Source organism: Panthera tigris, chromosome D1 (genome assembly GCF_018350195.1).
Source record: "Panthera tigris isolate Pti1 chromosome D1, P.tigris_Pti1_mat1.1, whole genome shotgun sequence".
NCBI classification, from domain to species: Eukaryota; Metazoa; Chordata; class Mammalia; order Carnivora; family Felidae; genus Panthera; species Panthera tigris.
In genome coordinates this window covers 11,592,657-11,714,552 of record NC_056669.1, presented here as the reverse complement: position 1 = coordinate 11,714,552, position 121,896 = coordinate 11,592,657, and the positions used below count along the sequence as shown (strand labels likewise).

Below are 121,896 nucleotides of genomic sequence, written 5' to 3'. Positions count from 1 at the left end.
CTTTGGCACGCGCGTGCGCGCACGTGTGTGTGTGTGTGTGTGTGTGTGTGTGTGTGTAGTGGGGGGAGGATAAAGGGAGGGGCCCTATGTGAACTAGGGAAACCTCACCCTCCAACCAAGTTGGCTGGGCTATTTAATCAATGCTGATCCAAGAACAGGAGCAGAACCCTGACTAGCAGACCCTGAGGCTTTACATTGGTGCCACTGACCCAAATGGTAAGGCTGTACCTACATCTGTGCTATCCCTGACCTGGTCTCTCTCTCTCTCTCTCTCTCTCTCTCCCACAGGGCATCTAGGGATGCCTAGACCAGTGAGGAAAGGCAGAGAGAGAGAGAGAGAGGTAAATGAGCACAATATAGGGCCAAAACAGGTGCCTTATGGGTTGAAGGAAACTTCTTAGAGCAGTGATGTCTAGCTATGTCTTAAAGGGTCCTAGGAGTCAGCTACATGGGAGAAAGGACAGCAAGTGCAAAGTCTCTGTGGTGTGAGAGCACGTGAAGGCCTGGAGGACTGGCATGTGTGTTAGTATGATCCTGAATTCCACTGAGGAGGGAGTCATGCTGGCAGCTGGGGATGGAGAGGTGAGGAAGGGTGAGATCACAGGGGATTTTGTGAACCATGTCTTAGGACTTTGGATTTATCAGACTACAGAGATTCATTTGGTACTTTATTATTATTATTATTATTATTATTATTTTAGAGGGTGGGGGGAGAGGGGCAGAGGGAGAGAGAGAGAATCTTAAGCAGGCTCCACACTCAGGGAGGAGCCCATGATTGAGCAGGGCTCGATCCCATGACCTGGAATCATGACCTGAGCTGAAATCAAGAGTCGGACGTTCAGCCAACAGAGCCACTCAGACGCCTCTCATTGGGTCCTTTAAAGATGAGATTAACTTGCTCATGTTTGAATTTTAGGATTGCTCTGACATGGAGAATGAATGGAGACAAGAACTAGAGGAGGGAGATTACTTGTTGGGTAGTAATGGTGGTCACTCTTATTTTACAAATGAGAAAACTGAAGTTTGGAGAGGTGTTAGGCTGCAGACCTAGCTTTGAACTGCTGTTCCAGTATTTCCCCTAAGATCTTATTTTCCATTACTCTTCTTCACGGCACATGAACTTCAGGCAAACATATAACTTACTCTGCTCTGTGCTTTTCCACCCCCATGCTTTTGCCTCTTCAGTCGCCTAGAACACCCAATGCCCATATATGTCCATGTAGGCCCCGTGCGTCTCCGAGGGCCTGTCTCAGGCTGCCTTTTCTGGGAAGCCTTTTTTGATCTCCCCGGTGAGAAGTAAGCTCTGCTTCTGAATGCCAATGGTGGTGAAACTGAACTTCCCTTCTGTCACTTAACATGTTCTGCTTTTTTTACATGACCTATTGTCAGGACTCCACTGCAGATTCTTTGGGGGCAGCTGGGGAGTGTTCCATGTTGGTTTATTTTGAATTCCCTACAGTGTCCCCCATTGTGGCCTATCCACTTGGGCTAAATATGGTGCATTGTGCAGGGGCACTTCCTACTCTGACACAGGAGGGGAAGAAGAAGGCTGGGGTCTGGAGGCCTGAGGAGGGATGTGGAGAGACCCAGTGGATGCCCTTGATAGCTGTGGGAGGCAAGGGGAGTGGGTGGTGAGGAGTCTGGGTTTCAGAGTCAGCCCAGTCTGGGTTTGAATACCCGCTCTGATGCTTACTGGCCTTGTAAGAATAAGGTGGGTGAGGTTAGGGGATCCAGGGGAGCGGAGAAGGCCTGGAGGGGCATCGGCATCGGTGGGAAGACAGAGAGAGTGTCTAAGATGAAGAAAAGGCAGTGAGTGCACAGCCGAGGTTAGAGAGTGGGGGCTCGTAGTGGGCTGTGACTTCTTACCGTGGTGTGGGGATCCTGAGTGACCGACAGTTATTTTCCCAGAGCCTGATGCCGGATGGCCAAGCCCACATGGAGCCTCAGTATGCAGAGGAGGGTCCAGGACCTGGGATCTTCAGAGCAGAGCCAGGAGACCCACTGAGGAGGCCTGAGGCCCGGCAGCAGCCCAGTAGGCGAGATTGGGCTATGGGGAATGATAGGGTGGAGACAGTGAGTGGATAAGCTGTCCACATTCCCCAGACCCTTCATGGGCCAGTCCCAAATTACCGATGGCGAGAGGCAGCCTCACTGCTCCTCCCGGAACCGCTTTGGCCGTTTCCCAGTTTGGGGACCGAGTGGGCTCTGTGGTGATGGGGCAGGGGGAGGTGGGCAGGGACAGTGGGAGCAAACTCCCGCCACAGCCCAGTGGCTGCCGTGCCCCGTGGAGGTGCCTCAGGGCAGAGTGAGGCTGGCAGGCAGGAGCGGGGCACCCAGACTCCTCTGCCCTCTCCCACAGCCTCTCGGGCGGGGCGCTGGTGCTCAAGGCGGCGCGGCTGCGTGGGGCTGGGCGCCCTGGCGCTGCTGGCTGGTGTGAGCGTCGGCTCATGGCTTCTCGGTCAGTGCTGGGGCCCTTCGGTGCTCTGGGGAGGGCTGGAGAACAGGATCTGGGGGATCCTTGTTGCAAGACACAAGCGGGTGTAAAGGGCAGTGGGGAAGAGCGTCTTTCTGATCTACCCAGAGCTGACAGCAAGGGAGAAGGGATGGATTTGCAGCTGGAGGGATTTAGGCTCCGCGTAAAGAATGTTTTAGTCCTACAGTGAGAAGTGTAAGGGACTTGAATGGATGACCCGGGGAGGCCCAGGGCAGACGTTTTCTAGAAATCATTCCCAGTCAGAGAGAGACGGAGACAGGGACAGACAGAGTGTGCTCTCCTCGGGGTGTTAGTTGGGGGACCCGCCTAAGGCTGGGTGGTACGTGAGTCCCCAGGCAGCTGCTTTTGTCTCCCTCTGTTGCAGGGGTCTTGTTCTGCCCCTTGGCCCTCTCCTTGGGAATCCCTCCCTTCTCCTAGCCTCTTCTCTGTGACCTCTCCCTGTCCTTGTCCTCTGAAGTGCTGTATCTGTGGCCAGCCGCCTCTCAGCCATCTCCCGGGAACTTGCAGGATGAGGAGATGCCTTTGAGCTGCTCAGAGGCCAGTGGTGAGGAAGCCCTGCTCCCTTCGCTTCCCAGAACAGGTGGGCCACACCCCCAAGGCAGCAAGACTGCCCTCTTCTCAGCCCTGAGCCCCTTCAGAGCTCTGGGCTCCCCACTTCTGGCCAGGGGCAAAGAGGACCAAAATGGAAGGCCATGAATCCACTGCCTGCATCCGGGTCTCCTCCTCTGGTGGGAAGGGAGTGGCATGGTCCAGCCTCAAAAAGTGGATCTCTGGTTCGGAGCATCCAGCACACCCTGGGGACTGTTTTGGCCTCTAGCCGAGGCACAGACAGGGGTCATTAAGGCCTCTTTGGGTCCCCGCACGGCCAGGTCCAGCTCCCCCTGGCCACTCTGCCCCTCTACCCCTCAGCAGGTAGGATGTGACTTTTATGCTGTGCCTTCAGTATCTTTCAGAATCAACCCTGAGGGCTTCTTGCTGGCAGTACAGGTGAGGGCTCGGCCAGACTGGCTCCTGGTCTGCCACGAGGGCTGGAGCTCTGCCCTGGGGCTGCGGATCTGCCAGAGCCTGGGACATCTCAGGTAACTGGGGCCAGGCTAGGGGCCCGGGGAGGGTTGCAGGCTGGTGGTAGGAAAGGGGGAGTTGGAGACCTCTATCTGCCCGTCCCCATCAAAGTGCTCAGGAACTGGCAAGAGGTCACTTTGGCCATCTTCTGGCCTCTGGACACGATGGTACCCCAGCCTGTTTCTCTCCTTTGAGCAATACTGCTTTTTAACAAATATAAATCCCAGAAGTCATTGTCAAAGTCTTGCTCAGTGAGGGTACTGTTGGGTGGATTGTATATCACGTATATCCCGGTCATGATTAACTGCCATCTCCTGTGCTACAGTGTAAACCGATTTCCTCCCGTTCTGTTCCCCTCTTCTGCCAAGACTCACTCACTACAAGGGAGTGAACCTGTCTGACATCCAGCTCAACAGCTCCCAGGGGTTTGCTCAGCTCTCTCCAGGTCTGGGAGGCTTCCTGGAGGAGGTGTGGCAGCCCAGGTAGGGCTTCTGAGGAGATTGAGTGGGGTCCCTTACTTCCTGGTGAACAGTCCGGCAGAAATCTTCCTGTCATGGGAGGCTGGTAGCAAAGACATTGGCCGTATGATATAGGACACAGAGGAACATTTCCCAGTCTGAAATCACAAACTCCGTTCCCATGAGTGGGGATTCACTCTGCCAGGAGAGCCGGGTTGCTGTGGGTTTGAGACACTAGAACGATCGAGGCATTAGGCTGCTGGGGCCAGTAAGAGCAGGTGAGAGAACAGGGCTTTGGTCCATCAGGAATGGAGGTTTGCTAAGAAGGAGGAGGGGGAGAGGAGAGCAAAGGGCGGGGGATAGAGAAGAGAGAGTAAGCCCAGGAGGGGCATGGGACAAAGCTCCCTGTTCTTCCTTCAGTCCCTTATCCGCTCATCCACCGAAAACACGTCCATTTGGGGGCTCTTAGTGGGCACAGTTGGACTTTCTTGTCTGTAACTTGGGGCCCTGTCTAGGACAACCCTCAAGGGCCACGACCTCCGCTGGTACCCCGGGGTGGGGCAATGGGCCAGGGTAGCAGTGCTGTCCTGGGGGCCTGTGAATGAGGAGGGGCCTGGAGCTTGGGGCGGGGGTGGGAAACAGAGGGGGGCTGCACCGGAGGCCTCCTCTGTCTCCACCTGGCCTCCATGCCCTCGGGTGGGCCCCTGTCCAGCTTCTTGCTGCCATCTCCATTTTGCAGGGACAGCTGCGCTTCTGGTCAAATCGTTTCCCTCAGATGCTCTGGTGAGTCATGTGTCCAGTCCAGGAAGGCGGCAGTGGGAGGAAAGGGTCTCCCCACTGTCCTGAGTGTGGAGAGCCACACAGAGTGGGTGTGGGATGGGGTTCCTTGCCCACCTTCCCCTCTGCCTGCCGGTCACCTTCTTGCAGACACAGTTCCATCTCAACAGAGCCCCGTCCACTCCTCTGTCGTGTCCCCCACCAGCCACTGATCTGGTTGGATGATCTTGCTTCTCTTCCTAGCACTATCTGTCTTCACTTCTGAGGCTCCTTCCCGCTTTCCTCTGGAGAGCCCCCAGGGGGATTACTATAGGCCGTTAACCGGTTAGCAACTTTAGGAGACTAAGGAAGGTGGTAAACCAGGGGCTGCATGGGAGACAGTCTGCAGAGCTCCTTGCGTGTGACCCCAATCATCTGTCTGTGTCTTCACCTCTCCTGTTGCATGCATCCCTCTACACACCAACATTCTGACCCCTCCTGTGGGACAGGCATTTGGTTAGGTGTCGGGGCTCTGCACACAATGCAGGCCTGAGTGTGGGCCTCCGTGAGCTCGCAGACTGATTTCTGCCTTCTCATACCCCCAATTCAGGGTCGGGAGAAATAAATCAGAGCCGTCCACACTGGACCGTGCTCCCCGAGATTTAGGACCAATCTATCACCCACCTCTCTTCCCTAGTCACCATCTCACTCATGCTTTCCTGTTTGCAGAGTGTGGGACGAGGCCCCTGGCTTCCCGGATAGTTGGCGGTCAGACCGTGGCTCCTGGGCGCTGGCCCTGGCAGGCCAGTGTGGCCCTGGGCTCCCGGCACACGTGTGGGGGCTCTGTGCTGGCCCCACGCTGGGTGATGACGGCCGCACACTGCATGCACAGGCAAGTCTCGGGGGCTGCTGGGGAGGACACGGCCTCAGTTGCCTCTTCCGTTTGGCCGTTGGTATGTCCATGTCGAGGGCGCCTGGGTGGCTCAGGTCATGATCTCACGGTTCTTGGGTTCAAGCCTCTCGTCGGGCTCTGTGCTGACAGCTCGGAGCCCGGAGCCTGCTTCGGGTTCTGTGTCTCCCTCTCTCTCTGCCCCTCCCCACTCGCACTCTGTCTCTCAAAAATAAATACAAACATAAAAATTAAAAAAAAAAGTCCACGTCGAACAGTCTGCCTCCCCATGTGCGTCCTCAGGGGCACGGATTGCGAAGTGCTCTCCCCGTTCAGTGCCAAGAACAATTTGCATGAGTAGCAGCAGTAAGACAAAGACTGGTTCTCTGTGCTGGCTCAGTTTTGAAGTTTTCAAAATACTTTCGTATTCACAGCGCTCTGTGCTTCTTAATGTTTAGCACAAGTGTCATTAAATCACCTTCCGGGTAATTATTTGCTTAATGTCTCTCCTCCCCTTTAGACTGGAAGCTCCCCAGGAACAGGGACTCTCAGTCTTGTTTACCCCTGGGTCTCTTTCTTGATTTGTCCACGGCCATGTCCCCATGGCCTAGAACAGTCCTGAAATACAATAGGTGCGTAATAAATACTGGTTGGAGCAAGGAAGGGATGAATGATGAGCAAATGAGCTCTTTGGACCTCTTCTTTTGGCGGCGGGCAGGGCAGTAGCACACTCCTCACTTCACAATGAGGAAACTGAGGCTGGGAGAGGTGAGGTGTCTTCCCCATGGTCACAGGTAGTAAGTGGAGAGGCAGGACTCCCAGAACTTTTTCTGACTCAGAGTTAGGAGGTCACACAAGCCCCTTTGATGTTCGTTGCAAAATGTGGAGGGGACTCATTCAGGACAGAGGGGCTGGGGGGTTGCACATGACCCCCAGTGTCTCATGTCTCTGGCCGTTCTGCAGCATTTATTAAGCGCCTACTGTGTGCCCAGTATCTTGCCAGCTGCTGCGACGATACTAAGAGGCCTGGCCCCTGGGTCCTGCGAGTGGCCAGCCTGGTGATGGGGGCTTCCATTAATGGTTTCTCCGGCCAGCTTCCTCCATCCGCCGGCATGCTTATGTCAGGCTCTTCTGCCCCTCCCTTCCCTGGGCTCAGCACGGCTCCTGTGTGTAGTTTTAGGCTGTCCCGGCTGTCCAGCTGGCGGGTGTACACGGGGCTGGTGAGCCACAGTGCCGTCAGGCCGCACCAGGGGGCTGTGGTGGAGAGGATCATCCCTCACCCCCTCTACAGCACCCAGAATCACGACTACGACGTCGCCCTCCTCCATCTCCGGACACCGCTCAACTTCTCAGGTGAGGCACCGGCCAGGAACGAACAGGCTGCGGGCCGTGGAGGGAGCGGGGCAGGCCCTGGGACGCCTGAGAGGTGAGCTCCCTTCTGAGTTCCCGCCCAGCGCTGTAAACCTTAACACACTCAGTTCATCGGATGAGCTCTGCCATCTCCTGGACCTCAGCTTCACCCAGGCTTGCGCAGGCGCTTTTGGGGACAAAGGTTCTGGCCCCTTTCGCAGCTGGGCTGCAAGCGGGACTTGCCTCCAAGTCCCCAGCGGAGCTCCTGGCTGCTCTATCTACCAACAGACCGCCCCTCCCCCGTCCCCATGCCACGGCGTGACATGCTATATGGTTTTCCAGATGTCTTTCCTTCAACTCTCATAACAACCCTGACAGGTAGATGAGACAGGTATATACAGACAAGGACAGTGACACTTAGTGAGGAGAGGGATGCTCTACAAGGTCACACGGCACATGCTTCCCGAACCTGGTGTCCGGGCTCCAGGGCTGCTTCTCCACAGCACCTGCCCTCGAAGAGCAAGCCCCCCCAGCATGCATGTGCATGTGCGTGCTCACCAGCACACACACACACACACACACACACACACACACACACACACACAGAAACACACGCACACACTCACCCAGTGCTCACGCATGTACCCACGTGCATGCTCTCTCACACACACACGCACACACTCACATACACTCAGTGCTCCTCTCTCCCACCTCCACCCATGGCCTTGGGTTTCCCAAATCCCAGTGTTGCTACATACCCTTGGGCCTATGTGACTCTGAACTTTTGCTCAACAGTTCATATTTCTAAATTGACTTAAGTACATTTATTTTTCCTAATGTTTATTTTTGAGAGAGAGGGGGAGAGAGAGACAGAGCATGAGCAGGGGAGGGGCAGAGAGAGAGGGACACACAGAATCTGAAGCAGGCTCCAGTCTAGGAGCTGTCAGCACGGAGCTCGACACGGGGCTTGAACCCACAAGCAGTGAGATCATGACCTGAGCCGAAGTCGGATGCTTAACCGACTGAGCCACCAGGTGCTCCTAAGTTGACTTAAGTACCTTTAAAAGGGGAACTTCAAGCTACTGCCTAACTGGAGAGCCCACATTACTTGTAGCAAATAGGTAACAACCATGAAAACACAGAGCGAAAACGAGCCAGGGTTCAAGTCGTCTGCAGAATTTGGTGTCTGGGCCTGCTGTCTCTGTATTTAGGGGGAAGTTGACAGGCACTGGGAGAGCCACAGAGTGGCACCCCATGGAATCTTTCTCCATGATGTAGTTCGAGGGACTGAAGGAGAACCCAGAAGAAAACCCTTCCTCCCCTCACGCATCAGCGATTATTTAATGGCATGTCTACGTGCCACCTGACAAGTGTGGGCCCCAACCATAGGACTTGCCACACTTTTGGAAACAATTCCGCAAGAGGGATCCAACACCCCAAGTGAAGTCCCAAAGGAGTACAGATGCTCGGAAGGAATTCTCGTTCTCCCTCAGTCCCCGGGTTGGGGGTGTGCACTGCCCAGCCTAGAAGGCACCCTGCACACTGCAGTTTATACATTGTCCTCTGTGCAAATGGTGGCCCCCCTTGCAATGTGGTCTGGTGCACGACCTGCACAACCTTACAGGAGGCCTGGTTGGTGGAGGCCGGGAACCAGGGCTGTTTGAGAAGGGGGTGAGGAGGAACTGCCAGGCCTGGTTCTTCCCCGAGGCTGAGGGTGAGGTGGTGGGGAAGGGAAGCTGAGCCTGAGTGGAGCCCAGAACCACCTGCTTCTCTACAGACACCGTGGGTGCTGTGTGCCTGCCAGCTGAGAAGCAAGATTTCCCAAGGGGCTCACAGTGCTGGGTGTCTGGCTGGGGCCACACCGACCCCAGCCACAGTGAGTCAGCTCCCAGGGCCCTGGGTACAAAAGGGGTGGGGGAGTAGGGGAGCATCCTCCCCCCAGGTGACGCACCTCTACCTCCCATGTCCACCTCCCCCCCGGGCCAAATGGCAGTGCCAACCCCCTTTTTTTCTGGTGTCATCGTTGGCCTCAGTCTCCCCTGCCTGGGTCTTCCTGGGAGAACACCCCCTGAGTTTCCCCTGAAGCCAGGCCTTTTATACCCCTGCCCTTTTTCTGGCCTTCTTCACTCTTAAGTCTGACAGACCCCTGCCTCCTTCCCGGAGTCCACAGCTCCCACCTTGGGCTCTGCTCTTTGGGTCTCGTGTCTCCGGGGCCTCTAACCACCTTCCCTCCAGCTGCTGTGTCTTCCTGGCCTTGCTTTGTGCCCCACGGCCCGGCTCTGTATCCCTCCATCTCCATGTCTGCCTCCCGCAGCCCACAACTCAGACACGCTGCAGGACACGGTGGTGCCCCTGCTGGGCACCCGGCTCTGCAACAGCTCCTGCATGTACAGCGGGGCCCTTACCCCCCGCATGCTGTGTGCCGGCTACGTGGACGGGAGGGCCGACGCGTGCCAGGTGCAGCAGTGAGCGGGACCGTGGTCGGGGGCGGGGATGAGGGGTTTCCTGCTGGGGCTTGACCCCTGGTCTGAGCAGCCTCTCTAGGAGGATGGGTGTCTAGGCGAGTCAAGTAGTGCAGCTAAGGATTAATGGAGGGACGAGGCGAGCGGAGATCCGTGCTGGAAGCAGAAGGGGCCTAGCGTAGAGGGCGTGCTTTGGGGAGTTCTGGTGTGCCTCCACCGGGAAGGACTAACTGCCCGCTTCTCTGTGTCTCTACGTCTGGATCCCTCAGGGTGACAGCGGGGGCCCCCTGGTGTGCCTGGACGGGGGCACGTGGCACTTGGTGGGGGTGGTCAGCTGGGGCCGCGGCTGCGCGGAGCCCAATCACCCTGGCGTCTACGCCAAGGTTGCCGAGTTCCTGGACTGGATCCATGACACTGTGAGGGTGAGTGTGGGGGCAGGGGTGGGCGGGCAGCTTTATAAAGGACCCAACCCTTGGGTGATGCTCAGCTCTTAGGTCTGGGTGCTGCTTGGGGCTGGAGAATGGTCCCTAGATGGGGAGGAGGAAGTGATGCTTATAGCACTGAATGCATTGGATTTCTATCAATTTAAGTATTAGCTAGGGAAGAGTGGACCTGAGTTTGTAGCCCAGATCTGCCATTTACTGGGTGAGCTTCGGCCCGTTCCTAACCTTGGCAAGCCCCAGTTTCTTGGTAGTAGCTCACGGCTACCTCGAATGCTCCTGCGACGATGTAGTGAGGTAAGATTACCACAACACAGCCGCGCAGCCCTAGGCTTGTGGTGGGTGGTCCTCATGTTGTTCGTGGGCGTATTTCTGACCATCATTCGTTCCTTCTTTCTAAGGCAGTTGTGAGTGCCTGCACTCCCTGCACTTTGGAGAGAGCTCGGCATTTTGCATTGTGGGTTCAGCAGGGGATTAATTCTTGTGTGACATCAGGCAAGCCACTTGGCTTCATCCGTTCAGTGGGAGGGCCCAGGAGGATAATGTGCATGAAGACAGGTCCTCTGTGTAAAGTACTTAACAGATGCAGGGCGTGATGATGAGAAGCATCTCTCCCCAGGGTTGGGCACAGGGGCGGGTGGCCGGTAGTACATTTTAGAGTTTCAGGGGACACATACACCCCTGTTCTCATTCAAGCCTTGCAGAAAACCTAGAGAAATAGTTTTAGCTGCATTTGATAGAAGTGGAAACCAAGGTTCTGAACGGTGGTTTCCTCAAATGGAAATTTCTCGGCTGGTGGGTGTTGGGGCCATCATGGGTCTGGCTCCTTCCTCCGTCAGCCCAGGCCCCCCTCTCCCAGCCCTGTTCCTCCTCCACCGCACCACACGCAGACTCACACTTCTTCCTGGGTCTCTGGCAGGCCCGCCAGATGGAGGAGGAGCTGCAGACCCAGGTGCAGAAGGCACGGACCTCCTTTCGCACAAGACAGTCATCGCCCGCAGGCCAGCCTCCGGGTCCGGGCCTCTCCTCTCAGGCCCTGGTTTTGAGTCCCTCTTTCTCACCAGGGAGCCTCAGTAACAGGAGAGCCGATGGGGCTGGGCTGGAAAAGTGGGGGGAGGGCCGGGTGAGGAAGATGCTGCTGGCGGCAGCTGGGCACCTGCCTTCCCCCCCTCTGCCCTTCCCTGCACGCATCTTTTGGGAGGATGCTCGGGGATGCCCTGGGACCGCTTTCTCCATGTCTCTCAGGCAAGGAAAGTGCCTCCTTAGAGGAGCCCCTGGCCCCGAGGCTTCTGGGCAGATGGGGTCAAGGCTGGGCAGGCCCATGCAGTCAGGATCCTCCCCACTCTGCATGTTCTCAAGTGGCTGTGGCTGACCCGACTGGGCAGGGTCGGGGACATTTAAGAATGCTCTGGTTGGCCTTCAGTTAGGACTTTGCTTTTATAACGACAGTTCTGTGAACTGGTTCAAGGACTGCTGTCTTGGAGTGAAGTGATACAGGGTCTCAGTCCCTCATTTTCTCTTGCTCTCTGTGTCTCTCTTTCTCTCGTACACACACACTCTCTATCTGTGTCTCTGTCTCTGTCGGTCTCTCTTTCACACACACACTCTTTGTCTCTGTCTCTCTTTCTCTCTCTCACACACACATACACGCTAAAAGGATAGAATTACAGTTTTCCTCCCATACATGTTTCTTAAATCTCCGGATCTGACTCCTGCTCCTCTCTCTAGAATCTGGGCATTCACTTATTCAATTCTTTACATTTCTTGAATCTACGTGTCATAACCTGCAGCAAAGAGCCCCCGCCGTCCAGATGGGCTGATGCACAGGTTTGAGGACCTTCCCCCCACCTCAAGTCAGTGCTGTCTTGGAAGGCTCTGGCTTCCTCATGAGACCTCTGTCTCCTTGGCTCCTGTTCCAGCACTGGGCCTTCTGTCTCGGGGAGATTTCTTTCTGAGTTTATGCCCAGTTAGCATTTTCCTGGTTAAGCTTCTCCCCGACTCTCTTCTCTCTAGCAATTAAAATGCACTTGGCATCTTGTTTCTAAAAAGTGCAATGAATTTTTTATGGTGCTTACCCAAGGAAATGCAATTAGCGTTTAGCAATAACAACTTTTTCATGAATTTATCAGCATTTTTTTGGAGGGGTAGTACAAACGAATATTCATTCCTGGAGGGTCTGCTCACTTTTGGAGAAGTGCACTAAAAAATAAGGACCTCGATTTACTGTCGCTGTATTACCTGGGAGGGGTTGCTGGGAGTTGGCTCTCACATTGCAGAAGTGGTGGGGGAGAGACTCTGGCAGGTGACAGACAGCCTCATCCCCCCCCCCCCCCGCCCCCACCACCCGGCTCTTAGATCTCCAGCCTCTTCCCTGAGCTCGAACATTTACCACCTGACTCTGGTGAGTCCCCATCTCAAGAGGCAGGTTCAGGGCAGCTGATCCCCCTGGGCAGGAAAGAGTTACCTGCAAATCCATCAACTATAATCTTTTCAGTGTTTCTCATGTCCCTGTGAGTGTTTGCTTATTTAAAGGGAGGTTTTCCTTTATCATAGTCATTGTAGCCGGTTAATAATCAGTAACATGGGGCTATTACAGTTTATCAACACAGCTCACGTGTACCTCATTGAGATCTCACACTAGCTATGCGGTGAAGATATTATTATTGTGCCCACTTTATAGGCAAGAAAATTAGTTCAGAAAGATGAAGCATCTCCCCAAGACCAGCCACTAGTAAGCGCCAGTGAACCCTGGATCTTTTTATTCCACACCCACATCACCGTTTGGCACATGGATGAACGAGATGGTCCAGTGTTGCACAGCAGTGTAGACGTGAAAGGTTCTTTATCACTTAGTGGAGTCACCTGCCTATACAAATGCATCGCCATCCCTGCTTTTTATAGGTGAGGCAACCAAAACCTGGGAAGAAGTTAAGTGGCTCCTGCCAGAGACCCTTCTTAGGCAATATTCTGACAGATTTCCAGTTCTCCGTGAGATTGATGGCCTGACTTAAACATTACAAATGAGTATCTTCCACAGGAGGACGATAAAGAGAACCCTAATTAGAGAATTTGCTAAAAGTGATTCCCTGTTTACCTACAGAAGATCCCAGGATCTTTCATCAAGCTACCAGTCAGATCTGCAGACTCAGAGGCTCCCACCTGCTCTTCCTTTGTTGGCTGGCACCCGCCAATCCAACTCTTAGGAAAACGAGGAGAAAGAGTGCCTGGGCTCTTTCTCCTGGGCCAGCTGCTGGAGTGCAGTGGTGGGGATGGGGGCAAGGAAGGGTGGGAAAATTCAGGTCCAGAAGGATTTTAATGAGGACCAGCTGGGTGTCCAGCTGTGTTAAGCTCTGTAGGGAATTCAGAGGTTGAGAAACTGACTGCCTTATTGGAGTCAGTATTTGTAATACTGACTTATTTGTAATAAATTATTAGTGGCCAGCCAGGCACAAAGCTGCGTGGTGAGGCAATAATTGCGAAGGGAGCTCTAGGGGACTATCGTGGAATAAGTCAGGGCATTTCTGTGCAGGAAACTTGTCTGTCCCTTCTGCCACCTGCCTGGGCAGAGCTTGTGAGCCCCAGGAGAATTCGTAAGCAGGTTGCTCCTGGCTGCCATGCCCAGGGTGGAAACGTTCTCCTTTTCTGTGCTTTCGGGGTCTGGAAGGTATAGTGGGATGCAGGCTCTCTCTACTTGTTAGAACTTCCGTGGGGTCCTGCTTTTCCTAGAAGGGCTGCTGTGAATGAGGGGGCAGGCCTGCCATTCCTGAGGAACATTTCTCAAGCTCTTTCCTACATTTTATTTTTGGAAGTGCTGGGCTCACCCACAGTAGGACAAAACTGGAAATGCTATAAATGCTAAAAGCTGGTACAGCAGCTGTCAGGGGATGGTTTTCCCCAGTCTCTCTATTGCCTTCTGTGCTCTGCCCTCTCCTGGCCATGCACTTAGGACCCTCCAGGCTAGTGAAGAGAGAACCCAGCTACACTATTCAGCCTCTCTCAGCATATCTGGTCCGGATCCCCCCACCCCTCTACTCAGACACATCAGAATGCACTCTTGGGGTACACTTCACCCTTGGGGCTCTGCCTCCTGCTGACCCATTGGAGCCCATTGCTCACGGCTGTTTAAACTGTCTTGAATACCATCGCCTCTAGAAGAGTTCCTAGTAGCAGGCCTGGAGTAGCTTCCTACTCCTGAGGACGAGGCTGATCTTTCTTTTTTTTTTAATGTTTTTATTTATTTTTGAGACAGAGAGAGACAGAGCGCGAGTGGGGGAGGGGCAGAGAGAGGGGGAGACACAGAATCCGAAACAGGCTCCAGGCTCTGAGCTGTCAGCACAGAGCCCAACTCGGGGCTTGAACTCACAGACCGTGAGATCATGACCCGAGCTGAAGTCGCACGCTCAACCGACTGAGCCACTCAGGCGCCCCGAGGCTGATCTTTCTTACACATTCCATTACCTGGACAGGAAGACGCGGGGCAGGCGGGCACACTTCTCTTGCGCTGGAGGCCCTGGGTCAGAGCAGCCCAGGGGAAGCCACTGGAGGGTTTGTACCTGGGGTTGGTGCTGGAGCAGACCAAGCTGGGGACTCAGACGGAACGGAAAGAGGAGTCCTGGCTCCAGAAGGCGCCGGTCTCGCCCTTGTGTGCCTCTCCCAGAGTGGAGTGAGGGCTGCAGGAAGGCAGGGGGGCTCACAGGGCCGGGCTCATCTCCTGAGCCTCCTCCCTCCCCAGGAATCTTTGGCTGTGGCCTCTGAGGGTGTAGAGTCCCAATCTAGGTCTCCAACCACTTGGGAGTTTGCTTTCCTGAGCTAACGACCCAGCCTCCCTCAAACTTGGGCTCTCACCTGTCAAATAGGGAGTCTGGGCCAAGTGGTCTCCATGGGATCTGCCTTGTCAGCTTTCACCCAAACCTCTGTCACCCCCGGAGACATCTGCCCCACACCCTGTAGCTGGGACACAACGGACAGCTGCCTGTTCCCTGGGATGGATCTAAAGGACCAAGACTGTTCTGGCTCCTCAGGCCCATAAGAGGAAGGCACTCACAGCTGCTCTCCCTTGAGGCTCACCCTCTGGGTCCTGGGGGAAAGAGGAGAGACAGCACCAGGCAATTTGAAAAGCCGTCTTTCCCCATGTCCGTCTGTCCAGCGTTTGTATAGGGGTGAAGGGTTCCAGGACAGGCTGAGCCCGGTGACTGGCACTGTTTCAGCTGCTCCTCAGCTCCTTCCCAACACCCTGGGCTCTGTGTGGGGCCTCATGGGCCGCAGACTGCTAAAGACACTGAGGGAATTTCCTCCTTACCTCAAAGATCCACGGACACCTTCCTTTTACCCATTTTCTCTTGACAGCTCCTGAGCTGGCCACAGGACCCCCTCTGCTCCCCAGCCTCTCCCCGTGCATGAGGACTAGTAGTGAGGAAAAGTTTTGACTACCAGAACCATTAACAGGCAGCTTTGGTCCAAGATGTCCCCGTTCCTGGCTATGTTACCAGCCTCACAGAGGGAGAATCCTTTCCCATGGCCCTTCAGTCAGGGTGACCTATCTTCCCAATTTGCCTAGGATTGACCTGGTTTTAACACTGAAACTACCATCCGGGCAAACCAGTGTGTCACGCTAAGCCTGCTGCCTCCCTTCTGTATAAAAGGCATTTCTGTAAACTCTAGTGCCCCTTGGCCTCCTCCAGTCCAATTGGGCTTAAAAGAAAGCTTCCCTGGTGACCCAGAGTTGGAGGAAGAGAAGGTTCCCGGGAATTCTCGAGGTCTGGATGGTTTTGTCAAGGCTGCAACGTTAGCAGATAGTGCCTTGGCCCTGAGGCCCTCGGAGCAAGTCTCCCACAGACCTGGCTGTCCGTTCTTCCCTGCGGTGGTCCCTCAGAAGCCAGGACAGCCGTACCTCGATTCACCTAATGTTCTGGGCACACAGCCTGATCCTCCCAGGTCCAGAAGCCCTCCTGCAATTTGGGGGAGGCTAGGAAGGTGATGTACATGTAGCGCTGCTCCCGGAAGCCATGAACATCGCTTTCCCACTTTGCCCAGGTCTCACTCATGTCTGGTCCCCAGATCCTGGTCTGGGGCTTGGCATGAGGTGCTCACTGAGCCCCCTTGGGAGGAGGATAAGAGGGGGCTATCGCCCTCCTGGGAGGCGGGTGGGTCTCTTCTCCAGCCTCTGCCCTCCGGAGGGGAGCAGAGAAGAGCAAAGAAGAGACTGCCAGACTGCTGGAGCCCACAGGGATTTTGTGGGGTTTATTTTGCCTCGGCACTGTCTGCAGAGGTGAGGGCATGAATAAAAGAGCGAGGGAAGATTTACTGTTCCCACACTTGGCGGTGGCCCTGTATTTGCACAGCGGATCCTGGCGGGGAGGGGCTGGAGCAGGTAGAGGCCAGGCTGGGACTCAGGGAGAAAGCCAGACTCCAGGCAGTCTTTTCGAAGGGACCCTGGGGCGGAGCGGAAGGTGAGGCTGTGAGGGAGCTACTTAGGCCATCTCTGTGACCCCCCAGGGGCCAGAGCGTCCCCTCCACTCTTCTGCTCTGTCCCTCACATGAACCAGTAGCAAACAGCTTGAGTCCAAGAACCTCTTAAACCCAGGGGCATGTGGTGGGCCTGGTAGGGTGCACTGCCAATGAGGACCCCAAAAGATAGGGCCCCAGGCTGCGCTCATTTGTATTCATGGCCCTGGTAATGGGCACAATCAAGAAGTGACATTAGTCGTGGCCTAGCCTGGCCTGGGGCTGGGACCTGGAACCTTTCAGCTGAGAGTGACCTTGGACGGGGTCTAGTGTCACCTCTGCATGCACGTCCAAGACAGTACAGCATCGTAGTGTCCTGGGGCCAACGAAAGACGGACCACTTTTTGTACACTCAATCCTGATGGGTCAAAGCTGGTGGTGGGAGGTAGCAGAAAAGAGGAGAGTCTGAGGGACTGGTAGCGGCTTCTGGGAAGTGATAGGATCCATACTGTGTGTGTGTCTATGTATCTGTGTGTCTGCCTGTGTATGTGTATCTTTGTGTGTCTGTGTCTGCATATGTCTGTGTGTGTGTGTGTGTGTATGTGTCTGTGTGTGTGTGGTCTCTGTGTGTTTTTGGGCACATGTCTGTGTGTATATTTGTGTGTATACTGGTATGTATATTCTATGAAACGTGAAGGTCTGGAGGGAAGAGGAGACATAAAGGGAGTCTGGGATAAGCCTCTACAGAATTTCTCCCCTAACCTTGAAGAGGCAGATCGAACTCTGGCCAGTTTCCATGTACAGGGCTCCCCCCACCTTTAGCTTCTCCCTCCCCATGACACACACACACACACACACACACACACACACACCCCACCTCAACACTTTACCCTGGCAGATGTGATCATAAATAATTAGGAAGAATCACAGTGGTCACATATAAGAAACACAGACCTCTGGTACTAGCTTGTTTGTATATATGCATATGTGCACGTGTGCATACATGTGTGTGTGCACGTATGTGTGGTCATGTCCCCATGGGAGCTTCTGAATCTTAAGTCAGCTTCTCAAGACTGCTTCCCCCATGTCCACTTGAACATTTGTGGGGCTTGGGCAGGAGCATGGATGGAATATACCATATGTCTAAAGAGTTAAAAGTAACACATCAAACTAGCAGATCATTCAATTGAAAATGTCTTGCCATGACAAATATACCTCCTTAAAGCTGTGGAATACCAGGTTCAAATTTAGAATCCTAGAATCCTTGGATTCTTTCCTGGGGCATGGCGGGATGGGGAGAACTGGCGTGTGGCTACCTTTTCTTCCCAGCTCCTGATCCCTGCCCTCCTGCACAGGGACTCGTAGGCAGCCAGGAGGGCATTCCTCCTGCCTAGGGCTGTGCCCACCAGTGGGGTCTGCCCTCAGGGAAAGAGGCGAGTGCAGCCTCAGGGCCACTTGAATTCCAGGGTGTAGAAGGGGGCACATGGGCTCTGGGTGGGCATGTGACCTCAGCCCTGCGAGCTTCTCCTTTGAGGGAGGGTACGATCAAAAAGGTCCAGGACAGCAGGGTCAGGCCTAGGGTGAGGTTAAGTGAGGCATGGCTCTCAGGATCTCACAGGGTGGGCTGGCTCCTGCCTCATCCTGGTCCTGGCCCTATTGGACAGGGTCTTATTAAGTAAGCAGCCCAGAACGAGGCTGGCTTCTCTTTCTGGTCTCTGTGGGGGCTGATATTTACTGTAGCCCATCATGTGAGACAGAGGTGAGATGACAAAAGTAGACCCCCGCCCACTCCTCCAGATGCTGTAAAGTGCCCCTGGCTACATTTCAGGGGGCTCCACTTTACATCAGCCACCCTCCCTCCCCCGCCCCTCATGGCAGTACCCAGACATGCTCAGTGGAAAAAAAGAGTGATTCATGATTCCCACTCACTGGCCCTCAGAAATTAACTGAGATAAACACAGGAACAAAACTCTAGTGAACAAACGAACTATATTCCAGAACTCTCTCACAGACAGAATTCGCTAAAACGAAGGCAAGCCAAAGCTAATTAGGAAAATGGATGTGTAGGGTCAGGGGAGGTCTGTGGGAGAGGAGCCAGGATACAATCTGTATGCATTTTGGAGAAATCTGGATTGAACTTGTTATGGACAGAATTATGTCTTCCCCAAATGCATGTGTCGAAACCCCAACCCCCAATGTGATTGTATCTGGAGATAGGACCTTTGGGAGGTAATTAAGGTTGAATGAGGTCTTCACTGGTGTCCTTATAAGAAAAGGAAGAGACACCAGCACTCTCTCTCTTTCCTCACAAGCACAGAGAAGAGGCTATATAGGAGGACACAGTCAGAAGGTGGTCATCAGCAAACCAAGAGGGGAGCTCTCACGAGAACCTGACCGTGATGGCACCTTGATCTTGGACTTCCAGGCTCCAGAACTGTGAGAAATAGATTTCTGTTCTTTAAACCATGCAGTCTGTAGTATTCTGTTAGGGCAGCCCACGGCAATTAATATAAAATTAAATCACTGTAGGGACGCCTGGGTGGCTCAGTCGGTTAAGCCTCTGACTCTTGATTTCGGCTCAGGTCACGATCTCATTGTGAGATCAAGCCCCAAGACGGGCTCTGCACTAGCAGTGTGGAGCCTGCTTGGGGTTCTCTCTCTCTCCCTCTCTCTCTGCCCCTTCCCGTCCTTGCACACATGTGCGTGTGTGCTGTCCCTCACTCTCAAAATAAACAAACTTAAAAAAATAGAATCACTGTAGAAGATGCTCATAAAACAGGAGAATAAATAGAAGAGGACATCCAGGGTGTTGGAGACCGATGCTGGAGACCGTGGTTTGGGTTTCCATCACATGATGCATGGGAGGCATTTAGGGGAGGCCAGGTCCAGGACCCCTGGAGCTTGGGTTCCGAACTGGCCTTCATCCCTTGTGATTGAGCCCAGCTGTCTCTGGACTTTGCGAAGTTCCTATTTTCTCCTCTATGTAATGGGACTAATAACATATGTTCTACATAACTCACAGAGTAGATGGGGAGACCAAGTCAAATGAAATAACCAGAAGGCCTCGGAGATTGTGTGGAGCTAGGCAAATGTAACAGGTTATTGCTTCTAATCTGTATTGGTACATCTGCCACTTGTCACGTTTATCCACTCAAACCCCATTTATTGAATGTCTCCTGACTATCATGCCCCATCTTGAGCCTGGAATACCCAGAGCTGAATAGAAGAATAGCACTGTCTTCGAGGGGTTCATGGGCTAGTTGCAGGCAAACACTAAAACACGGCTATAGTTATTATTTGCTGAAAGAGCACAAATATGAAATATTTTGAAAGAGTTTGCTACAATTACTGTACAACCATTTACAGATAGTTGCTTGTTGCCAAGAAAGAACTGATGTGGCAAATGTAGAAATTTCCCACCTACTATCAGCATGTAAGGTTTTAAGAAAACCAATGGAGGCAAATGGTGTTTCGATCGTAACCTCAGAAATGTGGTTTCCATACCAACGTATTTGTGCAGAATAAAAAGCCCAAAACAAAATGCTGCCTCTGATTCACAATAAGGCGAGCCTTAGTTGAATCGTGTTTTTAGTAGAAAAGACTAAGCCCCCAGCCCCCACAGTGCCTTGCCAAATTGTCTGTGCTCCCGTACACATACGTGCAAGCACACAATGGGAGGTAAACTGGGGCCCTTAGAGGGATCAGATCAGGCTCTCTGTGGAATCCTGGGTTCTAACCCTGGCCTATCACTTTACCTGTCTGGGTCTCAGTTTCCTTGTCTGTATAGGAGGAGTGATTCTGTCTCATTACTTTTATTGTCATGAAACTGAAATTGCACCAAAGGTACTAGTATCTTGAAAGAGCAAGTAACAGAGTAGTCACATAGGTAGTCCAGCCATAGCTTAATCTGGAAGGTCTTTTATGTTCCTAGGAGGTGAGCAGTGTGGCATGAGAAGCCGTGTTTAGTTCTGTGAGGATGATCACTGTGGAGGATCGGGTCCTCCCCAATCTGTCCTGCTAACGTCTGACCATCCCTTCCTCCCTCCCTCTGTCCTCCCTTTTCCTGTCTCCTCTTTCCTCCTTCCCTCCCTTTCCCCTCCATACTCATTTCCTTCATTTTTATTGAATGCTTGTCATGTACCAGAATGTGGAGATAAGTATCTCACTATTTCAGCAGAAACTCATAATCATGTGGGGGAGATTAGAGATGTGCACCAATCATTTCAATAAGGGCCAGGTGCAAGGTGCTTCATTCCGGAGCGTGAATAAGGTATGTGGCTGGGTAAGGAGACTGCTTGAGCTGGGCCTTGACTGATGAATGTCAGCAATGAGCTAGGGCAGGGGCGTGGATATGGCCGGGAGGGGAAGAGAGAACAAGGCCATTTGGGACCAAGGGAACAGCATGAAACACCTGACATTTCCTGGGAAGCAAGTAGTTTCGTGATTGTGGACCTAGAACAGGGTCTGACACCTGTGAATAAGTGGCAGCCAAGCCAAGAAGTCCTCCTTTGTCTAATGAGAAGTGTGGGGGGAGCTTCTGAGACCGTTAAAGCAGGAGAGAGTCACAGTCATGTATAATGGAGAGATTACCCTGGAGGAGATATGCAGGTGGGCTTTGAGGGGAACTGCGGCATACTAATATAACCATTAGTGTAGGGTCTCAAACTCCTTTTAAAGATAAAATCTTTATTTGGAGCCTTTAAATATTTGAGACAAAGCAGTGTTTTATTAGCATGCATTCATTTTATAATTCCACATTGCCGATACCTATGTAGGATAAAATCAGTCAGTGTGAACAGTGATGCCATTTTGATGAGCATCAGCAGTTGAAGTCAGGAACCATGCATCAAATTACAGAGTTATATTCATTTCACGACCCACCTTAATTCCAGATTTTGGTTTCAGTTGCATTGCACCAAGGAATCCTGACTTAACACAGTTAAGTCGTTGCTAATAGCAATGGGGTTTGCACAGCTTGACTTTTAGTCTCAGGGCATGCTTTAATTAAAAGAGGAAAACTTCATTCAGAGGTCTGTATAAAAATGAGTTAATCTCGTATCCTAAGTTAATGGGGTGGTGGTCTCCAAGTACCAAAATTGGGCATGTTACACATTTTCGTAATGGTCTAGATGGCTAAAATATGTTTTAAATGAAATGTAAATCAAATATTTGAGAACCCCATGCGACTTGCAGAAGGTGAAGACATGAGTGAAGGGTATTATGTGGTTTGTTTGTGTTGGTCCTGCCATGGCCGAAGTTGGACAGTTAGGGTTACGTTAATACATGCTTCTTCAGTTGGATGTTGATGGGGACTTCTCTCAAAACTGGCAGGAGCAGTGCAGTGGGGTAGCTACATTGGGTTCATCTTCCCTATAGACAGCGTGTGGCACTTCTATAATCTTGGTACCTTTGTGACCTATGATTTGTGGGAGTTGGGAGAACCCAAGCCAAACATCAGGATATCGAGAGACCTTATATTCGTTTGCAAACTTCTACCTGTGTATGCTCAGGGAACTCACCAAGTACAAAAGCACCCCCCTCTACCCTCCAAGAGGAAACTGATAACAAATCCTTTTACTGAACACCTGCTATGTGCTGCACACTGTTTTATGCAGTTTATATGTACCAACACTGTTAACCTTTGCAGCAGTCCTATGAGATGATTGCTCTTATTTTCTCCATTTTAAAGACGAGGAAATTGAGGCACAAAGAGGTTAAGCGTCTTGCCCAAGATCACACAGCTAGGAAGTGACAGAGCTGGGATTTGAATCCATAGTCTGGAGCCTGCGTACCTAATCACTATGCTGTCTTGTGCCTCTTCAAGGTAAGAATTTACATTAGACCTCTGAGGTCACATATCTTTTCATTGGAATGAGCATTGCATTTGTCCCTTAATTTTCCCCAGGAATATCCTCAGTGCTGGTCATAGCACGTAGGTTCTTCTGCTGATGTTGAGGATGGGCTTTCAGTGGAAATTGTGCAATGGGCAGTGTAGGTGGGGAAAGGGACTTCACACACGTGTGAACTTTTTGGAAAAGTATTCTTTGGAGGTGGGCTTGGGCCCTCCATGGTCTGGATTCATGATGCTATTATGAAGCATCAGGTATCATGAAGTCAGGAAATAACCCTAGGGGGTCTGTGAGCCACACAGCCTCTGTTTCTCTGTCAACTGCAGGATCCAAGGTACCAAGAGGGTGGGACAGACCCAGTACAGAGAGGGTGGTGGGAAGCTGAGGCTTGGGGTGACCTGTGTTCCCGGCTCCCAGGTCTGCCTCAGATCCACCCTTTTCTGGCATTGGTCCTTCCGAGTGAAGAGAAGCAGCCAGTTAAGCCTGCACTGAATGTAGGAGGTTGAAAAGCTTAAGAGGAGACTGTAATGAGAGTAAGCTGGCAAAGCAGCTAAATTGATAGGAAACAGCAGGGTGGGATCAGCCATCGCAAAACCAGTCTATTAAAAGAAGGTCCCAAGAGGCCAGGATGGCTTTTTCTCCAGAATAAATGCTGAGCTGAGCAGACTGAGTAAGTGAAGGCACATCAGTCAGGGCTGCACGGATGGGCAGGAGCAGCACCCTCTAGAGTCAGGTCATGGTCAGGGTGGCCTCTGACCTGTTTGCCGGATCTCAAAGTTGAAGTTGGAAAGAGTTTATTTCAGCATCAACAAAAGGAATCTCCTGTTGGGAGAGCTTGTAATCTGTGGTGTGAGCACCAGGGAATGGATATACCATCAAGGAAGGATTTAATGAGTTCTTGGAGTGTGCAGAGCAGAAGGCCTGGGGAGGGGTATAGAGAGGTTCAGGGAAGCTGCTTGACCTTGTGGAATGGCCACCGGGAAGTTCAGCCTCCCCGGGCTCCTGGTGGCACCGTGCAGCCAAGTGAACACAAGCCATGATTGCCACCTGGCCTTCGAGGGCCTCTGCTCAGGTATCCGTGGGCTGTCCCCACCCCCGGGTTAGTCTGAGCACCGTGCTCAGAGATCTCACAGCCCTGCTCACAGCCCACAAACCTCAGGGTGTCAACTCCTGGGGATCACACCGAGCTCAGGTCTCTCCGTGAGCAGGGAGCTGGTTCCAATGCAACCACAGCTCTGAGAATGAGCGTGTGGTCTCTTTCCACGTGGCCAAACCACTGCTCCTGGCTGAAAAGAGCAGGGAGGGAACCGTTGCTTGTGGGACACTGCCTTTGTATCAAGTACTGAGCCGTGCTAAGTACCTTGGTTCACAGAATCTGTACAAAACTGCTTTGAGGAGGTAGCCTGTTCTTTGTGTAAACGAAACTGAGGCTCAGCTATGTTAACACACACAAGTTCACACACCTGGAGAAGGTGGGGATGGAGTTCAACTACACATTTTTTTGGGTTCCAAAAATCTGTGGTCTTTGCACTAGCCCTGCCTCCTGAGCAAAAGACAAGAAACTCACCGCTTTCAGTGGCGCCCAGGAGTGGCCGCCATGGTGTCTCCCGGCAGGGCTCGAGCCAAAATGTTCCCCATGGGACTCACAGGCTCTCAGCTTTTGCCCTTGGGCAAGTTATTTGACTTTTTTGAGCCTCAGTGTCCAACTTGGGTACGACAGAAATAATATTCTCCCCTTCCCCTTGGTGGGTTGTGAGATAGATGAAAGCAAGTACGCAGAAGCTGTCGTCATGGTCAAGGACACATTTGGTGACAGAACAATCAGCACTGAAGTATCCAGTGAGTTCACTCTCCTCTTCCCCATTATGTACCCCTGGGGATCTCTGGCATAGCACTGATCTCCAAACATTCTGGGCTTGAACGGATGAAGATGTCACTGTTCAGCCAAGAAGTCATTTATAATTCCTCTCGGGGTCTGGTCACTGTGGGGCAGAATGGGGGGAAAATCCATCTAAAGGCAAAACTTTCTTTTGTGCTGGCACCAGAAAGGAAGTAAGTCATCTTTTGATTCGAGGCCTGGGTAGCCAGCCAAGTCCAGGGAAGGGTGGAAGATGCCCAGGCCGGAGGGGAGGGCAGGCCTGGAGTCGTTACCTGGGATGAGGATGGTGGCTCCTGCCAGAACCCCAGGCGCTTCAGGTCCTTTAAGACTTGGGTGGGAGCAGGAGGGCAGTGCTGGTAAATGCGAGAGGGCACTTCCGGGAAGGTCTGTGGGGATCGGCTTAGCCCTGCAATGGAGGCCGGGTGGTTTTGGGGCCCTGGCTCCCCAGCTGTCCCATTTCTGTCCTCCTCGCAGGACCCCGCTGACATTGCCCCTCTCTTCAAACACTTCCTGCTCTGAAGAGCCCTCATGCATCCTTAGAACATCCCTCTCCTGCCACCTGTCTCTCAGGCCTGTTCCTCACTGCCTGTCAGGGATAGGACACCATCCGATCAGGCCCTCCCACACCCACCTTGGGTGCCTTCAGAGACAGAAATGCTTCTCCTGTGCTGCTTCTTTGTCTCTTCTGTGAGCATCCACTGAACATCTGCTGTGTGCAAGGCACATGGGAGCAGGCTACATGAATTGGCACTTGTGCTAATCATACCTTTTTATTTTCTGATGCTTTGATGCCTTAGGCTTCAGTGACTCTGGAGGGACTGGCCCTCCCAGGGCTCGCTAATTCTTATGGAGAGTAAAGGACTCCCCTCCAAGGGCACCTTCCATATGCAGACCAACCAATCCAGAGCCCAGACTCCCGGCCACCTGCTTTATTGGGCTCTCAGGGGGCCACTAATCACCCCTGGGTTGGGTGCCAGGCAGCTAGGGCAGCCCCTATACCCAGCTCAGTGAATGGAATCATCCTGCAGCCAGTGCCTAAGCCAGAAACCCAGGGTTATCCCTGATCCTCCCTCATCAATCCGCAGAGTTCCGTGATCCCGGCCTCCTTCACATCATCTTCCTCTTCCTCCTCCTTCGTGGCCCCTTCCTTCACACTCTCAGCATCTCCCCTCAGGCTTTCGGCTCCAGTCCTCCACACCTGGTCCTCCCACTGCATCACCACCACACTGTGACTTTTCCAGACGTACACGGTGCCATCTCAGGTCTGTCTGCAGCTGTCCAGCGTCCTCAGGATGGTGTCGGAACCCCTGGGTTGGGCACACACACCCTCTAGCAGAATGCAGGTCCACCTTCTTCCCTCACTCCATCTCTTGACCCTTTGAGATTCCCAGCACCCCAGGGTGCTCCTTCTATGGGGCAGGAGGATGGGATTCACAAGGAAACTGCAGTCATCACTGGTTCTCCACACTGGATGTGTGTTAGAGTTGCCGTGGCAATCACCCTAAAAATACCAACCCATTCCAGAAATTCTGATTCAGTTGCTCCCAGGCTCAGGGTCAGACTTAAAATTTTTTTGAAAGTTCTCTTATTGATTCTAATGTTGAGGATCAATAAACCCTGTGGTCAAAGCTGCTGAAGGCTGAGGAATGAGCTGGCTTTGCACCAAGGCCTACCATTGAGGTAGGAGTAGAGGTAGAACCATCTCAGAATTGACCAAGTCAGTCCTGAACATTCTAGTCCCAGATTAAGGGGATAAGAGACATAACCTGGGGGAGGACGATCACTCTTCTACTTCTACAATATTGAGTTTATGTTGAAGTCAGCACAGTGTAGCTCTAATCAGCTGGAAAACTAAAGTGGGAACCTAAAATAATGCTAAGATAAGTCTGGATCTAGGATATTCTGGATTCCTCCAGTCACTGAAGTGGCTCAAGTTTACTGCCCTTAGCACATGCAATACTCCCCTCTATCTCCTTCCTCCACATTTCCACCCCAAACCAGTGATGGGGATGCAGATTCCTGTGACCAGAAGTGAGGCCTCCTCAGTCCTGGCCACATGCAGGGCTCATGAAGCGTGAATGTTTCTCTTCATCGAGTTCCGTGTACATGTGTTTCTCTAATTCTACTTGGGCTTCTCTTTCCTGGGTCCATAGACCTCTCTCAGCTCACAGACCTGTAGTTCTTTAGCATGTATCCAAATCACCTGGAGGGATTGTTAAATGCAGACTGTTAGGCCCCACCACCAGAGTTTCTGATTCTGTAGGATTAGGGTGGGGCTTGAGAACTTGTATTTCTAGAAAATTCCTGCGTGGTGCTGATGCTGCTGGTCCTGGCAGCACGTTTTGAGAATTTCTGCTTGAAAGGACAGGCCCTTTTTGGTCTGGATTCTCTGGGTGTTAACCCAACTTAGGGAGAATCAAACCCTGGAATACTCCTGGAAATCCAAGATATAAAGCTGTGCACTGCCCTCTCCTCATGGAAACTGTAGCAGACATTTTCCAGGTTCCTTTAGCATCAACTTTAACCACCACAAAATGCAATCCTTGTCCTCCTGACTGTTTCTTTTCTCCTGCTTCTCAGCCTTTTCCTCTTTTCTGGCTCTCATTTTCATCTTTTCAAACATTCCAGGCTGTTTTATGACTTGGCTGTGCCATCACATATGCTGAGTTCTGAGCCCGGAATTTCCTTCCTTTCTCTCTGTCTGCCTGTTTTATTTGCCTCTTTTGGTTCGAAGGAACAGGTACTCTCTCGAATTACTTCATTCTATAGGAACTTTATTTTAAAGATCCCAAGAGAGGCAGACCAGATCTCAGGAAGAGCAGGAACAGATGGGCGGTTCTGATTTCAAGGTGTCTGAAGGGATATCAGCCACAGAAATTTGTGTGCATTTCCTCTAATGTTTGGCCACTAAGTGACTCAGCAACTCTGGGCATCTGCTCTTAACTCTGCTCTCTTCCAACTAATATATGCTTCCCCAATATGTTTTGGGTTTTTTTCCATCCAGTTTATAGCTTCTGCTTGCTCTTCCTCATCTTATGTAGTTTCTGTTTCCTTATAACTTTGGCTTGAGCCATAGCTCAAATTCTGCCTCACTGACAATCTTTCAGATAGGGCTACTGGGAGGGTGTTCAGGGCCCTTGTGTATGTAAACAATTTAAAGCACTTATAACAATGGTGGAAGAGGGTCCTCCAAAAATCTTCTTCATTAAAGCCATGAGAACACTGGCAAAAATAGTCAAAATCAACTTTCCTAGAATGCTGGAATTTGACCACAATATACAACAATTTGAGGATCATTCACTCAAGAAATGGCCAAATGTCAGCAAGAACATTATGTTTTCATAGTATTTTAGCTTGCTCTATTCCCATTCCCCTCTCCCTTGCTCCACAGCAACCTTGGAAATGAGCAGCCTCACAACTATGATTTATGTGAAAATTAGCAGCTTAATAGCTGCCAAAAAGGGAAGAATGGGCTTGGACTCTCCAAAAAACCCTATACTCAGAGAAGAGCTTTATTTGAGTTGTATGGATGCTCCCTGGAAGAGAGCCATTCTCAAGGCTTGCCTTTGTTTGACCCAACTCAGAGCTCAGACATGTAGGACACCATCAAGTTACCAACATATAAATAATGGGAGTCCCAGAAGGAAAGGAGTTCGAGAAAAGGACAGAGAGAAAATCTGAAGGAATAATGGCTAAAAACTTAACAAATTTGATTTAGAATACTAATCTATAAAAGCTTGACAAACTCCAAGGAAGACAAACTCAAAGAGATTCACTCCAAGACACATTATAGTCAAAATAACAAAAGCCAAAGGCAGAGAATTTTGAAAGCAGCAAGAGAGAAGTAACTCATCATTTACAAAGGATCCTCCAATAAAAAAAAGAATAAATAAATAAAAATACAAAGGATCCTCCACGAGGTTAACAGCTGACTTCTCATGAGAACCCATGGAGGCCAGGAGGAAGTGGGATTACATGTTCAAAGTTCTGATAAAAAGACTGTCAACCAAGAAGTTTATATCCAGCAAAAGTATCCTTAAAAAAAAAAATGAAGGTGAATTTAAGACATTCCTAATTAAGTCTTGTTTTGACTTTTTCGGACACTTTAGAATATGATTTCTTTCAATGTTGACTCCACTGTAGTACTCTATACACTGCCATCTGCAGGGAGGATAGATGAAGGACACACAGGTGGAGGAAGAAGGAAAGTCCCTTGTTTTAGACAGTTAAAGACTAACCTGGAAGAATATGATGTCGTCACATCTATCAGAATCAAGAGAAGACATTGATCATAAGGGCCTATTGGCATTGTGGAACCATGATCTCTAAAGCCCTTGGAGGAGATGGTCTGACCATCCCCAGAGGATCATCTGACATGTGGCATGGAGCCCACAGAAAGCAGAAGTACTACAGATGGTGGGGGAGCATGGGTGTCTCCGCTGTCCTTGGGTGCTGTAGACTGAAGGGAGCACCATGGATGAACACCTGATACATGAGCCCAAAGATTGATAGTGAACCTTTGGTAGCCCAAAGTCCTGAATTCATCTTGTGTCTGACATGAGTGAGTGTCACCAAAAGAAATGTGACAATACCATCCTGGTTTCCTGACCTTGTGTAATCCCTTGAAAGAAATACTTTGCATTGGCCAGCAGAAGCAATCCTCTTGCCAAGCTGCCCTCCTAGAATCAGGACCCACCTATGAGGGCCTGTGACAACCACATTGCTGTGAGCCCCAGGGCTCTCAGGGAATCTGGTTAATCCCACATATGAGGTAGAGGGTCTGTGAGCTCCCCAAAGGAAAGAAATAAAACAGGGCCTTTGCAGGTCCTCATCCAGGCTTGGGGTGCCCCTTCTAGATGATACTGATAGTCTCCTTAGTCTGATGCTACTAGGCATCAGAGAGAAAGTACTAGCCTCCCCTGAGGTGGGAGGCCAATCCAGGACGGGGCCCTGCTGGTTCTGATCTAAGGGTGCTACCTTCTCAAGTTCACTTTTCCCTACGAGCCACCTTGTTGGTTAAGTGTTTCTTGGTTTAGAAAATTTCTGAGAGGGAATCTGATTCCCTAGCTGATCAGTTTTGCTCTAGGCCAGTAGTACTCAGGGTATTGTCTGAGGACCCCTGGGGTCTGAGACTCCTTCAGGCTATCTGTATGGTTAAAACTCTTTTCATGATAATACTAAGATTTCATTTGCCCCTTTCTTAGTGTTGACACTGCGAAAATGATGGTGGGCAAAACTGCTGGTGCCTTGGCACAGATGAAGGCAATGCCACCAAACTGTTCTAGTGGTTTTCCACCATATTTTTCACTACCACAGACATTTTAAAAAATCCAGTTTCACTGAAGCGTATATTTGATGAAGCAATAGAGTACTAGTTTTTTTAAATCTTGGCTTTTGAGACAAGACATGTATGTCTTTTTTAGGTCTGCGTGGAGCCCCCCTACAGCCCTTCTGCTGCATACTGAAATACAGAGGATGTCTTTAGGAAAAGCACTCATATGACCGAGTTGCAAGCTGAACTAGCCACTTTTTCCCTAGAATGTCATTTTACTTGTGAGATATATTGATAGAAAAACTATGATTATTCAGATTTGATATTTTGCAGACATTTAAAAATGAACAGAGGGAATCTGCCAGTTCAAGGAAAACAACTGATGGGTTGACAACGATGGCATTTGAAGTTTCAAGCGAACAGTAGGGTTTTGGAAAGCTTGTGCCCACCAGGATCTGGATAGCTTCCCACTTCTTCAAGACTTTCTGATACTGGTGGTGATATTAATGAATGTGTACAGATAGAGGGGAAGATCAAACATTCTGATTCCGGCTTGCTAGGTATGAGGTGCTTTCATTATAGAAAGCAGCCTCAGGGAAGGGGCTGGAAGTCAGACTCTGAGAGCCCCAATAGGTAGGGCTCTGGGGTGGACATTGCCTGAGTTGACACTGGTGGTCTGTATCCTTTGTGGGAGCATGTGGCCCACTTCCTCATGTGGACTGAGAGTTTCTCTAGAAGTTTACTTGTATCATCGAACAACTGTAGAGCTCCTATGGCAAAGGCTTAGGAGAGGGTGGCACTTGAGGCTGGGCTCAACTCCCTCCCCTTAAGCTTACTACACTTGTCTTGAAGGCTCTAGGCATCCTGGGAAGCGACCTCTGAGACCCAAAGGGGAGAAGGGGGTTTGGATGGGCCCACTTAACCCTGACCATAACAATGCTAAAAATAAATGGCTCAGTATCTCAAGCTCTGCCTAGAAGTGGGCTAGACAGCCCCAGTCTTCTATAGCATATCAGATACTGTGTTTTTCAGAAATCCCAACTGAATCCTGAGTATTGCTGCACAAACACTTTGAGCCAAAATGCAAGGGAAGACAAACAAGTCTGAAGACCTTGCAGAGTGACTGAAACCAATGGAGCAAGAGGGAGAGAGCTGGAAAAACATCAAAGCAAAGCCAGTTTTCTTCCAGAGACTCCAGGCTAGTTACAAATGCAGTAATCAAATATCTGGAGGAGCAGAGGATTTGTCCTGGGCTAGGGTTGTGGTGAAAGGTCCCCTCTGATAGAGATGCTCATGTTTAGCACTTTTCTACATGTTTCTGCCACTAAGGAGGTGATGCATAGCGTAGGCTGGTGGTCACAACCCCCATACCCACACTAGTCCCACAGAGGTGGCTGTGGTGAATGTGGAGGCGGGTGGGGAGATTGGAGTTTGGCATGGAGGGATTTTAGCTGAAACAGAGATGCTGGTCCTGGGTGCTCCGAAATCTTTAATGGAAATCTTTCACTTGTAAATAGGTTTTATTTGTCTTTGTATATTCAGTCTAGTGCTGGCCAGCACAGACAGCTGGTGCTTGGTAAATACTTGGGGCATTGTACTGTGAATTGCTTTGTAGGAATAATGTAAATGGGATAAAACAGTCATCATGGGGCCAGCAGCAGAGGAGGCTGGAATTTCCCCAGTGGGCTTATAGAGGAAGGTGAAGCTGTTGGAAGAAAAAAGGTGGGGGCTGGCAGAATGGGAGCATGAGGGCTGACAAAGGAGAACAGGGAGAGGGCTGGAAGATCCCTGATGGAGGTAAAAATGCAGGGGTGGATTGGCAGGTCTTCTGTTGGCTGGAAGGAGAAGTAGAGAGACCAGTTTCCAGGCCTAGGCTCCCTTGCCTGCCAAGCCCCTGGTCAGAGGCATTAGAAACTAGAGTGGAGATTGCACACTAAGATGGCAATTTTGCCAGCAGGGCCCTTCGGCAAACCACGGTTCTACAGACCTTTCTCAGCAAACATCCCCAAATATTTCCCATGTCCTAACATTCACCAACCGTATGGCCCCCCAGTACTCATAGCTGTAGGTCTCTCACCTTTATCCATTCATATGATACTTACTCATTAATTAATCAATTAAAAAATATTTATTGGGGCACCTGGATGGATCAGTCAGTTGAGCATTGGACTGGCTCAGGTTATGATCTCACAGTTTGTGAGTTTGCGCCGTGCATTGGGCTCATTGCTGTTGGCACAGAGCCCCTTTGGATCCTCTGTTCCCCCCACCCCACCCCACCCTGTATCCTACTTGCATTCTCTCTCTTGCTCAAAAATAAATAAACATTAAAAAAAACACATTTATTAAGTGCATCCTGTGTGCCAGGCACATGCTAGGTACAAAGGTTAAAATAGCACAGCCATTCTTTAAGTGTGGTCTCTGGGCCAGCCACATCCGCACCATCTGGTGTGTTAGTTACCTATGGATGCCTAACAAATGATTCCAAAACTTAGTGGCCTAAATCAATAATAACCATCTCTTCTCCCTCCTAGTTTCTGGAGCTTCTGGCTTAGGATCTATCATGGAGCTGCTGGGAGTGCAGTCAGGAGGCCTGAAGTAGGACTGGAGGGCCTGCCTCCGAGGTGGCCCATTCACATCGCTGGCACATTGGTGTTGGTTGCTGGCTGGAGGCTTCAGTTCCAACCCCTGTGCACCTCTCCTCAGGTTGCTCGAGTGTCCTCACTACATGGTGGCTGGAGCAGCCTAAGAGAAAAAGCGACAAGCTGCAATTTCTTTTGTAATCTCATCTCAGAAGCCACACACCTTCACTCCCACAATAGCCCCTTGGTCCCACAAGTCAGATCTACTCAGTGTGGGAGGAAAGCCCACAGGGGATTGACCAGGAAGCAAGCATCAGGAGGGCCATTTGTGAGACTGGGAACTTGTTTGCATAACCCCTCCCGGTGCCTCAGATGCATGCTACAGTCTGGGAACCACTGCAGTGAGATATGAAACCTTCTCTGCTCTTAAGCTGCTCATGGCTTAGCTGACGTTACTGAACAATCATGAGGCAGTGTTGTAGCAAGGCCATGGGAAGTCAGGGATGTGTTCCCAGCCCAGCATGCCAGGTCCTCCTTAACCTGAGCTCCTCTGCCCCCACCTCTCATTCCTTATTCATTCCCCTCCTACTTGGGCCCTCTGCTGTAGTCTGGTCTCTTCCCATCCCCGTTCCCTCATGCTGTGCTTACTCTCTCTTCTGTGGAATGAGCTGTTAATGGATGTGAGGGCATCTGGCATGGTGCCAGACACATAACAATCGCTCCATAAATGCATCCTTGCTTTCCTTTCCCTGTTGTGGATTTCACACTGGGAAGACCCAGCTCCTGCACCCTTCACTTAAGCAGATTCTAAGCTTTCTTAAGGCCCTCCACTTCCATGAAGCGTCTCAGACACTGCTTACCCTAGTTTCTCCCTTCCCTGAGTCTCTGAGCACTTAGCATGTGACTCATACAGCCCAGTCCTTGAGTCCACTGATGCATTTGGTCCTGTATTTTTCCCCTAAAATCCCCCATTTGTGACCATCTTTGCAGCTCTTGTGACTATCTGAGATTGCTTTATTATTCTGTGTTCTTGCCGCTTCCTATCACCACCACCTATGTGGCAGCGCCTACCTCCACCACTAGGCTTAGGTCACCTCCCCCGGGCCCCCCAAGCAGGCTCCTGCTTGGAGAATAGACTCCAAGTTTGGTTTGTTTTAGCTAATGAGCTCTGACAATGTGCATGGCCCCAAGGTAGGTCCTGGGCTGTGGGCGGGGGTTCTCTTTTAAATGCTAATACCTGTGGAACGACTCTGGGCAGACAAGGCTCCTCACGTGGCAGAAAGAGTACAGGGCGTAAGGCCTACTGGCTTCCCAGCTTCTCTGGCTACCTGGTAATTCTGGGCAGGTCCTCCTCACTTGCTCAAACTCCAGTTTTCCATCTGTGAAATGGTGCTCATAGCCACCTACATCTGAAAGGTAATAAATACCTAAGTGAAGGACGGATATGATAGAATTAAACTATAATGTTGTAAGGAAACGAATGCTGACGCTTGAAGGTTATCGGTTATTTAACACTTATTTAATACGTGCTTACTGCACACCAGGACCTGTATCAGGCTCTGGATATAAAATGGTGAGGGTCCCTCACTTGTCACTTGAGACTTTGCAATGGTTATCAGGGAGAACGAGGCAGAGTGAAGGAGTGGACTGTGTGTGAGGGCAGGGGGAGGGAACGGGACCCTGAGTGGGTGGGCAGGCAGGGGCTGGGTCCACAGGTAGCTCCCAGGCCCTTCAATGTCCTTTTCTCCCTGGCCCCCAGCCTGTCCACTTCCACTGATGCACATTGCTCTCCTGTGTCTTCTTGGTGGACCAGGGCTGGGAAGAGAGGGCAGATGGGGTCTCCGCGGATTTTCCTGAGTTTGGTTTCATGTGGAAGAGGGCCTTTGAAGAGCCTGGCCCAGCAGCCATTATCCCTTCCTTAGGGCCATCCCTCAGGCTCATCCTGCTTTTTCTCCCCCCAAATGTGACAACTGAACTGTGACTAACTTAAATATCCTCAGATTGTTTTCGTTATTAAAAGCAGGTGTCCGTTCTAATTGGGTCTAGGATGAAGTCCCCTGAACAGCTGGCTTAGTAGCAGATGTAAACTTGCTTACCAACATCTGTCTCTTCAAAAGCAGGGTAGAGGGTGGTGGTTGGGGGGCAAAGAAGAACCGGGATCCGTTTGAGCATGGCTACATCACCACATTGCCTTCTTTCTTATCAAGAACTGTGTTTGGCTCTCTTGCTAAGTGATGCTCTTGTGGTCCCTCTGGCCTGCTTGGGAAGGAAAGCAGTCATCTGCTTGTCTCTGATGATTTCTTGTTCAGGGAACATGACAGACAGGTGTAGTGGGAAGATCATCGAAGTGGAGTCAGGCGACTACACTTTGTCCCAGGCCTGTCACTAGCTGGCCAGTGGCCTTGGCCAACTCTTGGAGCCACCTGGGACCATCTGTCAGATGAGCAGGAAGAATGAGGGTGATTTCTTAAGTTCCTTCTGCCCTCTTGGTCTTGTATTATGGGAGGAGTTTCCAGATTTGTGTCATGCCCTATGATTTTATGAATTCTTCCTGGACCCCCTCAAACCTCTGTCTCCCTGTTCACAAACTGAAATTGCTTTGCACATTAGCATCACTGATGGGAGGAAGGGTTAAATATTACACAAAACATAAGAGATGAATGTTGTAATGCTAATTCCTGGCAGCCTATATGTAATGTTTTATGTCCTATTTCTGTAAGAAAAATTCAAATGAAACATCATGAAGGCAAACTCTGGAGACTGTTCAGGCCTAGATTTCATGACTGGTCTAAATTTGGGTCTGTGTCATTGCCCCAACTTAAATGGCCACCTCTCCAGCCCAATGGTCCTATATGAGGTAATAATATTCTCTATGACAAGCCAGCGAAATGGTTCATCCTTGGTCATTAAGGAATTTAACTCCATTTATCAAATAGCTTCTGAATTCCTATGATGTGCAAAACCTTATCAGGCATGCCGTAGGCAATGAAAAGGACAGAATACTCTTTTCCTTAGGGACGTAATTTTATATAGTGTATTTTATGCACTGATTTTCCAAGGAGATAATCATGTGTTGAACATCTCAGGGTGTTAGCATATTGCCTTCATAATAACAGCAATGACTAATTTTTTAAGTTCACACAAAACTATGTGCCTGCCGTCACGTTAAGCACTTTGTGGGTACTGCCTCATTAACCTTCACAACAATCCTGTTCTAGAGATGTAGGAACTGAGGCCCAGGGACTTCAGTAACTTACCAGTGTCTTAAAGCCAGTAACGACAGAACAGGGACTCAACCGAGGTCTGTCTGTCCCTAAAACCTGTGACATTTATCATATGAATAGTCTGCTCTGTGTAAAGTTGACAGTCCAGAAATATTAGTTGAGTAATTGAGTAAGCAAAGAGTGAGAACTTGAAAGAATAAATAAATGGAAAGACTTTGGGGTAGTCCCTGAGGGGCTTCAGGGAGTCACAGGCCACCTCCTTCACCTCACTGAATAGGCCCCAGATCCTGTAGTTGGGAACTGTCTTCTGGGGTCCTTTCCATTCTAGTCTCTGCTCTCACCTCATAAATGCCCAGCACACATTCACCCGTATCTACTTTTTTGAGTGAAGCGTCTGCTTTGAGTCAACCGGGTTTTTTTGTGTTTCTTTGTTTGTTTTTTTGGTTTCTTTTTGTCTTCACTCTACCTCTTCCCCAAGCCTACTTCCAGGTAGGCTATTATGCATCCATTTTCTGGACTCAGATTCTGAGATACCCTGGGATGTGTCCTCAGAGTTGTTCACTTATCTCCTTTCCAGATGTCCAGAGTGGAGACCAGTCAGAGGAGCAGGGGACAGCCTGATTTATTGCCCTCAGCCCCATCCTGGCACCCTCATCCACACTCAGAGGCTCTGCCAAGCTAAGGAGAGACCCAGGAACTGGGAGGCTCCAGCCAGGGACAGCTCTGCCATTGAGTCCTCCAAATTCATGAGGAAGGGAGAAGCCTGGTTAGATGCCTCCAGGCATCAGCCTCTGAAGATTCAATGAGGGGGGCATGCCTCTGAGGGCTGATCAGGAAGTCTGTGAACTCACCACAGACCATGCTAGAAAATCGAGGGCCTGGTCCTGGTCTGCACAGCCCTGCTTCAAGAAAGGCTGCCTTGTGCTACCTTTGTGTTCACATTGGGAGCCCAGTTTCTTCCACCCTCCTCAGCCTCTCTGCAATCTCAGCCCTGCCTCAAGAAAGGCTGAAAGACCCATTCCCCCTGAAATGCTGAGGCTGTCCTAGAGATGGTGATGGGTTTTGGAGTCGTGGGGGTCCAGAGCTGTCGGCCAAGAAAGAATTCTTGAGATGTCTTTGGAGCAAAACGGTGATTTTATTGAAGCACAGCGATAGGATGCATGGGCAGAAAGAGCTGCACTGGGGTTGTGAAGAGTGACTGGTTCTGTACTGTGGAGTTGGGGGAGGTAAAGGCAAAAGGGAGGCCTCCAGAAGGATTTTCATGTGCTAAAGAGGACTCATAAGATGCCAGGGGCCTTGCTATTGTCAAGCTAAGGCTGTTTTCCCTCTAGTAAGGCATTAATATTAGGACAGCAGGGGGTTCCTGGAGACCTGTTATACTCTGTATTTGCCTCAAGTATTTGTCAATGGGCTGCAGGTTATAAGGAAATTTAATTTTACCTGCCATTTCCTTCTCGCCTTTGTTTCCCTTATCACTATTGAGGGATGATGTTGGGGCTCCAGGAAACTGAGTCTATGGGTTTCTGGAGATTAGGCTGTGGACAAGATTGCCTTTTTCTTTTTTTTTTTTTTAATTTTTTTTAACGTTTATTTATTTTTGAGGCAGAGAGAGACAGAGCATGAACGGGGGAGGGTCAGAGAGAGGGAGACACAGAATGTGAAACAGGCTCCAGGCTCTGAGCGGTCAGCACAGAGCCCGACGCGGGGCTCGAACTCACGGACCGCGAGATCATGACCTGAGCCGAAGTCAGCCGCTTAACCGACTGAGCCACCCAGGCGCCCCAAGATTGCCTTTTTCTTATAATTTACTAAGATATTTGTAAACTGACAGAGACTCCTGTCCTGCAGGACTTTGATCTCTATCAGTTAACCATTTGTTTTCTTTCCTTTCCTTTGTTCTTGTTCCGACAGGAGTGCCTGAGGGATGTCACACAAGTCCCACCTGGTGGGAGGCAGGGGGGCTGTATTTGCTGGCTATCAGCTTGCCCTATGCTCCCTCATCAATGGGAAGGGCAGGAATGGGCCCAGTGCAAGCTGGAGAGCAGTGAGGAATCAGGGCACCTCTCAGAGGGTGAGTGCCTCCTGGACCTCTATAATTGTGAGTTGACCCCGCAGGCCTGGCCTTCATTGCCAACTGAGGGGAGAAGGGCAAGAGGGAATGTGATTTGTTGAGAGCTTGCTACCATGTCCAGGGCTGAACGGGGACCTCCATACATGGTTCCTTTGACTATTACAATTATCTTCTGAGTTGGGTTTGACTACTCCCATCTTACAGATGAGGAAGCTGAGGCTCAGGAAGGTAAAATAATTCAACTATATTCTCACAGCAAGTGGTGGAGCTTGAATTTGAACCCAGATGTGTCTGATTTCAAAGCCCATGCTGCTCATCCCTGGGTGCTTCTCACCTGGCTCCATTCCTAATGTGGACTCCATGGTTTCCCTCCTGCTTCCTGGCAGCTTCCTGCAGCTGGCTCAGACTGGTGCTTCTAGGGTTAGAAGGTGAATCCTATGCTGTGTGTGCACGTGTGTATGTATGTGCTCATGTACAGCATACATGTACATTGTAGGAAGCATGGACAGGAGGAGGAAGGTCTGGGGTCTGCAGAGATGCTTCCTCCCCACCACACCTGCCCCACTTCAGGCTGTCCCCAGGCTGCCCTGGGGCTTTGGGGTGGGGGTTTGTTATTGTGTTGTAGGCTCTTGTATCTTTCCCCAAGGTGGGTAATTGCAGATGACTCACCTGTGGAACAGGATCAAAACCAACTTTATTTTACTGAATTCCCCCTTCCTCTATGTGCTAAGAAGCCTTAGGGGTGGGGGTGCGAAGGCTTTCCCAGAAAATTACACCCTGCATTTCCCTTTCTGCTGCTTCTAGGACGTCATTTAAGATGGAAATTAGAGCCCATTATTGCACATTTAATTATCCACCAAATGAATGGCATATTTAATGGAAATGGCAAAATCTTCCAACTTGTGTAAGATTTCTAGTTCATGCATCTCCAGATGTGTTGCAAAATAATTCATTAACTAGAGATGTGAGCTGTTGGGGCTGCCTCAGGGGAAAAGCAGGGCCAAGGAATGGGGCCAAGGATGTGTGAACTAATTAGCTGACATCCCTGCCCTCGGGAACTGAGGTAATGGAGAATTTGCTTCTACTGTGCTTGAAGGTGCAGCCCCCACCCCTTACTAGGGGTGGGGCAGGGAGGCCAGCCCTGGGGCCTCTGGGGCTGAGTGGGGAGAAGGTTGGGGTGGCCCATCTCTTGTCATCTCCCCAGCCCCAGGTTCCCATAGCAACACACTGCAGCCCTAGGCAATATATACAAGTAGCTGTGGGATGGGGGAGAGCTTCAGAGATGGCAGGCACAAGGGAACAATCTCTGAGGCAGTTAGTGGGGGGCAGCCTCTATCACCCCTCTCCCCCTCCAATGTTCTAGCTGTGGCCTCTCTGGCTTTGGCTCGAGGCTGTTGTTATATTTTAGGGATATTTGTTCATTCACTCAACCAGCCAACATTTATGGAACATCTGCTATTTGTGGAAAATCTGTTTGTTAATTCAACCATGCAAACAGCCAACCTTCTTATTAAATACCTATTATTCATTCATTTCCTTGTTCATTCATTTGTTTTAAGCAGTGAACTAACCAGCCAACATGTATTGAATAGCTACTGAATTACTTACTCATGCAACCAATCAGTAACAAAGTGCCTACTCTTTGACCACCCATCCCTCCATCCATCCATCCATCCATCCATCCAATCAACCAACCAACCAACCAACCCACCAACTAACAACCAACAAGCAATCAATAAATTAATTCAGTATTTATTGAATAGTAAAGGCATATTCATTCATGCAGCTCACAAACATATTGAGCACCCACTATATACCAGGCATTGTATAGACACTAGGGAAACAAAGATCAAGACACAAGTCCTGTGTTCAAGGGGCTCAGAGTGAAGTAATGATATTAAGCTAAAATTTATTCAGCACTGAATATATATGTCCAGCAATGTGCTAAATCAGCGCTTTACATATATTAACTCATTTGCTATGAAAGGTGCTGTGAAGAAACAGGCATAGAGAGGTTAAATAAATTCCTCAGTGTTACACAGTTTTTGAGTTGATAGAGTTTTGGGGTTTGAACTCAGATTTGAAAGTGTGTGCTCCTAACTATGGTGTTGTCTCCCTAGGTGGGGTAGGGGGCCAAGTATACAGTGCACAGAGGATATGTGGGATTAGCATTTAATGGTACCTTAAAGAAGGCATAGGAGCCTGTGAGCTAGGGGAAGGAAGGAGAGACACCTTGAGCAGGATAATGTTGAGAATGAGGGAATGTAGGCATACAAGATATGGTTTCTACCCTCCAGGAGCTTTTTTTTTTTTTTAATTTTTTTTTAACGTTTATTTATTTTTGGGACAGAGAGAGACAGAGCATGAACAGGGGAGGGGCAGAGAGAGAGGGAGACACAGAATCGGAAGCAGGCTCCAGGCTCTGAGCCATCAGCCCAGAGCCCGACGCGGGGCTCGAACTCACGGACCGTGAGATCGTGACCTGAGCTGAAGTCGGATGCCCAACCGACTGAGCCACCCAGGCGCCCCTCCAGGAGCTTTTAATCAAACAGGGGAAGTGGTAGACACAGATAACTTCACTACAAGGAATAGTGAGGATGGATGACAGGTGTAGGTGTAGGATGTGCTGAATCATACAAAAGGCACAAATGAAATTCGTAGTAATAGAAGGAAAGAAGAATCCTTTCAGCTGGAGGTGATCAGAGATATCATGATGGAAGGGACAGAGCTCAAGACCCACTCTAAATTAAGGCTGAGTGGAATCTCCTAAAACGGGGCTGGGCAGAACATTCCAGCAGGTGGACTGGCTTGAGAAGATGGGCTAGAAAACAAGTGGTGCTGGCTGATTTTCATTTCAGACTCAAGTATGTGAGCGGTGAGTGGAAGAAGAGTCTTTCCAGACTCTTTCTGTAGGTATGAAGGGACTGGCGTGTTCAGTTAGGGAGATTAGGCTTAGTTTAGTAGGGAGTAGGCAGCCACTGAAGGTTTTGAGAAGGGGAGAGTGTGAATTATTCTGTGTTTGTACCCTTGTTTGTATGTGCTAGGAGAAAGACTCCCACAAGCTGCCTTACCCACCCTCCATGATGGCCAGCTTCTGGCAAGATTCAGTCAACAAGAGCCCTGGAAGTACCTCCAACCTGTCAAGAAACATGTTCCCTGCTCTGCCCTTGCTAGTCAGAGCTGTGTCCCTCCAGAAACTGTATTTTTAGCCTTTATTGTAGGTAATTTTAGTACTCAGGTAGGCCTGGGAATCATTGACCTGTATGCTGTTTACCAATCGCTTTTTCCTTTAATCTTAGAACCCAAACCAATATTCTTATCCATATTTTACAGTTGAGAAAACTACGGTTCAGGAAGGTTGTGATGTGTCCAATGTCACCAACTTTTAAGCAGAGTAGCTGGGCTTAAAATCCACATTTCTGAGTCCAATTTAAGCTTCTTGGGAGAACCAGAACCAAGATAGAAGATCTTCACAATAACTGAGTCCTCATATATTTTCCTCAAACTTGTTTCCTCCAGTCTTTGCATTGCTAAATATTGCCCATCTGAACTAGTATTTGCTACACACAGTCCTCTATGGTCCCCCAGCTGATAATAACCTCATAATCTTGTGGCTGCACCTGGTTTGTATTTGCATGTTTTCTTTCTCCAGTTGTCTCTAAACTTTTAAAGACAGGCGGTATGAAATAGCATGGCTTTTGGAATCTTTGATCTCTTGTACTCCATAATCTCACTCACCCCATCACTCAACCCTTGTATCTCATTCTCTATGAGATGATGAATGGCTTCATTTATGAGATTCTAGGACATCATTCCCTGATCACTCCCCCCATCCCTCCAGTTTTATCACTCACCATTTATGGATTCTTTGTTAGTAATTGCTCAATAAATACGAGCCATTTTCTTATTAGTGTGAGTAGGAGGGAGATGAGCTAGCCAGCTAGACAGAGATAATTTCTAGGGCAAGGAAGGAGCCCTGAGGGCAGGGTATATTATATTTTATGTCACAGGGACCCCAGGAAAGACCATTATTGCATAACTATTCTGTGCCAGGTACTTAAAGACACTATCTGATTTAATCTTCCCAATAGTCTTATGCTTTGTGCATCTATTTTTATTTTATTGAAATAAACTAAATTTCAGGGAGATAAAGTTAAATTCTCTATGTCCCTCTACTTTCAGTGGCAAAGCCAGGGCTTGAATTCACACACATCTGTGTGACTCGGGAGTCCAAGCCCTATCTGCCACAGCCATGGCCTCTGAGTTACGGGTGCTGAGATGAATAACCCAAGGCAGAGGACCACAACTAGATGACAGGGTCTCAGGCCACAAGCTATGTCCAAGGATCTCAGCTCTGTTTTCAGGTTGCTTGTGATTCCCTCTGTCCCATCGGCTCCTACCCCCCACCTTACCCCCCCCCCCCACCAATTTCACCAGAGAGGCCCTGGGTAATGACTCAGCTGGGAGCTGTCCAGCTTCCTCTTCCAGACCTATTGGGAAAGACTTCTGAAGTAGATAATGGCTTTCAAAATGTAATTTAACTTAATACACTGCTGTATTGTTACTAATGTAAGTCCCATTGTGTGTGTCTCTGAGGCAGCCAATTATAGAAACTTTGATAAAGAATATGTCTAAGCCAAGGCAACTGTTACTTTTCTGAACAAATGGGATGAGATTTAAGCCATCTGTCTAGGACTGGCATTTGAGGCCTCACTGTAGTTGAGATTCCAGGCTTCCAAGAAAATGTAAGGAAGAAGGTCCTTATTATCCCCTCAAGAGTAGCACTGGAATCTGTGCTGGGCGATCCCTCTGTTCTCATGCTTTATCCCCAGCCTTTCAGCACAGCATGGTGGAAGAAGGCCACCAACATCAGCTTGGGGATTTCTGTGTGCCCATGGGCTGAATTCTTCATGTTAATAAAAAGACATCTCAGAAGACAGAAAAAAAGGACTTTTAAGAAGTATTCTTCAGTTTCAGTGATTAGAGTGGGTCTTGTAACAGATTGCTGGCATCTGGGGACACTGAGTCAAGTCACAATTCAACCCTCATCTAACTGGTATACGGAGAAAGTGCTTAAAATACACACAAGTAGGGGCTCCACTTACCTTCTTTCCAGTTTCTGACATTAATCTCCCCTCCTCTTCCCTCCTACACCAAAGCTGTCACCAAGGGGTTCCACTAGGTTCCCTGCAGAGAGCCACCCTCCCTCCTCCTCTCTGTCACTCAAGCCACACTTCAACAGGCCCTGCACTCTGGAGACGAGTGTGTGATCCACTTCCTAGGAAAGTGTCTGCCTTGTCCATCTGGCTGTAGAGCCAGGCACCTCTGAGATTTCTGAGGATCATCCACTGAACCTCATAGCAACTTGCTTGAAATTCTCATTTTTTTTTAATATGATGACAAAAAAAATCAATCTGTGTATCTGGTATTAAGTTCTGTTTAAGAATGTCGGCTCAGGGGCACCTGGATGGCTCAGTCGGTCAAGCGTCCGACTTCGGCTCGGGTCATCATCTCACAGCTTGTGAGTTTGAGCCCCGCATCAGGCTCTGTGCTGACAGCTCGGGGCCTGGAGCCTGCTTTGGATTCTCTGTCTCCCTCTCTCTCTGCCCCTAACCCATTCATATTCTGTCTCTGTCTCTCTCAAAAATAAACAAACATTTAAAAAAAAAAAAAAAAGAATGTCGGCTCGGAAGGGTCCTTCCTCTGGGACTTGGAGGTCAAGGGACTTTAGTGCTGTTGGGTGGGGGCACTTGGAGTGTGTGTGTGTGTGTGTGTTTACATGAAGTGACTAGAGCAGGTGAGGAGTATTGGATGGATGACACAACCTTCTCTATGTCGTCAAGATGAGCACACAGAGGGGAGAGAGCACTGGGCCTAATGGTGTAGCCTTTGCTGTGCCACTGGCCTTGTAGGATTAGGCAACCAGAAGAAGAATGAAACACCTCCGGCTTGATGGAGCCCAGCTGTGCTTTAGGCTTGGCTGTGATATCCAAGATCTTCCCATCTGCCATCACTCCATCAGTCCATCCATTTGTCCATCTTTTCATCCTTCCGGCCAAATTAGTCAGAAACATTATCTTCAGGAGGGTCCAAACTTTAATGAAGGTTCCAAGGCTCTTCAGCCCAGCCTGTCTCCTCTCCATCCTTTCTCTCTTGACCCTCTCCTTCATGCTCTACACCCCGCTGAAATGGCCACACTCTCACCTCCCAGCTGTGGTGCATGTTGTCTCCCCTACATCACACCCTGTCTACTCTGACTCCTCTACCGGGTTCATCTTCCACTCAGCCTTCAGGCTTGAACTGAGATGTCATTTCCTCCAGGAAGCCTGTTCTCACATCCTCCCCATTGCCTGTTGGTGCTCCTTATCTGTGCTTCTTTAGCTTTTGAATTTACTCCATGAGGACACCTGTCACCCTATAGGGGAAGACATGAGTGTCCTCTCGCCTTGGCTGGGTTGTTCATGGTCTGTGCCCCTGGTGGCTGTGGCTCAGTCTGGTTCTCTGCCTCCCTCTTGGGGCCGTCCAGGTGGCTGAAATCTCTCCCAGAGTCATCCTGGTTAGTGGATCTCCCTAAAGGGGCAGTTTCTACCCATGAATGAAATCTCACATAATTGATCTGTGGTTGGTTTGGGACATCACAGGGGTTAGGAGGTCAGGGGTTAGAGGATGTGTGATGATTCATTTTATATGTCAACTTGACTGGGCTAAGGAATGCCCAGACAGCTGGTAAAACATTTTTTTCTGGGTGTGTCTGTGAGGATGCCTACCGGAGAGATTAGCATTTGAATTGGTAGACTGAGCGAGGAAAATTACCCTCACCCATGTGGGTGGACATCATCCCATCTGTTGAGGGCTCGAATAGAACATAAAAGGTGGAGGAAGGGTAGATTCACTCTCTTTACTTGAACTAAGACATGAATCTTCTCCTGCCCTTGGACATCAGGGCTCCTGGTTCTCAGGCTTTCAGACTCAGACCAGGACTTTAACTTTCAGCTCCTGATGCACAGGCCTTCAGATCTGCCCTGAATGACACCATTGGCTTTCCTGCTTCTCCAGTTTGTAGGAGACTGTGGGACTTCAGGGTCTCTGTAACCACATTAACTAATTCCTAGAATAAACCTCCTCTTAAATATGTCTCTGTAGATTCTACTGGTACTGTTCCTCTGGAGAACACTGACTAATATGGGGGAGGGGGGATATATATTCTAACTTTTGTGCATTTCTAGGGACTAGTATCATGGCCAATCTAGCCCTCTCTGAGCTCTGCATTCAGCCAGGGGAGGGAGAGTTGTCAGAGAGCGCATATTTAGATGTTCTGAAAGTCTAGTCTTCCCTGCTGGGGAAGAGTGTGAAAATGGGAAATCCCAGAGAGGAATTTGGGGTATTTATGATTGTGTGGAGGGAGGCAACCTCACTGCTCAATGGCCCATGTTTGTTGGTAAATGTACTGTCTCATTACGTGTTTCCTGGGTCCTGGAGCTTATCTCTCCCGTCCAGGTGGAATTTCAAAGCCCATTGCAACAGAGACTCCTGGGAAAGAAGCAGCACCATGTACAGGTTTTTATGGCAGAGTCATCCCTGGAATTTTAATTACCTATCTTCACACTATTATGTATTTACATATCCTAATGATGAGATTACACATTTCAATTAGCATGTAATTATGAGTTCTATTACTTAAAGAAAAAATACTTGGGGATAATCACACAATTACGAAGTACAATTAGAAAATGACATATAATTAAATTTAGAAAAGCTTTTGAAACACTCCTCCTACCCTCCCATCCCGCCGCCTGTACAAGAGATTTCTTGTATTTATTCTTTCTCTCTTTTTCTTCTTCTAGTACAAGCGCAGTCCAGTCTAGTGTGAACAAAGGGTCCAGGGACACTGTAACTTGGGGATGTAAGCCCTCATGACCTCTTGGGGGTTTCGAGGCATCTCTTGACTTTGGAAGCTCTACCTGAGGTTTTGGAATCATGCGGGCATTTTTTGGGGGTGTCGTAGGGAGTAGTTGTCCAAGCCTTCCTGGCTATTCCATCTGCTGGGAGTGCAGAAAGTCAGGGAGCAGGCTGGGACTGCTGGGAATGTTGCAGGCCGGCTGGGCTCCTGATGGTGGTAGGAAACCGATAGGGTATCCAAAGTGACATCTTCCATGGCTGCCACAGCTCACCATTTTCTTTTTTTTTTTTTAATTTTTTTTTAACGTTTATTTATTTTTGAGACAGAGAGAGACAGAGCATGAATGGGGGAGGATCAGAGAGAGGGAGACACAGAATCTGAAACAGGCTGCAGGCTCTGAGCTGTCAGCACAGAGCCCGACGCGGGGCTCGAACTCACGGACGTGAGATCATGACCTGAGCCGAAGCCGGCCGCTCAACCGACTGCACAGCACACCATTTTCAAAGCACTTCATTTCCCCAGCTCATTCAACCCTCCACACCATCTGATGAGGAAAAAAGACAGGTTAAGTGTTCTCATTTCCCTTGTTGGGATGCCTTTCTTTGAGCTCAGTGTGTCCACATTTCTGGTTTTTGTCTTCAGTCCTTGGATTTCCATTCTTAGTTTTCTTCATTTGCTTCTTTTTCTACTTGGCTCACAGATGACATGTTCTTTTCCTCCAGTGTTCTGTCCCATCTTCTGTTCCTTTCTGTCTCTTTGGCAATTGCAATGGGGTGAGGGGAGCAGCTGGGGGAAGGTTGGATGGGAGCAGGGAACGTAGCCAGGGAATGCTAAGAAGCCTCTGTGGCACAGACTGGCTACTGTTTACACACGCATTTCCCCTCCCTCTGGGGCGTGTGGTTGGAACATCTTCCCCAGACTTCCCTGAAGTTATGTTGTGTGTGTGTGGCATGTAACCGTGGATGGGGGTAAGGTACCTCACTTCCAGGCGTGGCCCATAGAACTTCCCTCTTGATCCTTTACTTCTCTTCCACCGTTTTCTGGCTGAATGCTGATGTCCAGGATTACCTTCAAAGCCCCTTTGAAGGAGGCAGGGACCCCGCCATCTCTAGAGCAGAGCACTCCTATCATTGTTGCCACTAATTAGAGTTTGGACAAGAAAAACTTTTACTTGGATGCCTGGGTAGCTCAGTCAGTTAAGCATCTGACTTCAGCTCAGGTCATGATCTCACCATTTGTGAGTTTGAGCCTCATGTCGGGCTCTGTGCTGACAGCTCAGAGCCTGGAGCCTGCTTTGGATTCTGTGTCTCCCTCTCTCTCTGCCCCTCCTCTGTTCATGCTCTGTCTGTCTCTCAAAAATAAATAAACATTAAAAAAATTTTTAAAAAGGAAGAGAAACTTTTACTATATGGAACCATTGAGATCTCTGGGTTTATCTGTTGAAAGCGAAATGGCTTGAAAATGAAAACAACCTTACTAATATGAAATACAGCTTGGGCCCGGATATTTGCACGGGCAGTGTTTTTATTCTCTCCTCAGGTAGGTCTGAATGGGAAGCCAGCTTGTATTCAGTGTTGGTGAAGTTGGTTAGTCTAGCGGATGTCTCAGGCCCCTCCCTGAAACCCATTTCCCTTACCTGTGGCACCTATCTCAGTTTTGTTCAGGTCCCCTGCCCTTGTCCGCCCCCACCCTCAGCTCCAAGGTTTGGCCTGTTGGGCTTAAGAATAACTACATTTTCTTGGCATTAGGGATCCAGGCCGCTGTGAATCAGTCATGGCCTCAGGATTCTTTCAGGAAAGGTTGTGACCCACTTGGTCCAGTGAGGCGGGGGGCCAGGTTTACTGGGGTCTGTTTGGAAAGATCCTTCTTCACTCTTTTTTTTTTTTTAATTAGAAAACCATATAGAGAATACTTTATTACCTTGGTGTAAAAAGTAGTTTTTAGACAAAATACAAAAAATCACAAAGGAAAATATTGGCAATTTAAAATTGGTAATTAAAGTTGTGAACTTTTTTTTTGCTTCATCACTGCAAACCCATATAAACTCCTTTTTTAAATTTCTAGTAGGTTCTAGTTTTCTTTTAAAAAATTTTTTTTTATTTTTAAAAATTTATATCCAAATTAGTAAGCATGTAGTGCAACAATGATTTCAAGAGTAGATTCCTTAGTGCCCGTCACTCATTTAGGCCATCCCCCCTCCCACAACCCTTCTAGTAACCTTCTGTTTGTTCTCCATATTTATTAGTCTCTTCTCTTTTGTCCTCCTCCCTGTTTTTGTATTATTTTTGTTTCCCTTCCCTTAGGTTCATCTGTTTTGTCTCTTAAGTCCTCACATGAGTGAAGTCATATGATATTTGTCTTTCTCTTACTAATTTTACTTAGCATAATACCCTGTAGTTCCATCCATGTAGTTGCAAATGGCAAGATTTCATTCTTTTTGATTGCTGAGTAATACTCCATTGTATCTATATATCACATCTTCTTTATCCATTCATCCATCGATGGACATTTGGACTCTTTCCATACTTTGACTATTGTGGATAGTGCTGCTATAAACATGGGGGTGCATGTGTCCCTTCGAAACAGCACACCTGTATCCCTTGGATAAATGCCTAGTAGTGCAATTGCTGGGTCGTAGGGTAGTTCCATTTTTAGTTTTTTGAGGAACCTCCATACTGTTTTCCAGAGTGGCTGCACCAGCTTGCATTCCCAGATGCTTCTTCACTCTTAAGAGCCACAGAGGGGTGCCTGGGTGGCTCAGTCGGCTGAGCGTCTGACGTCAGCTCAGGAAATGATCTTGCGGTCTGTGAGTTTGAGCCCTGCATCAGGCTCTGTGCCGACCGTTTGGTGCCTGGAGCCTGCTTCGGATTCTGTGTCTCTCTCTCTCTCTCTTCCCCTCCCCCGCTTGTGCTCTGTCTCTCTCTGTCTCAAAAATGAATAAGCGTTAAACAAATTTTTTTTTAAGAAAGAGCCACAGAAATTGTATCCCTGATGACTCTGGAGTTCTGAAAACAGGGAGCCAAGATCCAGACCCCATGCAAGCAGTGATCCTGGGAAGCCTGGTCCGTCCCTTAGACTTGAGTCCCCTGGTTCCCAGACAGCTGTGTCCTACTGGGACTCATTCATTACCTCCTCTTGCCATGCTTCCAGGCTCACTGGGGATACCAGCTTGGGATGCTTTTTTTTTTAATTTATTTTTGAGAGAGAGAGAGAGAGGGCAGGGGAGGGGCAGAGAGAGGTGGGGACAGAGGATCTGAAGCAGGCTCTGTGCAGACCGCAGAGAGCCTGACTCAGTACTCAAACTCATGAACTGTGAAATCATGACCTGAGCCGAAGTCAGACACTTAACTGACTGAGTCACCCAGGTGCCCCGAGCTTAGGATGCTTTTAACCGAAAGTATCAGGAAACACAATTCAAATAAGCCAAAAGCAGTAAAAGAGATTGGTTGGATCATGTAACTGATAAAGGCCAGGCGTGGAGCATGGTTCAAACATGGCTCATGCTCGCTTTCTTTGAGATGCTCTTGGCACACCTACCTTTCTTCAGGCTGGTACCCTGCACCGAGCCCAGGCCTCACAGCTATAAATGAGGTCCAAGCAAAGGAGGTTACACCAGGCTGTTCTGATTGGTGTTTTAGCCCTTTTCAATTCATGGGGCCCTTGGCTACAGACATCTTGGTTGACTCCCACCGTTAGCTCCTCACATCCGCTGTTTATTACTGTTTCATTCTTAGAAGAGTGTCTGTATTTCCTCATCTCCAAGTTCTTAGGCAGAACGAGCGTGTGGCCGTGGCTCCCAGGCATGGCCGGTGCAGGTTACCTCCTCTCCCATGGCTGAGCCGTTGCCTGTCCACTGACAACCCCAAGCCTACAGCTCCAGGGTGGACTTTCCTGCAGACTCTTCACAGACTCTTCTGGTTCTGGGCACCCACTGCACAGCTCTGTACACACTGAGCGAGCATCTAGATGGGAAACCCTCCTGTGCTCTCAGGCCGGTGTCCTCTAACTCAGTGAGTGGTGCCTCGATTTACTCAGTCACTCAAGTTTGAAACGTCACCACCATCGCTGCCTCCTCCTTCTTCTTCCCTGGTGCATCCAAGGGATCCAACCTGATGTTGGGATCCAACCCTAGTTGAGACCCTTCTTCTCTTTTTCCTGGAGTGTGAAGGGAGTTTTCCTGACTAGTCCCCTCTGCTTCTGGTCTCATGCCTTTCAAGTCCATCCTTCCTACGATCCCTAGAGCAGCCTTTCTGTAATACAAACATTCACTTGTTGGCTTCAAAGAGGAGCCTTCACTGGCTCTCCATTATTGCTTGACAACAAGATCCAAATTCCTTAGCCTGGCATTCGAAGCTCTTCGTGTCTGGCTCTGATCCTTGGCTCTACCAACATCTTCTACCATGATTTCCCTCACACTCTACCTTCCAGTCATACCGAATTGTTTGTTCTTCTCCCTCTTCCTTGAAACCCTACCTCGTGGGTCACCTCCTCAGGGCACCATCCCTCACCCTTCTGCCCACAGCCAGCAGCTCTGTCTCGCACTCCCCGCCACCACACGCTCATCATGCCTTCCATGGCACTCATCAGTGCATTTGCCATCGTGTGTATATATGTCTGTCTCCTTCACTGGACGATGAAGGCCTTTCATTCATGCCCTCAGCCTTTATGGAGTGTTCGGCACGTGTCAGACCCTGTGCTGGGAGTTGGGGACAGAGAGATAAACGATAGCAGCTAACATACCTATACGACTTGCTGCAGACCAGGCTCTCCTCAAAGCACTTGGCGCACATTAACTGAGAGAGCAGTAATCTGTTGGGAGCCATGGAGAGAATGTGAGCTGTGTTGGCCATGCATGGGGGCAGCAGTGAGGTGCCCGTCCCCTCCCCAGGAACATGGAAATAAGAGAAATGCAGCCATTTTTGTAAGAGTTAATCCACAAACACAGTTATTATTGCAGCTTTGGTTGGTGGAGAGGCAGGGCTTGGCTCCCGATTTTTCAGGCCCAGAGCTCACGTCCTTTCTGCCACGCCTGTTTCGCTTCACCTCCTCGCAGCGTCCTCATCTGTCAAGTGGTGAATATACCTTCCTTTTCTACTTCATCTGATTTGTGAGAAAGATCCAATATGATGGTGGTAGAATTTTGCAAACTCTAAAGCTCTATTACAAATGTGAGTTCTCACTGCATCTATACGTGTGTCTCAGGGACTGTACTGAGCATCCATTGCACCTAAAATAAGGCACCTCTTAAAGCTGTCGTCTGCTAGCATCTCTGAGTTGCACAAGAAAACACTGTTGCCCTGATGGGGTCACGGATCTCTGGTCGCTTCTGGATCCTCCTTGGCGCCTGACAACAGGTTGTTTCTAAGTAAGTGACCCATTTGCCTTCGTTGGAAGAGTTTTAATCCACTGTTTACTCTTCCCTCATTACCGTATGCGCCTCCAAACTCTTCTGTCTCTCCTTTGGTCTACACAATCCCAAACCCCTCACTTCCAGGTTCTCTCCATGAGAGTGGGAAACCCTGCCAGAACTGAGAGCTGGTGCAGGTTGCCCAGAAGGTCCTGTCCTGGAGTGGCGTTCTCACAGTGTCCACTTATAGTCAGCCTCAGGGTAGAAACCCCTCTGGGCTCAGAGGCAGGACTCTGCCTTCCCCGGTTAGCAGAGCCAGCAGCAGGCAGGCCCCTCGGGAAAGGCATCCACTGCGCTGACAGCCGCTCAGTGTTCAGGCCACTTGCTCCCCAGGGATGTCCTAGAGCACCCCCAGCAGCCTCACTCCGGAAATGTGCTGACTTTGGGCAGGAGAGAGGGGCTGGTCTCTTGGGGTTGTGGTGATGGCCTCAGAAGCATCTGAGTGTGAGTGTGGAGGGGGTCTCTGGGCATCTTTTGGAAACACAGACTCAGCCTGATGTGATGGGGCGCAGTTGGCTAAAAGGCAATGGAGAGCTTACCGAAGGCCCTGTCTGTGTGCAGGGAAGGCTGGGGCGCCTGTCCTGTCCCGGGCATTGGAGGGACCTGGGGCATTCCCTTCAGATGTGGGTTCAAGAGAGCCTTGGACCTTGCAGGCTTATGCTGGTTCTGTAAGGGGATTATTAAGGGACTCCTCCCATCTTCTGTCTCCTATCTTCTGCCTTTTTTTTTTTAACTTTTATTTTTTTTTACCAATTGCTGTGACACCAGTGCTAAGCATGTCAAAGATAACAAAGAGCCCAAGGTCAAGGTGCTGCTTCTAAGAGAAACGATTCTAAATTGCAGATCTAATTATGTCATTTGCTCCCCATCTGCATGCTGTCCCTCTCCCCTACTCACTTAAGACTATCCAGATACGCTTAGGACAATGTCCAGAGTCCTTAAAGCGCCTATAATCCACTACCCAGGCTCCCCCCCCACCAACGAGCCTCCCCCTTCCTTTCTGCTCCAGCTACACTGATCTTTCTGAGGCATAAGATTTGGCTGCTCTCTCTGTCCGCAGCAACTTGTCTCCCCTTCCTCCTTGTAAAGTCCTCAGGTTAGACATGACTTCCTCTAGGACTCCCTCCTGCCTTGGGCTTTAGACTTTCCTCCTCTGTGCCCCTCAACACCTCAATTTGCATGCCTCCGAGAAAACAGATCAGATGTTTTATAATCGCAAATACTATTTTCTCTTCCCATGGAAACAGTTCTTTTTTTTTTTTTAAGATTTTTAAAAAATATTTATTTATTGGGCGAGCACAAGTGGGGGAGGGGCAGAGAGAGGGAGACAGAGGATCTGAAGCGGGCTCTGCGTTGACTTGCTGACAGCAGCAAGCCCGACGCGGGGCCCGAACTCACAAACCATGAGATCATGATCTGAGCTGAAGTTGCTGCTTAACCGACTGTACCACCTGGGCGCCCCGCGTGAAAACAGTTCTAGTAGGACAAGGACTGCTGTGACCCCTAACACTTGTTAGGTCCTTAGTGAATGAATGAATGAATGAACGAATGAATGAGTGGCAACCTGTCCAGTCTGGAGCTATCTGGGTTTTTGAGAGACACAAACAGTGATGTCTACTGACATCTGTCCTTCCCCTGGGGTGGTTCCTACATTTCACATCCCTTGCTTCTGCCAGTGGCCTCAGACCTCTCCTCATGCACAGAACCACCGTGCGGCTGCAGGGGGCCCCCGACCTCATCAGGGGTTCCTCGAAGCTCTGAAACTGTTTTTGTCTGGCCGCTCAGTATCTGTGAGAGCAGGGCACCCCTGGGGAAGGCATTGCCTCTAGGCTTCAGAATAATGGCTTGTAGAGACTCCTCAGGGCAGGCTTATCACAGAACAACTCACTGGGTTTCCCCCCCCTTATTTGATATTTTTCTGCTTCCCACAGTTGGTGAAACCTTTTGAATTCTAGCTGCCAGCTCTTGCGGTAGAGTGGCCCGGGGCCTCCCCAGGGTTGCCCTTTTGGCCGGGTTTTGAGCAGGGAGGATGACTCTGGGCTGCCTCTGCAGCTCACAGGCCTGGATGAGAAGGGGTGGGTCACCCACTCCCCTGAGCACGGCTGGAAGATAAAACTCTGTTGATGCTCTGGTGAAGGCTAAGGTGATAAAATTTCAAAGCCAGCCCAAGAGGGAGGTAGGGAAGGTAGTCATAGGATGACAGCTATTTAAAGCAATTGATCCCTGGAATCCACAGTGCTGGCCTTGCCCCTGGACTTGTTCTTGAGGGTATCACACTGGCTCTGTTTTGGCCCCAGGTCCCTTCAGGCAGTGGGATTACCGTGTGCTTGGTTTTGAACTAAACCGTCTAGTGTTTGAGCTTGATGTCTGCTGGAAAAAATACCGCACTCAGGTTTCTCTCTCTCTCTCTCTCTCTCTCTCTCTCTCTGTCTCTCTCTCTCTGTCTCTCTGTCTCTCTTTTGTTTTTTTCAAATCCATTATGGATTTTATTGTGGCATGATGTGATTTGAATGCACACGAACCAGTGCCTTTGAATGAAAAATATAAGCTATAGTAGTGAAGGCTGTTGATTTGCCCTCTGTCTCTGTCCTTTCGGTTTGGTGTGCACACTGTACGTATATATATATATTTTTAATCAAGCATGATTAAGTATTTATTTTTGGTTGGGAACCATCTGCCACCTCTAACAGGGAAGGCATAGAAACCCACAGAAATTTCTTTCTCATCATACTCACTTTCTGGCTGGTAATGGGATGTGATGGGTAAATAACAACATTTGCAGGCTTTTGTGGGGCTTTGCTAAGAATACTGCAGTATTCTGTGTGCCTTCGTGAAACGATCAGAAGGTTACTTACTGGTGAGGAAATAGGAGCTGGATTAAGGAGTTGAGAATTCTGCTCTGATTCCTTCAGAGGGGAGAGGAGAACTCAGGGGTGGACGTAAGCCTAGCCTTTCGAGGGTCCTTTCAGGGCAGGAGAACAGGACGAGCGGGCTTGGGGTGAGAGGAGAAGCTGAGATGTCCCTGAGCAGGACAGTGAGGCCGAATGGGGGTCTTGCAAGAGAGACGGTGGTTTCTGGGCTGAACAACTTCAACTCTGTGGTTCGAATGTAGAGACCTTCAAGATCAAACTGTCTGCCTTTGCCCCCTTCATACCGAGGAGAAAACGGGACTGGAGAGTGGAAGTGAGAAGCAGGAAGTCATGCAGCTATGTAGTGAAGGGCAACAGGAAGCTGACCGAATCTCTGCCTGGTTGTGAGAGGGGTGGATGAGGGGTGGTTTCAAGGAAGCCTCAAAGAGTAGCATGGGTTTGGGGGAGAACGGCCAGGCAGGTGGAGGGGAGTAAAGCTTTCAGGATGAGGAAGTGTGTTGCTTCCTGTCAATATCCGAGCTTCTTAAGTTCTGAGGTTCTCTAGAAACGATAAAGACGCCTTTCTGCTGGTAGTAACGTGGAAAGTTAAGGAACTTTGCAGGGAAGAATAAAATGACTTCTCAAGATGGGCTCAAAGGGATACATTTAGAGCTAGGTTTATACAGATGACAGAAGGGGCATCTCTTATTTTCATAATGTATGTCAGGAGGCTTAGGCGGTCGAATGGTGCCCCCCTCCCACCAAATACATCCATGTCCTAATCCCTGGAACCTGTGAGTTTGACCTTAGTTGGAAAAATGGCCTTTGCGGGTATAATTAAGTTGCCTCTGCTTTTCCACTGGTCTTTTTCTCTCCAAGAAGTGCTCAGAGAGCTCCGAGTGTGGGAAGGTAAGTACCTGTTGATGGCTCCTCCAGGCCCCAGATCCCTTTTCAAAATGAATGTAAAAAGACTAATAAATTTAACTTTAAGGTTTCATTTTAACATGCCAAAATTTTGATTCTGACAGGGAGTGACTCACTGAATTCTTCAAAGTGTTTGAGCCGTTTTCCATATTCAGTGAGTCCAGATGCTGGATGGCTGTTTCAGTAAAACGAGCTGGCATCCTAAGAGCAAAGGCCCATGGGTCCCTACCTTCCTTGTCGAAGCCCCCTTACAGGGACCGCTGGGAAATGCAGTGATTTTGCAAAATGGAGCTTATTCAACATGCTGAGAAAGGGGATTATCATGTTGGCAGCATCTCAGTAGTAGCTGAAAAGGGGGAAGTTCCTGAGCTCTTGTGATAGGGTAGTTTTAGGGGAGAAGTTAGTAAGTGAGGTCTGGACAAGGATTGGTCAGAATTTGCAAACAGGTGAATGGTCAGTGGTCTTGTCTCTAGAACCTGAGTTCATATGGAATTACTGTTAAATCATTTTCATCATGGAGCCCATGGGTGTGTAGGAGCTGGTGTTACATTATTTTGATCTTAGGTTGTATAGCAAAGCGTGGTTTCATACAATTGATCTCTTCTGCAAATTCTAGTACAGTTTTGCTATTCATGGATTCAGTTTTATTTTTGCCCTCTGAAGACAGGAGAATATGATTTCTTAAGAGCTGCTACTTCTTTGATTCAGTCCAGGAGGAGATCCCTGATGCTAGAAGGGATACATGTTCCCAATGGAAGCTTCCCATTTTCTGCCTCCTCAGGCTCTACCTGAGATCATCTGAATCTTCTTGCTGAATTAGGGACCTCCAAGGACCTGGCTCCCACCACTCACCAGCCACTGCCATCACTCCCCTCTTCCAGGGCCACCACCCACTCTCTCTCACCATCACCCATCACCCCCCCACCCCCACTCCCCTCCCACCTACATCACCATCTCACCATCACAACCAGAGCCACTTTTTAAGCAAACACTGGATTCCAGGACCTGGGCTGCGTGGGGTTGGTAACCATCATTCTGCTCAATCGCCACTGCAGCTTTTATTATGGATTAGTGGTTCTTGAGCAGAAAGATATTGATGGATCCCAGCCTAGAAGTACTGAGACGGAAGCTCTTGGATGAGAGCTCAGGAATCTGTATTTTAAAAATATTCCATAGATGATTTTGGTGCATACACAGCATTCAAGAACCACAGTTGTAAACAATATTTTCCCTGGGCCAATGGACAGGGGATGAAGAAACGATTTCCCCTGTGATCCCAGGAATTGCTACATCTGAGATGAGTTTGGGAAGTAGTCTTACAGGTCAAGGAAAAAGAATGGCTTCTGTTTAGCCACCTATTGTTTATCTCATTTTATGGAGGAGGAAACTCAAGTCTAGAAAGGTTAAGTAAATTGCCTAAGCTCACACAGCTCACAAGGGCTGAGCTAGGATTCAGAGGCCGATCTGCCTGATGCCAGGTGCTGGGCTCTTTCCTGAACACTTTCCAGTTGTCTTCAGGAAGCTTCTCTCAGCCTGGCCTAGGCACTCGTCTAACAGACAAGCCCCTCACGTTCCCGCTTCTCCACCAGTGGAAACGTAGCTTCCCAACCCAAAACGACCTCTCTGCTGCCCTACCCTTTATGAACAAAGCATCTCACCATCGACACCTTCCTTCCTCTTCTGCGGCCCCTTGCAATACTCTGTCCTTCTCCCTGGAACCCAGGTTTGAGACTTTAATATTTTGTCTCCTTGTTTACCTCTCTCCAGCTATCACTTCCTGTCTCTTTCTTCCAACATATTTCTTGCCTGTCTTTCTTTAATTCCACTGCTATTGTACTTGTTCTCATGCTGTCTGAAACCTTGTACATCTCTGAAAGTGGCTTTAGTGACACCTCTAGTTTCTTTTCCATGCTATCTACTGTAAGATCATAGAAAATATACATGTTCATCTCTGCCTCTGGTTCCTGATATAGAGCCCCCCAAACCATGTAAATTCCTATGTGATAAGAGAAATAGGAACATCTTTTGCTGTAATGAGGTGGCTCTGGGAGGCTGCTGGATGACTCCTGATCCTAAAATGCATCCAGCCCAAACTGCTCATCCCAGGCCCTCGTGAAGGGGGCTCGACTGAGTCTGCACGTTTATTAAAAAATCACAAATGATAACAAACCTGTTTTTGTTTTACAATTACTGTACAAACAGGGGCGCCTGGGCGGCTCAGTTGGTTAAGCGTCTGACTTCGGCTCGGGTCATGATCCAGTGGTCTGTGAGTTTGAGCCCCGCATCAGGCTCTGTGCTGGCAGCTTGGAGCCTGGAGCCTGCTTCAGATTCTGTGACTCCCTCTCTCTCTGACCCTCCCCTGCTCGTGCTCTCTCTCTCCCCCTCTCAAAACTAAATAAACATTAAAAAAATTTTTTAATTATTGTACACACAGCTACACAATTTTGACATCCACTTAATTTTACTCTTACTGAAACATTAACAGATTGCCTTCAACATAATGTCAGTGTTGATAAAAATCAAGTGAATTTGGACACAAACACTTGCTCTAATTTCATATAACATGAACATTTCTAATATTTATTTAGTTTCCTTTCTTAGAAATAAATTTCTTTCTACATAATTATGATTTTTGTAATGTTCAATATCCAACTCTCAAAAGTATCCTTTTATATGCGCTTTCTGCAATTTCGAAAATGGTTGCTTTTTACTTTATATTCCACTTGAGATAAGATTTCTAACTTAGCACAATCATCTCCAGTTAAGTATATAAAATAGGCCCATTAATTCTAGCAACAAATGTATAATCAGCTTTTAGGAAAAAAAGAATCTTTGGCTGTTTCAGGAAGAATATTACTACCCTCCCCCCAACCGTCGCAAATAATAACTTGTGTTACATTGACAATTCTGTAAATTTAGATGTGATTTTCATCTCCACTATAATTCAGAACTTTAATTTGCCAGTAGTGACACTAGTTTATACACACAGTACAACTTTAAATATTATTTTCTGGCAAAAGGCCATTCTGTGTGTTAGAGTAACCCTGACTAATATATAAGCAATTACTTTTACTTACTCTTGTCTCAGACGTTTGGAAAATCTCGCCTTTTTGGCTTCTTGGGCTGGATCCCAGATGGCGTGATAGGTTAGTAGCACTCTCTAGCCACCGTAAGTAACGCTAGCCATTATATCAACCAAATATCAGTGGCCCATCAACATAAAATTTTATGCTGATGGGGTTGGGTTATGCTGTCGGATGTCTCCTTCCAAGTGGTGACTCAGGGGCCCAGCCAGGCTCCTTCTCTTTTGTGGTTCTGCCAGGCTCTCCGATGGAATTTGGTGTGGGATTTGCTGGGGGCCTGGAAGTGGCACACATCACTTTCTCCCGCACCCTATTGACCAGAACTCCATCACTTGGCCAGTCTATGACAAGGGGTCTGGGAAGTGGTGAGGCACACACAGATTTGGGTGAGGTCCACCAGCTTCTAAAATGGGGCTGCCACACACTATCAACAGTAGCTAAAGTATGGAAAGAACCCAAGTGTCCATCAACTGATGATAAAGAAGATGTGGTACATATATACAGTGGAATATTACTCAGCAATTAAAAAGAAAGAAACCTTGCCATTCTCTTATCGGAGAAAGACAAATATCACATGATTTCACTCATATGTGGAACTTAAGATACAAAACAGATGAGCATAGGGGAAGGGAAGCAAAAATAAGATGAAAACAGGGAGACAAACCATAAGAGACTGTTAAATACAGAGGCTGCTGGAGGGGTTATGGGTTGGGCTAAATGGGTGATGGGCATTAAGGAGGACGCTTGTTGGGATGAGCACTGGGTGTTATATTTAAGTGATGAATCACTAAATTCTATTCCTGAAATCATTATCACACTATATGTTAACTTGGATTTAAATTTTTAAAAATGTGAAAAAAATAAAAATGGGGCTGCTACATTCACCCTCATAGAATCTGGATGTCTTGGGAACTAGGGTGGGAAGGTTTCACTTTCTGAGTCTTCATTAGAATATAGAACTCCCTGGAGATTCAAATAGGAGTCAGGAACCCTGAATTGCCTCTCTTGGTCTGCAGCCCATGGTCCCAGATGAGGTCTACCTGTAGGTTTTTGCAAACTTAAAAACATTTTAATTACCTAATGCAAAACTCATGAACAGGAAGAATGGGAAGAACCGTAGGGCAAACATTTATGCTAAGAGGCTTGGATCAATTAATAAATTTCCATTTAGTTGTTTACAGTTGACTGAATCAGTTATGTCATTTTGATCTCTTCAGGTTTAAACGCACTGAAGCTGTTCTCCAACTTCAGTGTGCGTAAGACTTACCTGTGTACCTTGTCCAAGTGTGGATCCCAATTTAGTCAGGTTGAGATCCTGTGTTTTTAGCAAGCTTCTAGGTCGTGCCCATGGTGCTGGTCTGAGGGGAACCCTGAGCAGTGAGGCACCGAAGTAGCACATAAAACAGGGCATTATCCCGACTCACTTTTGTGTCATGTTCAATATTAGTCCGTATGTGTGTGCTAACAGATACAACATAACCTAACATATGAAAATAAGTGCTCTGGAGTTAGTAAGACATGGGTGCGAATCCTGCCACTGTCATCTGTTGGCTTTGTGAACTTGAGTGAATGATTGAAGGCTCCAAGTCTTTGATTCCTCCTCTATGAAGAGCCGTGAACAATACCTGCATCCAGTGATGCGAGGTTTAAAGGAAGTCTTGGGTGAGTCTCTGGCACAGAGCTGGCAGTGAATGAGAGGAGGTTATTACTCTCCCCTCCCTTTTGGTATCAGCGAAGGAATCATGTGGCTGGCTTGCAGAAGAATTTCTGGTCCTGGCCCTAGATTAAAAAATAAAAACCCATTATTACGTTGCCGAGCCCGGTGTGGCCTGGTCCTTTCAGACTTAGGCAACTGACTCGACTTCTCCCATCACCAGAACCCAGGATTCTGTCTTGAGTTCTGGGACTGATTTCAGTTGAAGCATCCAGAACCTTTGTGCTTTGTCTCTTTCAGTCTGGGAGTCACATTTATCTTTCATGCACTGTACTTGACTGACCTCTGTGTCTCTGGGCACAGTCACTGGAGTCCCCAGTCTCTGGGACCACATGAAATAAGCTTACTGCTTTGTTTGCCAGATTCCACATGCTAACCCTGTGGGTTTATAATCTACTTGTCCAACTTTTTAAAAAGTCATTTTAAAATTTTTATTTATTTCATTTTTTATTAAAATATTTTTTTAGTGTTTATTTTTGAGACAGAGACAGAGTGTGAGCAGGGGAGGGGCAGAGAGAGAGGGAGACACAGAATCTGAAGCAGGCTCCAGGCTCCGAGCTGTCAGCACAGAGCCTGACCTGGGGCTCCAGCCCACAAACCACAACACCATGACCTGAGTTGAAGTCAGACACTTAACCAATTGAGCTGTCCAGGTGCCCCTATTTAATTTTTTTTAGTTTACTTATTTATTTTTAGAGAGAGCATGAGCAGGAGAAGGGTAGAGAGAGAGGGGGGAGAGAGAGAATCCCAAGTAGGCTCCACTCTGTCAGCATAGAAGCCAATGCAGAGCTCGTTCTCATGAACTGTGAGATCGTGACCTGAGCTGAAATCAAGAGTCGGACACTTAACTAACTGAGCCACCCAGGTGCCCCTGTGATTTTCCACTTTTAATAATGAATACTATTACATATAACACATTCCATTTACATTTACTATGGGAAATTTCAAACACGTACAAAAGTGCAAGAGTGTAACACGTAGCCACGTCCTCATCATCCTGCTTTACCAACAATTTACTTACAGCCCATCTCGTTTCATACCATCCCCACTCTTATCTCTCCATCCCTACGTTGTTTCCAGGCAAATCCTAGAGATCCTACCATGTTATTCATAAATATTCTGTTTGCATCTTTAAATGATGAGCGACCTATAAAAATAACTGTAATACCATTACCTAAATTATGAATAATTCCTTAATATGACCAGGTATCCAGTTAGTGTTCAAATCAATCCTATTGTATCCTAATTTATTTATTTATTTTTATGGTTCTTTCAAATCAAGATCCAAATAAGGTCCATACCTCACAACTAGTTGATGTTTTTAAATCTCTCTTCATTGCTAGCTTTCTTCTTCCTGTTTTTCCCTTCTTTGCAATTTATCTGTTGTACTAACAGGGTGATTTGTTTGTGGAATTAGTTTCCTATTTTCAAGATTTTGCTCATTGTGTGCTCATGGTATCATTTACCTCATCTCTTCCACCTGTATCTACTGAATTTAGTAGCTAAATATAAAGTATCAGATTATAGGGGCGCCTGGGTGGCTCAGTCGTTTGGGCGTCCGACTTCGGCTCCGGTCACGATCTCGCGGTATGTGATTTCGAGCCCCGCGTCGGGCTCTGTGCTGACTGCTCAGAGCCTGGAGCCTGTTTCGGATTCTGTGTCTCCCTCTCTCTCTGCCCCTCCCCTGTTCATGCTCTGTCTCTCTCTGTCTCAAAAATAAATAAACGTTAAAAAAAAATAAAGTATCAGATTATATATATGTATACACACACACACACACACACACACACACACACATATTTTAAAGTAGGTTCCACACCCACTGTGGGGCTTGAACTCATGCCCCTGAGATCAAGAGTCCCATGATCTACTGACTGAGCCAGCCATGTGCCCCCAGTGTTGATATTTTAAGAAAAAAATCCATCCTAGGCAATGTTGTATACTTTTATCGAGAGGCATATAACATTGGTTAGCTGTTGTATTGTTAGTGCTTATTGTATTGGTGGGTATTGCTTCAATCTGTCCTACAAAATAGAAGCATAATTCAAGCCATATAAGTAATTTAAAATTTTCTAGTAGTTATATTTAGAAAAAGTAAAAAGAAACAGGTAATATTAATCTTAATAATATATTTAGTCTAATATGTTTCAAATATTATCATTTCAACATGAAATCAATAGAAACATTACTAATGGATTATTTTACATTCTTTTTTTAAAATGAAGTCTTTGAAATTCAGTGTGGATCTTACACTTAAAGCACATCTCAATTCGAACTTGCCACATTTCAAGTGCTCGGTAGCCACATGTGGCTACTGGCTACCCTACTGGACAGAACTACTATGGGCTGGATCCGTTCTCCACTGGAGGATGCATATTCATGATAATTCTAATTCTAGCATGCTGCCTTCATTTTTTAGCTGCCAGACAGCTGAAAAAGAAAGTTACTCTCATCAATTATTTGCTTTTCTTGAGATAGTTCACAAAAAAAGGGGCAAGATAGATCTTGATTTTTTTGTTGTTGTTATTTGCCAGTTTTCAGGTAATGGTTCCCTAGAATTCTCCAAAGATAACCGTCCAATGAAGTTTTTTAAAAAATGTAACATTACAAACTCATGGATTTAAACATATTTGATGTGTTTAAATAATTGTATTTATTCTTACTGATGCTCAAAGTGTTCCCTCTTTCGCCCATAGGAGCCTCTTCAAGTTGGCTCCTGCATATCCTAGACATGGCCCTGGTTGTCTTTGATAGGTCTCTGGTAAGATAAGATCTTCTAAGCTCCTATTGCAAATTTCCTGTCTAAGACCTAGAATCAGCCATTTCTCCTTAGAGCCCTGGTTCATTTTAGGGGGAAATGACTATAAAGGTCATAGTCTAGTGCTAGGATTTGCTCATTGCTCTAGGTTTAGCCATTGCTTTTGGTCTTTTCAATGGTCAAAGCTAGAAAATACATATAAAAAAAACATATCATTAGTTAATATAGATACTTCCAGTGCAAATTCAGGACTGCAGGAGTTTTAATCTTTTTAAGACTTCGTTGTTTTTGTTTTGTTTTGTTTTGTTTTTTTAGAGCAGTTTTAGGTTCACAGCAAAATTGAGGGCAAGGTGTAGAGATTTCCCATATACCACTTACCCCACACATGCATAGCCTCCCCCATTATCAATATCCCTGACCAGAGAGTCACTTTGTTATAGTTGATTAACCTACAGTGATATATCAAAATTGGTGTTGTACCTTCTGTGGATTTGGACAAATGTATGATGACATATATCCATTATTATAGTATCACCTGGAGCATTTTCACTGCCCTGAAAAGTCTTCTGCACTCTGTCCCCATCCCAACTTCTGGGTACCAGTGTTGTTTTTTTTTTAACCATATCCATAGTTTTGTCTTTTCCAGAACGTCATATAGTTGGAATCACACAGTATGTAACCTTGAGAATGGAGACTCCATCTGATTTTTGAACTTCTTTTCTAGACTTCTTTCCTTTCCCTACACTGTTGCCAGTTTCTGGACTAAGAAACAAGAGCCAGCTTTCTGGTATAGAGCTAATGTCTCTGTTTATTCCTGCTACTCTAATTTTACTGTGAGGATCCTGGCTTTGGAAGCATCTTGCTTTGGCTCCTGGCCATGATCTGCTGAGGTCACCTGAGAGGCCAGTGCTGTCATCACGGCCACCAGTCTGTAAGGGTCTATCCTGGGGCTCGTCCAAGCCCCAGCTCCAGGAGGCAAACTGCAGATGGTTCTTCTATTTTTAGATCCTGGGATGTTGCCCATGAATGAGCCAGTGACCTGGAAGAGCCAATTCTCCCTCCAGTCTATGTTTCTGACTCCCTCATTTCCCTTATTGTTTTACTAGAATTTCCTTCTGTCTGTGGGACTGGGATGAAATGACCCAGAGTTAACTGAGCTGCACCTTAGTGTGGGGACACACACCTTAAAATCCCAGGCACCTGCCAAGACTGTTCCTACCAAGACTGGTTTTAAGTCTAATAGATCACACTTCTTGTTACATCAGGGATCCACAATTTTTGATCATGTTTTCCTTTGAGCACACACTCCAGTTTTTGCTTATGTATTTATTCATAAGTTCTCTACCTGTACATTTGCACTAATGTATATGTTATAAAGCCTATGGGAAATTTATAGGCTGAGAAAGTTGTGAAGAATGAGAAGGTCTCGTATTCTTTTCTCATACTTCATAGATCTTCTGGCATATCCCATGGTGGAAATCACAGCTGCATGGGGAAAGTCACTACATAGTGGAATGAGGAAATGTTCTAGGGAGACTTTGTTTTGAGCTGTAATGCCAGCTATTGTTGGCATTATGAGGAATAATGGAAACGTTTTTGCTGGCCAAAGTATTTTCTCTTCCCCAATAGATAGCAATATCTTAAAACCCTCTATTAGAGAAGTGATAACCTTTGGGTTAAGCATTGCTTTCTCTCTGAAGGCTCTTAAGACACAAATCCTCACGACAGGAGTTGGCAGAAGGAGCATTTTACATCTCCAGGTCTTTGGGTTGGTGCCTAAATCCTTGTTTTCCTCAGAGTCCTGGATGCCAGACATTGTGCCTGGCACATAGGAAGAGCTCAAGAAGTATTTGTTGTGTGAGTGAATGAGTGAGGAAAGGGCACAGCAAGGAAAGACCAAAAAGGGCAAGAAAGAAAAAGGGTACTGAGAGATAGAGCACAGTTGAGTTTCCTCCTCTTCCTAATTTTGCTCCGGCTGGAGCCGTCATTCAGCACAGAGTGGTTCCTCTCAGTACAGGGCTTCTCTTTCCCCAAGATTCTGTTTATCAGGGTGGCAGGGGAGACTGGGTCCCTTCAGGTTTGAGAATGGACTCTCCACCATACAGACATCTGGAAAGAGGTCCCTCCTGCCTTTCCAATAAGCTTAGCAAAGTCTCTGTTCCATTTCTTACCACTTCAGTCTGTTCTGAGAGCATCTGTCTGTCTACAGACTCAGCGGGTATCTGTGGAACCAAAGAAGGATCTGCCCACTTTGGTATCTCGAGAACATTTCTTTTGGGTAAAAGAAGGAGGCTTCTTTCTCCAGAGAAGAGATGCATGGTGAAATGGCTTCTACTCATCTAGTTAGCCTTTTGTTTGTTTCTTTTTTAACTCCTTCCCCCCAAACCAGAAGAGGCTTTTGACAGATTGGATTAAGATGATAGAGGGGAGCCTGGGTGGCTCAGTTGGTTAAGCGTCCGACTTCAACTCAGGTCATGAGCTCACGGTCCTTGAGTTTGAGCCCCGGGTTGGACTCTGTGCTGACAGCTCTGAAGCAGGAGCCTGCTCCAGATTCTGTGTCTCCGTCTCTTTCTGCCCCTCCCTGCTCATGCTCATGCTCTGACTCTCTCTCTCAAAAATAAACATTATAAAAAATTTAAAAAATGACAGACTGAGCCAGAGTATCTTTTCCCTTTGTTCTCTAGAGTTTCGGTGCACACCTAGATTCAAAGGTGCATGTGATGTGTAAGTACAGGTATATATGAGTGCGTCTCCAGAAACAGCACAATTTTTGAACTTCGATAAATTTATAGATTTACTTGGCAAAAATGGACATATTTGCCATATCGAACTTCCACATTCAGGAAAATGATATGGTCTTCTTTAACATCTTCCAGCCATGTTGTACACTTATCATCATGTAGACCAGCTGAATTTTTATTTGTCTAATCCTAGGGATTTTATATTTTCTTTTACTGTTGTGTATTGGTTATTTTTTCTGCTGTATTTTTTATGGTAGTAAAATATACATAATGTAAAATTTACCATTTTAACAATTTTTAAGTGTACAATTCGGTGGCATGAAGTCCATTCGTAAGGCTGTGTAATCATCGCCACTGTCCATTTCCAGAAACTTTTCATCATCCCAAACAGGCACTGTGTACCCGTTAAACAGTACTTCCCCAACCCCTCCTCCCCCTCACTCCTGGTAACCTCTAGTCTACTTTCTCTCTCTCTCTGTTTGCCTATTTCAGGAACCTCCTATGAGTGGAATCGTACAGTATTTGTCGTTTTGTGACTGACTTATTTCATTTAAGCATAATGCCTTCAGGATTCATCCATGCTGTAGCATGTTGCAGGATTTCGTTCCATTTTATGGCTGAGCAATATTCCATTGTATGTATGTATCACATTTATTTAGTCGTTTGTGATATATGTTTGGGTTGTTTCTACCTTTTTTTTAAAAAAAAAAGCTTATTTATTTATTTTGAGATAAAAAGAGAACATAAGCAGGGGAGGGGCAGAGGGAGAGGGAGAGAGGGAGAATCCCAAGCAGGCTCTGCACTGTCAGTAAAGATCCCAGTGCAGGGCTCGAACCCACGGACTGTGAGATCATGACTTGAGCCAAAATCAAGAGCCAGACACTGGACCGACTGAACTACCCAGGAACATGTGATTGTTTCTACCTCTTGACTGTTGTGAATAATTCTGCAGTAAACATGGGTGTACAAGTATCTGTTCGCTCAGTTCTCTTGGATAAATACCTAGAAGTGGAATGGTTGGATCAGATGGTAATACTATATTTACTTTTTGAAGAAGTGCCAAAATGTTTTCCACAGTGGCTGCACCATTTTACATTTCCAACAGCAATGCATCAGGGCTCCAGTTCTCTACATTCCTGCCCACACACCTTGTTTTCTGGTGTTTTTATGATAGACATCCTAGTAGGTGACAAGTGACATCTCTTTGTGGTTTTGTTTGCTCTCCCCTAATGACCAGTGGTTTGGAGTACTGTATTTTTAAGTTGATTTTTGCTAGTTGACATCCTTATTTTTCCAAATAAATTGTAGAAGTATTTGTCAAGTTCCTCCAAAAATTCAGCTTACATTCTAATTGGATTGCATTGATTTTATGGATTAATTTGGGGGAAAAAAGAGCTCTCCATTTAGTTGTCTTCTTTATATCTTTTAAACAAGCTTTAAACACTAATAGTATTTTAAATTTATGCCTTTAGAAGAATGTGCATTCTTTATTAGCTTATTTCCTGATTATGTTATCGATTTTGTCACTGTTGTGAATCATGTCTTTTTTTGTTTCTATTTCTAGATAGTTATTATAGATCCACAGAAATGCTTCTGATCTTTGGAGACTGTTTTTGTATCCAGCCTCCTTGCTGAATTTTACAGTTTGGCATTCCTCATAGATGAGCATATAATTTGCAAATGATAGCAGTTTCATCACTTCCCATTGGGTTCTTACAACTTCTTTTTTTTTAATTAAAAAAATTTTCATGTTTATTTATTTTTGAGAGAGGGAGAGAGACAGAGAGGGAGGGAGACACAGAATCCGAAGCAGGCTCCAGTCTTTGAGCTGTTAGCACAGAGCCTGATGCAGCTCTCGAACTCACAAACTGTGAGATCATGACCTGAGCCAAAGTCAGACACGTAACCGACTGAGTCACTCAGGCACCCCTGAATTCTTACAACTTCTTGTTGTTGTGCTGTTATTAGTATGACAAGTCTTGGCCAGGATATCCAGAAATGGTGATAATGAACACCATGTCTAATCTAATCTTCTCTATTCAGTATGATATGTGCTGTATATTTGGGGCATAAGTCCTTTATTAAGTTAAGGGAATTCCCTTTTATTTATTCTGAGGGTTTCTATCATAAGTATATGTGGAATTCTAATAAAATTAAAAATTTTGAAATCATTTAGTGTTTTTCCTTTAGTCTAGGATATGGATCATATCCAGTGATTTCTGGTGTCAAATGATCTTTACATTACTGGGATAAACCTAATTTAATTATGACTTATTACTTTTTTATATTTTGTTGACTTTGGTTGGCTTATATTTTATTTAAGATCTGGGGGATCTGTAAGTGAACAAGAGCCATTCTCTTTATTTCTTCCTTTTTTATTAGGGTTTGGAATTAATCTAATACTAGTCTAATAGAACGAGCTGGGTAGCTTTTTCTTTTTCTCTACTTTCTGAAGCAAATTGTTCCAGATGTTTTTTGAGCTCTCATCTGTAAAACCAACTGCCTGAGGCCATGTTTCCCCCTTGTGATAGGGGTATGTGTCCCTTTTTTGTTGTTATTAATCATTTCAGTTTCTTTTCTTTTCTTTCTTTTTTTTTTTAATGTTTATTCAGATTTAAAAGACAGAGAGCAAGCAGGGGTGGGGCAGAGAGAGAGAGGGAGACACACAATCCGAAGCAGGCCCCAGGCTCTGAGCTGTCAGCACAGAGCCTGACGCGGGGCTTGAACTCACAAGCTGTGAGATCATGACCTGAGCCGAAGACACCTAACTGACTGAGCCACCCAGGCGCCCCAATCATTTCAATTTCTTTATTGGTTGCCAGTTTGTTCAAATTTCCTAATTTTTCTTGGGTCAGTTTTATATTTTATACTTTTTCTATAAATTTTAAATATTTTAATGTTTTAAATATATTTTATCTTTGCTTTTATTTTACTAGTGAATAGCTATCCGGAATGCTCTTTTATATGATTATTTTGATCTCTTTGGTGTCTATAAGTATTTTCCCTTTTTTGATTCTGAATTTTGTATATCTGCATCTTTTTTCACGTTTATTGGTTCTTGATGGAGGTTAGTACATCTTAGCAATCTTTCCAAAAGTCCAGATTCTGGCTTGGTTTTTACTTACTTTGTAGTTGCTGCTGCTTTGGTCCAGTTGTTTATTGAATTCTGCCCTTACTTTTTCTCTTTCTTCTTCTTCTTTTTTTTATATTTGTTCTATTGTTCATTCCCTAAATTCTTGAGTTAAAACCTTAGCTCCTTAGAGCACTGGGTGTCATATGTAAGTGATTAATAACTAAATTTTACTCCTGAAACCAATACTACACCATATGTTAATTAATCTTGGAAGGAAAAAAGCCTACAACCTTAGCTCATTTTTAATTGTTATTTTTTTCTGATAAATACGTTCAGAGCCATAAATTTTATTCTTCAGGCTGTTTTAGCTGTCTCTTAAATTCTGTCATGTACTTTTCCCATTATCATTCATTTCCAAGTATTTTATAATTTCCTCTATATTTTCTTATTAACCCAAGGGTTATTGAGTATCATGCCATTTACTCTCCAGATGTAAAGGCCTTAAAGGTATTAAAGTGATAGCTTATCACTTTAATCCATTGTGCTCAGATAATAATGTGTATAATGTTGATTTTTGGTACCTGTGTTGAGTCTCTCTCTCTGGTCTGCTAAATGGTAAATTGTTTAAATGTTCAGTGTGTGCTCAAAAAAAATGTGTTTTTCCCACTTGTTAGTCAGTTTTTTTAAGTTATTCTCCCTTCCCATATAATTATTATTTCAAGTGTGTGAATCATGTCATTTGAATATCCTCTGTCATCCCTTATTATTTGTCTGCTCATTTTCTTAGTTTCTTAGATGGTTGTACAAAAGTTTCTAACATAGGGGTGCCCGGGTGACTCAGTAGGTTGAGCACCCGACTTTGGCTCAGGTCATGATCTCACAGTTTGTGAGTTCGAACTGTGCACTGGGCTGGACACTGTCAGCATGGAGCCTGCTTGGGATCCTCTGTAGCTCTCTCTGCCCCTCCCCCACTGATGATCTCTGTCTTTCTCAAAAATAAATACACATTTTTTAAAAGTTTCTGAAATAATTTCTATATGTTTCTCTCTGTAGTTACACTATTGCATCTTATATCTTGAAGCTGTTCTTTAAAGGCATGTATGTTCAAAATTGTTACAGCTTTCTGATTTTGTTTTCCTTAAAAAACATCCCTCATTATGATTTATTTTTGCTTTGAATTCAGTTTTATTTGACACTCAATTCACTCTCCTGTTTTATTTGGCTCAAAATTACTGCATATCCCCTTTCCATCCTTTTATTTGTGGCTTTCCTGTCACCTTGTATTTTATGAATATTCCTTTGAGAAAACATTGCCGATTATTATTTTTCGAAAGAGAAAAACCTTCCAGTCTGTGAATCTCTGTCTTCTGACTGGTGAGTTTCATCCATTACAAATTGTATTCGTTTCCAAAGGTTGCCATTTACAAAGTACCACAAACTGGGTTTTTAAAACAACAGAAATCCGGGTGCGAGGGTGGCTCAGTCAGATAAGCCTGAACTCTTGGTTTTGGCTCAGGTCATGATCTTCTGGTTTCCTGAGTTCAAGCCCCGCACCGGGCTCTGCTCTGAGACTGTGGAGACTGCTTGGGATTCTCTGTTTCCCTCTCTCTCTCTCTGCCCCTCCCCAACTCACACTCTCACTGTCTCTCTCAAAATAAATAAATAAACTTTAAAAAAAAAAACACTTTGTAAAAAGAAATGTACTGTTTTGTGGTTCTGGTGGCCAGAGGCCTGGAATCAAGGTGTCAGGAGAGCCATGCTCCCTCTGAAAACTGCAGGAGAATCCTTTTCCATCTCTTCCTAGGCATTTCTTGGCTTGCTGCTGGATAATTCCAGTCTCTGCCTTTGTTGTCAAATGGCCTTCTCCCTGCGTCTCTGTCTTCTTGTGGCCATCTTTTTCTTAGGACACCAGTTATATTGAGTTAGGGTCCCACCCTGCTCCAGTATGACCTCATCTTAATTTGGCTGATTACGTCTGAGACAACCCTATTTCCAAATAAGGTTACATTCTGAGGTACTGGGGTTTAAAAGTCCAATGTGTCTTTGTTGTGGGGACACAATTCAATCCAGAACACAAATTATGTAGTTGATTTTATATTAGTGTTTATTTCACTCCTCTTACTTCTAATTTATACTTACTGTGTTTTACTTTTCTTTGCTTTTTTTCCCTTTCTTGTCTTTCATCAGATACAGTTTTCTTCTGCCTGTTCGAAAACTTGACTTCTATTTTTACTCATTTTGATGGTTATATTAAGCTTATTAAAAATCATATATGTGTTTATTTTTTTCTCATAGGTTCTCTATCAGTGTTTATATGTTTCTCTATAACAAAATAAGTATATGCTCACTTTGCACTTGGCTCCCTTTGCAAAGAACTATTTTTCATCCACTGCTCATTTGTTGTGTTAGTGTTGCCCAGAGTTTATTTCCGGGTGGTTATGAATACTTTTGATATTCTCTCTTTCTCTCTCAGTCTCACTCTTTTTCTCCCTCCATCTCTTTATTTTTAGCTCTATCTCCTTCTCCCTCTACTTTTCAATACAGAATTAACTTTTTTAAGTTATTTATTGATTCTCATTTCATTTTTATCTCATAGTAGTGTCATGGATTCATTTCTTTTCCAATTAGAACACATTCGCTAAGAGAGAATTTTGTTTGAAAGAGACTTTCATGTATTAGCTTATTTGGGCCTTTTATGCCCGAGATTATTTTTATGGCATATTTAAATCTTTGTTTTTGTTCAAGGTAGATCCTTGGTTTGAAGTTCATTAACACTTTGAAAAGAATACATGTCTGTCTTTTGGCCTGTGTTGTAACTATTGAACAGAAATTGGATGTCTATCAGATTCTCATTCCTTCATGAAGGACCATCTCCTTTTCTTTGGCAGCCTTTAGAGTTTTGCCTTTGTCTCCATGTTTTTAAATGTTCTTGTAATGTGTCTAGGCGTGAGTTTTCTCATGTCTTTCTGATTAGACACCCCATGAGCCCATGTAGCTTTTCCTCTTTTTTTTAATCTTGGAAAATGCTTAGCTATTTTTTTTCTTTGACACATTCCTTTTTAAAATTTCTTTCTTTCTTTTCTTCAAGACTTCCTAGTATACAGGTGATAACACCTACATTTTATTAGCTTATTTTTCTATTTATTAGCTTCTAATTCTATATATTTCTTTTTTTAAAATTATTTTTAATGTTTATTCTTGACAGAGAGAGAACCAGAGCATGAGCAGGGGAGAGGCAGAGAGAGAGAGAGGGAGACACAGAATCCAAAGCAGGCTCCAGGCTCCAAGCTGTCAGCACAGAGCCCAACGCGGGGCTTGAACCCATGGACCGCGAGATCATGACCTGAGCCGAAGTCGGCTTAACCGAATCAGCCACCCAGGCGCCCCTCTGTTATATCTTTCTTATTCCCGGTGTCATTCTGGAGAAGACATCAACCTGATCACCTTGCTCACTTGTCTATGTTCCAGTGGAATCCATTTTTATTATTTACATCATCTATTGAATGCTTTGTTTCAATGATTAAATTTTTTGTATCTGGTGTTTCTATTTGACTCTTTTTAATAACTGCTTTGTTTTGCTTCATCTTACCATTGCCTCCTCTTATTTATTATACCTATTTTGCATTATTGATCAGTTTGTGCCATTGGTTCTTATTTATCCTGTATTGATTGTGCAGTTTGTTGTCTTTCTTTTTACAGTGATGCTTCTCAGGTGGCTGGTGGATTTTGCCTGTGAGTTCATTTTCCCCTGGGATGTCAGAATCTTGGCTTGAACTGTGACAGGGGAGGAGACCAAGACCCACACCTCACTGTGAGCTGCTCCATTCTGAGTGAAGAAGGGAGCCGGACAACGAGAGGCGCACACAGCCTGGGCTTGCTCTCCCCACATTTGCCTCTAGACATAGCAATCCTGCCTGAGTTTCTAGCTGGCCTGTCCTATGGTTTTGGCACTTGAGACTACAACATCACCTCTTAGCTGAATTTCCACCCTGCCAGCTTTTGGCTGCTCCACAGAGTTTGGACTCACCCGTCCCCATAATTGCTCGAGCCAATTTACAAAAAATAAATCAGTCTCTCTCTCTCTCTCTTTCTCTATTCCATTGTATAAAATATAATGTTATACATGTATATATTTGGTTCTGTTTCCCCGGAGAACCCTGACTGATACTGTGATCTTATTTGGAAATAGAGTTTTGCAGATGTAACCAAGTTAAGACAAAGTCATTAATGTGCGCCCTAATCCAATATGCTTGTCCTTATAAAAAGAGGAAACTGCCACAGCCTGTGAAGACAGAGACACACAGAGAGATGTCACACACAGTGACGGTGGAAGCAGAGAGTAGAGATATGGGGCTGCCGGCCAAGGACACCAAGGTGGCCATTCACCAACAGAAGCTGGAAGAGGCAAGGAAGGCTTCCACCCAGAGTCTCAGAGGGAGCTTGGCCCTGCTGACACCTTCATTTTGGACTTCTGTCTTCCAGAACTGTGAGAGAATACATATTGGTTCTTTTAAGCCACCCAGTTTGTGGTACTCATCCCAGCGTCCTAAGGAAACGACCACCACCCCACACATAAACATTCATTCCAGAGGAATCAAACAGATAAGTCTAAAAAAACCCATACACTTATTTTAACGACAGAGACTAATATCTAAAATGTAGATTACTGTCTAGATGCAGGCTGACTGGCTCACTTGGCAGATATCATCACTGTCTCTGTGTTGCGTGGAACCAGCCAGAGTCAGAGTCAAGATGTAAACCCATGAAGTCAACAGGAGAAAGAAAATGTTGGCAAAGGGAGGGGCTCTTCTCTGAAAGATACAAACCCAAGAGCCAAAAGCAAGAGAGGTCTGTTGCTTAACTACATGAAGACTCAACAGTTCAGTATGTCCAAGGCATCATAAACAAAGTTAGGACAAGGGACAGGTAAAAAATACTTTCAGTATGTTTAATAGACAAAGGTGCTCTTTGTTTTGTTAACGAGGTGACTTTTGAAAGGCACCCAAAGTGGGGTATGGGGGTGTATGGGGGTGGGGAGAGGGGGTAGGAGATGGAGGGGCTTGTTGCCAGGAGAATGAACCATGTGATTAGAGGGAAGGAACTTTAAATTCCACCTCCTGACCTCCAGGAGGCTTGACTCAGTTGCCAATGGCCAAAGATTTAACCAACTTTGCCTGTGTAATAAAGCCTCCATTGAAAACCTGAAAGGACAGGGTTCACAGAGCTTCTGGGTGGTGAAAAGGTGGAGATTCAGGAAGAAGAGTGCACTCAGCATGGAAGCTCCACCCCCTTTCCCCATGCCTTTCCCTAAGCATCTCTTCCGTCTGGCTGTTCCTGAGTTATACCCTTTTATAATAAACTGGTAATCTACTAAGTAAACTGTTTCTCTCAGTTTGTGAGCTGCTCTAAAAGTTAATTGAGGGGCGCCTGGGTGGCTCAGTCGGTTAAGCGGCTGACTTCGGCTCAGGTCATGATCTCGCGGTCCGTGGGTTCGAGCCCCTCGTCGGGCTCTGCTGACTGACCGCTCAGAGCCTGGAGCCTATTTCGGATTCTGTGTCTCCCTCTCTCTGACCCTCCCCCGTTCATGCTCTGTCTCTCTCTGTCTCAAAAATAAATAAACATTAAAAAAAAATTTTAAAAAATAAATAAATAAATAAAAGTTAATTGAATCCTAGAAGGGGGTCATGGGGACCTCTGATTTCTAGCCGATTGATCAGAAGCACAGGCGACAGACAGCCTGCACTTGCAGATGATGTCTGAAGTTGGGGTGTGTGTGTGCAGTCTTGTAGGACTGAGCCCTGAGCCTATAAACCAAGAAGGGGGTTGTTAGAATCTCCATTTTGTAGCCTGCTGATCAGCTGCAGCAGAGAGCTGACCTGTGGGACCGAGCTCTTAACCTATGGGACCTGATGCCATCTCTGGGTAGATAGTATCAGAATTGAGTTTGAAAGGTAGGGAGCCCCACTGGGGTCAGAGAAATTGTCAGGTGTCTGGGGTGCTCCTCAATTCTGAATTAATGAACAGAATTTACTGAATGCATATATTTTGTTTTCTGGAAAGCTGGTTTTAAAAAATTTGCCAGCACGTTTTAGGACAGCATGCCTATCAATTTAATTATAATGTTAACTACCAACAGGGCATTACTATGAATGAATCTTTCTCAATATAAGTGAAAGACTTAAATCCCAAAAGATTAGATACAAGATGATAGTCTTTTTATAAAATTAAAAGTAACTTTAGGGGTGTCTGGGTGACTCAGTCAGTTGGGCGTGCGACTTCGGCTCAGGTCATGATCTCAGGGTTCATGACTTTGAGACGCGCGACAGGCTCTGTGCTGACAGCTCAGAGCCTGAAGCCTGCTTCGAATTCTGGGTCTCCCTCTCTCTCTGCTTTTCCCTCACTCATGCTGTCTCTCTCTCTCTCTAAAAATAAACATTAAAAACTTTTTTTAATTGAAAGTAATTTTCTTTTCTTTCTTTTTCTTTTAATTTAATTTAATTTAATTTAATTTTTAAAATTTACGTAAATATCCAAGTTAGTTAGCATATAGTGCAACAATGATTTCAGGAGTAGATTCCTTAATGCTGCTTACCCATTTAGCCCAACCCCCACCCACAACCCCTCCAGTAACCCTCTGTTTGTTCTCCATAGTTAAGAGTCTCTTATGTTTTGTCCCCCTTCCTGTTTTTATATTATTTTTGCTTCCCTTCCCTTGTGTTCATCTCTTCTGTGTCTTAAAGTCCTCATGAGTGAAGTCCTATGATATTTGTCTTTCTCTGACTAATTCTGCTTAGCATAATACCCTCCTGTTCCATCCATGTAGTTGCAAATGGCAAGATTTCATTCTTTTTGATTGCTGGGTAATATTCCATTGTGTGTGTGTGTATATATATATATATATATATACCACATCTTCCTTATCCACTCATCCATCGATGGACATTTGGGCTCTTTCCATACTTTGGCTATTGTCTATAGTGCTGCTATAAACATTGGGGTACATGTGCCCCTTCGAAACAGCATACGTGCATACCTTGGATAAATACCTAGTAGTGCAATTGCTGGGTCATAGGGTAGTTCTATTTTTAATTTTTTCAAGAACCTCCATACTGTTTTCTAGAGTGGCTGCACCAGTTTACATTCCCATCAACAGTGCAGAAGTGTTCCCCTTTCTCCACATCCTCATCAACATCTGTTGCCTGAGTTGTTAATGTTAGCCATTCTGACAGATGTGAGGAGTTATCTAATTGTGATTGTGGTTTGTATTTCTCTGATGATGAGTGATGTTGAACATGTTTTCATGTGTTGGTTGGCCATCTGGATGTCTTCTTTGGAGAAGCGTCTATTCATGTCTTTTGCCCATTTCTTCACTGGATTATTTGTTTTTTTGGGTGTTGAATTTGATAAGTTCTGTATAGATTTTGGATACTAACCCTTCATCTAATATGGTGTTTGCAAATATCTTCTCATATTGTGTCGGTTGCCTTTTAGTTTTGCTGATTGTTTCCTTCACTGTGCAGAAGCTCTTTATTTTGATGAGGTTCCAATAGTTCATTTCTGCTTTTGTTTCCCTTGCTCCTGGAGACATGTTGGGTAAGAAGTTGCTGCGGCCAAGGTCAAAGAGGATTTTGCCTACTTTCTCCTCAAGGATTTTGATGGCTTCCTGTCTTACATTGAGGTCTTCCATCCATTTTGAGTTTATTTTTGTGTATGGAGTAAGAAAGTGGTCCAGGTTCATTCTTCTGCATGTTGCTGTCCAGTTTTCCCAGCACAATTTGCTGAAGAGACTGTCTTTATTCCATTGAATATCCCTTCTTGCTTTGTCAAAGATAAGGTGGCCATACGTTTGTGGGTCCATTTCTGGGTTCTCTATTCTGTTCCATTGATCTGAGTGTCTGTTCTTGTGCTAGTACCATACTGTCTTTATGATTATAGCTTTGTAATATAGCTTGAAGCCCAGGATTGTGATGCCTCCTGCTTTGGTTTTCTTTTTCAAGATTCTTTTGGCTATTTGGGGACTTTTCTGGTTCCCAAATAGGAACTGTTTGGGACTGTATGTTCTAGCACTGTGGAGAATGCTGGTGTTATTTTGATAGGTATTGCATTGAATATGTGGATTACTTTGGGTAGTATTGACATTTTAACAATATTTGTTCTTCCTATCCAGGAGCATGGAATATTTTTCCAATTTTGTGTCTTCTTCAATTTCTTTCATAAGCTTTCTATAGTTTTCAGTGTATAGATTTTTCACCTCTTTGGTTAGATTTATTCCTAGGTATTTTATGGTTTTGGTGCAATTGTAAATGGGATCACTTCCTTGATTTCTCTTTCTGTTGCTTCATTGGTGGTGTATAGGAATGCAACTGATTTAGGTGCTTTGATTTTATATCCTGCAACTTTGCTGAATTCATGAATCAGTTCTAGCAGTTTTGTGGTGGAATCTTTTGGGTTTTCCATATAGAGTATCATGTCATCTGTGAAGAGTGAAAGTTTGACCTCCTGGCTGATTTGGATGCCTTTATTTCTTTGTGTTGTCTCATTGCTGAGGCTAAGACTTCCAATACTGTGTTGAATAACAGTGGCGAGAGTGGACATCCCTGTCTTGTTCTTGACCTTAGAGGGAAGCTCTCAGTTTTTCTCCATTGAGAATTATATTAGCGTTGGGTCTTTCATACATGGCTTTTATCATCTCAAGGTATGATCCTTCTGTCCCTACTTTCTTGAGGGTTTTTTTATCCATAAAGGATGCTGTATTTTCTTAAATCCTTTCTCTGCATCTCTTGAGAGGATCATGTAGTTCTTGTCCTTTCTTTTGTTGATGTGATGGATCACATTGATTGTTTTGTGGATATTGAACCAGCCCTGCATCCCAGGTATAAATCCCACTTGGTCGTGGTGAATAATTTTTTTAATGTATTGTTGGATCCGGTTGGCTAATATCTTGTTGAGGATTTTTGCATACATGTTCATCAGGGAAATTGGCTATAGTTCTCCTTTTTAGTGGGGTCTCTGTTTTTGGAATCAAGGTAATGCTGCTTCATAGAAAAAGTGGGAGTTTTCCTTTTATTTCTCTTTTTTGGAACAGCTTCAAGAGAATAGGTGTTAACTCTTCCTTAAATGTTTGGTAGAATTCTCCTGGAATGCCATCTGGCCCTGGACTCTTGTTTTTTGGGAGATATTAAAAAAATTTTTTTTAATGTTTATTTATTTTTGAGAGAGACAGAGACAGAGCTTGAGCGGGGGTTGGGGCAGAGAGAGAGGGAGACACAGAATCCGGAGCAGGCTCCAGGCTCTAAGCTGTCAGCACAGACGGGGCTCAACACGGGGCTCAAACCCACAGACTGTGAGATTGTGACCTGAGCCTAAGTTGGACGCCCAACCGACTGAGCCACCCTGGCTCCCCTTTTTGGGAGATTTTTGATTACTAATTCAATTTCTTTACTGGTTATGGGTTTGTTCAAATTTTCTGTTTCTTTATGTTTCAGTTTTGGTAGTGTATATGTTTCTGGGAATTTGTCCATTTCTTCCAGATTGCCCATTTTTTTGGCATATAATTGCTCATAATATTCTCCTATTATTGTTTGTGTATCTGCTGTGTTGGTTGTGATCTCTCCTCTTTCATTCTTGATTTTATTTATTTGGGTCCTTTCCCTTTTTTTTTTTTTTTTTTTTTTTTTTTTTGATCCAACTGGCTAGTGGTTTATCAATTTTGTTAACTCTTTCAAAGAACCAGCTTCTGGTTTCATTGATCTGTTCTACTGTTTTTGTTTTTGTTTTTGGTTACAATAGCATTGATTTCTGCTCTAATCTTTATTATTTCCTGTCTTCTGCTGGTTTTGTGTTTAGCTGCTGTTCTTTTTCCAGCTCTTTAAGGTGTAACGTTAGGTTGTGTATCGGAGACGTTTCTTCCTTCTATAGGAAGACCTGGATTGCTGCGTCCAGCAGCAATGGACTACCTTTGCTGCATCCCACAGGTTTTAGACTGTGGTGTTATCATTTTCATTGGCTTCCAAGTACTTTTTAATTTCCTCTTTAACTTCTTGGTTAGCCCATTCATTCTTTACTAGGATGCTCTTTACTCTCCAGGTATTTGTTACATTTCCAATTGTTTTCTGGTGGTTGATTTTGAGTTTCATAGTGTTGTGGTCTGAAAATATGCACGGTATGATCTCGATCTTTTTGTACTTGTTGAGAGCTGATTTGTGTCCCAGCGTGTGGCCAATTCTGGAGAACGTTCCATGTGCACTGGAGAAGAATGTATATTCTGCTGCTTTAGGATGAAATGTTCTGAATATATCTGTTAAGTCCATCTGGTCTGGTGTGTCATTCAAAGCCATTGTTTCCTTGTTGATTTTCTGTTTAGATGATCTGTGCATTGTTTTAAGTGGGGTGTTGAAGTCCCCTACTAACATGGTATTATTATCAATGAGTTTCTTTATGTCTGTGATTAATTGACTTATATATTTGGGTGCTCTCACATTTGGAACATAAATGTTTACAATTGTTAGGTGTTCTTGGTGGATAGACCCCTTAATTATGATATAGTGCCCTTCTTCATCTCTTGTTACAGACTTTATCTTATAGTCTAGATTTTCTGGTCTAAGTATGGCTACTCCAGCTTTCTTTTGGTGACCATTAGCATGACAGAAGGTTCTCCATCCCCTTACTTTCAGTCAGAAGGTGTCCTTAGGTCTAAAGTGGGTCTCTTGTAAACAGCATATAGATGGATCTTGTTTTCTTTTTTTAAATTTTTTAATATTTTTATTTATTTTTGAGACAGAGACAGACAGAGCATGAGCAGTGGAGGAGTAGAGAGAGAGAGAGACAAAGAATCTGAAGCAGGCTCCAGGCTCTGAGCTGTCAGCACAGAGCCCGACATGGGGCTCGAACTCACGGACTGTGAGATCATGACCTGAGTAAAGTTGGATGCTTAACTGACTGAGCCACCCAGGCACCCCAGATGGACCTTTTTTTCTTATCCATTCTGTTACCCTATGGCTTTTGATTAGAGTATTTAGTCCATTGACATTTAGAGTGAGTACTGAAAGATAATGAATTTATTGCCAACTCTACTTGTAGAGTTGGAGTTTCTGGTGGTGTTCTCTGGTCCTTTCTAGTCTTTGCTGCTTTTGGTGTTTATTTATTTATTTATTTATTCATTCATTCATTCTTCTCTCCCTTTAGAGAGTGCCCCTTAAAATTTCTTGCAGGGCTGGTTTAGTTGGTCACAAACTCCTTTAATTTTTGTTTATCTGGGAAACTTTTAATCTTTCCTTCTATTTTGAATGACACCTTGCTGGATAAAGAATTCTTGGCTGCATATTTTTCAGATTCAGCACATTAAATATATACTGCTCCTCCTTTCTGGCCTGTCGAGTTTCTGTGGATAGTTCTGCTGCAAGCCTGGTCTGTCTTCCCTTGTAGGTTAAGGACTTTTTTTCCCTTGTTGCTTTCATGATTCTCTCATTGCCTGAGTATTTTGTGAATTTGACTATGATATGCCTTGTTGATGTCAGTTTTTGTTGAATCTATTGGGAGTCCTCTGTGCTTCCTGGATTTTGATGTCTGTGTCTTTGCTCAGGTTAGGGAAGTTTTCTGCTATGATATGTTGACATAACTGTTCTACCCCTTTTTCTCTCTCTTCATCTTCTGGGACCCCATGATTCTGATGTTCCTTTTTAATGAGTCACTGATTTCTCCAATTGTTAAATTGTACTCTTTTGCCTTAGTCTCCCTCTTTTTTTCTGCTTCATTATTCTCCATAAGTTTGTCCTTTGTATCACTGTTTCTCTGCTCTGCCTCATCCTTCCTTGCTGCCATGGCATGCATTTGAGATTGCAGCTCAGTTATGGCATTTTTTAATTTCATCCTGTCTAGATTTTATTTCTTTTATCTCCACATGGAGGGATTTTAATCCATTTTCAACTCCAGCTATTATTCTTATTATCTTGATTGTAAAGTCTGGTTCAGATATCTTGCTTGTATCTATGTTGGTTAAGTCTCTAGCTGTCACTTCTTCCTGCTCTTTCTTTTGGGGTGAATTCCTTCATTTCATCATTTTGAAGGGAGAAAAGGAATTAATGAGGTAAAAAAAAGAAATTAAAATGAAAAAAATTAAAATGAAAAAAATTAAAATTAAAAAATTAAAAACAACATACACACAAATCAAATAAATAATGGTAGATTCTAGGTGTATTTTGGTCTGGGTGTTGAAAGGGTCTTGATTATAGAAAATAGGGGAAAGAAAAAAAAAGGAAATCATTCGAAAATTTGGAAAAATGAATACATTGAAATAAAATAAAGTGAAATGATGGAAGTAAAATAGAATTTGAAATAATTTACACAAAAGTAAAAAATATACTAGAAAATGATTAAAAAATATTTTTAATAATTTTTTTATCTTTCTGTATTCAAGAAAAATGAAAAAGAGAGGAAAAAAAGAAAATTGAATAGATGGGCCAGTGAACAGACTGAAATAAGATTGAAATTTCTTCGTTTTCCCCTAGAAGTCAAAGTATGAAGCGCTTTATAGTCTGTAAACTAAGCAGGCGGAGAGATTTATGTTCCTGAAGAGCGAGGTTGGCCCAGTTAGGCGGGGCTTTGTGTAATGGCTCCGTTCTCCACTAGATGGCGCTGCTTAGATTACTGGGGTGGATTGTTGCTGCTCTGGTAGGTGCGTATGCATATGCGCATGCGCGGGGTCGGTGAAAATGGCGTCACCCAGCTACCCCGTTTCTAGTACCAGAATTCTGTTCTCTCTGATCATCCATCACGCGCCCGTACTTTGTCTCCGGCTTCCGTCCACTCCCTACTTTTACACTGCCTGTGACCAAGCTGTCAGGTTGTCAGGTGGCACCTCCTTCCTGGGTTTTATCTCAGATGCGGCTGTGTGTCCCGACCCCTCACCTCTGAGGGATTGCGGCTTTGACCCGTTCTGTCCCTCTGCAGGAGAGTCTCACCGAGCAATGGCCGGGTGCCGCCCGCACCCAGGAGCGTTCACTGACTGTGCTTCTGGTGATGCCCAGAGATTGGGGCCGGGTGCTAGCCGGCCCCAGAAAGAGTTCACGTGATCGTGTAGTAGCAGCATTTCAGGGATTATGGAAAATCACAACACACACCTGGCACCAGGCTTCAGTCACGACAACCTTGTTTCAGTGAATGTGGTTGTTCTCCCGGGTCCACTGGGGCCTTTGCCTGTGGGCACACAGCCTCTACCTGATGTCCTCCGAGCAGGGAAACCACCTTTCCTCATGTGGCCTGAAGACCCCGGACTTCACTCTGCTCCCGGGGATTCGCCCTTCTCACCAGAGCACCACCAGGTATGGAGCTTCCGAGGTTCAGACTCTGCGCTCCTTATTTATACCGTCTTCATGGAATTCAAACCCTCTCCTTTCTCCTTTCTCTCTTTTTAGTTCAGTCCCTGCAGCTGTTTCCACGTTTCCACTTTCTCTCCAGCTGCTTTGAGGGGGAGGGGGGCACTGCTTTTCCCGTCCTCTCTCCGCAAGCAAAAACAGCTCCCTGCCCTCCGCCGCTTCTGTTTCCCCCAGCTCACCTCTTCAAGCCGCGTACTTGCTGAATTCTGTGGTTCGCGTTGTGCAGATTGTTGTGTTCATCCTCAGGTCAGTTTTCTAGGTGTGCAGGATGGTTTAGTGTTGATCTGGCTGCATTTCATGGACGCGAGGCACACAAAAAAACTTCCATGCTGTTCTACCATCGTGGCTCCTCCCCTAAATTAAAAGTAATTTTACAACACTTCTTAAATTTAAAAAACATTTTTTAAAATGATTGTTTATTTATTTTTGAGAGAGACAGAGCAAGAGAGGGAGAGGGGCAGAGAGAGGGAGACACAGAATCTGAAACAGTCTCCAGGTTCTGAGCTGTCAGCATAGTCTGATGTGGGGTTTGAACTCATAAACTATGAGATAATGACTGAGCCGAAGTCGGCCACTCAACTGACTGAGCCTCCCAGGCACCCCTTATAACACTTTCTAAAGAAAACATGTACTAATGTCTATTTACATTCTTTCCTCATTAAAAAAAAAAATTTTTTTTAATTGTTGAGTTGTAAGAGTTCTTTCTATGTTCAGGATACTAACCTTTTATCAGATTCGCAAATATCTTCTCCCATCCGGGACCGCCTTTTTACTTTTTTGGCTCCTTGACATTTTGTCTTGTCCTCTTTGAAGCTTTAACTAGGAGTCTCCCTGGGAGGAGATTTACTCTTTAGTCCTAGTTTCAGGGCTCAGGGGAAGCTAAGAGTCTCAGAAAGGGAAACAGTTAATCACTTGGTCTGAGGAAAGCAGTAGTTTTCAGATGAATGATGATTAATTAAAGAAAACTTCTGAATTCAATCAGGAGCCACTTTGGGCATCTGCGGAGATTGGGTTAGCGATGCTTACAGCAAGAGACTGGAAATGTGGGGCCGTCAGGCACCTGTGCCCCCTACACATTAAGGCCCAAGTGCAGGGCCGGAGCACCTGATGTGGGCAGGGGCCTTTCCAGAAGTGGCACTGTCTGTCCCAGGAGCAGCAGATGCCCAGGTGCCACAGCAGGGATGCTGGAGGCTGTATTTCAACCCTGGAAAGGGGGCCCCTTTCCTCTGCCTAAGCCTAGATAAGTCTCTGAAAGATCTGTGGCCAAGGTCGTTTCTCCTGTTAAGAGGAGTCATTGTACTTCCCTTTGGCAGATGGGGCATTTCAGTGCCTGCCAGCTTCTGAACAGGCAGGAGTGTCTGCAGGGCCTCCTCCTATGGGGATTATCTTGAAAACACCCGGAAAGGGCAGGGCCGAGCTGGAGGAGGGTGGAATGCTGGAGCCGACAGCCCTGAGCGGGGTGCCGGAGGGCCTTTTTCCTGGCTGTGCTTCTGTTTGTTAAACATGCATCAAGCATCACGTGCCCTGGAATCTCATAGAATAGACACACTTTGGTTAAACACAGGACCAACTCCTGGGGTGGGCATCGGTATAGCCCCTGTTTTATACATGAGGATGCTGAGGCTCGGAAAGGTTAAAATCACATAAGCACTAAGCAGAGGAACTAGGACAGGGTGACTTTTGATCCCAAGCTTTTTCCATAAAAAAGCCTCAACTGAGAACAAGGTTAGTGAGCTTGTGAGGCTCAAATGGGAAGCACAAAACTGCTCACCAAAAATTAGTCCCCTTGCCTCTTGCGTGCTCTCCCTGAGAGTCCAGTCCAGACTCAACCTTCTGTAAGTGAAGGCAACCTTCTCACTTAACCTGGAACAGTTTTTCTCCTTACCTCTTACCTGCTACCCATCAGCTCATCTCCCTCACCCTGCCCCCCTTCAAGGCTTTTAGGAGCACCTGGGTGACTCCTTCTGTTAAGCGTCAGACTCTTGATCTCTGCTCAGGACGTGATCTCACATCTAGTCCTCTGTCGGGCTCAGCACTGACGTTGTGGATCCTTCTTGAGATGTTGTCTCCCTCTCTCTCTGTCCCTCCCCTGCTCTCTCTCAAAATAAATAAATAAACACGGAAACAAGCAAACAAAAAACAAGACTGTTAAATGCAGCTCAAAAGTTGCCTCTTCCAGGTAGTCTTCCAAGACTGAGCCTGCCAAACTCCCCTGTGCCCCAGCAGCTGTCAGTCCTACTGTTCCTGTGACAGGGCTGGAATCTAGGCATTATGGTCTCTGTCATATGTGCTCCTCTGTATACCAAAACTCGAATATTCGTCGTGGTGTTATAGAATAGGCAAAAGGTGGGAATAACCCAAATATCCATTAGTTGGTGAATGGATAAACAAAATGTGGAATATCTATACAATGGGATGCTATTCAGCCCAAAGTAAAAGGAATGAAATACTGATTCACGTGTGGGAATCTTGTGCTCTGTCCCTCCAGTGGGTGCCCCGAGAGCAGGGCCTGACACCTCTTCATCTGGGTTTCCCTTCTGTTATCAGCTCTGCTGCCCTAGGGGTCTGGGGGACAAGAGCCAACCACCACGGAGGTCTTTCCTGATGCAGCCACCTGCAAGGTCCACCACAATGTGGTGGATAAACAAGAGAGGGATTCCCCCTAAAACAGAACCTACATCCCCAAAGAGGTCTAGCAATTGTGCCCACAAAGTAAGTCAGCAAGGGGAAGCCCTGGACCAGCTTGTGTGGGAAAACTTCCCACCATTGCCTTGTCACAGATAAAAGTCAAGACAGCATGCGTTCACTTCATCCTCTTCCTGTCTTCCTACCTTTTGCCTCCTGGTCAACATCCAGTTCAGATGCAGCTCCTGAAACCTGGCCATCTAAAGAGGCAACTGTGTGGGGAGGGGATACCAGACAAGGCTCTGCTTCCCACTGTGTCACTTCCCATCTGTGTGCCCTTGGGCAAGGGACTTCTGCTTCTTCATCTACACAGTACTAGAGTGTCAGATCCTTCAGGGCCCGTCTCACATCCCTCCCGAACCCCAACACGTAACACGGTGCCTGAACATAGCAGGCGGCCAGCATGTCATCATGCGTTTCAGTGGTGCCTAAAACCTACCTCACCTATAACCAGCACACCAACGTTGTGTTGAGTATCTAATGACCTCATGCAGGTGAAAGACCTTAAATTTAAAGCCTCAAAGACACCATCCCTGCCCTGGCCAAACAGTAGTCAAAGATGGGCTTGCTTTTATACACTCTGGTGCATATTCGTAGCAGTTTGACGGTGGATTTTCAGAGTTGCCCCACAGTGAAAACAACCCAGATGGACATGGGTAGGTGAATGGATAAGCACATTGTGGTGTATCCACACAGTGGAACGCTTCTCAGTGATACCGGGACCAAGCTACTGTTGCAGAGTATGGACTGTATCATCCCATTCCTATAAAATTCTAGGAAAAGCAAACTAATCTATAGAGACAGAAAGTACATGAGTGGTTGCCTGAAGATGGGGTGAAGGGAAGGACGGATTACACAGGGGCACAAGGAAACCTTCGGGTGTGATGGAAGTGTTTGTCTTGATAACGGTGTGTTGAAATGTATCCATTTGTGCACTTGACATATGTGCAGGGTGCCATACTTCCACTGGACCCCAACAAAGCTGTTAAAAAGAAAGATTAGCCTGGGATGGTCGTCCTCTTAGACTCTTTCCTCTGCCTCTCTCTCGTTCCAGAGAAAAGGCTCTGGGAGGTGGGCATGTGATTATTCTTTGGTGTGGGAGGGGCGGGCAAAGTTGAGTTTGACTGTTTCTTCCTGAAGTTCTCCCCTTGTCTGACAGCAAGGAAACAAGCTTCTTCCTAGTTTACTGTTCTCCCTGTGCCTTCTCCTTTCCAAAGGGTTTGCTTGATGGCCTTGGTGGATTTTTGGATGGAGAACAGAATTGTACGGTGCCTGCCTCTCAAGCTGGTCTCGGACTAGGCTTTACGACTGTAAATTCTCCATCACCCAACCCTCCACTCTTCCTGCACACCAGCCTGATGTTACTCCATCACCTCTATCCCATCCAAGGTGGACATCACCGAGAACATGGCGTCTCAATGACAATTTTCCCTAAAAACACAGTGCCAAAATGATTATTTTCACCAGAGACTAGTCCAGATAAAACCTCTGGCTTCGCCAAAAACTCTGGGCTGCTTGGAGATGGGAGCCAGGGAGGAGCAGATGGCTATAAAATCTCTTGGCTCTGTAGACCCCCTCTACCCACCCAGAGTCAGTCCCCAGGCCCTGGCCACCAACTTTAACTTCATTTAATGCCTGCCCAGTCTCTCTAGGCCACAAGTCCCTGCGTCCTTTCTCTGCTTGCTGCTTGGTTTTGCTAGTGTTCTTCTGGTTTTCTGACCACGTATTCCTGCAGAGAGCGATAACAGTTTCCACAATCTTTAGCAACCCGGAGACCTTGGAAGCTCTCTGGATGCAACTGCAGAGATAAGATCATGCTTACCCTCACACCATGCTGAGAAGGCAGGGATGAGTACCTTATTTAGTAGATAAGAACAGAGGGTCAGGGGACTCCATCGTATCATATCGTATAGAAGAGACCAGACAAGCATTCAGATTATCTGCCTTCCCAATGTGGAGGTTTTTGCTCTAGTCTCCTCACTTTTGTGGTGCATGGGGCCTGGGACAGGAGGGAGCAGACAGTAATAAGACCTCTGCTCCGAGACCCTAGTTGGTCTGAGCAAGATAAGACAGGCTGGAGGCCACCCTTCTCTGATCAGCCTCATTGGATGTCTGGTGCCTCAGGATGGACAACCCGTCTGCTGCAGTACTGTTTCAGTTCTTAGGAGCTGACCCTGCATGTCCCTTATCTATGAGATGCCAATCGATCTCCTGTGTTCGGTTTTCCACAGTCGGCTCTCCACCCGATACAACTCTCTCAGGAGCCCTGGAGCTTTCTGTGTAAAGGGCAGGGCAAGATAAGTAAAGGGGGAGGGGACTCATAATAGCAAGCGGGCTGGTGTCTCAACCACACCAGGCCTTCCACAAGTCATTCTCTTCACAAGCTCACTGCTCTTGTCTGCTGGGGCTGCTGTAACAAAGCACCACAGACTCCGGGGCTTAAACAACAGACGTTTATCTTCTTACAGCTCTGGAGGCTGGAAGTCCAAGGTCAAGTTGTTGGCAGTGTTGGTTTCTCCTGGGGCCTCCCTCCTTGGCTTGCAGGTGGCTGCCTTCTCGCCGTGCCTTCACGTGGTGGACTCTATGTGCGTGCACATGTCCGGTGTCTCTGTGTGCTAATCTCATAAGGACACCAGCCATGTTGGATTAAGGCCCACCCTTATGACCCCATCTTAACTTACTTGTCACTTTAGAGGCCTATCTCCAAATATAGTCACATTCTGAGGTACCCAGGGTTAGGGTTTCTACATATGAGTTTGGGAGGGACACATTCCAGCCTGTGCCAGGCACAAAGTCCCAGCAGGGTGCATGAGGGTCTGGCTGCCTGCACTGGACCTCCTGCTGCCCTCAGTGAGATCACCGCCTCCAGACTGTGGTCCTAGGCTCAGTGGATGTGATGGTAGGCTGGTGAGCACAAGCCGGCTGTCCCATTGGGGCCACTCTTGCTCAGAGAGCTTCTGGTCCAGTGTTGCACATAGGCCCTACCTCTAAACACTTGCCCATTTTCCTCTTCTCTAAGATTGGCTATAATAAAATGTAATAAATATATATAATAATATATAAATATAATAAATATAAATATAATAAATATATATAATAATACAATATTATATATAATATATATAATTATAATAATAATTATTATTATTATATATAATATATTTATATTATTTATATTATATATATATTTATATATATATATATAAAGATTGGCTATAATAATATAATAAATATAATAATATATAAATATAATAAAATGATAATATAATTGCTAACATTTATTGAAGCTTCCTATGTGTTAGATCCTATGGTTACACATATTATTGATGTGTATTATACCCATTAAACAGATGAAGAAACTGGACTTGGAGAGTCACTTGTCCACAGCTGGGGGAAGGGACCTTAGAAATCATGTCCTTCACTGTACAGATGAGGACATGTGGGGCTCAGAGGGCCTGTGCAGAGGATCCTGGATGCCGATGGAGGGGACTCCAGAGGAGTGTCATACTTGAAGATCTGTGGTTTCTCAGCATGTCTGTTGAGCTTACCCACAGAGGGACTAGACCTAGGGCTCAGGGCTCCCAGGGGCAGAGAGCATGTGTGAGATTAATGGCCAGCTCTCCCAGACAGAGAGTCTAATTGGAATTCAGGCCACTGCATCCTAAAAAAGTATCCCAGAGATAGCAAGGAGGCAGAGGAAGACCTCCAAGATATTCAGAGATAGGAGGGTCTTATGTCAGAATGGAGGCTGAGACGGTAGAGATTTATCAAAGGCCTTGAAGGCGCACTTTGAAGCTCAACGAAGAGACAGCAGAAAAAATGCTGTTTTACACAGAGGCTCAAAACAGGGGGGACTGGTCATTGTGCTTTTGTGCAGACTGAAAATAGTCAAAGCCTCACAATCTCAGGCCTGGATAGACCTTCTGGACTTAATAAGAGGTCAGGTGAATTGTTCTGGGGGAGCGATGTAATCAAAGGAAGAGATGTCTGAATGGGGTGGCAGGGGAGTGACCCCATTTATTCAAAAAAATGGCCAGATCCAGGTACCAAATCCTGCTCCAGCTTTAACCAACTGTGTGATCTTGGATAAGTAGTCTAAACCTCTCTGAGCCTCCGTTTTATTCTACGCAAACTGAGGATGTTAACTGCATAATGTGTGAGGGCTGCCCCAGCTCTCACACTCCCAGATTCTGTGGTCCGTGGACTTGAAGAGATCGGAATGGCTGATGAGTGGTGGGTAAAGCCACAATGGCCTCCATGCATTTTACTTAGAGAATACCTTTCCCGAGAGTACTTTCCCCAGAGAATAGCCATTGGGGTGGTCATCAGAGACCTGAAACCATTTGGGAAGGACCTGGGAGCAACCCCATTATGTTATTCTGCCATAGGCCTATTTAGTGGTACAGATTAGAAGGCAAAATGGAGTAAATGAACTTGGAATGAGGCAAACCTGGGTTTGAAGCCACCTCTGCCATTTACTCATGATGTATCTTTGGGAAAATTATGTAATCTTTCTGTGCTCAGATTCCTCACCAGTAAAATTGGGATAATAATACATTCCTCCCAGAGTTGATGCAAGAAATAAATTAGATCATGTATATAAAGCACTCAGCATAGCTCCTGGTAAGTTGTGAACCCTCATTACATGGTTATTTTATATTATGATTGCTATTTGTTCATAGCAGGTATGGTGGAAAGAGGAGACAGTCCAGTTCAGCCAGGACAGGATTGTAATGCTCTGTCTCTGGGCCTGGCCTGTCTTCCCAGAAGTTGAAAGTTTCCTTGAAACTAGAATTTGAAGCCTGTCAAGTATTAAGATGGTTATTGGCTAATTAATGGTCTAAGAAAGAGCTGAGAAGCTGAGCATAGAACTTCCTGACTCATGCAAATACATCCACAGAGCAGTTGAAGTATAATTACATTTCTTACTGCAATATTTATGGAGATCTTTTATTCTTCAATGGAGTCACATTTGAGCTCAAATGACTTCAAAGGAACAGTTGGAGGAATATTCAGTGTTCTAATTGATTAATTAATGCAGCCAGTTCTAATTATGCAGTTGACATCCACTGAGCTACAGAAGATGTGGCTTGCAGAAAAAAAAACACAGCCCAACAATTAATGTGGTTAAGTGCTGATGCTGTTTTTGATTTCCTTAATAGAGCCAGACCATTTGTAAAAAGTAAGTGAATGTCAATAATAAATGATCTTGTCTGAGTGAAAGCTAGCTCTGAAAAATGTTGAAAGATACTGCAGTTGTATATCCTGAAGGTTTTGTTTGTGTCTCTGGAAAGAAGAGTTTCATTGCTAAGCCACTACGTAAGAATTTAACACTCACCTGTGCCAGCGGGCCCCTGACCCCTCCCAGTTCTCCTGGCTCCTGGTCTCCCTTTCTGCCTCAGGCTGTCCTTTTGTTATCTTTTAAACTCTCTGAGCAGATTTTGGAAATCTTTTTTTTTTTTTTTCCAAAAAATTTTAAACATTTATTCGTTTTTGAGAGATAGGGAGAGACAGAGCGTGAGTGAGGGAGGGGCAGAGAGAAAGGGAGACACAGAGTCCAATGCAGGCTCCGGGCTCTGAGCTGTCAGCACAGAGCCCGACACGGGGCTTGAACCCACAGACTGCAAGATCATGACCTGAGCCACCCGGGTGCCCCTGACTTTGCAAATCTTTTAAGCTTTGGGAGATAGAAGGACGGGAGTAGACATGGGGTCAGTTAGTGCCCACTTTCCCACACAGGCATCCCTTTCTGCACAAAGCATGCATCTGGTGAGGCTGAGTGACCTTTGGCTCCAGGAGCCTGCAGTGCAGGAATTCCCTTACTCCCCAGGAGGGGGGCTGTGATCTGGAATTGACCTCCAGTAAACCCCGATGACCTATATGTCTAGAGGGGCAGAAGAAAGCCTCCAGGAGGCTGCAGTCATCAGCAGCCCGCCAACCTGAGACTTTTGGAGGCTGTGACCTGTAACTCGTATATTGGTGATCTGCCGTATGGATAAGAACACAGGTTTGGTTCACATTCTACCTGAGTTTGAATCCTGCTGGTCAAATGACTTAAATTCTCTAAGGCTCTGTGTCTTCATGTGTAAGACGGAGATAGCACCTCCTTCCAGGATTGTGGGAGGAGGTAATGGGATGATCTATATGCAGGGCCTGGCTCCTAAGAAGCGCCCTGCATCTGGTACCGATCACTACTAGCATTCATCCAATCTGCCTGCACAGTACTTTGCATGGGGATCCTGGGGATCCAGAGTGGATCATGGCCAGAAGGACAGTGGGGGAGGGGTGGGCTCCCTCTGAACCGTTAAAGGGTCCATCCCTGCCTGCAGCTGTTGGCTACATGGAGCTAGCAGTCTTAATGGATCTGGATAGAACCTTCACTGAGAAAAGAGAACATCATAGCTGGAAGGCAGTTTGTCAGTATCCTCATTTTGCAATTGAGAAAATGAAGGCTCTGAGAGGTCCCTTAGTGGGGACACATAGCAAGTAAATGATGATTTCAGATCCAGGTTCCCACTCAGCCCAGGGCCCACAATGATGTGGCTCATTAAGACGTCTAGCAGCCCTTGAACCCGACTGAGGTCTGATGGCTCCAGTCTGGACAAGCCACGTCCCTAATCTGGACAAGCCAGATTGAGGCTGGCTGTGATTGAGCCATGTGAGGCTGGCTGCCTTCGTCCTGAAGGCCTCTGGAGAAGGGCTCTCTGGCGATTCTTCCCAGCATCATTCCAGAACTTGCCAAACTCTCTGAGTGAGGCACGTGGCCTTCCTTTGCTCTGACAGAACCTTTCATGCTACAGTAGACCCCACAGGAGTACCCGTCTACCCTGGGCCCTGTGTACACCTTCCTGGGATGTGCTCGCTTGCCCTTCCTCAGCCCCCCGGTTTGGGCTGTTCCGGCATGTCTGGCTCAGAGTATGAGGCGCCGCTGAGGCTTCGATGCGAGTTCTTTAAAGTTCACTTTTGAAACAAGGACAAAAAGTTGCCTGGAACTTGGGCTCCCAGCTTGCTGAGCTCTGCAGCTCTCTGGGGGACTGCCTGCTGCCATCAAAAAGAATAGAGCCGTCATTCTGCAGGAGGTTTTATATGATAATAGGCTTTTTGCCTCCCAGTAATTGGAAAGGTGCTAATCTAGTGACTCATGAGCTACATATAAGAAAAAAAAAAAGAAAGAAAGAAAACCCACCCTGGAAATGAAACTGTGTCTGTCTGTTGAGCACTTTATCTCATTTCAGAGGGGAGGGTGAATTGGGGCTTTGCAGTTTGGGGCAGAGCTCTGTCGTCCTGGCAACGCTGCCGGAGTGACCACATCCCCTGCCCCGCCTCTAAGTGGCCAGTGATACAGAAAGCAGGGAAGGATGGACATCAGCCATGTTTGGGGAAGCAAACCCAGTCCCAGGCCATTGGAAAGAGGGGCTGACATGTGGATGGGTTTGCAAAGGAGATGGTTATCACCGAGTTAGTGTTAGAACCTCCCACGGTCGGGTGAGAGCCCAAGTGTGAGTGCACATGCATGCGTCTGTGCATTTGGGTCTGTGTCACATGTGGGTTGGTGACCACGTGAGCTTACAGTGCGCATGTGTGAGGTCGTGCCCCCACCTGAATGCCCGTTCTCTTTCTGTGGGTTTGGGCTGTACTTATTTTTCATTTTCTCCATCCGTGTTGTGACTTCTGACCTTAGGGACCGGAACTGAGTCCCCAGACCTCACCCTCTGTGGATATGGACCTGGGCAGACCACTGACTGGGTCTTGCTACCAGGGAGCAGGTGGAGATTTAATTGGTCCCCCTTTGGAAAAACACAGCCCTCTCTCTACCCCTACAGGAGTGGACAACTGGGCTTTGACTCTGCCTGGAGGGCGCCTGGGGCTGCTCAGTACCTGGACCCCTCGTCCCTGAGCTCAGGGGTGAAGCACGGCCATACCCATGCTTGCATCCCTGCTGTCTCTCTGCTGTGCTCCCTTTGCTCGGTGAAAACCCTCCCCCCTGTCCCAACTCCTGTCTTCTCATAGGATCCTGCTTCCCACAGAACCCCCAACCTTGGTGCAACCCCAGGACCCTGGATCCCGGACAAGCAGAGTTTTACTGCCTCCCCAGCCTGGTCCTGCCGCAGCACCCAGGTTGAGTCACTGTCCCCCTGAGGCCCTCCCCTCTTCCCTCCTCCCCTACTCCTTTCATTAACTTCATTGAAGCTAATAATCCTGTGGCAATTTCATTGTCTCCTCTTAATTCCAATTTCCTTTTGTCTCCAGGGGCAAATCAGCAGAGTACCCTGTGAAGTGGCAGGCTGGCAGGCTCGCGCATTAATGCGGGGGGAGCACTGGTGAGGTGATTCAGATGCACCTGCAGCATCAGGGTGCCACTTCAGCCACCCTCTCCTTTACCTTCGCTCTTCTTCTTCCTTTCCCAAGTTCCAGCCACACCTGGGAGATGCCCCAGGGCTGGAAACCTGCCACCTGTCCCACCTCCACTCACTACAAATCAGTCACCGAGTCACATAATTCACCTCCTGAGTGTGCCTAACATCCTTCCACAGGCCTTCTCTCCCCTAGGTCACTACCTTGGGGCACACCACCATCGGCTTCCACCCAGGTGGTGGTGGCAGCCTCCTAGCTGGCCTCTCTGCCTCCAGATTGCCCTTGTCAGATCCTTTCTCCATCCTACAGCCAGACGCAGCCCATGCCGCTCTTTCCAGGTACCCTTCCTGAGTGGGTACTGCACAGCCATCCCATGTCCCAGGCACATCCTCATTATCATGGGCTGCACTCCTGCTCCCACTCTGGTTTTTTGGGCATCTTTTCCTCCAGGAAGCCTTCCCTGGCCTGCAGGACTGGGCTGGGTGAGCCTTCTGATGATTCCCAAGCAGTGAGTGCATACATAGATACGTGCAGGCTGGTCCCTAACATCGCATTGACCATGCTGGATGATATCACCATGGCTGGTCTGGCTTTCCCACCAGCCTGTGTTCCTGGAGAATGAAGGCTTTGGGACATGGGGGTGGGGGAGGGAGGAGGGACTGGAAAGGGAGTGCCAACAATTCCTGCCCTCTAGCTGTGAGTTTTGAATTAGGAAATAAGCACAAGAGTCAGATGGGCTCTTTATTATTATTAGTCTTTTTATGATTGCTAATAAAGCTGGATTGCAGAGAGTGACTTGGCCTGAAGACAAAACAAGTTCCCTATGCCTTCCTTCCCAGGCTGAGTTTGTCCCCCACTCCCAGCAGCACGACAGGCTGCCACTGATGCCAAGGGCAGGGGGGTGGCTGCAGAGATCTTACTCAGTGCAAGTAGGGGTGGTCACACATCCACTTGGCCCTTAGCCCAGTCTCAACACATAGTCACTGTTTCTTCTGAGAGCAAGTGGGAGGGAAGCAGCTGTTTCTGCCCGGTATTAAAAGATAAACTAAGGCATATTAAACATTGTAAGAGTTTATATGAACCATAATTGATTGGAATTGGGTGGCACCCAGTGGGAAGTGGTTAGGAGGGCTCCTGAGCTGGGGCAAGACTTTTATAAAGAAGAGGCAAAAGCCGAGCAAGGACATTGTTTGACTGGCTGTAGCTTCAGTGGCTGCATTATTTGGGGAAGTCTAGGTGGCTGTTTGCGGCTGACTGTCCATAGGTTTCCATTCCTCACCCTTGAGGTGTACGTTTGGGTTTGCTTGTGTAGGCCACTAAGGCATTAAAGCCATCACTCGAATGGCTTTCTCATTTGAGTAATTTAACACCAGTACCAGAAGTGTGGGTACATTTTTCTGGGGAGAGGTAAAGGATGTTTCTCCCCTATTGAACTGTCTGGTTTGCTATCCAATCCCAGCACCCAGTCCACACGACATATGATCAATGACAGTTTGTCAGGTGGAGGAAGGGTCTTCTACTGATTGTTTTCACCAAAACTTAGAGCTTGAAAGCATCTTATTATGAGGAAACAGAGCCCCAAGGGCCAGGGTGGCTCACCGAAGAAGGTCAAGGTTCGGCCTTCTTGCTGTGTGGTCACGTCTCCTGACCCCCCAGCTTTCCCCAAGGGTGGACGTCCCTAGGCGGGTTGGCCATGGAAGGCTGTACACAGAGGGAACTAGGACTGTAGCAGGTGACTTCTCGGGATGATGAGGCATGAACAGCCCGTTGCCAACTTGTGAGCCTCCCAAGTACAAAGAGGACAGCTCTGGAGATGACCTTTGCTGCTCTCCTCTCTTAAAACCCAGTTGTAGCCCACTTGGTGTGCCAACGTCCAAATAATGTTTTCCTGACAGTTTGAATCCTGCCTTCTTCCATCTGATCTCCTCTTCCTCTCTAAATTCTCTGATGGTCCATTTCTGTCTTCATGACCCTGCTCTGTTCTGATCTTCTCTCATGAGGGATTGCCATCCAACACCCATTCTTCTCTGGGGACCAGGAAGCCAGAAGCTAACATACCCGCCTCTGAGATTCTGGAATTCAGAGAGAAAAAGGGCGCTCTTGCCTTCCAGATACCAAAGGCCAGGAGCCTTGATGACAGGCCCACCCCATCCCCCCCGACCTGGACTGCCGTGGCCCTAACCCACACACCCACCCAGACTGAATACCTTCTTGAATTCCCTTGGCTACACTATCATTGACCTCCAATCCTTTGCTGAGATTGATGAAAAGAAGCACACTATAATTGCCACCCATCGGTGGTGTTCTGCAGTTAATATGCTTTCAAATGCATTTTTCCCTAGTGATTTTTCTTGTAGGTTTTCTTTCTTTTCCTTTTTTTATTTAAAAAAATTTTTTCATGTTTATTTGTTTTTGAGAGAGAAACAGAGCAAGAGCTGGGGAGGGGCAGAGAGAGAAAGAGAGAGAGAGAGAGAGAGAGAGAGAGAATCTGAAGTCAACTCCAGGCTCTGAGCTGTCAGCACAGAGCCCAATGTGAGGCTCGAACTCATGAACCGTGAGATCATGACCTGATCTGAAGCCAGACACTTAACTGACTGAGCCACCCAGGTGCCCCTATTTCTTTTCCTTTTTAAAAAAAGTTTATTTATTTTGAGAGAGAGAAAGAGAGAGAGAGAGAGAGGGAGTGAGCGAGCATAAACCGGGGAGGGGCAGAGAGAGAGGAAGATACAGAATTCCAAACAGGCTCCATGCTGTCAACACAGAGCCTGACATGGGGCTCGATCCCACAAACCGTGAGATCATGATCTGAACCGAAACAAAGAGAGGGATGCTTACCCGACTGAGCCACCCAGGCACCCCTTTCCCCAGTGATTTTAACAACTTCTAAGTAAGAAAAGGAAGTTCTATTTTTCCCTTTTACAGACGAATAAACTGAGGCTCCTTGAGTTTCTTGACTGAGAAGCTACTCAGACACTTAAATCCAGATCTGAATGCCTCAAGGAAAGTTTCAGTCTAATTCAACCATTTTAAACTCTACAGTTTATATTTTAGTCCCTTGCCTTATTTTTTTTCGAGTATCAGCTAATTTATATAGCTGTTCTAGAAGGGCCCCTTTGAGAAGATCCCAGGTTTGGTGGTTAAAAGAAATGACCACACAAAAACCCGCACGTGGATGTTTATAGCATCTTTATTCATAATTGCTCAAACTTGGAAGCAACCAAGATACCCTTCAGTAGGTGAATGGATAACTAAACTGTAGTCCGTCCAGACAATGAAATATTTATTTTTCAGTGCTAAATAGAAATGAGCTACCAAGCCATGAAAAGATAGGAAGGAACCCTAATTGCATATTACTATGTGCAAGAAGCCAATCTGAAAAGGCCACATACCGTGTGATTCCAATTATACGACATTCTGGAAAAAGCATAGCTATGGAGATAGTAGAAAGATCAGTGGTTGCCAGGGGAGAGGGGCAGGGGTGAGATGAATAGGTGGAGCACGGGGGAAAAACACTCTGTATGATACTGTCATGGTGGGCGCATGTCATTGTACATCTGCACAGACTCAGGGTATATACAGCACCCAGTGGGCCCTTGTAAACTACGGACTTTGGTGATTATGGTGTGTCTGTGCAGGTTCATCCTTGGTCACGGGTGCGCCATCCTGGTGGGGGATGTTTTTAATGGGGAGACTATGCATGTGAGGGGCAGAGTATATATGGGAAATCTCTGTTCCTTCCAACGGTGGTGTCTCTGTCCCCTCCCCTTGAATCTGTGTGGGGTTGTGACTGCTTGGGCCCATTGAATACAGAGGGAGAGATCCTCTGAGGCTTCTGAGACTAGGTCACAAGAGGGCACACAGCTTCTGCCTGGTTCTCTTGGAACATTCAGTCTCTGGATACTCCCATAGGAACATCCCTCTTGGATCCCAGCTAGCACGCTGTGGGAAGCCTGTGTCAGATGAAGGAGCCCCACATGGGCACCTGGTTGGTAGTCCTAGCTCAGCCCAGGTACCAGACACGAAAGTGAAGAAGCCTCCGGTGATTTCCCCTCCAGCTGTTCCTGTCAACCATACCTGGCTGAGTTTCTCAGACACGGCCCCCTGTCCAGATTCTTCACCCATGGAATCTGTGAGGGGAATGAAATAGTGTTTGCTTTACGCCACTTAGTTTGGACTGGTCTGTTATGTGGCAACAGATAACTGGAACATCGTGCCAGACCCAAATGCTACAGGAACTCACTTTCTCAGACCCCCAATGTTAGGTTTCTTGTCACTCACAGGCAGGCGCGATGTGGGCTGCTGGGGAATGGGCACAGATTTGTGCATGGGATCGATTGCCAGGCCTGGATGTGATGGCTGGGCCACTTTACCTTTCCTACCTACCAGTCGTTTCGCTCAAAGGGGAAGTGAATGGTGACGTTAATCACCTGTTACCCTCCTTCCATCTGCAGGGGGCTGCTCACAGGCTTCAGAGCTCAGCCCTGGAGCCGCAGGGGGAGGGCCCTGGCCCCAGGGGTCTAATCAATATCTGCCTCTGAGCCGGCTCTTAGGGGCTGTTAGTGCGTCATTTACAAAATGACTATTGACCACAGGAGCAGATAATTGCAAGTGACAAATGCCCACTTTGACACACAGCTTTCTCTAGGGCTCTGGCACGGCCTGACTGAGCCTCCCATGTGGTATGTTTGGTGTGGGGTGCGGCCCGTAAAACCATAGTCTGAGACTGGTCGAGGGCAGAGGGTGGGATGTTCAGAGGGGTGTGTGTGTGTGTGAGTGAGTGAGTGAAAGAGAGAGAGAGAGAGAGAGAGAGAGAGACAGAGGATGGGTTTGTAAAGGGCTCTGACCTATCTGGCCATCCCACCTCTGAGTCCTACATGGGTGTCAGACAAGCTTGTGAAAAATGGACAAGGTCAGGGCTGGTTTGGGCTGCTGTTTCTTTGTTAAAAATTTGTTGTGTCGTTTTTTTCCACGGGGCCTAGGGATGATGGAGATACTGCCTTCCAGTTCCTGTCTTTAACCATCTCCTCCAGGAGCTGAGTAAGATGAAAATGAATGGTCATTGCTGACCATGATCGCCAGGGATTGAGAAGGAGGAAAAATACTGACCTAACTGGGACAAGAGGAGACTCTCTCTGGGTGACCAATTAGGTCACCATTTAGGTTGTAGCTGCACAACACATTTTAAAATAATTTTTCCCATACAAATGGTAGCATAGGACACTGCTTTTCTGTCCCATGTGCCACCCCCCACCCCCACCATTTTACAGTGTATGTTATAGACTGCTCTCTCTCAGCACTTCATAAGAGAGGTCCCATATTTTCTAAGAATTGTGTATAAAATTTCATTTTATGGATGTGCTATATAGTTTATCCAATCAGCTTCCTGTTGACGGATGTTCAGACAAGTGTTTCTCAAACTTTAAATCGTCTGGTGATCTTGTTGAAATGCAGATTCTGACTCAGTAGTTCTGGGTTGAGACCTGACATTCTGCATTAAAAATAGATATATTTATTTATTTTTGAGGGAGAGAGAGACGACAAGCTGGGAAGTGGCAGAGAGAGAGAGGGAGACACAGAATCCAAAGCAGGCTCCAGGCTCTGAGCTGTCAGCACAGAGCCCGACGCAGGGCTCGAACTCACAAACCGTGAGATTATGACCTGAGCTGAAGTCGGACGTTTAACCGACTGAGCCACCCAGGCGCCCCGAGATTCTGCATTTTTGACAAGCTCCCAGGTAATACTGATACTTCTGGTCCATTGACCACCATTTGAGCAGACAGGATTCAGATTATTTTCAGTATTTTGTCATTATAAACAGGCTCCCCTAGATTAAAAAAAATTTTTTTAACGTTTATTCATTTTTAAGAGACAGAGTGCAAGTGGGGGTGGGGCAGAGAGAGAGGGAGACACAGATTCTGAAACAGGCTCCGGGCTCTGAGCTGTCAGCACAGAGTCTGACACGGGGCTCAGACCCACAAACTGTGAGATCATAACCTGAGCTGAAGTTGGATGCTTAACCGACTGAGCCACCCAGATGCCCCTGCCATAGATGTTTTTAAAGGTGCCTCTCATAATGTGCAATTCTATCTGTAGGGTAAATTTATAGAAATAGCATTCCTGGACCAAAGATAGTCGGTGCCCTGGTAACCCGATACATTTTGCAGATCTTCACAGACGTCCACTCTATCAGTGCTGTGTCACACCCTTGCCTATTAATAGGGGGTATTATTAAACAGACGTGTTTCCATTTCTCCTTCATATGTTTCGTTTTTATTTTATGAATTTAGACATCCTATTGTCGGGGTGCAGATATTCAGGGCTGTTAGGCCTCCGTGGTGAATTGCACTCATTTTGTAAGAGACCTTGTTTTGTTTTAGCACTTCCCCCCCTGCGTTTCACTTCAAATATACGTTTGCCTCATAAGCCTTTGCCCATGCTTTTCTTCATATTCTTGTACATTTTCATTTAGGATTTTTCAAACTTAAACTTAATTTATCAGTTAGTTCACTTGCATATGCATGTTTACTCATATATTATATTTAAAAAATTGTAAGTTTATTTAGTTTTGAGAGAGACAGAGATAGAGCACAAGTAGGGGAGGAACAGAGAGAGAGGGAGACACGGAATCCAAAGTAGGCTCCAGGCTTTGAGCTGTCAGCACAGAGCCCGTTTTGGGGCTCGAACTCACAAAGTGTGGGGATCATGACCTGGGCCGAAGTCAGCCGCCCAACTGACTGAGCCACCCAGGTGCCCCTAAACTCATATATTAAATTAAATCTTAATTTAGAAATGCAGTTTCCAGGGTGTCTGGGTGACGTTGTCAGTTGAGCATCTGACTCTTGATTTTAGCTCAGGTCATGATCCCAGGTTGTGGGATCAAGCCCCATATTGGGCTTGGTGCTGAGTGTGGAGCCTGCTTAAGATCCTGTCTCTCTCTCTCTCTCTCTCTCTCTCTCTCTCTGCCCCTCTCCCTCACTAGCACTCTCTCTCTCTCTCTCTGAAAAAAAAAAAAAAATTCAGTTTCCTCCACCTTCATTATTTTATGAAATCATTTCGTTCAAACCCTTTGCATGCGTTTTCAGGATTACGGTTTTCTTCTCCATCATTAGAGATAATGTTCTGATTCATTTATCCCAATTTTTCCAGAGCACATCATCTTTATCTCCTTCTAAAAGCTGAGATGCCACAATTTTTGTATCCATGTGTACTAATACCACTGCCAAAGCTATCCCAAGCTACAAATACTTTAACATTCTTGAACATTCCGTTGTTTGGTCCATTTGTAGGTGTCTATTTAGGAGATGCTCAATGAAGCTACTTATTATATTGCTTTTTCCCTTTCATTTAATTTGTGTTTTTTATAAGGAACACATGGGAATACATAGGAATCTAAAGACATAAATGGCAAACATTCATGGGTCTTATATTTGAAAATATGTATTTATAAAACTCCCCAGTACTTTTCATCCACAGCTTCTGTACTCAGGCAAGGCAATCACTTTGAATCCTTTTAGTTTTTCCGGCATTTTCTCTATATTTCTGAATAACATGGTTATGTTGCCCCTCCCCCTTTTAACTTCTTTAAGTTTTAGCTACAATCTATTGACTTCCCACAATGAAAAATGTGGATTAGTTTCTTTCATTCTGTTCTTCCCCACTTCCCCTCTTAATTCTCCTAATACAGCTATATTACAACTTTGGGGACTAAATAAATCAGTAAATGTGTATGTTATTGTGATTGTATGAATATTAGCTAGAGTTGAGCCATGCATTGAATCATAGCTACATATCCTTTCTTGTACAACCTTGTGTTTTTCCCCCCACAGTTACTATTGACTTTCTTTTTGCGTAGTTTTCTCCATATTTGTCATTAGTTTACTCCAAACTCTGTGACAGGAGTATAATTCTTGTCTCAGTGTGTTCAAAACTCCAGTAGTATCTTCCTGGAGGCCCTGGCCTCTTGTTCCAATCAAGAATAATCACCCTCTTAGCCTGCTGCCCAGACTGTCATTTTGAGGGCTCTGTCCACCACCCTCTGGGGATCCCCTTTGTTCTCTTCTCTGTTGGATCACCTGTCTTCTGGCTTTGTCTTTGGTTATTCTTATTTTGGTAGAGCCATTTTTCAGTGGTGCTCTGAGAAGATTTTTATCTCTGAAAGTGTTCTTATTCTGTCTCCATAGTTGATTAATAGTTTGGCTAGATAGAGAATCCTACCTTCGATACAGTTTTCCCTTAGAATTTGAAGGGCCATTATATTCTAGCTTCCAGTATTATTGAGAAGTTTTTCTGATTCTGGATCCTTTGGGTGTGACCCCAACTTCCCCACCTCCCTTCCTGTCAACACGTCACCTCTCTGGATGCCTCTAGATCACCTCTTCACACCTGGGAGTCTGAGGTTTTATGATAACATGCTTGGATATCCATTTTCTTGCATTGTGCTGGGTTCTTTATTTTTATTGTTTTATTTTTATTTTTTATTTTAGTTCCAGTATAGTTACCAGACAGAATTATATTCATTTCAGGTGTACAATATAGTAATTCAACACTTCTATACATCACCCAGTGCTCATCATGACAATTTGTGCTGCGTTCTTGATGATTGGACATTCCTATGTGGAAACACCTCCTTCAGGTCTAAGAGATTAATTTGCACAATATTGTATTTTTGAACAGCTTCCTTCCTTTTGTTCTCTCTTCTCTCTTTCCAAAACTCATATTATCAGATACTTGACCTCCAGGACAAATCCTCTAACTTTTCTCTCTTTCCTATTCTCAATCTCTTTATCTCATTATTCTATCTAAAAAAAAAGTTTTTACCTTTATCTTCTAATCCTTCTATCAATTTTTAAACTCAGGCTATTATACATATTCTTGTTTCCTGAGTCTCCTCGTCACAACACTTTTTATTTAAGTTTATTTATTTTGAGAGAGAGCATGCGAGCATGGGAGGGGCAGAGAGAGAGAGAGAGAGAGAGAGAGAGAGAGAGAGAGAATGAATCCCAAGCAGACTCTGTGCTGTCAGCACAGAGACCAACACAGGGCTCAAGCTCATGAACCATAAGATCATGACCTGTGCCAAGATCAAGCATTGGACACTTAACTAACTGAGCCACCCAGGTGCGTCTCCACCCCTCCCCCCCAACACTTAAATAAAAATTTTTTCTGCATCCTGTTCTAATTTCCATGGATGCCACAGCTTCCTTTTATATTTCTGAGGGTATTAACTACAATATTGAGGGAGTTTTCTCTGCTCCCTACCTCGATTCACTTTCTTTTAAGCTGTTTTTCTATTGGTTTGGTGTTTGTGTTTTATATTAGAGACTTTCTTAAATCTGTTGGTCTTTGTCTAGTTGCTAAGAGTGAGGCATTACTATGCAGACTGGAAGTTCAGGCACGTGGGGCAGATACTCCAGTGGTGGGTTTTACCACGAGATCACTGGGCAGGGGGCACGTGGCTTCCTGAGGACTCTCCATCCCTTTGCCATGACACTATCTTTTCTCTTGACCAGTTAGTTTCTGCAGAGGGGAATGTGTCCATCTCCTGCCCTCTGCCCTGGGTGGTGGGGTGGGGGTGGGGAAATATATATAGATGCCCACTTCTGGGAACTCGGTGGGGAAGGAGGGCCAGGGAAGGAGGGGGGAGCTTCATCACTTAACATGAAGACCTCGTTTACCCTCAAGGTCTCTCTGGGTCTCCCTCTCCTAAACCTCCTTTCCGCCTGGCGATGGCAGGGCTGGGGGCCTGACTGCTGGTTCCACGGACTTTGGGCCAATGCTATGGTTTTCAGTCCCAGCCACATCCTGCCTCGGAGCTCCTGGGTGCCTCCCCTTCCTGAGCCTTTCTGGGATCCTGTGCACGAAAGTGGCTTTGCATCCACCTCCCTGTCTGTGGCCCTCTGTGCTGGAAGTTAGACCCTGCTCTTTTTCATCAGCTAAGTTTCTCTGTGCTGCTTCCAACTCCCCTCCATCCAAAGTCCAACTTCTGTTTACATCTCTTACCTGCTTTCATCTTTCTGTTCTCTTCCTTATGGTTTTATGCCTGTTTTCATCTGTTTACTGTCACCTTTTTAGTCACATCAGGGAAGAAACAGAAAAATGTTCAGGGCCCCACATTTCACTTTCATTTCCATCCTCTCTGAACTGTTCTGTTTGAGGTGTTTCAGAGTGATCTTTTCATACAGTGAGCCTGGCCTTCTCTGTCTTTGGCTTAGAATCAGGGTTCCTGATGTTTTCTGAGGGTATGAGCCCCAAATCTTCAGCCTGGCTTACAGGCCTGTGTGACCTGCCTTCTGCCTCCCCTCCCCTCTTCACTTACTCTCTTCCAGCTGTGCTGGACTTTTGGAACATGCTGTTCCTTCTGCCAGAGCTCTCTTCCCTCGCCTGTCCTTCACCTGGTTGATTTCTATCACCCTTCAGTGTTCACCTCTAATCTTCCTTCTTCAAGGGAACCTCGTCTACCTCCAGACCAGGTCAGGTCCCTGGTTACATGCTCCCATAACCCCCTGTGTGTACATTGAAATACCTAAGGAGTCACCCAATGTCTGCTCAAAGCATAGATTTTGGATGGATGGATGAATGGATGGATGGATGGATAGATGGGTTTGCACCTGGCTCAATATCTACTTGTTACAACTGAAGGCACTGAGGCTCTATTGACACAAGGGGACATGCTTCCAAACCCACATACACACATTTTTCACATGTAATGCTAATAACAGTCCTCTGAGAGGGTTTCTGCCAGTCTCATTTTACAGAGGAAGAAATTGAGGTTCAGAGAGTCAAAGTCACTTGGTTAACATCATACAGCTAAGCGACAGAGCCAGAATTTGCACTCAGGTCTGCCTGCTTTCAAAGCCCATCAGTTTCTCCCCTTTATGATGCCCTGAACAATGCCATTCAGATCACATTTGGGTGGGAGCTCCCAAGAATCAGGGAAGTGACTTGATGCATCAGCTTTTGCTTTTATAACAACCTTTAAACCTCAAGGCTTACAACCATGAACACTTTGTTCACACTTATGGGTCCACAGTTCAGCTGTGGCTCTGCTGGCCCTGGCTGGGCTTGGCTCTGGGCTGAAGGCCACATTCAAGTCTGTTCCATGTAGTATTTCCTCATTCCAGGACTAGGCTCAAGGAGTCTCCAAACTGTGGGGAATTTTGTTCTCATGGCTGAGAATAGAAGCTCAAAAAGGCTGCCATAAATGCAGTCCTCCTAGAAGCTTTGGACCTAGATGCCACATCCATTCAGATTCCATTGACCACAGCAAGTTGCGTGGCCAAGCCCAACAGCCAAGGTGTGGGTGGTGTCAGGACATCTGGAAGGAGCATTTGCTGGACAATAATACAGTCTAGCACAGTGGGACACGTAATAACCTCCATGGACAGTGACAACATTGGAACCCATTTTCTAGGGCCTGGCCAGCCTGTGACTTCTGAGAAGATCCGTCGTTATAGTGCACATATTAAACACCTACTCTGTCTACATGCATGCTTGTTGTTCCAGATACCCAGATCTCACTGGTGAGAAGGTATTGAATGCTAGAGGGGGCATCTGATTGGTTTGGTGCCCATGCAGGTGTTAAGTATTTTCAGCACCAACCCTGAATACATGTAAATGCAAGTTACATATTTAACCCTTTTTCCAACATGACACCTCATCCCTTCTCCAGGACTTAGGTCAGTAACCAGGGTCTGCTATATCCACTGATAACTAAGGAGAATGTGTTGAAATAAAAGTGTAGAGCTCAGTTAGACACACAGAACTTTCAGTCTGCCCAGGTCACAGATTTAAAAAGGGAAGTTCCTTTATTTATTAATTTAACACACGTTGGTAAGATGCCTTTAAGTGCTGGGCACTCTGTAGGTACCTGGCAGGGAGGGGGCAGGGAACATGACATTGCAGAGCCCATGGCAGCGTTTGAGAGAAGCCTGCTTCCCGTCTGAGGCAATGTCACAGCTGGATCAGCCCTCAGGAGCCTCACAGACCCACGCTTTGAGAGGGAGCAAGTGTCATTTCACCCATTTGGTGGAATGTCAGAGCTGGGACCGGGTTCCTGGTGAGGTGTTTCTTTCCTGTCTTCAGAGAATACAGAAAACCCATTTAGAGAGGACCCCTGGGCTGTGAGGACAGAGGGTCGGTGGCTGCTCTGGAGGGTGGTGTGATGGATCCCTGGTCAAGCGTGTGTGAGCTGGGCCCCCCAGGGGCTCAGAGGTGGCCCAGGATCCAAGCCCCTGTGCAGAGGCTGGCCCCCTTCCAGCCCCACGGATGGCTCGAGCCTGGGAGCCAGGGGTGGGGTGGTGAGGCCGGCCCCTTTGTGGCTGAGTTAATCACACCAAAGTGTGTATGGGAGCCCGGGTTCCTTCTCTGCTTAATCCAAACCATATTAAAAACAAGCCTCTCTAGGGGCCTCTGTTCATAATAAGTGGTTTATGCTGCTGCTTCCAGTGGGGGGATTTGTTCGCCTTTCATTCATTCCTCCTCATCCTTCTCCCTCATTCCCTCCCCCTGTGCCTGTGGACGGCAGGAGGAAGAAATGGAAAAATGGTTACCGTGCATGCAAATGGATGATTAAAACAAGGATTTCGTTTCTAAGAGGTCATTGCTTGAGTTTCTCTCTCTGACCCTCAACCTGGCCTCTAAGCCCCCCTGGCCTGCCAGGCTTCCCGTGGGTGGGAGCGGGGGCAGGAGGGCTTGCAGGCCTGGGCAGCCGTTAGGGGTGTGAAGCTGAGACTGCCTGGGTGGGAGAGTCCAGTGTGCTGGGGCCCCGGGGCCCGGGTGGCCAATCCTCCCACCGCATGGCATAGCTCTGGAGGCTTGGTCCAAAGAGCCCTGGGGAAGGACTCCCATCACTGCCGGTTTCTGCTGTTTGAGCTCAGGCAAGTCACGTCACTACCGGGCCCCGTTTTCTTAGCTTCACAGCAGGCATGTGGATCTGTCCTCACAGGGCAGTAATGACAATTAGCAGTGTTAAGGGCTCGGAAAAAGCAGGGAACCTGTGTTGGGGATGGGCGTTATTATTATTATTGCAAGCCCTGCTCCACTAGAGATGGGGGTGGGACAGAGGACAGGGAGGGGGCCCGCTCCTCATCCCCACATGGTGGTGGGGGTAATGTGGAGACCAGGGGATGGACTGGAAGAGAGCAGGACCCCAGCGCCCTGTGTCCCACAGGAGGGGATGTTCTGCCACTCACTGTATCTGGGAGCCAAGGGGCTCCACACGGGGCTGGAGCCCTGAGTCCCCTGTCTGCCGGCCTCTCTAGCCAGAGCACATTAGCAAAACCTCCATGTGGCCTTGGCTGCCCCTGCAGGGCCTTTGATTAGGGTCCGGAATGCAAAAGGGTAACACTAAGAGCTGGGTGTTGGCTCTTGGCCCAGTGAGGCTAGCCGCCCCCCACACACGTGCCACAGTCAGATAGGTCCCCACCTGTGCCTCAGCCTTTCTGGGCCCCCGGGCCCTCCGCTCCAAATCCCCTTCTTCACATGGAATGTAAGACATGTCCCCTCCCACCTCCACCCCTACAAATGGGTCCTTCCACTATGGCCCCTTCTTGGGTCTGCTCTGGACATGAGGAAGAAGACTCAGATGCTGAGTGGGCTTTCCTCAGCTTCTTGGGTCCCTGCCCTGCTCTGCACGGCTGGTTTTGAATTCCAGGGGAGGAGGTGGACTCACCAGGTTGGCCAGCCCAGCCCAGCCCAGCCCAGCCCGGTCCGGCCCTCACCGTGCCCCCAGCTCCCCTTGTAAAGCTTTTCAACCAGGCTGAGTGCTTGGGAAGGAGAAGCGCAAGGACTCTGGAATAGAAACACAGATTCAAGTGGGTTAAACTCCAGCCCTGACATTTAATTAGCATCTTCTTCAGCTCCCACACTTGAAGAGTACCTGTTATTTCTTTTCTTTTACTCACAATACACCGTGAGCCAGGAGCGTTTTCCTGAGCTGCCGAACCTCTCCGTAGAAGTCAATCACTTTGGAGCATGAGAAACACTTCTGCAAGCTTGCCTGCTGCGGATGCGGGGCTCGGGAAGCGGGGGCTGCCTGGGGGGCAGCGAGGCATCTGCGGGGAAGGCAGGTATCCCCCACACGCTCCCAGCTTTTAGTCTGCCTGCCCTCCCCACCACCTCCCCCCAGACACGGCACTTCTCAGAGTGGTATGGGTGTCCAGTGAACCCCAAACCACTTGCCTCTGAAAGCAGCAAGGGGGGGAACCCCAACAGAACTTTGGTGTCACAGCCCCAGGGGAGCCCACTGCCTGCCTGGCTTTGCTGGGGGTGGCTGGGCACAGGTCATGGCTGGAGGGATGGCCCCACTTACACAGCCTCACCCATAAGTAGCAAACAAAGTAAAAGGAAGGTGTGAGGTGGGGGCCTGAACTGGTCTTGGAGGTTTGCGGAACCACTTAGAGGCAGAGATCCTGATGGGTGGGACAAGGAATGGTGAGTCATGCATGGAAGGTTCCAAGCAGAGAAAAATGTCTGTGCTGATTGATACTCTAAGGCAGGAGGGAGCTGGGAACCTCGCAGGAATGGAACAGGTGTCTGCCACAGCCATTCCTTTTTCTGTGTGTTGCTGCCACCTCAGGTCTGGCCACTTCATAAGCCTCTTATCGAGCCTCTGGGCTCCTTCCCTTCCAACCCAACCTAGTGGTTGCCACCAGGTTGATCTCTAGAAAATATAGCTTTGATCGTCACACCCGCTTATCCAGAAGCAGCTAGGGTCTCCCATGGCTTACTGAGATAAGGCCTTGAGCACTGTGGCCCCCACTGTTCCCTAATTTTCCTCTCGTGGCCTTAATTTAGCTGCATGGGGCCACTTACCCTCCTGTATGTATGCCCGTGCATGCCCTTGCCTGAAATTTTCTCCTTGCATTTCCATCAAGGCCTGTAAACATCCTACCTAAGCTTCGGGATCCTCCCCAGATGCTTCTGCTCTATGAAACCCCCAACTCTATCAGCGTGTGGACCCACCTGAGGCACTGGCCAATGTGTAGCTGTAACCAATGTACTGAAGCCAAAAATCACTTGGGCTGGAGGCCAGGGGAATCTAGATGAAGTCCAAGGGCAGGCCCCTTCCAGGGAGGTCTAAGGAGACTAGTGTATTAACTTTGCCCTTGCCTCTCACTGTGCCAGTCCTGGAGATCTTCCCTCTACCCCATCCTGACCCGCGTCCCTTGCCCCTGAGTGAGGTCTAAGGATTTCTCTCGCTTTGCTGAGCTGAGCATCTGCGGTGTCTTAGTGCCCAGCCTGCTGCCACGTTTACCTCTTTATCCCTGAACTGCCTGAAAGGTGGGGCCACATGTGCAATGTGAAATTAGGGGATGACCATGGACTTGGGTTCAGAGAGACCTGAGTTCGAATCCAGCTCTGCAATCCATTACTGTCTTATTGTTAGGCATATTATTTAACCTTCCTGACCTTCTATTTCCAGAGAGACAATAAGACCTCCCTTTTAGGGATGTTGTAAAGGCTGAGCGAGATAAATGAGATCATGTAATGGGCTAGAAACATAGTAATTACTTTAGAAGCTGCCAAGATAGTGGTGACTTTCCTATCTGGAATAAACCTTAATTTGATTCTTTTAATCACACTGGGGTAGAGGCTTGGGATCCTGAGACAGAAGCCCTGGCATTTAAAATCTTCTCCTCCCCTACTTCTTCTTCTTTTTTTTTTTTAATGTTTATTTATTTTTGAGACAGAGAGAGACAGAGCATGAACGGGGGAGGGTCAGAGAAAGAGGGAGACACAGAATCCGAAGCAGGCTCCAGGCTCTGAGCTGTCAGCACAGAGCCCGACGCGGGGCTCGAACTCACGGACCGTGAGATCATGACCTGAGCCGAAGTCGGACGCTTAACCGACTGAGCCACCCAGGCGCCCCTCCTCCCCTACTTCTGGATCCCTCATCCAACACAGCTGAACCATGTTTAGGCATTACACTGTTACTCTCCTGGTGAAGGTGGGGTTCTACCATGTTTGACCCACCCCTGGACCATGATGAAGCTCACCTATTGAAGGGATAGACCCAAAGGGCCACGTCCACCCACAGTCAGCCTCCTCAGACCCACCTTGGAGAGGAGAGACCCTCGGTCCCTTTAATTATGCACCTGGGGCAGAGCTGTGGGCACTGGGTCACATCCCTCACCAAGGTGTGTGAAATTTCTGAGGAAGGTCTCATTCTGTTCAGGAATTATGCTTGCTATTTGATGTTCTGGAGTTAAACAGGCCTATATGCAAATTCTGACCCTATGACTTATTAAATGTGAAACCCTCGGCCAGCTACTTAATTTCTGAGTCTCAGTGTTCTCTTCAAGAAAACAGGGACGGTTATTAAATACAAAAATGTACCTGAAACACTTAGGACGTTCCTCGCCCACTGAAATACCTGTTGACTCACCCAGCATATATGTTGTGGGGCCCCCTGCGTCGGAAGGATGCTTCTCTGTGCACAGAAATGTGGACCACAATTTCTGCCCCGTGGAGCTTATGTTCCAGTGTGAGTGGGAGACAGACTCCAGCAACAGTGGAGGAGGGTGTGCCGGCAGGGGTGAGGGCTGCTATTGAAATGGAGCAAAAAGAAGGTGACATTTAAGCAAGGGGAGTGGAGAGTGAGTGGAGAGCCTGGGCCCGGTTCATGCAGGGCAGAGCCTTCCCGGCAGAGGGACCAGCACCAATGCAAAGTCTCTGAGGCAGGAGCATGAATCCAAGGGGCGACAAGGAACCTGTAGGGCGGGAACTGAGTGGGAAAATGGCAGAAAAGCGGGAGGTTGGGACAACAGGAAATAGAAGGTGGGTACAGACTGGGTGGGGCCCTGGAGGCCATTGTGAAGAATCAGCCCCTTCTAAAATAGGGGCCATTTGGAAGGCTTTGAGCAGAAGGGTGAAAGAGTCTGACTGACATTTAAGAGGACTGCTCCAGGTGCTCTGCTGAGAATATTCTCTACAGGAGTATGGGGGGAAACAGTGACACCCATTGGAAGCATCTGCAATAATCCAAGTGAGAGGTGATGGGGGTGTGGGCCAGGTATCAGCAATGGAATTGGTGACGAGTGGTTGCATTCTGGATACATTGTGCAGCCAGAGTTTAAAGGATTTCCTGACAGGTTGGGGAGTGGAAGAAGGAGGGTCAGGGTGGTACCAAAGTTTTTGGCCTGAGTAATTGGAAGACTAAGATATGGAAGACTGTGGGCCCAGAGTAGGTTTGTGGGGTGAGAGCAGAATTCCTGTTTTGGATGTGTTACCCTTGAGGGTCTGCTAGACACTCAGGTGGAGGTGTTGGAAGGCGGCTGGCTATGAGTCCGGAGCTCGGAAGAGTGGGTTGCACTGGAGACATAAATTTGGGAGTCATAGCACTGAGAGGGGGTTTAAAGTTGGGAGGACAGGAGAGATGGCCAGGGGATTTAGTGTGGATTGAGTTGAGATGGGAGTTCAAGCCAGAGCCCTGGATCCTCCAGCCGTAACTCAAGTAAATGTTAAATAACGTAACAGATACTGATGTTTTAGTCTCTCAATGTCAAACTCCCTCTTTATTCTTCTGAATGAATAGTAAGATCCTCTTTCTTTTCAAATCATCTGTCAATTTATCATCTATCTATCTAATCTATTATTGATTTATTAACTACCTACCTCTTATCTACCTATTACCTACCTATTGACTATCATCTTATTTCTCTCTCTCTATCATCTATCTATCTACCAACCATCTATCCACCTCTGAATCTTCTTTCAGTCATATACTTTGTATGCTAAGACTCTGTCTCCTCTCAAAAATGTTGATTTGAGTCTCTTTTCAAATACGTATGTTGCCTTGTTAGCCATCACACCAGATGTATCAAATGTATATTAGCACTCACTTGGAGTTTGTTTACTTGGAGTGCCAAATACAGCTCCCCCGTTATTCCCAATTCCTGGAAAAGTGCACCTGTAGAGAATCTTAGGTGGTCTTTGTGGATGAAAGGGGACTCATGCAATTGAGGGCTTAAGAACTGAGGCCTCTTCCCTGGCATCAAGCTGGTGGTCAGCCTCACTCATTTCTTTACACACGCAGATTTTGAGCAAATGTAAAAACACAAATACAAACAAACAAAAAACCATCAATGACAAAAGACACTCTGAGTTCTGAGTCAGATCAGCCAGGACTCTGGGGAACTCCCCCCTCCCAGGTCCCAGAGCTCACCCACCGCTGTGCCCTCTTCCCACCACTCCCTAGGGACAGCCAGCAGAGAAGTCACTTGATTCCTCTGTATGCAAAAAAAACCTTGTATTTGGGTAAAAATGTGTTTTAGGAAGCTAGTTCTGTGAAAGAGACATGTTCCTCTGAAGCGGCTATAGTCGTTATCAGAGACTGGGCTGTCAAGAGGTGCTGGGGCTTCTAGAGTTTAATGAGTAAATTTAAATGTTAGATGCAAATTAGACATACTATCAACTCTAGCTGCAAAGAGCAAAGAGCAAAAAAGGTAGTTAAATAGCCATGAGGCCTTCTTCAGAATAGACAAGCCGATTGCTGGTATGCAGACGCAACGTGATGGCTTTTCCATGGCTTCTGCCAAGCCACAGCGAAAACACAGTGGTGTGACGAGAAAGGGGCTCTTCACGAAGAATGTGTCCCTCCGAAAGCTCACCTGCTCTTTGCAGCCCTCCCCTGTCCTTAGGTTGGGCCAGACAGTGCATGGTTTAGGGGGCGGCCAGTGTGCAGTCCTGCAGGGCAGGTCAGGAGGGGCCGCCGCCACTCAGCTCCCACCTGCCTGCAATAATGCCGCCGTCAGACGGCACTCAGCCTACTCTGGAGGTGCCAAATTCTATTAGCAGGAGAGAGTCCTATTTCCATACCTACCTCTCTAATCACCACCACCAGCAAGTGGATTAATTAAAATGCACATGCAAATACATCAGTTACAAACACAGCAACCCTCTTCACATGCAAATGCAATCAATAGGTACCAAGATGATTTGCATGATGGCAAAAGAAGAAGGAATTTTTTATAATGTGGCTTTTGGGATGAAAATTTAAAAACTTCACGTGCGTCATACGTAATCTGAGCTTGTCTGGCACAGAGTGTTCTCTCTTCTGCTCCTCTGCGACCCAGGGCGTTCCCTCCAGGAAGCCCTCCCTGGCAATACCACCCACACTCTCTGCTCCCTTAGCCCCTCCCCTCAGTACACACACCCCCATATCAGGGTTGGGTCACCTCTCTGTGCTTGCTCACACTCTGCTTTGAGAGTGCTTTCCCTGTGGGCTGGAGACTGGAAAAGAACCCTGTCCTCCTCATGCCCACCCGTGCATAGCTGATGAGGAGCTCAACACGGGAAGGATGTCCGAAGCCATGTAACGACACCCCCTCACCATGCAGTCGGGAGACTGAGACCCTGAGCAGAGAGATGAGATAGGCAAGGTAACTCCGGTATTAGGTGGTGGCACAGCTGGACCCAGACGGAGGCCAGCCCTGAGAAGGTGCGCCGTGAGGCGGCAAGGTGGTCAGTGGGCGATGTTTCCTTCCCTCGGGCCATGGGATGTTGCCCTATATCGCTTGGCCTCCAGACGCTGTGAGTCTCTTGAGAGACTCTTGGTCTTAAACTACTCTCGGAACAAAACCCAGCTGCTATTTTCCAGGTGAAGGCTGGAGACTTCCAGAACCCAGAGAAGGCACGTCTCCTGCCTTCAAGGATTTGGAGATTGCTAACGTTTTTGCCTGTGAGAACTATTTTTACATTGGAAAAAAATATTTAGGGTATTCTCTTCACACAACAGAACTGGTGTGAAAGTATATGTTAATCGAGAAGGTAAAGGATAGCAGAGAGTACACTGAATCTAGCAGAGCACATGTATTTCCAAAATAGCTTATCTATGTGATAACATCGTTTTTCAGCCCATGGGCAATGCTTGCTATGCCTTTGGATCTGTGGGTGTGTCAGTGGCTTTTCCGTCCCCAGGGGAGTACAGCTTAGAGTTACTGGGGTGGAGAGATCTTCTGTCTTAGAGGCTATATATAGTTCCTGGAAAGGGACCTGCTGTCTGGTTTCTTCAGGAGGCTCCGACAGGTGGGAACCAGCCCTGATAGTCTTTCCTCCAATCATCCTGAAACAGACTTTCTATAGGTGAGTCTGGAGGGGGTTAGGGACTGGAGAGATGAGGGGATGGGAGATTTCCAGAATCTCGGGTCATTTCTCAGAAGGATGTGGTGTTGGGCTCAGAGCATACGGCAGGTGGCTAGTAATAACAATTATACAATACCATTTACGAAGTAGCAGAAATTGCAGAAGGAGATGAGGTAGATACACAGGTGGACGTGCCATGGATATGGATGGGTCTCTCGTACATAAAACCCAGGGCTTCATGTTCTCCAGTCTCTGCATTGAGTTGTGCTGTCAGAAGCAAATTTTAGCAGACAGAAGTAATTAAGCAGGAATTCCAATCTTTGCTGGCATCTCTCAAAGAGCACTAAATGATGGAATTTGAGCCACAGCAAAATCTGTCAATGTTCCCTTTCCTTCTCCCACACTCTGCGGCCTCCCTCAGAAGCTCTCGTTTGGCAACTATTCCAGAATGCTCCCCGATACTTCAGTGTTTTTGCTGCTGCTTTCCCCTCCCTGGCCTCTCCTTGGCCTGAGATCTTTACCGGGCAGATAGATTTAACCTCTCTCACATCAGGCCTGGGGCTGACCCAACGGGCCAGAGCCTGTCGCCCTACCTTCTGCCTCTCTGGTGCGGTCTCTCTCTCTCTCTCTCCCTCCATTCGTCCTAAGTGCTCTGCAAAAAGCCAGGCAATGGTTAGGCAGAACTCTCCTGAAAGACCGGGGCCGAGGAAGAGCTGAGCAAAATTCCCCAAGGCAGGTGGGATGGGATGGGGGCCAAGGAGATGAAGAAGGATGGAGCCTGGGAATGTAGGCACATTTCCACACTGATACATCTTATCATTTAATCTTCACCAAACGCTATGGGGGAGGTGGAACTAACCTCATGTTACACAGGAGGAAATGAGGCTCAGGTCAAGCAGGTGGTAAGACCTTATTAGGAAGCAAAAGTCCCGACGTGCTGCACTAATGCTCAGGGAAGCCCTGCCATGGTCCTCTCAAGCTTTGGGAGCAGTTTGACCCCCAGAGTCCTAATCCAGACAGTTGCATGGTTCCCCTGTATGGTCTCAGGTGCTTTCAGATCATCCCTTGACCATTTTCTTAGTTCAAGTTAAGCACATCAGGCGTTTGGTTTGCTTAGACAGGGATTTTCATACTATAGATCTGTGCTCTCGTATGGCTGTTCTGAGAGAAAATACCATTTCTCTTCAGGTATTTTATATACACTCTGGCCACACCAGCCCACTCTCTCACTTCCAAACATGGCTTTGTCTTGCTGTCTTCTGCCTTTGAAAGGGCTTCACAGCCCAGCACCTGCCTTCCAGCCTGGCTCTGCTGGGCAGGCTACCGCCAGTTAAAGATAACCACGTTACTCGTTCCACAGAGGAGGGCAGAGAAAAGCAGTGTCTGTTAGAGGCTGGGTTTTACCCCCCAAATTCCTGTGTTGAAATCCCAACCTGCAGAATATGACTGTATGTGAAGATAGGGTCTTTAAAGAGGTAAGGAAATTAAGATGAGGTCACTAGTGTGGGCCTTCTTACAATATAACTGGTGCCCTTATCAGAAGAGATCAGGACCCAGACAGGTACAAAGGGAAGACCACGTGAGGACACAGAAAACAGCCATCTGCAAGCCAAGGAGAGAGGCCTCAGAAGAAACCAGGCCTGCAGGCACTTTGATCCTGGACGAACAGCCTGCAGAACTGTAAGGAAATACATTTCTGTTGTTTAAGCCGCCCGGTCTGGGGTGCTCAGTTGCTGCAGCTCTAGCAAATGCATACAGCGCCCTTCTTTGGATTTGACAGAGGCCCTGTCCTAGAATTGACTCCACGGAGGTCTGGAATCGCTAAGCAGAGCCCTAGGGCCTGCCTATGCCCCTCAGAGTGGCATTATTCTCATTATTTGGGAGCACCTGGGTGGCTCAGGCGGTTAAGCGTCTGACTTTTGGTTTCGGCTCAGGTCATGATCTCTCATGAGTTCAAAGCCCGAGTCAGGCTCTGCGCTGGCGGTGTAGAGCCTGCTTGGGATTCTCTCCCTGCCACCCCGCCTCTGTCCCTCGCTGGCTCATGCTTGCTCTCTCTCTCTCTCAAATAAATAAAAATCTCATTATTTGGAGGTGGCTCTCCTGCAGATCACAACAGTTCCCGTGAGAAAGTTGAGCTCAGAGGCGGCTGCCAAGCATCTGAAGAGTATAAGGAAGGGGTCTCAGCAAGTTCCCATAGACCAGCTAATGTATGGTTCCAACATGGCAGCAGTGTCACCTGGGAGCATGTTAGAAATGCAGACTCCCAGGCCCTCCCCCCATCGATTGAATCAGACTATTTTAACAAGAGCCTCAGGTGATTAGAATGCACATTAAGGTTTGAGAAGCACTGCCTCTGATCCATAGACCCTTGGATCTGGTGACAACTCAAGTCATTACCTACCCGTGTACCTCCCCTGTGTCCTTCACACACCTGGAGAGTCCACCTGGCCTACATCCAGGTGGCCCAGGCCAGAGGAACTAGGGCAGTGATGCTTGAGCTGGGCCCCACATTGATGTTGCTTGGGGAGCCTTTGAGATGCTTGATGCTGGGGTTAACTCTGAATGAGAAGCTCTGTGGGGAATAGTGGAAGATCCAGGCACTAATATTTTTTAAAGCTCTTCAAATGATTCCGATTTGTGGACATGTTTGAAATTGTATCAATTCTCTATTGCCTCGTAACAAACAGCCCCAAAATTCGTGGCTGAAAGCAGTAATCATTTATTCAGTTGAGGCTTCTATAGGTTAGCACTTTGGGCTGGGATCTGCTAGGCAGTTCCTCTGGTTGCCGTTGGGCCCACTCACGTGTCTCCTGGCAGCCAAGGACCAGGAGGGGGGCTCTGCCTCTGGGGGATGTCAGCAGGGGCAAGGAAGGAGGTGTGGGTGGGACTGCGCCTTATTTCTTTGGCCACCCATAAGTCCCCCCTAGGCTTGTTCACGTGGCATCTTGGTAGAGGAGAGAGAAAGATCTAGCCTCCAAACTGGCACCATGTGGCTTCCATAGTTTTCTATTGGCTAAAGCCGGTCCCAAGGCCAGCCCAGATTCAAAGGAGAGGGCACCTGATACTATGACTTTAAGGAAATCACTGCAGAGTCACATTACAAAAGGCCCAGACCCAAGAAGTGATGGAGAAGTGTGGCCATTTTTACAGGATGCCACACTGGACAAAGGCTTGCTCCTCAACCAAGCTTTAGCCGGGCTCTCCTGAGCCTCTTCTCAGCTAGGCCTTGGTTGGGGCTCTACCCTTGGCCTGCTGAGCACAGTTTTTAGTTAGAACACTGACAAGCCAGTTCAGGGAGAATCAGCACCCCACCCCCCCACCCTTGACCTGTGTCCAAATTCCTCCCCACCACCTCCACCTTGGATACCTCACCAAGTTCCTGTTAGGAATTTCCCAGCCTTGCTCTCACCCTGCCCATTGGCCACAAGTCCCCAGCAGGGCCTGCTGTATTTGCAATTGAGTTCAGTCCCTCCCCTCTAGTGCAGGCATCTCATTAAAGTCTTTCTTGGCATGTTTGGAGAGTGTTCAATGTGATTTCTCTTTAACAGGACCCCCGAGGTCTTCCTTCCTCTTTGGTCCCTCACTTGGCTGCTTTGAACCGGCCTGAGCTCATCCCAGCTCTTACCAGTGCTTTGCAGGTTGAAGTTGTACTAAGACAGTGCTGCATGGAGCGTCATGGCGGCTTGTGTTGAAATCCCAGAAGTCAACTTATGATCTCAAACATAGAGTGTTCCATGGACCTCTCTTGAGCTGAAATGTCTCCTCTTATAAAAGAGGATTATGATACCTGCCTAGCAGGCTTGTGAAGCTTGAATAAAATAGCTGTCAAAGCTTCTGGCTTACAGGGGGTAAGTCAGTTGGGTTTCTTTCCTTGTAGACAAATCTCACTAATTAGGATTCACTAGGGCAAAGGCTAGTGTAAATGAACATAAAGTCTAACTGTAGAATTTTCCCTCAATGGTAGTTGTATTCTCCCAACCATAGAGCAACTGACTAAATATTCTCCTCAAGACGGAGTTCCTTAGAGGTCCACAGAGCAAATAGCATCACAACAATTGGTAGTAAATGGAGATTCTAATTGTCTGAAAATGGTCTCTTCTCCTTTCAATCCTACATGCATCTTATTGCCTATTGCCACTACACACAGTAGGCTTTTAACACACGTTTGGTGAAATGCCCATATTGGTGCAATCCCTTTTCCTGTGGGTAATATTAATAACTGCAATAATACCAGTGAATAATGCCATTCACTGAGGGCTTACTAGATTGTAGGTAATGTATGTTTTAGGTATATTACTTCATTTAATGCTCAACACAACCCCAAGAGATGGGGATCATCCAGCTGTAATGGATGAGGAAACTTGGACTCAGAAAGATTAAGTGACTTTCCGAGGCCTATAAAGGAAGCAGTAGAAGCTAGATGCCGATGCAGGCATCTCTCTGATTTCAGACACCTCTCCTGGGCAGTTCTGGGGGACCCTTCAGCAGGACCCCTCTCTGAACTCACAGTGGGGCTAACAGGAGGCTCCAAGTGAATGGGATTCACTGTGGTCGCGGCAAGAGATGGTAAGATCCTGTCTTGAGCCCCTGTGTGTGGAAGGGACGTGGGCCTTACCGTTAAAAGTTGGGGAGGGCAGAGCACTGGCTCATGAACAGGGTTCCCAGACCAGCCCATTGGGGTCTTTGTAATTTTGTCACAGGACCTGTAGTTGCGAGCTCCTGGCTGTGTCCCTGCCAGCTTCAGTGTCTCCTGCCTCTGACTCAACTTTGTCCCTTTGGTGCTATTAATGCCTCTTAACTGAGAAAGATTTCCTATAAACTGAGCCTGACAATTTGGAAGTCTGAGGTTGGTAATTGGGCCTTTGTTCTTCCAGACCCAGGCTGTGCTAAGGTACATTTCTCCTCTGCTTATTTCTGCCCAAACCCCAGTCTCCTCCAAATCCCTGCGCTTGCCAAAAACTTGTATTTGAAGTCACTCCAGGGCGGGCAGGCCCCTTTCAGAAACCAGAGTCTGCCAGAAAGGGCTGTTTCTGGGGGAACTGCCCACAAGTTTGTTGGGGGGTGGGCAGTAAGGGAATTCTCAAACCTGAGGTTTCCAGCTGCTGTCCATGAACTTGCTGGGGGCATGCGGATGGGCTTCAAAAGTTTCCTGAATTTCTTGAAATTGTGGGCAAATTTTTGGTGGAGAGGGTCTGAAATTTTTATGAGATTGTCAATAACGCTAAGAACCATAAAGAGCTTAAGAATCACTCGTTCGAAGGACAGGGATTAGAGAACTGGGAACAGTGACAGGCATCAGGGGTGTGGATTCCAGAGAAGAACAAGAGAATAAAGTGGATTTTAGTAACTCTGAAGTTTTGTTTTAGTAATAAAACTATTTCTTAACAATACCATTTCTTGAGACCTACCATATGCCATGTGCTTTCCATGCAGAGATTCACTTAGCGTTGTAAGGCCCTTTGAGGAAGCTATCACATCCTTATTTTACAGATAAGGAAGTGGGCGCTCAGAGACATTAGGTGACTTATCTAAGGTCACACAGCTCCTGATGGTGGCACCAGGATTTGAATATGGTTTTTTCTGCTTCCAGAAGACAAATAAGAGGCACTAATTAGGACTAAGGATAAACATTCTCCTCATGGTTGGCTATATGTTGACATAATAATGAAGGGAGTCTAAGGGTTTACTACTCCTAGAGATGTTCACTTGTTTCATTTTGTGACGTTTAGGACTTTTTAAAAATTACTGTTGTGTAGAATGGGAAAAGATATTTGCAAATGACATATCGGACAAAGGGCTAGTACCCAAAATCTATAAAGAACTCACCAAACTCCACACCCAAAAAACAAGTAATCCAGTGAAGAAATGGGCTGAAGACATGAATAGACACTTTTCCAAAGATTAGACATCAGATGGCCAACTGACACATGAAAAGATGCTCAGTGTCACTCCTCATCAGGGGAATACAAATGAAAACCACACTGATACCACCTCACGCCAGTCAGAGTGGCTAAAATGAACAAATCAGGAGACTATAGATGCTGGAGAGGATGTGAAGAAAAGGGAACCCTCTTGCACTGTTGGTGGGAACGCAAACTGGTGCGGCCGCTCTGGAAAACAATGTGGAGGTGCCTCAAAAAATTAAAAATAGAGCTACCTTATGACCCAGCAATACCACTGCTAGGAATTTACCCAAGGGATACAGGAGTGCCGATGCATAGGGGCACTTGTACCTCAATGTTTATAGCAGCACTTTCAACAATAGCCAAGTTATGGAAAGAGCCCAAATGTCTATCAACTGAAGAATGGATAAAGAAGATATGGTTTATATATACAATGGAATACTACTTGGCAATGAGAAAGAATGAAATCTGGCCATTTGCAGCAATGTGGATGGACCTGGAGGGTATTATGCTAAGTGAAATAAGTCAGGCAGAGAAAGACAGATACCATATGTTTTCACTCATATGTGGATCTTGAGAAACTTAACAGAAGACCCTGGGGGAGGGGAAGGGGAAAAAAAAAAGTTACAGAGAGGGAGAGAGGCAAACCCTAAGAGACTGAGAACCAACTAAGGGTAGATGGGGGCAGTGGGGCAGAAGGGGAAGTGGGTGATGGGCAGGGAGGAGGGCACTTGTTGGGATGAGCCCTGGATGCTGTATGGAAACCAATTTGACGATAAATTATATTAAAAAATAAATTTTTCCAAATAAAAAAAATTACTTTGTAAATCACTTTTTTCAGGTCTTCCCAGCCTGTAAAGTACCCAGGGTAGATATTAGTTCCTGCATGTTAGGGTGGCGCAGACTTGCCCGTATTGTGCGATGAGCGAGCAGTAGCCCTGGGCCGTCTGGCTCTGTCTGCCAGGCTTCTTTTGCTCAGCCTGGGGATGGCACTCTGCGGTCATGACTGGCTGGAGGCTGGCGGCTGGCCTAGGGGACCCCTGGGAATCTCTCCTGGATTAAGAGCTCCATAACTAAAAAACTGGTTACAGCCATTGAGGGGGAATCGTTTTCAGCAACCAGCGATGTCTGTTGTTTTTTGTTTTCCTCTGAAAGTTCTTTTCTTTCTGACAGAAGAATGAAAAAGAGACCATTTCATGAAAAAGAAAAAAGAGAAAACAGTTTTGTTATAACCCAAGGTATCGTAAAAACTGGTACATGAGGGGCGTCTGGGTGGCTCAGTCGGTTAAGCCTCTGACTTCCGCTCAAGTTGTGATCTCGTGGTTTGTGAGTCCGAGCCCCGCGTTGGGCTCTGTGCTGACAGCTCAGAGCCTGCAGCCTGCTTCGGATTCTGTGTCTCCCTCTCTCTGACCCTCCCCCATTCATGCTCTGTCTCTCTCTGTCTCAAAAATAAATAAAGGTTAAAAAAAACAAAACAGGCACTTGAGACCCAACATCAGAGACGCAGATGGGGGTGACCAGCAGGAGCAGACACAGGTCGAGCAGCGCACTGCCCGTTGACACAAACCACTGCTGCAGGTCCCACAAATTCAATTCAGGCCTGGTTTGGGGGGTTCTAGAAGCTAGTAGGTGACATGCAGTGTTTCCTAACAGCTGACTTATGGCAAGGTTGAGTTGTTGTGGGTGTGTGCATGGACGTGTGTATATGTGTGTACATGTGCATGGGTATGTGTGTGTGCACATGTGAACACGCGCTCTCATGCAGTGTGATGAAAGCTACGAGGCAGGTAGATGCAAAATGGAAGGGGGCCCCTACCTCTAGGATCGTGCATGTGCCTGGTAGACCCCGTGGGTGGGGGCCTCCTTCCCTCACTTGCCTCTCCTTGGGCCTCCACCTGGACCTGTGCAAGGGGGCCAGGCACGCTCATTAAAGGCATTGAAGGCCCCGGTGTCCATTTCTGGCTCATAACAGTCAACGAACAGAATGATTATTTAAACATCCTTTTCCTTCCAGAAGGAACAGTTGGAGCACAGGGTGCATATGGAGTGAACATATGCAGCAGTCTGTCCTTGAGCTAAACACCGCTCACTGCTCGGGTGGGCGCGAGTGCTCCCCACGTCCCTGCCGGTGGAGCCATTCCCACCATTAGTGATATCTCGTTAGGTTGACTCCAGTAGGGCCCCTGGCATCCCCATGATGGGATGCATGAGGAACCTCAAGTAGGAATTCAAGAAGACAGTGAGAATTCCTTGCCTCATGACCATTTGATCAAATCAGCAAGCTGCATACAGCTGATCAAAATTACGCTTGAGGGCTTTCAGCGTCCCTAGTACTTCGGAAACCAATATGAAGAAGACACACGTTTTGTTCTGGATTTTCATTTGTTGGGAATAAATATTATTCATGAAGGTTTTGTTTGCAGAGCTTGAGAGTAGCAGCCTGAAACCGTGTCTCCTACCTTGTGGAGAGACACAATGTGAAACATTTTAGAAATAAGCCAGCTTAATTTTTTTAAAGCAAAATCGTCATCTCAAGCACCAGGTCATCAAAGGAGGTTTGGGTGCTGTAACACCTAGTTCACATTTAATCTGCATTTTAGTACACAGTCGGGCCCCAAACTGAACATGTGATGGATGTTTTCAGGAATCAGGGAGGGGGGGCGCCTGGGTGGCTCAGTCAGTTAAGCGTCTGACTTCGGCTCAGGTCACGATCTCGCGGTTCATGCGTTCGAGCCCCGCGTCGGACTCTGTGCTGACAGCTCAGAGCCTGGAGCCTGCTTTGGATTCTGTGTCTCCCTCTCTCTGTCCCTCCCCCACTAGTGCTCTCTCTCTCCTAAAAATAAACATTAAACAATATTTTTAAAAAATTCCTGAGGGGATGAGCCACCTGGCCGGCTCAGTCAGAAAAGCATGTGACTCTTGATCCTAGGGTTGTGATTTCGAGCCCCATGTTGGGTGTAGAGGTTACTTAAATAAATAAAACGTAAAAAAATAACATAAAAATTTCTGAGGGGACTCCTAAGCCATCTGATGTGAAAGAAAGAGTCCAATCTTTAGTGCCAGACAAGTCTGGCTTGGAAATCCTTCCAGGCTACTTGGTGAGCAGGCATCTTGGCTCTTTTAGCCTCAGTTTGCCCATCTGTAGTGACAGGGCTATGAGAAGTACAAGAGTATAGATATAAGGTGGGTGCTTAAAGGATGGGGGTCTTCCCAGGGTGGCATTTTTTTTAGGTTTGGGCTCAGCTGCCTTCCTTGAAATCAATGTCTCCTTTCCCTCACACCCCCATGACCCAAGCAGCCCCATGACATATTATGCTGTTTTTATTGCATTCATAACACTCATCTTGGGCTAACATGATCTCATCCATGTATTTTACTGTCTGCTGCGTGTACTCGAATGTGAGGCCTGGGGAAGCAGGTCTCTCTTCTTTTTTCTTTACCATTTCTTCTTCTACATTTAAAATAGCCTAATATGTGATACATGCTTGATAAATATTTGTTGAATGGATGTGGAATGACTTTTTAACTCTTTTCCTTCTTTCATAACCGACTGTGACAGTCACCTCATCTCTCCATAACTTTGTTTTTTCATTTGTCACAGAAGCACATTGGTCTAAATGTTTATATATTTTTGAGAGAGGGGGAGAAAGAGCATGAGTGAGGGAGGGGCAGAGAGAGGGAGACACAGAATCCGAAGCAGGCTCCAGGCTCTGAGCTGTCAGCACAGAGCCCGACGCGGGGCTCGAACTCATGGACCTCGAGAATGTGACCTGAGTGGAAGCCAGACACTTAACCGACTGAGCCACCCAGGAGCCCCAAT

General features: G+C 47.0%; 1 protein-coding gene and 1 long non-coding RNA gene across 2 annotated transcripts; both read left to right on the top strand.

The window, feature by feature from the left end:
- The first annotated feature begins 528 nt into the window (after positions 1-528).
- Positions 529-18,839, top strand: TMPRSS5 (transmembrane serine protease 5). The gene is made up of 13 exons (XM_042958926.1): positions 529-582; positions 1,849-2,032; positions 2,360-2,458; positions 2,952-3,074; positions 3,438-3,573; positions 3,925-4,038; positions 4,754-4,797; positions 5,500-5,662; positions 6,834-7,012; positions 8,787-8,885; positions 9,324-9,466; positions 9,741-9,893; positions 18,673-18,839. Exons 1-13 carry the CDS (start codon positions 529-531, stop codon positions 18,793-18,795), a joined length of 1,614 nt encoding a protein of 537 aa, XP_042814860.1. The 3' UTR covers positions 18,796-18,839.
- Positions 18,840-21,342: 2,503 nt separating this feature from the next.
- Positions 21,343-71,765, top strand: LOC122231365. Its single transcript, XR_006208570.1, has 2 exons — positions 21,343-22,179; positions 71,378-71,765. It is a non-coding gene; the product is annotated as an uncharacterized LOC122231365 (long non-coding RNA).
- Positions 71,766-121,896: the final 50,131 nt, after the last annotated feature.

Coding starts and splice junctions, on each gene's coding strand:
- TMPRSS5 (XM_042958926.1), top strand. CDS start 529: ATGATCCTGAATTCCACTGAGGAGGGAGTCATGCTGGCAGCTGGGGAT. Junction 583..1,848: donor TGGCAGCTGGGGATGGAGAG/GTGAGGAAGGGT, acceptor GGGGGCTCGTAG/TGGGCTGTGACTTCTTACCG. Junction 4,039..4,753: donor GAGGAGGTGTGGCAGCCCAG/GTAGGGCTTCTG, acceptor TCCATTTTGCAG/GGACAGCTGCGCTTCTGGTC.